Raw genomic sequence first — 121,896 nt, forward strand, 5'->3', positions numbered from 1 at the left:
TTATGTCGAAATTACGACATAGTGATGTCGTTATTACGACATGCTATGTCGTAATTACGACATAAACATTTTTTTTTTAATGGCCCTTATCGGCTTCCGTATAAAAACGATTTTGATTTGTACATTTTTTTATTAAACAAACAGTGTCCTCCGAAATATAAGTTGCTGCTAGCATCATTGGTATATAAAACGGATTTTCATCTTTTGAGAATCACGACTATCCGTGAAAATGTCGATTTCTGCTGTCACAGGATGTGCTATTATATTTATCTAAGATTTTTATAACGTTTGAGTCTTACACAGTTTTTTGGTTTTTAAACATATCGAAACTTAACGTAATTCCAGCAATTTAGTATGGTCGGATGATTAATGTCTTTTTAAAACATGTTGTGTTTGGATAATTTGAATTTAATTATTTACAAATTCAAGGGGTCAAACACTGGCCTATTTACAAATTCAAGGGGTCAAACACTGGCCTTATTACCGTGGAATAAGTATTGGAAGCTGATTAGGAAAGCTATTTACGAAAATATTGCAATATAGAATATCTAATTACCTTGAAGAAAACAATTTAATTGAAGATAACCAAGCCGGTTTTAGGCAAGATTATAGAACTACAGATCAAATATTTATCTTAAAAACAGTGTTAAATAAATACTTACATAAGCTAAAGAAACACCTATATTTGTATGTTTCGTTGACTTTTGTAAGGCATTTGATTCAGTTTGGAGAGAAGCTATGTATTTCAAATTAAGAGAAATTGGAATAACAGGGAATATCTTTATAATGTTATAAAAAACATGTATTCTAAAACATTTTTCTGCATTAAACAAATAATTTTAAAACCAATCCAATTAAAAATGATAAAGGTGTCAAACGAAGAGACAGTCTTAGCACTGCATTATTTAATATTTTTTTAATGATTTAGGTAACTGCTTTGATGACAAAATCCTATCCATTAGATCTATGAAATCATAAAATCAATCATCTACTATTTGCAGATGATCTGTTACTTTTATCAGAAAATAAAGAAGGTCTACAACATTGTAATAAAACCAAAATAATGAATTTAAGCAAAGGTAAAACAGATAATTCAAAATATAATTTTTATCAAAATAATTCACAAATTGAAATTGTGGAAAGATACAAATATTTAGGCATTGTATTGTATTTCAATGGTAATCTTAAACATGCCGCAGATGATCTCTATAATAAAGCTCTAAAAGCCCTTTTCTCTGTTAAAAGTAAATGTAATAACTTCCAAGAGGTACTATTGAAAACCTGTCTTAAACTTGTTGGTAGTCTAATTAAACCTATTTTCACATATGGTAGTGAAAAATGGTTATCAGATTATAACATAAATTTAAATAATTTTGACAATCTACCAATAATTATTGATAAATTACAACACAAGATGTTGAAATCTATCCTGGGGTCAAAAGAGAGTCATCAAATATGGCTAGTAGACTTGAATGTAACAGGAATCCAATGTTGATTTTCTCATTATGTTTAATGTATAATTATTATATGAGACTACTTAAATAAATTGAGATAGAATATTATATAGTGCATTTACTGCAGATCAAGAATTATCTCAAGAAATGCTGGTTTTCTTCCCTAAATAAAATATTTAAAGTACTTAAACTTGATACAAAAAATTTGACAGATAATAGTCTTTTTAAAAATAGTCTAATAAGATATTATAATCAGCAATCTGACTCACAACTATAAAAAAATCAAATCTGGAGCTGTGGACAGTGAACTGATGCTTTTCATTAATATTTTTGTTCAAAATTTTGTTTCCTTCTATCTTCAAACCAATCTTACCAAAAATATAAAAAGTAAAATTACACAACTACGTATCAGTGCGCATTGTTTAAATATAGAACGGGGTAGATATAATAAACCAAAAATTCCAAGAGAACAACGTTTTTGCAAATTTTAGAATTTTAAAAAGTAGAGACAGAAGAACATTTTTTGATATCTTGTGATAAAAATGAAGATATAAGGCAATTTTTTTTTCCAATCTTATGGTTTAGATTTGAAAGATTCACTTAATAATTATTTTTCAGTTTCAAAACTTTTAAATCCACAAAATATTACTGAATGTAATTATTTATACACACTTATTATTGATGCATTAGAAATAAGAAACAATTCTTAAAATTATGGGTACAATTGTATTATTATATATATATACTACATGTAAAACTTGTTGTTTTGTATATCATCATATGATTTGTAATGGAGAACACTAATGTACTATTAGTTATCTTAATAAAGAATCTGAATGTACCAATTTAATTCAGGCTATCTGGATCATGTGTATGTTTTTCGAGAAGTCGGCGAGTGTCGGTGGTTGATGTGGTCTGTTGTGCTGTGTGATATTTTTGGCAATTTCATATAAAAAGAAGATGTGGTATGACTGCCAATGAGACAACTCTTCACAAGAGACCAAATGACACAGAAATTAACAACTATAAGGGCCAGAAGGTAAAAAAAAACTAAAGGTCACAATACGACCTTCAACAATGAGCAACAAACATTTCCTGAACGTGTACAATCGATTTTTTTTTAATTTGTGACATAAAATGAAGCAGAAGATTATAAGGGAACAATCAAACGTAGATGCCCCTTTAAACAATAAGCTAACTATTTGTTGACAACACAGTCACACCATTAGTTTGGGTTAGCTATTCTCTTACTGCATGACAAATGTTATAAGCAAGCTGTTTTCTCTTGTGTCAGAGTTTTATCAGCAGAAGACACCAGTTTATCTTTTACAATAATTTCAGCTTGTTCAATTAGATTGGCGTTTGGAAGTTGAAACAACAAATATTAGAACTTTACCTGTATGTTGCTGAATGTCAATGCATCTGCAATCTGTAACTAGACTGTATAGTTCTCGGAAATTTTTTTTTTGGTGGGTGGGGGTAAAAATCAACTTTTTTCTCGTCTGGTGTTGTTATATGGGTCAGGTTTATTTTTGTGAGCCACGTTGTTTAAATTCAAATAGAAGAATACAAAATTCAAAGTGATTTAGTACATGTATAGCAGAATGTGCTAAATGTAAGTCTAAACAAGAAACTTGTGGCTGCAGTTATTTGTTGATTTCAAATATTCTTGCACTTATCCTCTCGGTTTTTGATCTGTCAAGGTATTTTTCGTTGCCTTGTTTAAGCGTTTATTGAATCGTGCCAACGTTAATCAGCAGAAGACAATAACCACATGTGCCTGAATATTCCAAACTGTTTTATAGCTGCTCTTTTTACAGATTATGACAAAGATCATATGTCAGATAGTCTTGTATTGTGTGATGCTTTCGGTATGCATGGTCTTTCACCATTGAAATGTTGAAATGTCACAGGACAATTTTTAAATTGTATCTGCCCTTATAATGAAATAATGTTTTTCATTATAGCATAAATAATCTTATGTCCTGCTCTTTTAAGGTGGAGTATAAAATTGGTTATATTTTAGTTAAGTACTACATGTATTCAAATAATTTCTTCTTGTGATTTTTTTTACCAGAATGTTTTTATTTTTCTCCCCTCGTTCGGCAGAACGTCCAATCCGGCTTGTCTTTTCCCCTGACGACCCACAGCCTTAAAATTTTCTCCCCGCGGACAAGCCTGTTGAAATCTCAAATAGTAGCAAATTAATAAAAATGATCCGATCAAATATTTATTAATTGCCGGCATATTGTTTAGTTATGAAGTAATGATTTTTATTTGGTTTTTCAATTAATGGAGAGATATTTGTAGACTTCAGCACTATTTATAAAAGGTTATGTACAGTCATATTTTGGGACAATTGGCTAACTTCCTACGAATTCTTTTAAAGTATAATGGAACGAACACTGTTATTTAGATAAAGTTGGGATGGACGAATGAAATTAAAATACTTATTCATAATTATTGAATAGCAAGAAAACGAAATGCTACAGCAAATAAAGGAAACACTTGGATTGAACATCTACTCGAAGATTTATTTTTAAGACCTTCCCCTAACTTGATTTTGACAAAAGAAATGCAAGTCATCTAATTCATCTCTTGGAACTCTGATGCATTAGTTTTGCTATACGTGTTTGCCAAAAGTTACTAAATAGTAAACTCACTTTTTTGTTTTTGGAAGTGAGGTGAATCTATTAAGTATATCTTTAATATATATGGAACAGTTATGAACAAAATGAGATGCAGGGTATGTATCACCGAGACAGCAAACAAACAACAAAATAACGAATAGACATAGAGAAGACAGCATTTATGTACGGTATATATATATACACCATATTTCAAGCCCGAAATAATGTTTTCATCGATCTGATTAAAATTCAGATCTATCGTAATTTGCTTACTCTTATAAACATAACGAAATCAAACATCTATATTTTAATTAGATATTATGTTTTCCATAGAGCAAATATTGGTGTCCTCTTTATGCTATAACAAGAAAGGGGAGAATATAATATAAAGACAATTATCACTTTTTATTTTGATTGATTCTTGCTTATTAAACGGCTATAGTTTATAACAACAATTGTTTTTGAAATAATGTTATGTAATTTCTTTCGTTGAAAAAGGTCAATTTTATATCATCTATTCATTAGCAAAGTGAGTGTGTTTTAATATTTTACTAGTCAATGTAGAAAGAACGGGGAATTAGTCTATGTAGACCCCCTCCCCTCTTTGTGATAGTTGCTTACAACTTGTCTATACTAGAGACTATTTAGATATAAACAAGAAGATGTGGTATGATTGCCAATGAGACAACTCTCCACAAGAGACCAAACGACACAGAAATTAACAACTATAGGTCACCGTACGGCCTTCAACAATGAGCAAAGCCCATACCGCACAGTCAGCTATAAAAGGCCCCGAAATGACAATGTAGAGTTTGTTATATCGTCATGAAGTTTGGTTATTGTTCAAAAAATTATATCAGATTAACTTAAAGTTGCAAATTTCTACGTCAATACATGTAAGCATCTGGTGGAAAGTTGTCTCATTGTTAATCATACCAATTCTTCTTTATTTTATTATAATTTAGTCTGCAAGACGACGGTTTCGTCTACATTAGACTCATCGATGTACTTAAAGCAAAAGTCGGAACCCAAATAGTGACGAAATTGAAGAGAATTGAAAAAAAAGCAAATCAAATTAAAAACATAAAATGCACTTTTATACATAGATAGACAGCCTGTACTAATCAGTTACTAGTATTAGTATCTTTTACAACAAAGCCTGCCAAGCTGACGCGGCAGCAACTCTCCAACTGCAGTACTGTTATGCCATCTTTAATGAATTACAAAAAGAAATAATACGTAAGAGCTTGAAAAAATGTATAAATGTGAAATAAAATCAAATTCCGTGAAACTTCATGATTGATTTTGGCGAAAAATAGACGTCATTGATAAGCGTGACGTCATACAGATGAGAACTTACAAACTGACTTCTAAGATTCAAATTTGGATAAAATTTCATCAAACGGCTTTTTAGAGGTAAGTGTTGTTTTATTTTCGATAATATTGTATTGATCGAACATTTGTTGATCCAAGCAATTCAAGATGGGTGGGCACTCCTTAGTTACGACATGTCAACCGTGGATTGGATGGTATAACTTTTAGCCAATAAAAAGAATTGTTATACTGGGTTAACCCCATTCCGGTGGTCAAAATGTTAATCTTCATATCCAACTGCCGGTCGAACTAGACGGAACAAATATGATTCAAATAATTAAAATTCATATATTTAGCTCTTCAATGATGCATAATATGTTAACCATTTGTCTAGTTTTATCAGTTTAATAAATGATTGAAAATCGGCGATCACCATCCGCCATTGTTTTTCTTATTAACCTCTTTCCGGTGCAAAGGTAAACTATAGTGTGGAGGACAACTAGGAACACTAATGCACCCTATTTTGTGCATCAAATAACGCTAATATTCTAGTAAATAAGTACAGATCAGTAAAATATTATTTTATTTAGGACAATTTATATTTGACAAGATGAAAAGTGTTGAAAAATTCAAATGTGCAAGAAATTTTTTTAAAGATGCAATAAAATAGTTTTATTTTGTTATTTTTTTTTTTTTACTTCTTATTGTGAAAATATTTAAAATATTTTTATTTTGATGTCAATAGGGGAAAAATGATTTCACAAATTTTCACTATTTGAAAAATTACTTTAACTGAATACATAAATAATTACATGAAAATCAAAAAGTTCTAAAACTATTGTTTGTGTGTTTGAATCAGAATAACAGTTCTTGGAATAGTGTTCTGTGTAACGGTTCACTGTGCTTTACAGTAGTGACAAAAGAATGTATCCCCTCTCCTCAAAACCCTAACATCACTATAGAATTGGAGATGTGTCCAGTGACGACAGTTATCATTGTCACATTGTGTCCATTTAACAAAAACAATTCCTGCTAATTGTCGAATCTCTGAGGGAGATTTCTTGTTACAAACGCAGCAAGTTTCACTGTCATCATCATCGGTCAGATCACTGTCACTTAGTGAATTATCAAGACATATGGGTCCTCCTTTATCTTTGTTCAAACCAGATGTACCAAGACCTGCATTAACATCATCCTCTGATAATTTCATCTGTTTTTCAGTTTTAACCCTCTCAGTTGAACTTTTTCTTTTTAAGGGTGCCCTCTTTTTAGTATCTTTTCTTGTTTTGTTTTATTGTTTACATGTAGTTACATTTTCAACTGCCATTGGCTCTGATTTCTTATAGGGTGGTTTAAATACTACTTTCTTTTTTGACTGATTCAGATGATCCATGGTTTTCTTTTTTCCTAAATTTCCTGTTATGGTAAAGTAGTTCCTTTTCTTTTCTGTCTTTTCAACTGAGACAACAGACCTTTTTAGCAGGAATCCGGATGGAGAACTGTTTACTGTGTTTATGTTTGAAGAGTTGTTTGATGTGTTCAGTTCAATTATAGGTTCTGCAGTATATATTTGAATGTCAGGGTGTATGCTTTCAAAGGCAACTAGCAAGGGTTGACTGTTTGATTCATCATGATCTGATAAAATATCATGTTCTTTTGGAGCTGATATTGAAACTTCAAATTGTTGTATTGTCAGAGTGGCAGAATTGCTTATTTCATGAGAGGGAACATTTCTTAATTGATCAGGCTGATTAAAAGTGTTTTCATCATCTTGGGAAATATGGCTATAGTTCATTGTAGATTCAGATGCTTCATCAGATGTTGCTTTGTGGTAAATAGTAGCTGGAGCAAGTTCAGTAGTGTCAACGGCTTTTGGGTTTAAAGGATATATTCCACTTTTCTTGAAAGATGATGTCAGATTCTGTGCTGAGAGACCTTTCTGGTATGGTGAACATGACATCTGTCCAATATTGACCTTTGTGATTTTACATCCAGGGTTTCTACGCATAAACAACTGTGCCTCCCTGTTGTAACAAGCCTTTAGTGGTCCAAAGCACCCTATATCTAGTGGCTGCAAAATGTGGCTACAGTGTGATGGAAGTATGAAAAGGATGATGTTCTTACATTCAGCCCAATCTTGTAAAGTTAAACTCACATGGGAGCGGTGGCCATCAAACAATATCAGTAGAGGAGTGCCAGAGATATCATGAGATACATACTTGAGGAAGTGCTTTTCAAGGTAAGTTTTGAATATGTCACTGTTTGACCATCCAGTCTTAGAGCATTGGCCATCAGAACCAGGCGGAGTCCCAGAAGAGCCCTGTCAAATTTTACACCTGGAAATACGTAATAGGGTGGAACAGTATTACCAATAGCATTGCCAGCACCAGTTATAGTTACATTTGAAGACCTTGGAGATGTGACAGACTGGGGCTTAACAACAATGTCGTGAACTATTTTATTTGGGTTATGTTCAGTTTGCAGAGCACTCTCATCAATATTGAAGATTTTTTTTGGCTGATCATGGAGATTGTTTTGGGTCATAATAGTGCCCAGCTCTTTGTAGTAATTGGAGAGTGTCTCCTTTGATGCACATCTAGCTCTCTGCATGGACAATTTCTGTGGTTTACTATTTGTTACTTAATATATCCTCCTGAAGTTTTCTTTTGCCCATAAACACAGCTAAATCAGTTGCAAGATATATTACATCAATTCTAGAATAACCATAACCAATGCTGGCCATATGTGCAATGTGGTCCACCATTTTTTTCTCTGTACCCTCATCAAACAGGTAATTTGAGCATCTTCCATCCACAGAAACCAAACCAAGTGTCCTATCTCTAAGTGTGCTTTCTGGAATACCATAGTTTTTTGCAGCCTGGTAAACAGACATTCCATTTTGGACAGCATCATAGGCATATTTCAAAGCATTTGGGTCATATTATTTTGTTTATAAATCACAATTGATATAATCATTGTGCAAGCATTTTGTCCTATAATCACAGTTATTTGGTCTTCACATTTATTTTTATAAATTCTAATTAAATTCAATCAACAGAAATGGTTTTCAAAAACATAAAAAAAATGATAAGTCACTTCTTTTAAAAAACCTGAAAAAGTGTTCATTTTTGTTAATCAAGCTTTCCATAGATTTTCCAGAGTCCATATGGACGTTTATTATCACGCGATTGTTGTTTGGGACGCCTTACATATGGCAGACGATAAATCAATAACAAGTAATAGCTTTTCTAAAAAGCTTGCCGTATTTTAGCTGCTTATACATGTATTGAGATCGGTGGTTTGTGGGTATAGGTTTTTTTATTGGAATCTTGCACTCCAAGCATTAGAATATAGTGTTTTTTTTCTCCTGGTTTTTGATTTTAGTTGTAGTGTTGGTGAATCAGGGTTATCATTGAAGGAGGCTTGATAGTCACATATGATAATATATATATATATGGTTTGTAATAGCTAGAGTAACGATACAAACACTTTTTTGTTTGTTTTATGGAATATGATTGTTTACTCTTTATAAAAATGCAAGTAGTTTTAACATGCATACTGTGTCTTGACAGTTATGTAACAGTTAGCAAGGTTATAATCAAGTTGATAAGAAAAACGTATTAATTACTTTTGAGGATTACTGCTAGACAAAATGGACTTCCAGTGGCAGATCTAGAAATTTTCATAAGAGGGGGCCCGCTCCAGTCATGCTTCAGTGATTCACTACATGTATATGATCAACCAAAGTTTTCCCAAGAAAGGGGGGTCCCCTGAAAAACTCTCTAAATCCGCCTCTGACTACTATAGTTGGCCGTTCGAATATGAGAATATTACATCTTATATGTATAGAAGACAGTGGTCTCTTTAGCCCAAATTAGAAGGGCGCCGCACCCTGGGTGCCCTTAGCCACGCCCTGGATGCCTTCAATTGCGCCCTTCCCCGACGCCTTTTCCAAGGGGGGGGGGGGGGAATAGTAAGTTTATTTCGCTTCTTTTGGTTAATAGTGATCTGATGTATGAATGTGTATTGCCATGTTTTATGAACATGTAGTATGAATGACTTTTCTAATTTCTAATGCAAATTTTATAGAATAAATAATCAAATCAACAACTTATGCATCTTTATAAACAACATGTACAGTAAAAAAAAGTGAACTCGTGATACACACATAAACGTAGACAAAAGATATGAGAAGTGCCTTTTCCTATCATGAAAAAGTGCCCTGCCCTTCACTGGCACCCTGCCCCTTTCTATTTCTAGCTGGAGCACTTCAAGTGATGAATATCTCATCTGGCTTTTGTCTTAGAAGAAGCAATTAGTTTTGAAGGTACAGGTTAAGTGTTGTTATTACTAATTTCCAGATGTATTATAGCTGTAAGAAGATGTTTTGTAGTAATGGATTTGGAATGAAATATTAATTGCAAATAATTTTCTAGAACATGTATTCAGCTGGCTTCTTATATTTTTTATTATTTTGTTGCGGCTTGCAATCTTGCCATTTTTTTGGTAAGTTCTAGTAGATGAGAGCTTCATATTGGTATTATCATTTAGTGCTTTATATTTGGTTGCATGTGTAAGCATATGCTTTTGTTAGTTGGAATATTTATATTTTCATTTCTGATGGCAACAAGTTCATGTAATACATATAGTCAGGATTATTAGTAAGCGATAGTTGTTTTGTTTGTTTATGTTTATTGTCATGATTGATATGGACTATATAACTTGCTGTTTGGTGTGAACCAAGGCTTCATGTTGAAGACCGTACTTCAACCTATAATGGTTTTCTTTTACAAATTGTGACTTGGATGGAGAGTTGTCTTTGGTACTGATATGACATTCTGTCTATATCTATCGACAAGATTGAGAACACATTTATTTGTAATAAAACATATTTAATTCTATGATATCATATTTAACAATTTATCTGTAATTTGTGCATTTTTCCTTTGATGTGTACTCTCTGATAATGTCAGTATCAGTTGACTAGTCGTGATATATAAATTATTGGGTCAGTTCGCAATTGACATGCTCAGGTGCGCTGTGTCAGGATCTTCTTTCCCCTTTCATTCACAAAATCATGCATGATTTTTTTTTTTGCAGAATCGCAAGAGTGTTTTGGTGAATGAAACACTTCTCATATTGTTTGAAAGTTTCAGTAAAGTTAAGTTTGCCTTTTTGACAGATTGTGTGAAAATTCGAACAGAATATGAATAAAAAAACCAATAAACTTTTAAAAAATGCACTATTATTAATAGCTTTCCTTGCTTATTCACAATGATGTACAAAATGTTTAAATATATCATCCATGCTATTCCGATCTGAGTTTTTATTCATACATAGTCTTGTGCTGTTCCAAGTAGTCTTTTTTTTTTCTGTTTCTTGAGAAGTATTTGTTTTACCTGTTCAGTCACTTTAAAGTGTTACAATTAATATTTAGACGCAACACACACAGAATAGTGACCAAAAAGGTACTGCTATCATATGAGAGGAGCTAGAAAAAAAATGAAATGTACACATTTTCAACATTTTTGTGGGACCATCAAGATGTGGTTTCATTGTCAATATATAGACAGATATTCATAGACCAAATAACAAATAAGCAACAAATTCAAAAGTAGATGTAGGATGAATTATAGAAAGAAGGGGTATGGGTGGGCCCCAAACTTGACAAGGTTTGGTATGGAACAAGTAATATGTCTGCATTAACATTAAATGTAGGTTTTAAAAGGGGACCCAGATCGCCTTTCCCTAAATCCTTTTCGGAAATTAAAGGTAACCGCATATTTTTGGGCGCGGTTAAAAAATAAATGAACATGACTTTGAAAAAGCAAGAATATTAAGCTAAAAGAAATAGACCAAATTTGGATGACATCTATTTAAATGTTTGAAATAATTATGAAGTTGACAAGAAATGAACTTGTTCAGATAATATACAGTCAGCCTACAGACTTGTTGCTTCCTGAAATGTCTGTTTACACAGTGCTTTCCTAAAATGGTTTGTAATGTGACCGTTTTCATGATGAATGCTGAGCAAACATAGATTATGCCGTTGGTTTTCTCGTTTGAATTGTTTTACATTGTTATTTCGGGGCCTTTTATAGCTGACTATGCAGTATGGGCTTTGCTCGTTGTTGAAGGCCATAAGGTGACCTATAGTTGTTTATTTCTGTGTCATTTTTTTTTTTTAGAGTTGTTTCATTGGCAATCATACCACATCTTCTTTTTTTATATTATAATGACAAGATAAATGTTATGTTATCCACCCAACTAAGTAAAATATATAACTTCTCGTTGAACTTCTAAAACAACGATAAATCTGCTGATTCATATCGTATCATTCAATGCTGTCAGATGCTATGTGAAAAATAAAGAAATTTACCTTAATGTATGCTTCCATTATATTCGGCATTGTTATTCAGTTATGTCCAAAGCAGAACTTATGAAAGGCATGCAATAATTTATTTTCCATAGATGCATTTGAAAAATTTATTTTCGGCACTAATAAAGCGACGTCTATGTTTATGATATCGTGTGATCATCTATATATATAAGAATATTTCATTAGAGTTGATTTATTAAAGATTGCTTTGAATCCTACTTATTGCTATTTGTCTGCAATTACTGGCCATCACAAAGGTTCACGTAAAATTTTGACGTCATAATACAAAATATCTGACGCCACCATGGAAAAGTGATTGTTGTATGATGTCAATGGTTGAAGCGGGACAGATTCTCAGATCAGCTGGGACAGAATTCCATAAAGCGATTAGGTGTATGGTTATTATATATGGGTACTATGTTCAGGAGGATGAATTCTAATATATATACGTAAAATACCTGTTCTGTTTTGGATTAACATCCTGGATCTGGATTTCCTTATCAACCACCATCATTGTTAACGCATCCAAGTCATAAACTAGAGCCTTTACATAGTCAGTTCGATCTGCCAATATCACATATTACAAATACTTATACAAATACAGCAGATAGATTAAACTCAGCACCATTGTATATTGATGATTATACATATAGTATCAGCTCATTCACATTTGAAAATGTTAGCAAAATAGCAGCACCATCTGAAAATGGTAACCTTTATTATCTCGAGCATATGAATCAAAGCAAATAGTAATTATCATCACGACGAAATATACTTATTGTAAGACCTGATACATTGTAATGTGAACAAATTAGAATTGGATTTATCTATATCAAATGCAGTTCTCAGTGCTGTTGATATGTCAATTAACAATGACTGCTGAGCGCCACTGTGTACAGTGGCAGATCCAGAACTTTTCATAAAGGGGGGCCTATATAATCAACAAAGGGGAGGGGCGGCCACCAGCCCCCCCCCTCCCCTTTTGGATCCGCCTGGGGTGAACAACGACTCCAAAGAATAAATCATCATGTACGAGTACATTAAACTGTCTACCCCACATGCGAACATCATTTGGGACCTCGTCGTGTTGCAAGTATCTTGGGTTTTCAGGCATATTAATTCAAATTGCTCATTGCTGCCTTTTTTAATTTCATCTATCTATATATAGTCGTAGACGTCCAGCTAGAGGGGTCATTAAACAAACTATAGTGCACTGAAACCCTTGCCCATACCTAAACCAGAGACATATATACACATGTGTATATATGTCTCTGCCTAAACCATGATGCTTGGTGTTTGCTTCCTTGCACACAGCAACCATATTACTCACCTTGTTTGTTTTCTATTCTTCTAATCAGCTGTTTATCGGCAATTGTCTGTTTTATTCACATCAGAAATCAATGGAGCGGTGAATGCGCGGGAAAACGAAAGGACATCTGCGTATCAATACTGTAAATTCCGTGATCTGAATATTTTCTAATCAATATGTTCAAACAATGAAAAATATTAGGATAACATTTTTAATCATAGAGCACACGTTTTGTGTATTTACTTTTTAAAATTATAGTTTATGAAGAAATATAGCAAAATATGTTTCAATACGCACTATAAAGTGAAAATTAGATGTATTATTGTTTTGTTTTTGAAAGAACATTATTATCCATAAATACACACCTTTGTACCAAAATTACAACACAATTTGAAGATAACGTAAATTTCATCATCACAGAATGATATTATTTGCTCAAATTGACAGGGCTTCGTGAACTAAATTTGGCTTAAATTATGAAAACAATTGAACACTTCATTATAGTTTCTACCGATGACCTACTATCATGATTTTAATCCGACTGCACTTACGGACGCGTTGACATATAATGCATACAACTCAATAATAGCCAATCAGACGTTAAGATATCCTTCACTTCCCCCAGAAGCAGCCCGGAACCAGCTGAGATGCAGCCATTTGATGTTATTTATAACCAATGAGATATCGTTAACAGATTTACCACATTCCAGACGTCCAGCCTCTGACTAATCAGACCGTATCACCATGAATATTCAATATTTTTAGATGGCTTGAAATTTCATGGCATATCAATGATTTTGGAATGGTGGAAAAAACACATTCTTGAGCTGATAAATTTATTTTTACCTGTAGTGAAGCAATATCATAAAATGGTTGTGGTGCGTGAGCAAAATATGGCAAAAGAATGGTGTGTTTAATATTTTTCGTATTTTTCTCGCAGTGTATGGGTTGATTGAAACGTATTTAGGTAGTGGGATTTCGTGTTTTGTATTGGTCCCACGAATACAAAAATCATGCCAGTCTGCATGTAACCTTGTAATGAAAAATCCAGAAATTCTCATGTTGGTAATAGTATCTGGTACCTTTATGTCCCAATCTGTAGGACAAAGTGATAACTTGACTATTGGTATGGTGATGCATGATAATCCATTTGTGATTTCGAGAACAACTTTTGTATGATTGTTATTTGTAGACCTTTTGTAAAAATAGACTGTAAAAATTGTTAATGTAATTGTAGTTATTATGGATAATATAACAAAAGGCCATGGATTGCACTGAGTGTTAAAAATGTTTTCAATGGTACTTGGAGTTGTAGTTTTTGAAATTTGTTTGTAAATAAATGATGGAATTGTTGAAGCGATGGATGTACTTTGTGCCTGTGGAATCTTTTGTAGAAGAAGTACTGTGGCTGTGAGGATGCGAACTTTGTTGACAAGTGTGAAGCATACGATTGCTAAAATGGATGACAGACCTAATGCTGCAATAGCAAGAATTGTACTGAGATCAAGCCATGAATTGTCTACTGTAATTTGACCATCAAGAAGGGGTTCGGACAGTGACGTAAATACTGTACGTTCTTTTTGTGTTGCCTTTGCAATTCTTTTTAAACTGAGGTGTAAAATCTTATCCTGTGCCAAAATGTTTGAAAATGTGTGGTTAAAAATATGTATTTTCGGAATGTCTATATTTATGGGTTTAGTAAAAACAGTATCTCCTAAAATAGAATTGTATGTTTCATGTGAAAAGAAATGTTGAATAAGTGCAAGATTCACTGGATGTAATACAGTAATAGTGTCTGTATTATTTTGACAATGTTCTATTTTTTTCGGAACAAAAATTGAGTCGGTAGATAATGAACATCTGCATGGAATGTGAATAAAGCAAAAATGACAGCCTTTGACAATGCTGTGTTTGTTTTGACACTCAAATGCGAGTGTGTTTGTTTTATAAACTAACAGTGTGTTGTCAAAAATTTGTTCGATTGAAGGTTGTATTGTGTTTAACAGAAATCTAAAATCACATTGTTTGTGAATATCTGATTTTGAGTTGAAATATAATGACGATATACAATTAGTTTTGACAGCTGATACTAGAGGTAAACTATGAGAACAATATAATGTGTTTGTTCCAGAACAAGATCTCAACTTATCAAAAGACAGTGATGCATAATATTGATTATTATGTGTAACGACAAAATATTCTGGTAAATCTAATATCTGGGTTGCATGGGTACTTGTAACATTTACAGGAACTGGATATGAAGTTATCTTGTATAAATACAGTGGAAAAGCAAAAGTAGATATAGGAAACTTTAAGGTTAAATACAAAGTTGAATGTTTTCTGGCAAACAACATGCTTCATTCTGAGTAATAATATGCAGGATCTGAGTTTAGAAGATAAAAACCTTTAAACTTGTCACTAAGAATAAGTTTAATGTGCTTAATAGCATTATTAAGTATATTGGGAGAAATAAGAAAGGGGGATAATTTGCCTTTCACCATTTCATGAATTCCAATGTTCAATTCCTCTAAATATTTTGTAATTACAGAACTATCATTCATTTGATCAATAAACAGGTTGGATAACTTAAGACTAACGTCTTCAAAGTGAGCAACAAATTTTGCAGTTTCAAAAGTTACATTTTGGATGCTGTCATAATTTTTCTGAATACCACGCATCATGTTACTGAAACGACTGTCAGTATTTGTCATGAATGATGATAACTCTTCATCATGGTGTGACATTGCTTTTGCGAACTTATTGTTTCTTTCAGCCAATATATTGATATGTCTTGCTAGCTTTTGGACGTCTTTTACTGTAGCTGTTCCAAATAAAGAACGAGAAATAGATCCTATAAAATGAAAAAAGCCCTCTTTTGCTTCTACTCTGGGAATGGGTATCTAAGTTGAAATCTGCTTTCTTAACTAATCTATGAATAACATCTATAGTGTTATTAATATTTGCTGTGACTCCTGTTCGGACAGCTGATAGCTGTGAAATTACTTGATTGAGAATATGACAATTCTGATGCACTATATCACATCTTGGGAACTGGACTGACGATATCTTGTGTGGAAGAGGTATCTCAAAAGTGTGAAGCCAATTTTCACTACCGAAAACAATGTTTGCTTCCTTAGCAAAAGTTACTCCATAGTTGATGCGGTGCATCTGTACTTCTCCATCTGCATTTACGGCATATATGCCAACCAAGAGAATCCATGAAAAAACTGTGGCATAACTCAAAGCACCTAAAGAAAACAAAGAAAGAATGTAAAGAGATGTGTAGTGTGAGTCGGTTAAGGGAGAGCTCTTCCCTCGTAGCACTATTTACATGAGAAACCTCATAATTTTGACAAACACCACACAGAAACAAAAGATTGAAGAATATCTAGAGTAGATGAGTCTAAATTATGCCAAGTCCATATGTAGATACTTAGGGTGCATAAGAGAAATTCAATTTTACTATGGAGTATTATCATTTTATATGAATTTATCATATGCAAGTATTTTGAAAATAAGACCGAATTGAAAGAACTGAACAATTTTGGCTATAATGAACTCAATGGATGAGTTGATTGACCTAGAAGTCTGACTTTAACATGACTATCTTAACTGTTGGGTCCTGTAGACCAGCGTCCCTAATGGACCTTTTTCTTCTTTTACCTCCTTGAGTTTTGGTCGCCAGGAATTGACGAACTAATTGAATGGGAAGATTCTGTTCTGGTTCCCATGTTTTTTCCTTGAAACCAACCCACTTGACTAAGAACTGAGGTTCACCCTTGTACTTTCTACGTTGTAGAAGTTTTTCAATGTCATAAAATTGTTTTGAATTGTCTTCAACTGGTTCATCACTATCTTGTATATTGGTTTGACTATTTTGACTTGGATCTGGATTGGGCTCTGGTTCTTGAAAATTTGGTTGTTCTGTTCTTCGGGGGTCTGGGCGGGGTTCATCTAGGGGAGGAGCGTTTTGATCTGGGCGATGATCTGGGGGAATGTATTTCTTCAATCTGTTTGAATTTATCATGCTTTTTAACAGCTTATTGTCTTCACAACGACGCAACTTGAATGTGTGGTGAGGTCCTTTTGCAACTATGTAGAAAGGACCATCGTTTTTCCTATGAAGCTTAGAAGATAGGCCAACTGGAACTTTAGGATTGTGAATAAGGACAAGGTCCTGTATTTCAAACTGTGGCAATGCAGTATTCTTGTCATAATGTGACTTTTGCCTCTCCTGTGAGTATTGAAGATTGTCAGTTGCACATCTTTTGGCTATCTTCAGACAATCAAGAATATTTTCAATGTGGAACTTCAGGTTTTTGTTTAAGTCAGTTTTTGGAAGAAGAGTAGTGTCTACTGGTAAGTTCATTTCTTTGCCAAAGAGTAGGTGATAAGGAGAAAATTCAGAGGATGCTGAAGGAGACATTCGAAAAGCCATGAGTATTCCAGGCAGAAGTTCAGCCCAATTTGACTGATTTTCATCTACAATAGTTTTCAAGCATTGAATAACTGTTTTGTTGGTGCGTTCAGCGACAGAATTTGTCTGTGGATGGTAAGAACTTGTGAAATAGTGTTTCACATTGTAAATTTGTGTAACAGCTGCCACAAGTTTACTCATGAACCCTTGGCCACGATCTGAGACCAAACTAGAACAACTTCCATAACGAGAGAATATTTCTTTGTGAAGAACTTCTGCAATGTCTGCAGCAGTTTCTGACCTAACTGGAAAGGCCTCTGTCCATTTACTAAAAGCACAAACCACAATAAGGATATATTTATGACCCAATTTTGTTTCTTTGAAGGGACCAATTAGATCAATGTGCCATCGTGAAAAAGTGTCCAGAATAGGCATGGGAGTTAAAGGAACTCTTTTAGCATGAGCATGTGGCTTTGCTCTCTGACAGGAATCACAACCACGAATGAAATCTGCGACTGCTTGATACATTCCAGGAAAGAAGTACTTTTGTTTGATAGCAAGATAAGTTCTGTCAAAGCCAAAGTGTCCCAACTCATGATAAGATTTAAGAAGGTCATTTCGAAACTGACGAGGACAAGCAAGTTGTCTAACAAAGATATCTTTTTTTCTACCTCTTGTTCTTGGTTGATAGAAATGGAACAAGATACCATCTAGCAAGGCATGTTGGCTAGCTTCTAAGAAAACTTTTGTTGCCAACTTTTTATCTTCTGGAAGGACACCTGTTTCAAGATAAGCATAAATGTGTTTGAAATCGTGACATTCCTTTTGGGATTCACCAACGTTCTCTGGTATAACTTCAGTAATTTGTTCTGGATGTTTTTCATTAGTGCTTGGAACTGGTTGTTCTGTGCCATTGCCAGTGGTGATTTCCATGATAGTTGGGGTTGGTGAATTACAAGAATTGTACAGAAAAGTTACTTGTAAATGTTCATTTGTTTCTTGTTCAACTGAAACTAGGTTTACATCTACAGAGGGGATAGCGTCTTCAGGCTCTAAAGAGGACTGAGAAACAGAGTATTCTCTTCTAGACAGACCGTCAGCATTTCCATTTTTATTGCCTTCCCGATAACAGATATCAAAACTATAACCTTGTAATAGAACTGACCATCTTGCTAAACGACCTGTTGACTGCTTGATAGAACTTAACCACTTGAGTGAATGGTGATCAGTATAGACTTTGAAATGACTGTTTGCCAAGTAAACATGATAGGTCTTGATTCCTTCAAGAACAGCAAGACATTCCAATTCACTAATTGGCCAGGCCTTTTCATCTTCAGACAAAGAACGACCTCCATATGCAATCACTCTTTCTCGACCTTCAGAGTCCAATTGACCTAATATGTAAGCAATAGCTGAGCCGCTAGCATCAGTAGTGAGAATAAATGGTCTTGACATATTAGGATAAGCCAATATAGGTGATGAGCAGAGAGATTGTTTGAGTTGGTCAAATGCCTTTTGGCACTTTTCTGACCATTCAAATGGAACATCTTTTCTGAGGAGTCTATTTAGTGGAGTTGCAATGTGACTATACCCTTTTATGAACTTCCTGTAATAGTTTGTTAGGCCAAGAAAGGATCGAACATTCTTTTCAGTTTTTGGGACAGGAAACGACTCCACAGCTTCTACTTTAGAAATATCTGCCTGAACTCCTTTTTTTGAAATCTTATGACCAAGATAGATCACCTCGGGACGAGCAAAAAGACATTTGCTGGGCTTGAGAGTAAGACCTGCAGAAATGAGCCTATCAAAAACCAACTGGAGATGTTTCAAATGTTCCTCAAAGGACTTGCTAAATATCAAAATGTCGTCTACATAAACAAGAGCAATTTTGTAGTTTAGGTTTCTTAGAACCTGAGTTAACAAGTGTTGAAAAGAGGATGGGGCTGAGGCCAAACCAAATGGTAAACGTTTCCACTGATATACTCCACTAGGGGTGACAAAGGCTGCTTTATGTGCTGTTTCAGGGTCAAGGCTACATTGCCAATATCCTGACAAGAGGTCCAGCGTACTAAAAATGTTGGCGTCTGCTTGGCCAATTGCATCAAATACATCTTCTAGCCGTGGTAACGGAAAAAATTTTGGGCGACTGATCTTATTTACGGCTCTATAGTCTACGCAGAACCTTAATTCCCCTGATTTCTTTTTACACATGACCACTGGGCTTTGCCATTCACTATCTGACTCTTCTATAATACCATACTCTAACATTTGATCAATCTGTCTATTCATATCTGCCAAAACCTGTGGTGACTGTCTATAAAAGCGCTTTTTGATTGGCAAGGCATTACCTGTATCTATGACATGGTTATACAGGTGGGTATGACCTAATTCACTTAAATCTTTGGCAAAAACTTGACGATTCCTATTGAGAAAGCATTTCAAAAGTTGCTTTTGTTCCGAACTAAGGTCAGCATTATTTAAGTCAAAGTCTAAATACTCTTCTTCACATTTCTCATTTTGTGTTGGTATTTTGGGTGGGGACTGGTTACAAGAAGTGGACATTGGTAGTACCATTTCAGGTTGCACTGCAGACACAGAAGCAACTACATAATTGGCAGGAAGATAAATTGCATCTTTAGTAGGGTTCATGACTCTAAGAATAGACTTGTTTGTTTCATATAGGGAAACACAACATTTTGCTCCTGCAAGTGACTTTTCTGGAAGAGAAGGCAAGGGTTCTAAAAGAGCAACCTGATTTCGCACATTTGAGATAGTAACAGGTATTTCAGCCTGGTGAAAAGGTGGAATTGTTGTTCCACTAACAGTTCTAGCCAGCCCTGAATTCAACTCTAGAGTATTGATTGTGTTATTTTCTTTGTCAGGAAAGAAAACAGATCCAACTGAATTCAAAATATCTACCTTGTTGGGATGAAGAAAGTCATTGCCTAGTAATATATTCTGCTGTACATTTTCAAAAACATAAAAATCATTCCAATAAGAATTATTGCCAATGACTAAAGGAAGAGATATCACACCTAAAATAGGAAGGACATTACCACCAACTCCCATAGCATCTTTTAAGTTTGAATTTTGTAACTTATCTTTGCCTATTCCCAAGAAGTTAAGTAAGTTTTTAGAACAACAGCTTATAGCTGCCCCAGTGTCAACTAAGCAACTTATACTTTTGCCGTAAACTTCAATTTGAATTTTATTTACGTTTAAAGTTACTAATTGAAAAACTCCTGGAGTTTTCTTCTTCTTCACTCTTAAACTTGTTGACTTTTTAGGAATAGGGGAGTTGTTTGTATGTCTCTTGGCATGTCCCTTCTTTTCCCCTGAGAAATGCCTACCCAATTTCTGGATAGGCGCGTATCCCTAACCTCTGTAATTTTGTGTGTAGTTGTTGTGAGATTGTTGGTTTTGATTGTTCATATGACCTTGATTAAAGTTTGATCCTCTTTGTTGAAAGTTTTGTTGTGGTCTCCTATACCTGTTATTTTGATTTTGTTGTTTTTTTCTTTCGTTTTGCTCACACACCTCTTTGTAGTGACCTATATTATCACAACTAAAACATCTAACATTGTATGCAGGACATTGCCTTCTTGTACGACATGACTTACCGCAACCTCTGCATGGCACTTGTGAGAACTGTCTTTCTTCTCTGTTATCCCTGTTTGGAGTTAAAGCCATAACTTCTTGCCTAACAACTGTCTTCATTGAATCTATAAAAGAAGAAAGTAAAGAATTAATGTCATTAGAGCTGGAAGCAGTTGCAGGATTCTCTGTTGTTGCTGGTACATGTGGTACATTGTTACTTTTTGTCGACGGTATGCTATGGTTATGGCATTCTGTCACATTTATAGCTATGTCTATGGCTTGCCTTAATTCATTATATGTTTTTGGGTCACTTTGAGTCACTGATGCCTTTAAATGTGGAAGAAGTCCATTTAAGGCAAGTTCAACAATTGTGCTCTCTCCTAATTCGGTATTCATAGCAAGTCTTTGAACTCTTGTTAAATAATCATTACCATTTTCTCCAGGTAACTGTTGTAGTTTGTATATTAATTTATTAGATTTGTTGTTTGAAAATCTAAGCAAGAATGCTGCTTTAAGTGCTGCCATATCATTTCTGACTTCTGGAGCAAGTGATTGAAGCCAAATCTTAGCTTGTCCATCAAAATTGAATGCTAGCGAAGCAAGTGCTCTATCGTCTTGTAAATTGTGGTATATTTTGAAAGATTCAAATAAATACCACCATTCTACAGGTATGTTGTTGAATTCATCATAGAATTTCGGAAGGGAAACACCTCCAGATGCCATTATATCTAAATCAGTATTTGTTTCTATATTGTTTATAAGATTTTCTGGTTCTATGTTATCGTTAACAGCTACTATTGGTTGATTATTTAGAATTTCACCCTGTTGAACATGTACTATTACATCAATATTATCTGGTGAATCCAGATTAATTAAATTTTGTTCATCTGATTCATTGCCTGAATTGCTTATCAAACCTATATGATTTGGCTCGTCTTCTGTTGGTGCTGTATCTTCACTAGTGGCTGCAGATGACCTTGTATTTGGGTAGAAGTTCAAAGGCGTTGATCCTTTCTTCTTTGAGTCTGCACTCCCTGGCATCAGTAGAGACGGGAAATTTCAGGGCTCCACCAAGCTGTGAACGAGGTTTTGGGTGCGTTCTGGGGGTTATGACAACTGAATGTAGTGATGATGTTCTTGTTTGTATGTTTGCTGATGTTCTGTTGCTTGCGAGACTGTAATGAAAACAAGCTTTTAAGAATACAACTTTATTTAGTGCTGGTCGGAATGAAACTGACCAACACTGACGCTTATTAACAAAGTTTCCTGCTTAGTTTTCAGGTGAGGTTCGACAAGGTTTACTTTGAAAGCTAACAAAAGGTTTAATTAAAAAATATCCTTTAGCTGGCCCCATGTCATATAGGGGGACGCTAACAAAAATATCACCTTAACTTTTCTTGACATAAAACGGATTATTGAGATTCGTAAATAAGTAAATGACCCAAGATTACATAATATCACTTTGTCCAGATAAAACTTATTTATATCTATTGTCCTGTGTCTTTAGATAAATTGCTAAAGATTATAAAAGTTAATTTCCGTGGCTAATAGTATTAAGTAATGAGATAATATAATTTACTTTAAATTATACTGATTCATAAATATTGTATAACAGATTTTCATACTAAAAAGTTCATATATAAAACATAATAATTTGAAACAAATAATACAAATTTCTTTAAATTATTAAAGTTAGAATGCAGCTGTTGAGGCATGAAGTTGCACTTAAATTTTCACTGTCACATATTAATATGTGACAGTGAAAATTTAAGTGCAACTTCATGCCTCAACAGCTGCATTCTGTGACAGTGAAAATTTAAGTGCAACTTCATGCCTCAACAGCTGCATTCTAACTTAAATAATTTATACAAATTTCTTTAAATTATTAAAGTTAGAATGCAGCTGTTGAGGCATGAAGTTGCACTTAAATTTTCACTGTCACATATTGTTTTATATATGAAACATAATAATTTGAAACAAATAATACAAATTTCTTTAAATTATTAAAGTTAGAATGCAGCTGTTGAGGCATGAAGTTGCACTTAAATTTTCACTGTCACACGTCCGTGTAACTTTACACTGGTAAATTTTAATGACTTACGCTTAGAATTTGAACTTATGTGATTTTCAAAATTGAGTTTCAGAAGGTTTAGCCGATAAACAATACTTTAGAGAAGTTTCGATATACTGACAACGTATGTATGTTGAGATTACCTTAATTCTGGATGATTCTTGTAAAATAATATCTGATCTTGCAATGAAGTTAATTTTATTTATACTGCTTAATTGACAAAATCTTATAGTAAAAATAAAAATAATAAAGGTTCATCGTCTTTTGTCATTTATTTCATTTTAAATTGTCTTAAGGAGAAATAATAAAGATTTCGCTTGATCTTACTGAAGCTGAAGGCAAAAACTATAAGAAATTAATACTCAGTAAATGTGATTTAAAATCAGAATTTACGGTGTTTAAAACTAATCTTGTATGACAAAAAAAATTGCTTCAAGAATAAGATCCAACCTTAAATTTCTCACTTTCAAAAAGCTATAATGACCGGAAAGATTGAAAACAAATTTCGATTTCCAAATCGGGCAATATATACATACAGCCTGGTCTTTGTTTTAATTGCCAAAATGAGCAATTTAGATACATAATATTTCATCCTGTTTTGAGAAATACTTTATAGTTTTCAACGGAAAATAATTTCTTAGATTCTAAATTAGTTTTGAATTAAAAACTTATTTGTATTTTATATTTACTATCTCGTTTATTCAAAACACGTGAGGTATAGTAATAACGGTGATCGTATTTTATGATAAATGGATGTATAACGTTTTAGAATCAAAAACTTTAATTCATATATTATACCTTTAATTTTAATGTCCTTATATTTTTAATATTCATAAATAATGAATCCACAAGCTAGATGGAATAATTTGTATACCCTCGTCTTAATCGGAACACATAATGGTATAAAGAAGTCCGTCCTTGCTTATGTCTGTCCGTCTGTCAAACAGTGGCAAAGGAGTGCGCTAGGGCAAACTTCTGAAACTGACGCGACGAAAAAGCCCATGCACACATCTAGTTTAATATAGTCATATAGTCTGTAAGTTAGCCAGTGTAATCTTTCATTTCTCTTTTTATTTTAAAAGATTTTGCTAATGAGTGGAAGAGGACAAAAACAGACTTTCCTTTCAAACGCGGCGTAAAAGGTTATTTCGAACAAATTTTCATTCCGACGGATGATTTGTCTGAAGGTTAATTTTGTGCGGCAACAACATCATGAGATCTGATACTGATACATACATGTGATCTCTTGTATTACCAGATAATAAAGTAGATGAATATAGTTGTTATTCTGGAAAATTTAAATGTGGGTTTCAAACGTCCAATTTGAGATTTTTTTCAAATAGTGCGCCACCAAGGAAAACATGTACTATGACGTCAGATTCAATGTTCTGAAGAACGACAACTCTTTTCTTCAAAACGAACTAGAAAAAAATATGAAAATTACTCATAACTTTTTTGAAAGGTCGGTGACATATACTTTTTTTTGCTTTATTTTATAGAGTGCACATGGCACTTTCTTTCTTGAAATTTTTATGAAGAAATCACTGATAGATATTTTTTAATACTGGAAACGTTTTTCATTCTTACGTTTTATTTTTGGCGGGAATGAAATAAACCATATTTTCAAAGATCAAAACAGTAAGAGTCTTAAACTCTTGAACCTGTATTTGATAGACACAAATCTACTGTTGAAGGTGAAACAAGAATTATGCTTGTAGGTTTGATATGAAGGGATTTTTGAGAGTTTAAATAACAAGCAAATATCATGTTAATATTCGGGAAGACACAAAACTGAGGTTGCTATAGTTACAAAACTAAGTCGGTGACCCCCAATTTTTTTCATCATATTTTGTTCCTCAAATCATGAAATACCTTCACACAAGATTTTAAGGAAAAATCACTGGTTGAACTGAATAGGCTGTTTGGTCTTTAAATAAGATCATTCTAAAAGTAAGTTTAAATGTATCTGTTCATTCTTTATTGTTAAACTTTTGATTTTCTATATTATTTTTGGTTCACCAAATCAAAATGGCTCAGTGCCTTTCGAGCGTGTTTTATAGGTCCGCTTCGAAATAAAAAATATCTAGATATTCCTATTAGAATCGTTATAATTCTATCATGCCATACCAGTAGGACAACCGGAAGCGCCTGAGTATTGATTTCGGTGCTCAGTGATACGGTTCACTAGACGACGTTGTCAACACGTAATGGCGGCCATTGTTTGACGTTGGATTTGGCATTCCACGCTGTAAAGATGCATTTATGACATTCCTGGATGCTAAAACGTAATGCCACACAACATAAAAGGTAAAGGATTATTTCAGATATACCGAGTTAATTATTTTCAAATAAGTGGGATCCCAAAAAATGATTTAAACGGCAAAAGTAAAGTGTAAAATTAAATGAAACATGAAAATTGAAATCCCATTTCCCATTTTTCATCATTTCCTTTTCATATATTGAATACACTATTTACACCAACCACTGGTGAAGTATATACGGATTTCGGTCTTTGGTATCCGTCCTTGTCTCCGGGAATCTTATACCCACGCAAGTTGTCAACATCCGTTTTCAAACTGTTCAAAGTGTTCTTCACAATCTCCCTGGAAAATATTCACGCTATCACTTCGTGCTCAGATAATAGAACATTGTAAATCTTATGCTTATCAGTGTTTTAATGCTTAGTTTTAGATTTAAACCAAACTCCTGCTTTTTACCCCTCTTGTTTTAACTACGGTACATGTAAAGTACTGCTTTATTTGCTGATTTATTATAATTTTTATTATAAAACCAAAACTGTTTAAATCGCGGCATGCGATTTGTAATGCTTATCGGTGTTTCAATGTTATTTGTTTTATACCAAACACCTGCTTTTAACATGCATAGTATAATTGTTTTATAAAATTAATATTTATCTGTGAAATTTAAGTTGTTTTTTGCATTTTTCATTTTGATATCATTTTTGAAAAACACGTCTTTTGATATCTAACATTTTATGAATCTTCAGCATTAACTGTAATCCATTATTATCTGTCTTTCGAAATAGTATTCATATATTTTGTTAAAATTGAAACATTCATACTTGTTTTTGTGTTTTATTACAAATGTCTATCATCTGAATTTGCAAAATACTTGTCTAAAATTAAAAAAAAATCAATATACATAACTTATTTCATCGACACAAAGTTGTCTCATACCAATACAATATCTATATATTTTCCCCGGGCGCCTTTTTTTTCCCCGGGCGCTTTATTTTCTTCTCTGGGCGCTTTTTCTTTTCCCCGGGCGCTTTTTCTTCACCCGGGCGCTTTTTAGTAGACCCCTCTTGAGCAATGTTTATTTTATGTTCGGTTATTACCATGATTACATGGACATGTACCAGATCTTTCCCATAAAAAATTAATTAAGATAGCCATCCTCTAAATCATATCTCTGAAATTATAAAAGAAATTTACACATTGAAATTAACCAATCACCCACCCATTTGAAAAGTTTGTACACATGCTGCTTTGTTTACCGTCTAAATAGTAATCACATTACACAACCAAAATCTACTCACAAATTATGTAAGACTCGATAAATGTAATGTACAAAGGAGTTACGCCAAAAGGTATGAAATTTAACCTTTGAACTTTATAAATATTCATGAACACTGTAAATAAAGAGGCATCCAAGGGGAGAACAAAATGTCTTTTGCCGAAACAACAAAAATTCTTGCTGAAAGCCGTAAGGTCATAGAGGATGGCCAAGAAAATAATACGGCAACTCTCTTAACATTAATCTTAAGTGTAGTAACATCTGTTGAAAAAAGTATAAAAAAGATTGAATCTGGCATGGAAAGTATAGAGAAAATAAAAACAACTGTCACACTGCTATCTGCTGATCTGCGTACACTTACGAAAAATTTGAAAGACTTAGAGGAAAAAAGTAATACTCTGGAAACTAGCGTACAAGCTATGAGTGATATGTATGATCAATGTAAAACAGAATATAAAACTTCGTCTGACCAAATAAGCGCTCTCAGCAAAACAGTTGACTATCTTGAAAAGAAGTTGGAACAAAGCCAAAAAAATATCTGCCAGTCGTCTACAAAACAAGTACAAGACGATGAAATAAATGAACTTAAAGATAAAATATTAGACCTTCAGTGTCGTAGTATGAAGAATAACCTCATTTTCACAGGCCTGTGTCATACAAAATTTGAAAATTGTGAAAACAAACTCAGAGGATTCTTACGTCAAGAATTAGAAATAAATCACTTCATTGAGTTTGGAAACGTTCATCGCTTTGGTAAGCCTGGTCTTAATGGTGCTCGCCCGATCGTCGCTCGATTTATTTACCACAGTGACCTCCAATTTGTGCTAAATAACGCCTTCAAGCTGAAAGGTGCCCCATTTGGCATAAGTGAACAGTTCCCTGCAGAAATTGTTAAACGAAGGAAAAAACTATTCCCAATAATGAAAGAAGCTAAACAACAACAAAGGGATGTAGTTCTAGTCCGAGACCGCTTGTATATTGACGGACAACTGCACCATCTACAGGAAGATGACAACTTTGACAGACATATGGAAAGTGACAGTGCTGTAAATGAAGCCCCTCCATCACCATTGAGGTCACCGCCGAACAATAGAATAACACCAGATAAAAGACCAACTAAAAGGCGTCGACAAAATGGTACAACACCGAGTTAGGGATGTCAGGGAGAACCCACAAGCACAAGTCTTATTGTAGATAATTCAAACTGTTTTCATTATTATGACATTAATAAACCTGTTTTGAATGTTAACAAAACAAAATTAAAAAGTAAAATTGATGAGGTTGCTCAAACCGAAAACATTGATAATCAAAATGTTATTGATAAAAATGTAAATATGACAACAGACAGTTTTCATGATACAAATGCTTCTTTTGATACAGAAAATTTAGATATGTCAAATAGTGGTTTTAAAAGTACATATTCTGATATGCTAAATATTTTATCTCTTAATTGTTGTGGAATTATAAAAAAACTACAATATCCTGAATTTGAAACTTTGTTAAGAAACCATGACATTATATGCTTAGTTGAAACAAAACTTGATGATAGAGATGAAATAAAACTACCAGGTTATATATTAAAATTTAAAAACAGAAAAAAAATTGCAAAAGTGAAATCTGGTGGAATTCTACTTGGTTACAAACAGAAATATGAACACTTCATTGAAGTTATTGATACAGGTAGCAAGTTTGTTTTTTGGTTCAAGATAAGTTCTAAATTGATGAACACTGATACAGCTACAGTGTTTGGAATTGTGTATATTCCACCTGAGTACACGTCTTATGCATCTTGGGATGCTTTTAGTCAGATTGAAAATGAGTTTCTGGACTTGTCATCACAGTATAAATTTGTCAGTTTGGTTGGCGATTTTAATGGTCGAACAGCATCAGAGAAAGATTTTCTTATTTTTGATTCTCATGATCCTTCAAATAATTTCTCTGATTTAATAGAAAATAGTGTGTCCATTTTGGACTTTTTAGATATTCCGAGGGAAAGAAAAAATAGAGATATTGGAAAAAATAGGTATGGTTCTTTATTATTGGACTTTTGCAAGGGGAATAACTGTTTTATACTTAATGGGAGGATAAATGGTGACAAGGAAGGAAACTTGACATGCAGGAATGCAAGTGTTGTAGATTATTGCATTAGTAATGTGATTTTATAAATAGATTTTGTTCTTTGGAAGTAGTAGATTTTTCAAAATTATTTTCTGATGTACATTGCCCATTATCTATTAGTGTGTATGCAACAAATGTAGACGGATGTGAGGTACCTGATTATATAGAAGAAAGTGTAGAAAGGATAAGAAAGTGGGACAGTGATAAATTGATAGAATTTCAACAAAATATAAACCAAGGTAAAATAAAAGATCTTTTGTATAATTTGAAAGAACCAAGGGTAGATGTAAATGTTAATATACATGTTGAGAAACTATGTGAAATTCTTATAGAAAGTGCAAAAGCTACATTTGGCATTTCTCATAGTAAAAACGGGAAAACACGTCAGAAATCGTTTATGAATAAACCCTGGTTTAACAGAGAATGTACATTTGCGAGACAAAATTATCGTAAATTTAGACGAAAATTTAAAAAAAATCGAACTACAGTCAATAGATCCAATTTGGCTGGATCAGAAAACATATACAAGAAAACTCTCGACAAAAATCATAGATTATACCGGCAAAATCTTTCAAAAAAATTAAAAGAATTGAGAACCAAAAATTCTAGAGACTATTGGAAAGTACTTAACCAGGGAAAGCGTAAAAAACAACCGGATATCCCAATAGAGAAATTATTTGATTTCTTTATGGATCTAAATGCTTCTCCGACGGATGATAATGGAGTTGATTTACCACCTCTCGATGAAGACCAGGTTAATCATCTTAATTATGATTTGAATTTGTATATAGAAAAAGGAGAAATTTTGAAATGTATAAAAAATTTGAAAAATGATAAGTCTGGTGGTGAAGATGCTGTTATAAATGAATACATAAAAGCAACTTCAAACCAGCTTATCGATATTTATGAAAAATTATTCAATTTGATATTTGATACCGGATTTGTACCAGAGAGTTGGCTAGTTGGTAATATTATACCAATATTCAAGAATAAAGGAGATCGAAATAATCCTAAATATTTTCGGCCAATTACCATTGTCAGTTGTTTGGGTAAACTGTTTACGGCTGTTTTAACCGCGCGTTTGAACAAATATTCTGACGATTTCCTGATTTTACATGAAACACAATGTGGCTTTAGGCAAGGTTATAGCACTATGGATAGTTTATTTATATTACATTCTCTGTTTGAACTTCTGAAGAAAAGAAAGAAAAAACTTTATTGTGCATTTATAGACTTTGAAAAGGCTTTTGACAAAATTTGGAGAGATGGGCTTTGGCATAAACTACTGTTAAACAATGTAAATGGGAAAATGTTAAATGTGATTCAAAATATGTACAAAAATATTAAATCAAATATTATTTTTAATAACAGCAAGTCTGATTATTTTCCGTGTAATAATGGGGTAAGGCAAGGGGAAAATATGTCCCCTTTTTTGTTTGCAGTTTTTTTAAATGACTTGGAAATTTTTTTTACAAACAAAAAACTGTAAGGGCCTTTTCACAGTTACAGAAGAAATAGAACATGAACTTGATGTATTTCTCAATATCATTTTATTATTATATGCAGATGATACTGTTTTGATGGCTGAAACACCACAAGATCTTCAAATACAGTTAGATTTTTTTAATGAATACTGTAACTACTGGAAATTAAAAGTAAATGTATCCAAAACCAAAATATTATGTTTTTCATATGGAAGATTACCAGACAATTTACACTTTGTTTTAGATGATCAAGAAATAGAAATCGTTCAAGAGTTTAGTTATTTGGGTATTTTATTGACAAAAACGGGAAATCATAAAAAGGCAATTAAATCACAAGTTGAAAAAGGGACAAAAGCGATGTATGAGATACTAAAAAGGGGGGAATTTCATAGCCTATCAGTTTCTTGTCAGTTAGATCTTTTTGATAGAGTAGTCAAACCTGTTCTGTTATATGGATCAGAAATATGGGGATTCAGTAACTGTGATATTATCGAAAAGGTTCATCTAAAATTTTGTAAGTTGCTCCTAAATCTGAAATCTTCCACTCCCAACTGTATGATATACGGTGAGCTAGGACGTTTTCCACTTGCTATTGATGTAAAATTAAGGATGATATCCTACTGGTCTAAATTAATTATGGGAAAGCAGTCAAAGTATTCTTGCATTATTTATAAGCTACTGTACCACTTGTATTGTACTAAAAACATAGATTTTAGATGGTTAATATGTGTTAAAAATATATTTGATGAATGTGGATTTTCTTATATCTGGAACACACAGCTCTTTTTAAATGATGTATGGTTGAAATATAATATCAAAGTAAGATTGTGTGATCAATTCAAACAAACATGGAACGAGACTATTCAAAACTGTTCCAAAGCCTTGAATTATCGTATTTTTAAGAATTTATTGTGTTTTGAAGAATATTTTAATATTTTAGACGAAAAAGATTTTTTAACATTATGTAAATTTAGAATATGTAACCATAAACTTCCAGTCGAACTTGGAAGATGGTACAATATAGAAAGGGAAAAAAGAAAGTGTAATTTATGTAAGCTAGATATTGGAGATGAATTCCATTACATTATTAATTGCTCACATTTTAGAGAAGAGAGAAATAAATTTATAAATCGAAATTTTAGTATAAGGCCAAATATTATATTATTTACTGAAATTATGTCGTATACAAATAGGACAGATCTCATAAATTTATGTAAGTTTATACGAATTTTAAACAAGCGAGTGTGTCCTCCTGAATAATTTCTTTTTGTCTTTGTTGTTGTTGTATATATTGTATATTTATGTTTATGTATCTAATGTATTGTATTACATGCATGTCTTCTCTGTACCTATGTATTTGGTGATGAGAATAAAGATATATATATACATTACATGAATCCCCAGAAACTAATTAATTTACAATTTCTTTATACATGTTATACCTGACATGTTATATTCTTTCAATGATTATATACACAATCTAATTAGAAATGATAATCCATTAACAATATGACTTTCTCAAACTTCATTAATGTTGTCAATTTAGTGACAATACAGTCATGACAGTGGTACCGGTGGTTCCAGGAATTAAATTAAAATAAAACTGGGTTGTGAGTGCCCCAAAATGTATAAAATTTCAGCTTGCATTGTACAATAGACATGTTATGATCTTTTGATGTTAATGCAAACTATTAAATATAAAAATGTTATCAAAAGGTTTGGTATAACATAAATTTGCTCCTTGTTAAACCTAAAAATTATTTTCAAGACTTTTGAAATGTTTTCTTTGTCTGAAACTTTTACACATGTTTTATGTACAAAAAAAAACAATGTACATATATTGAGGAAAAATGGGCACATGAAAGAGAAATGACTTTGTGCGGTCTATCATGAATTCAAACAAGTATTCATGTGCTATCTCAAAACTTCAAAGAAATTATTAGAATGACTCCAATCAGAAATCTGAGTATCCTATTGTGAGTTAGTCTGACTCTATTACCACTGTTTTTGTTTTAGACACGCAAGATCAGGTACACAATACGACTCGTGTTTATTTCAACAGAAGGTAAAAACGCCTAAACAACAAAATTATAACCAAATAAAAAATAAACCAGTGACAATTCTGCTTCTATTCGTATCAAATTCATTAAAATCAAACCAGAATTGACCCACAATATTTTTTGAAAAACCATAGTTTTGAATGAAATGCACAGTGTACTGTAGGATCCTGTAGCGTAAAATTGTAGGTAACGAATAATTATATTGCATGTGAATTTGTGTCTTGAACAAGAAAGACGTTGGCATGTCCGTTTTTATGCAATTGAAAATTTTATGATGTTTTATATTTTATTATTTATGTAAAAAGTATAAAAGATACTAAGGGGTAATAGACCACTAGTACAACATTTATAAGCCGAAGAAAAAGCCAACAGCAAAGAAAACAAAAAAAAAACATCATATTCCGTCCACAAAACATTACACACTCAGAAACTAAGAATTGTTCACTATTACATTTATCTCAGAATAAGTAAAACCTATGTCATCCAAATCTCAGTTTTCAAGGTGCAGAAAATAAACAGGTGTCTTCTATTCCGTCCGCAATTTTTGGGGAAAGTAAAATCTAAATTTAGAACCATGGTTGAAACTGAAACTACACATATATGATAAAAATAGAACGTGTTATTTTTTCTTAATCAAATTCCGATTTCGAAGGGATAGCGAAATTTGTTCTCTTTTGTTGTGCTTTTGTGTATCATTCAGCAGTAGTATAAGGTAGGGGAAGAAGGGTAGGGGTGAAGAAAAATAGTTCTACAATGTCGGGGCTTTTTACAACCCGGCGACTATATACGGTATGGATTTTCTCATTGTTGAAGGCCGTATGATTGCCTATAACAATTGCTTACATCCACATCCTTTAAGGTAGCTGGGGTGTCTAAATGTTGGACGATAGATTTTTCTTAAACTTCTGTAAGACTTCTGTGTCAATGTAATTTTAAATTTCAATATAAAAACTGGGGATCATGGACCTTGTTTTTTTGTAATAACACATTGAAATTAACGAAATTTGGGTTATTTTGTATTGTTGATATAGGGGAAACTTAAGTTTTCCTTATTGCGGAAACATTAAACGATAGAATTGGCTAAAATTCGATGAGAGAATTGCTTTTCATTAATAACTCCGAAATATCAAATAAAAATAAGGGGTCACGGGCCTTATTTTCTTGAAAAAATCCCCAAAAATTTTAAATATACTTTACGACACTTAATTTCTTGATAGTTCAATCTTTAAACTTCAAGTTTTAGGTATTTTGTTGTATATTAAATGATACTTGGTAAAATATTTTTAAAACAAAAAAGTTTTTGCAATTAACATGATCAGAACGGACGCTCAGAAAAAGACACCCGATCTACCTTAAACGTGGCAGATAGTTGTCTCATTTGCAATCATACCACAGCTCCTTATGTTCATATTATATTAACAAAACTGCAATTCATTTGCATTATATACAGGAACAATTTGTATGGCACTATACTAGGTAAACTCGTATAGCATCCGGCTCTTGGTACATTCTTATAGCATTACACAAGTACATTTATAGCATATCACTATGCACAAAGCTTTAGCATTACACAATGCACAATGCTATAGCATTATACACAATATACACAATGCTAAGGCTAACACTGGGAATGATCTGTGCTACGTGAAGTTAAAACTCCGATCTGTTTTACTTTGCTAAAATTCATATGCGGGTTCTTCTTTTGACCCTATTACAGCCATAAAAATTCTCAAGATAATATGCAGATGCAGTTTTCTTATTTTTGGGAGTCGTGCATGTGGATATTTAACAAATTATGGTACAAAAAATTATTTCCTTTTTTACTTAAAATCTCCAGCAAACATTTATATCATGGTTAAAGAAAAGGGAAAGCGATCGAGACAGGAAATTTTTTAAATAAAATTGCAGAGTTATGTCACGTGCACGCGTGTGAACCTGACAAAAAAATGGGCCGTTTGTGCGCAATCCCTCGAATAGCGGCGGAAATGGTGAGGATGAAAAGATGCAGCAAATTATATTCACTTTTTTAAAATACAAACATGCAGAAATAAGATTTAAAAAAAGACGTGTATACGCGATCCCAATATTATAACCGATTATTTAAATACGTATAGAATCATTCTGTCAACGCTGTGTTAACTGGGACAATTTTAAAATTGATATTTGATTCATAATTATTAGAACAATACAATATAAAAAAAGAACATGTGGCATGAACGCCAAAAAGACAACTCTCCACAAGAGTCCAAATGACACAGAAATTAACAACTATAGGTAACCGTACGGCCTTCAACAATGATCAACGCCCATAGTCAGCTATAAATACAAGCATTTTAAAAAAGAAGTGGAACCCTGTCTAATTAAAAAAAGATGGAGTTTAAGTCTATAGAGTAACTTTCATTCACTTGCAGTATATTTATTTGCCAATTTGCTTTTTTTTTGGCAGCAGAAATATCCTTAAAAAATAGTCAGTTTATTTCCTTATTAATTGATTACGCTTGACCATTTGCAATAATTAGGAAAATGGGTTATACACATTCACGATTTTGTTACGACACTGTACGGTAAAATAGCGTTATATGGTAGAAATTGTGATGACGTTATGTACAGTAGACATCAATAACGTCGCCGAATGTTTTTATTCTTTCCGCTAAAAATCAAACTTCCACAGGATATAGCTTGAAAACTAGCACGGTTGCTAAGGACTTTCTTTGCACCAATGGGTTCGTCGTTCATTTTTGAATCGCATATCGATTTTTAAAAAAATTCTGTGGAGCAACGAATTAGAAAATCTTGATAAAGTAAAAATATCTGCCGATTTTTATGATTTTCCCTATATATCCTTTGTATTTATGGCGTATCATGCTGTTAATTTCAACAGCTTGTATCTGAAAAACGAAAACGGTTACCCCCTTTTTTTATTTTATTGTCTGATGTATTTTTACAAGCAGAATCCCCATGTAAAATTTAAAAAAATTCTGTGAAGTAGTTAATTACGTACACTTCGCCTTAATAGTAATTGTATGTAAATTTGCTTTATATTTACAGGATGGAGAAAGATGTTCACTATAGATCAAAAATTCAAAACAGAGAACTTTTTTATTCAAACAAAAATACTTGTACATGTATGATATTCTGTACATACAACAAGAAAACAGTAATCAAATGGAATGTCCAGTGATGTTGAAAGCAACATTATTTTTGATAACAGAAAACAATAGGACTACAATATATTAAGGGTAAGTAATCCAAAATTGTCTGTTTAGGGTTACAAAAGTGGGTTATTGACAATTGTGCTATGATCTCAATCCCCCAAATATGAAACAAAAACATAATATACATGGTATTTAAACTGTTTTCATAAGGAAACAGACTGAAAATATTCTGCATTTAACAGTCAGACATGAAAGTTGCCAATGTAATAAATTGGGACTGGAATTTAAAATGCATAGGATATAGGCCAAGGAATCATTCGGACTTTAAGGCCAAATGGTATACTTTTAATAGTTTAAAGATTTTATTCTATTATATATGCTGTATAAATGTCAATATTGTTTCATTTGGATTTAAAACCTAATTTCAAGAATGAAGGGTACAGTAATTTATAATTATTGTTAAATGATTAAAAACAATACAAGGGAAGTAACTCTTACAAGATGTGCATTAATGAAGTGTTTTAATGAATTTGTCCATTTTTTTCAGATAAGAGAATGACTTAAGCAGATTGTATTGGGGGGTCATAGATGGCCATAACAATGAAATACAATATATTATAATTATCATTCTTCCATTACGTTTTGATTGAATTAACAAACTTAATTTAATAACAATTTTTTTTCTTTTTTTCAGTACACAACACATCGTGTCAGAAGAATAATTTTACTGGAGGATAAAAAATTTAATACCTGGAATCAGCTATTTACAAAATGTATATGAAACTTATTAAGAGAGATATATATAGATTCTACCACTGCATCGAGTGTGATACGATATTTATCCACTCGAGACAGTTAAATTTTCAAATTTTAAACGCGAGGCTCGCCGAGCCTTCTAAATATTTAAAATTTAACTGTCGAGATTGGATAAATATCGTATTACACGAGATTTGGTGGTGGAATCTGTTTCTCTAATGATTTTCAAACAATACGCCGGCAAATTTATTCCTTCTTTTCGAATGATCTGCAAAAAGATGTGTTCTTTCTATGTGACGTCATCAGGCATGGTCGCCTTTTTTTCATGCCGTCACAATAGGAGATTCAGAGGAAAGCAAGAAAATTCGACGTCATAATCGGATTTTAACCAATGAAGAACTGAGATCAAACAAACCACACGTTGATTAAATTTTTTTTATACAATGGGTGCAGAAAGAGATAAATTGACGAAGAATTAGAGAAATTCATGTACAGAATGGTAACCCCACCAAATAACCCAGGTGGTTCAAGTGATTATTAGCAGACATTTTTGTTGAACTAATGAAGGATTAAATAAATGAAGCTTTAGCAGACTATGGGCTCCAAAATGTAGTAAAAAGAGGATTTTTAAATATGTGAGACTCATCAACATTTAAATGTGCATAAGTGGAATGTTACAATATTTAGTAAAAAATTCAGATTATTGACTCAGTTGTTTTCATGAAATTTTTTATCTAAGCAATATCACTGTTATTTAATTAATAATATTCCATATGTTTTATTTTATACTTTTGACAACCGAATATATCTTCCCTCTGGCCTCAAGTGTTTCCCTTTTATTTTGTATGAGTGTAATTTACAGAAAGCTCACTTTGCTTTTGGCTAATTCAAGTTTTGACTTTCCAGAATTATTGGACTTTATTCATGGAAAATTAGACATTTACCCATATGTTGTAGAAGAACTCAATTTTGCTTAAATACTTTTTCAAGAAATTGTATCACAAGGCTAGATTTGATCAAATAATCTCACTTTTGAATATTTATCACATATCACATACTTAAATAATCTAGTATGCTTAGATTGATTTCCTTCATTTTTGCCCTGTTGTTGAGATTGAGTGAAATAATTTAATTATTTTAACCCTATCAATTTGGGGTGAGGATCTGTGTCCCATTGGGACCGGCATTCAACACTGCATAACTATATCCTATCACAAGTTATATGATACAGCCAACCATATAACATAGCCCCTGTCACTGAAAGGAGAAAAGAGGTGCACAACATACAAAAAAATATTTCATATGGCTAGCTTCATTGTATCCTTTGAATATTTCATTGATTTTTTGTCAGTAGTTATTTATTAAAGGTACTACAGTTCCCTTTCAGTTTGCCTGCTTAAGACTTGATTACAGTTCCAATATAAAAATAAGAAGTTGGGGTATGATTGCCAATGAGACAACTCTCCACCAGATACCTTATGACGAAAAGGTTAATAAATATATGTATAGGTCTCTGACAGCCTTCATCAATGAGCAGAACCAATAACGCATAGTAAGCTACATATATAAAAGGTCCCTAAATAACATGACACAATAGAGGCTGAAAATGAATATTCTGCATCAGTGAGTATGCAAAAGTGAAAATACCGATATAGCGGAAGATGTGGTATGAGTGCCAATGAGACAACTCTCCATCCAAGTTACAATTTATAAAAGTAAACCAATATAGGTCAAGGTACGGCCTTCAACACGGAGCATTGGCTCACACTGAACAGCAGGCTATAAAGGGCCCCAAAAAATTACTAGTGTAAAACCATTCAAACGGAAAAACCAACGGTCTAATCTATATAAAAACGAGAAACGAGAAACACGTATGAACTACATAAACAGACAACTACTGTAATCAGATTCCTGACTTAGGACAGGTGCAAATATATTTAGAAAAAAAAGCATGTGTAGCAATGTATGCAAATAAAAAGACAATCCAGAAAAAAAAATCCTACTACCTCATGCTCGAGGCCAAAATATTTGAAAATCCAAAGCTTATTAAAAAGATGAAGAGCTGTTAACCAAAAAAGACAAAAAAAATATAGCCAAAGCTAAATATAACTTATGACAAACATATGGTGAATGTATACTTTACTTGGTAAAATCAGATTCTCAAATGTATCGAATCAGAATTGGGTCTTGTTATTTTATGCATAGCCAGTTATTTTTTTATTTTTTTTTAGAAATCTCCAATTGTTGATAAGAAGATGTGGCATAGTTGCCAGAGACTAAATGACGTAGAAGTTAGCTATCGGTTTTAGACAATTCTGGACATAGCTATGTTAGGACTCAGCAATTGCAACTAGATGTAAATCAATTGAAAAAGTTATGAAACAAAACCTTATAGATGAATACATTAAAAACTGGAAATGTCACAGTTTCCGAAATGCACCGAGTACGCAAATTTCACCCATTTATTTAAAAAAAACCAGCGGAAATCCTACAAGTTTTCTTATACACTAAATAATTTGTATTTTTATAATTTGACATAAGGCACGTCTTTCAACAAAGCTAAATATATTCAATATACTCAGAATGTTCACAGTATGTATATATCAACATATGAAGTATTAACTGGGAAACGGAAAATCTACGGAAACGTCACTATGCGACGTCCACAAAAAGTCAATAGTTAAAGGTGAACAATTAAAATATGTTACAAGCATCCATTTCTTTAAAAAAAAATGAATAGTAAGCATGGACTATTGTCAAATGGTTTCTAAATATTTGGATAATTAAAACTTAACATATCTTTTTGAGTTATTTGATTTTTACGGATGTGAATTTAAGCATGGCTGCAATAGGGTACTCCTCATTTCAGAATCATGCATTGTTTGGAGGTTGGTTCAAACCTATTTTTCTAGGATTCAATATGGATTCCAAAATTAAATTGGTGGAAATATATAATAAAAAAGGATACATCTACAAAATAAATACAGAATGGAAACTTTTGTCTTAATCATAAATAGTGGAAAAAAAACTGTCAAAATAGGTGCAATTTGGGTATACCCTTGCGTTATACAAACAAATTGACGACCTTCCAGTGGGGAATTGAACGGTCAGTTCAAAACAATGTTTGGTTAAAAACAATTTTTAAACAATTATCGCCCATCAAACGTGAAAATATTTCGCCGTGTCAGAATCTACTGCATTCTGGGTAATATTTCCAAAAAGCATACACCGAAACGTTACAATTCGATAAAGTTCAAGATAAACAATGGACATTCAATCAATGACGAGACGTTGTTTAAGAAATAATTCTTTCATGCCATGCTCTATGCTCATTGTAACATGGGAAGGCATTATATTTGTCAATATCTTAATACCGAGCGTTAGCGAGGTGTTTTAAATGTTGACAAATATTGCCTACCCATGTTAAAATGAGCATATAGTATCAGTAGGACAACCGGATGTGCCTTTTTGGCCAAAATGTGATTCGGTGTCGCTCAGTAGTCCTACGCCGAAAATTGGGCTATTTTGCGTCGGCCGACGTCAACTGAAAAATGGCGCTTTTTGTATTTTTTTTTTCGTTCGTTTGCGGCAAAGTACCGACTTTAAATACTGTTGATTGTAAGCAAATCTATATGAGAAAAATATATGAATTTACATATTATTTTCATTTTTGAACATTAAAATAAAAGGAAATCTCATTTTTTTATATCTGAACATAGATTTTTGGATATTGATTTTCTGCACTGTAGGATAAAATGGCTATATTAAAAATGGGAACAAAAAAATACCTATCCTTCGATTTTCTAAAAATTTCTACATCATATTCTCGCTAGTTTTTGGCATCGAAATTCGTAAAGAACATGAGTGTTCAAGCCTGGGCAAAAATTTGTTCCCATTTTAATGTAGGGGTCTCAATTTTTTTATAGGCTTTTCCTTGCATGGTCGGTAGATTTAGAAATTGGAGTTTCTGTTTTTAAAGTAAATATTCATTCAATTCTCATGGAAAAGTGAATCAAAAGATATTAAACCCCTTTCAAAAAATAACAATATGTGTCAATAAATTGTAAAATAATAGATTTTTTCGAAATTGAAGAAGGCGCCATTTTCGTCTTTTTTTTTCTATTACGTCAATTGGTTTGCTATAATTATTAGCTGTTTCTTAAAAATCTCCGACTCGATTTTTTTTATACTTTCATTTAATTATCTTTGGTACATAATGTATATGTTATGAAAAAATTAGGCACTTCTATCGAGTAGAAATGGAGAACGGTCATCTTTATTTTCTATGTTCCCACTATGGGGGCGTGGTCCTCCCTGAATCTTGTTTCTGAAGTACACGATAGCTATTCTTCTCTCAAAAATAATTATGCACTAAAATTTATTGAAAGATAACAAATATATTTTAAGACATCAATAAATTCTAACTGCTAGAGATTTTTTGAAGCAGAATTGCCGGAATCGACCTCAACCGATGTTGTGTCAGTATATAGACCAACGTTGTCAATTTCCGGCGCCGAAAATGTCAACGTAAATGTCATCAAAAGTTGGATTCTTTACTTCTTTGTAGCAATTTTGTTTATCTGAATGCCAAGGAAGTCATGCGATATGTTGAATTCGTATCAACGTTATACCAAAACAGGCCGAGCTTGGTAAACTAACAGTATTAGGCCTACATCATCATGGGCAGGGTTTAAGCTAGGATTTTGAGGGCTTTAGACTTTAGTCACTTTTGCGCGGGTTGAAAATCAAACTTATTTTGGGTAGCAGCAAGGGACCTAGGACAGTATTTAAAGTCGGTACTTTGCCGCAAACGAACGAAAAAAAAATACAAAAAGCGCCATTTTTCAGTTGACGTCGGCCGACGCAAAATAGCTCAATTTTCGGCGTAGGACTACTGAGCGCCACCGAATCACATTTTGGCCAAAAAGGCATATCCGGTTGTCCTACTGATACTATATGCTCATTTTAACATGGGTAGGCAATATTTGTCAACATTTAAAACACCTCGCTAACGCTCGGTATTAAGATATTGACAAATATATATAATGCCTTCCCATGTTACAATGAGCATAGAGCATGGCATGAAAGAATTATTTCTTAAACAACGTCTCGTCATTGATTGAATGTCCATTGTTTATCTTGAACTTTATCGAATTGTAACGTTTCGGTGTATGTTTTTTGGAAATATTACCCAGAATGCAGTAGATTCTGACACGGCGAAATATTTTCACGTTTGATGGGCGATAATTGTTTAAAAATTGTTTTTAACCAAACATTGTTTTGAACTGACCGTTCAATTCCCCACTGGAAGGTCGTCAATTTGTTTGTATAACGCAAGGGTATACCCAAATTGCACCTATTTTGACAGTTTTTTTTCACTATTTATGATTAAGACAAAAGTTTCCATTCTGTATTTATTTTGTAGATGTATCCTTTTTTATTATATATTTCCACCAATTTAATTTTGGAATCCATATTGAATCGTAGAAAAATAGGTTTGAACCAACCTCCAAACAATGCATGATTCTGAAATGAGGAGTACCCTATTGCAGCCATGCTTAAATTCACATCCGTAAAAATCAAATAACTCAAAAAGATATGTTAAGTTTTAATTATCCAAATATTTAGAAACCATTTGACAATAGTCCATGCTTACTATTCATTTTTTTTAAAGAAATGGATGCCTGTAACATATTTTAATTGCTCACCTTTAACTATTGACTTTTTGTGGACGTCGCATAGTGACGTTTCCGTAGATTTTCCGTTTCCCAGTTAATAATTCATATGTTGATATATACATACTGTGAACATTCTGAGTATATTGAATATATTTAGCTTTGTTGAAAGACATGCCTCAGTCAAATTATAAAAATACAAATTATTTAGTGTATAAGAAAACTTGTAGGATTTCCGCTGTTTTTTTTTAAATAAATGGGGGAAATTTGCGTACTCGGTGCATTACGGAAACTGTGACATTTCCAGTTTTTAATGTATTCATCTATAAGGTTTTGTTTCATAACTTTTTCAATTGATTTACGTCTAGTTGCAATTGCTGAGTCCTAACATAGATAATTCCAGAATTGTCTAAAACCGATAGCTAACTTCTACGTCATTTAGTCTCTGGCAACTATGCCACATCTTTTTATCAACAATTGGAGATTTCTAAAAAAAAAAAAAAAAATAACTGGCTATGCATAAAATAACAAGACCCAATTTTGATTCGATACATTTGAGAATCTGATTTTACCAAGTAAAGTATACATTCACCATATATTTGTCATAAGTTATATTTAGCTTTGGCTATATTTTTTTTGTCTTTTTTGGTTATCAGCTCTTCATCTTTTTAATAAGCTTTGGATTTTCAAATATTTTGGCCTCGAGCATCACTGAAGAGACATTGATTGTCGAAATGCGCATCTGGTGTAGGAACATTGGTACCGTTTATGTTATCAAACAACTGTATCACAAATATATATGTTGTTCTGTTTCTTATCTTCAGAATTAATTTAGGTTTCTAATTTTTAATTGCAGAAAAAAAAGATGCTCGTTAAAATTGTTTTATTATTACTTCCATTGGCTTACGAAACTACTCTTGTGCCTTCAAGACCATTGGGATTTATTTATGGAGCACAAAGCAGCAATGTTATGCCAGTCGAATTTGATGTCTATATGGGACCTTTGTGTCCGGACAGTAAAGCTGCTTTTCCAAACTTGGTAAAACTTGCACACCATTACGGACCAGACAAGTTGACATTCCGCATGCATTTGTTTCCTTTACCGTCTCATAAACATTCTTTCCTGGTTGCTATGGTAAGTTCTGATTATTTTTCAGTTGAGAGCCTCCATGTTGTAATTTTCACAAGGAATGGTAATGGTTTTACTTAACGTGATATTTTAAAGTTTTGAAAATATATCGGTCAAAGAAGAAATGATACCCATTAATAATCACGAAAAAATCGCTTTATAAGTTTTAGGCGGCCAAAGCGTTTTTCTGGATCTACCCATCGTACGGCTTTTAGCAAACAGTTTAATGATATGCTCATATCGTTAGACTAGCTTCCAACTTTAGCCCCACCTAAATGTTGAAGTCTTAAAAGAAACAATAAATATGCACAAAAGGACATAGTATGGCATAATCAAATCAACATATGCTCATATAGTTCTGTAAGTTAGGCATGTGAAGTGTGTTTATAGGACTGTAGTGAATAACGGTTGAAGGTAAAGTTCTTTCAAATGAATGGGAAAGTCGGAGAAAATGTCTCAGAAAATAAGGTCGCATTGATCACGTAGTAACTAATGGCAACTGAATTCATGATGTTAACCTCCAAGTTTTTAACATATCTTGGCTGAATTCGCCTCTTTAGAATCTGAAGACTATGGATAATCTCATTAATCGTGCACCAAAACAAAAAGAACGATACGTCATTGGTTGAATTTTCATTCTTTAGTACGTTTTAAGCCAATCACGATGGTTTGGTGTACACTTTTAAAAATTACCCAGAATGCATTAGATTCCGAATCGGTGAATTCAGTGTTTGATTATTGTCTACGATTTCCAGGAAATGTTACATACACATCCAAATTTAGAATAGCAAAATTTTATGTTTACCAAAATTGTGGCAATGATTAAAAAATTTTTTGCAGTTTTTCTATGGTGGTGAGGGTTATATATATAATAACTGTGAAAGTTTTTATGTCTGAAATGCTCAAAATTTCAAGGAACCTGTTACAGTAAATATATCACGGACATCAGATGGATATAGTTTTGGTAGAGTTTTATACCAAAGACAATCGATTTAATAAAAACAAAAACAAATTAAAAATGATTTAAAAAACAAAACAAAAAACAAAAAAATCGAACTACACCCGTCCACTACAATAACAACCTGGTGTCGAGGAAATAGTCATTAGCTCCGGTATTTCTCATTTCGATATTCAAGCATGCAACCTAATTTTTACCATGCATTACATTATTTATTTAACAGGGAACCCATACAGTCAACAAGATGACAAACGGAAACATGACATTTATCTGGACACAAAATGTATACAGCCATCTTGATATATTTAAGACACTCACCAAGGACCAAGCTATATCGTATGTACTTTATCTGTTGAAGTTATATTTAATAAATCAATGAATAACAGTGTATATAATAAACATTTGTCCTTCCTTGCAATCTAAAGTGATTGATTGATTGGTGTTTAACGCTTTTTTTAGCACTATTGTGCTATTTGTGACTGTCAGTTTTTATTGGTAGAGGAATCCGGTGTGCCCGCAGAGTCGAGCGTACATGCCATGTGCAGGATTCGAACTCTCCAGCCCAAAAGCTTAATATCTATCTACAAAATCCAAAAGATAGCCTGAGAACAATAAACCTTTTATTATCTTAAATTTCATATTTGATAAGACTACTTTAGAATTCTAAAGCAATTTTTTTACTGACACGTACCACTACACGATAAATACCAGTGGGTATCAATGGATGATATTATTTAGAATTAAAAAATAAATCTTGTTTATTTTTAAATATTGTGTATATTTATAACTGTTTAGCTGCTCGTTAACTATTTTAACCATTATAAACCATCTCTGCCAAACACGGAGAAGGAAAGTATATTCCGGTCTATTGTTTTAATTTTTAATTTCCTAAGCTTCTATAATCATCTTGTGACATTGTTTCTGTTCTTTTTTCCAAAGGAAAATGGTAGAGCTAGCAAAAAGCATGGGACTGTCAGCAGCCGAATTTAAACAGCTGGTAACAAATAGTCGAATCAAGCACGAGTGTCGAGTCGAAAGGAAACATGGATTTTCGAGTAAGTTTGATAATTTCCTTCTAATAAATGTTGTTTAAATCTGAGAGAGAATACAATAATTCAACTTGTGATTAAAAACACAAGTCAACTGTATACTAATTACCCATTGACACAAATGATTGAACCCGTCATAATCTAAAAATAATATAAGAAGTTTATTTTTATTTATTCCTTTTATCTCTCATCTTATTTCAACAAGCGTCTTGTCTTGAATTTAAACTATGAATATAAGATATATACATGTATGGTTGTCGTAGATAAAATAACAACCCTCAAAATATTTACTTAGCCGCTAAAGGTTGACGCCTAAAACCCCTCGTTGAACTGAAAATACGATTGAGATCGACGTACAATTTTAAAGCAGACGTTAGAGCTTTTCTTTATGTTTATTTTAAATAACATTTTGAGTGTTGAAATTTCACAAAGTAAGTTATCACCAATAATCTTAATGTTAACATTTCCGAGGCTCCTCATGGGGGTGTCCAAATAATCACATAATCATATTTTTTTTGCCAATATAATCACATAATCATTAATTTTTTTTTTTTTAAACTGAATCAAGATAATCAAATAATCAAAAATACAGTCCTAGATTATCAAATAATCAAATCATGAAATATTTGGTCTGGTAATCAAATAATCACTACAAAAACGGCTAAGTAATCATATAATCAAAAACCCATGAGGAGGCTCATTTCACGAGTTTCCAAATTAAGAACCTCGCTAATGAATTTCCTAGTTTCTAAGTGACTTTTGATCTATAAAGAACTTAGTTAGTGGTAGATTTTAGAAGTATAGTTGAAGTGGATGGTAGCAATTATAGGCAACCGTACGGCCTTCAACAATGAGAAAAACCCATACCGTATAGTCGGCTATAAAAGGTCCCGTCATGAGTCATTTAAATAGGATGTTGACCTCTAAGTGTGTGTTCGTATTGAGTTGTTGATTGTTTTTACCATGCGTAAACTTTTCATTTAAAAAAAAAACGTCATTATAAAAACATCAACCACTTATAATTGTGTTTTGCATTCTAATAATAAGCATTATTGCAAATAACACATCGATTGAAACTGCTAAATTCGAATAAAACTATCCCAGTCCACTACACAAACATAGTTCCAACAAGACTATTGAAGAAAAATACAGTTTTCAAGGTATTGACGTTTATAAATTAAGGAAGATTTTATGAATTGACATTCTTGCGCAATCTCCGTACAGCGCTTCGTTGTTTCCGTTCCGTATACTCATCAGTACACTACGCAACAATGACATATTCAGTGTAGTGATAAGAAGTAAGTACGGAACGGATGTGAGCTCTGCGCCAGAGATTGATTCTTCCGCTGTCCATCTTGTTTGACCTTTTGATGATCGTTGAAATGTCGCGTGTGCCGTTCTTCAGTTATTTGCATGCTGTTGCTCTCTTGGGATAAATTCCTAGTATGTTAATCCACATTATATCTTACAATGCTTATTCACCAGTGTTAAATATCTTTTTAAGGGGGAATAAAAGCAACTCCGACGTTTATGATAAATGACGTAGTAGTGGCAGACGATGACCAAGCCAACAGGTCAGAAGCTGACTGGATTAAAATAATCGACCCAATACTGAACCAAGTATAAAAGGTAATAATAAGCATGTATATACCTTTTTTTACCGTATGGTATCATTTGCTGTAAATGCATTTGAAATTCAAAAAAATATTTGTTCCTGAATTATAATTGAAATCGGTTTCTGAAAAAAAAACATATTTTATATTTCTCTAATCCGTAGCCGATTTAAACTTTCCTCAACATAAAATGATTTTCTGTTACAAAAGTATGCATGCTTGCTTGTTTTCAGTTTTCGTTATTCATAATTAAATAATGACTCAAATTATTGTCTCCTTCTGATATTATAATTGTGACATCATCACATTTGACGTCATAAAAAGTTCGACATTGATTTATCTTTGCATTTACCATTTGGATATAATTCGAGGTTCTCTATTATTATCATCTCTAGTTTGATAACCGTTTTATTCTCCCAACAACTAGAGAAAAAAAATTTTTAATCTAATTTCAAATTCTGTTTAAATAAGTATTTATTTGCTGATTTATCAATTCTACGGTTTTGAATTTCTTTTTTTTCATTTCAGGTGCAGACAGTTAAGGCAATTTTAAATACGACACAGTGACATACATTTATATAAGCATGGAAACCATCTTGGTTCATCGTTTTACTAATAGCTATTAAACAATTTAAAATTTGACAGTGTGTATGTCTTATGAATAATTCTCGACAATTTAGGAAGGCACGCTACAAAAATGTAAATAATATCAAATGTCGAGTATACGTCATTTTAACAACAAATAAACCACACAAATAACCAAAGAATTACCTAGATGGCAACGAATAGGGTTCATTGATAGACATGTGTTGTGTCAAGTTTCTTCTAGCACCGATTATAATAATATACAAGTTGTGAATAAATTAAACAGAAACCATTATAAATATACCATCAATACAATTGTAATAAAGAAAACGTTTAGATATATGACACCAAAGAAGCACTGACGCGGTTTCCGGCATGCACATTGACATGTGGTAGGATTGAGCTAGTTGCTTAATAACACACCCTCCCCCCTCTCTCATCTCGATCAGTAGACTAACACAAATAGCAGAAAAGAACTTACAATAAAAATCACCACTAGGAAAGGATTTAACTATCAAATAGTGGTATAGTTCACAAATTCATAGTTACGTTTAAACACAATATTTCAAACCGTATTAAAGATAGTTAAGCTGACAGCTAATTTAAACAGACTCAAATTGAAACCTATTGATATGGAACCATGCTGTCCTACATTATAATGTATGTTACTGTTCTTTGAAAAAGATTTCATACAGAAAAGTTCAATGATTGATTGTTACTCACGCCTTACTATGGCAACCAGTTTTTACTCTTGGACGAAACTCGGCAGGGCACAAACACAATGTTAGGTCATACGAAATAATGGAGAAAATGGTCGTCAGAAGGGAATTAAGGGGACATGGGAACCAGCCAAAACTGTTGAAGCTTTATTAAGGTTAATTCATATACGTTTTCATTGTCCCACTCCTAACGTTGCCTGAATTGCTCCTTCAAAATCCGAGATTTGTATCTGATTGTGTATGATGCATAGAATAATCTGCATAGAATTGAATTGCAGAAAATCAAAAAAAAAAAGAACAAACTATAACAAGAGTGCACACGCTGAAATGTCTCGCCTTCCATACTGACTATTGATTTTATGTTGATAGTCCTAAATATAAAGCTTTACTACAACTATCACATAAACTTAACATGATCCAAGAAAATGAGGTCAAGGTCAGATAAACCAAACTGGAAAAACATGTACAAAATTATTTTCATTTACCTGTGTTTAAAGTAATTGCAAATGGCTGATATTTTTGTTCGAGCATATTTTTTTTCTTAAATTGTTTAACATTTCATAGCGGTATAACATGTTACTTTTATTATTCTTCCCTTAGTTTATTTATTTTGTATTTACATTGTACATTGTATCATAGGTCAAATTTATTTGTTCAGTGTATGTTCACTGGTGTTAATATGTCCTTTGATTGAGTTAAGCTATTTCAGTTGATATTTTATAGTGTGTCTTTCTATGTTGTGATGTTACACTATTGTTTCAGAAAAAGGGTGAAGGTTTGGTACCATTAAAACGTTTAAACCCACTGCATTTGTTTGCACCTGTCCTAAGTCAGGAATCTGATGTTCAGTAGTTGTCGTTTGTTGATGTGGTTCATAAGAGTTTCTCGTTTCTCGTTTCTTATATAGATTAGACCGTTGGTTTTCCCGTTTGAATGGTTTCACACTAGTAATTTTTGGGGCCCTTTATAGCTTGCTGTTCGGTGTGAGCTAAGGCTCCGTGTTGAAGACCGTACTTTGACTTTTATAAATTTTAACTTGGATGGAGATTTGTCTCATTGGCACTCATACCACATCTTCAAATATCTACACCTTACAATCATTCCATACACCAAATATGCATTAAATATAGTTCACCTATTGCACATAGTATCTAAAAACAAGCTTAACCAGGAAAATTTAACATTGATCAATGAACCATGAAATTGAGGTCAAGGTCAGATGAACCCTGCCAGACAGACATGTAGACCTTGCAATTATTACATGCTTTAAATATAGTTGACCTATTGCGTATAGTACCTGAGAAACAAACTTATCAAGGAAAACTTAAGATTGACCAATGAACCATGAAAATTAGATCATGGTCAGATGATAATTGTCAGACAGACATATGCACCTAACTATCATTACATACACCAAATATAGTTGACCTATTGCTTATAGTATTAAAAACAAACCAAAAAACTAAAATTTAACATTGAGCAATGAACCGTAAAAATGAGGTCATGGTCAAATTCAACATGCCAGACTGAAATGTACATCGTAAAATATTTTCATTCACCAAATATAGTTGACCTTTTGCATACAGTATTAGAAAACAGACCAAAACACAAAAACTTAACTTGAACCACTGAACCATGAAAATGAGGTCAAGGTCACATGACACCTGCCATTTGGACATGCACACCTTACAATCATTCCATACAGCAAGTATAGTAGACCTATTGCTTATAGTATCTGAGATATGGACCACGAAAACTTATCCATGAAATGAGGTCGAGGTCAAGTGAAAACTGTCTGACGGGCACGAGGACCCTGCAAGGTACGCACATACCAATATAGTTATCCTATTATTAATAATAAGAAAGAAATACTAAAATTCTTAATTTTTTTTTCAAAAACACAGCAAAAGCACAAAAGTCATAAAGTTCAGATCTGAGAGAACTCGCAGTGTCTGAAAGCCAGTTCAAAGTCAAGAACAACTTATAAACGTACTAGATCGCATGGTAGCAGTCTACCGGATAATTAGTCCGACTCGGAGTCAATAAGTCTTTGCTCAGGCTTACTCTTTAATGCCGTGTGCTTAAAGAAAACGTAGAAAAAAATCAGTTTTAAAGTTTTTGGTTTGACCCGACAGGAGGGGAGCACGCTATTACAATACTACCGAGGCTGTCCCGACATTTGACAAATTTTAATTGGGAATAGTCTTGTCAATGACGGCAGTAAAAATCCTGAAAGTTTGACTGAGGCTTTTAATTGTATTTTTTATAATAAATGCTCGTTTTAGATAACTTTTTTAATTGTTGTTTTGCTAGAATTTCTTACCAAAGTAACTGTACAGATCAGCGTTTGTAGATGTCCCTTTGCCACTGGTTCAAACTAAGATTTAACGAGATTCTGTTATCCAAGTTTCCTTTCCTGTAGTGTATGAACATGTGACAAAGATTTAAACACAATATGTCAAGTAAAAAATTATCTATTCCAAAACATTAGCAAACCTTCCATTTTTCCAAAAAAAAAAATCAAAGCATATTTCTTTTCTCTTTCTACATCTTCCATTCTAACGCTAACTTATCAGTTGTTTAGAAAAGGGATAAATTTAAATACTTTTTAAATCAAAAATTAAACCTAAACAAAATAGCGCAGTGAAAACTACAACATTAGCATAAACTACAAAACAAATATTTGTTTAATTTAACCACCAAAAAAAAAACATGTATACAGTACACAGAAAACTTATCAATTCTTTATATAATAATTAACATAATTTAAGTTGTCTGGAAGGGTCAGTTAATTCGTCCAAGTATTGATGAAGTGAAATCTGAGTTGTGGTTAAACACCAACAAACAACATATTAACTTAGTTATAATTGCTGTGTATAATATTTACAATAATAATATGGTAGATTTAAAATTTTGTACAATCATGATTACACATTGAATTTAATATCATATTTACACAGATTATATTTAATTTATCTGTTGTCAGCTGATATCGTGGCTAATTCATGTGATTATTCTGTTTAAATAAAAGATACACAATTGAGCTTCTGTCATTTCGTTGTAAATCATCACCCTGAAAATGCTGTGTAAAATTATTTTGTGTTTACTGCCTGTTGCATTTGCGCAAGTTCCTATACCTCACAGACCTTTAGGGTTTGTGTACGGATGGGGAAACGCCAGCGCTCCGGTAGATCTAGATGTATACATTGACAATCTGTGTCCAGACAGTGCGGAAACATTCCCAACAATACAGAAAGTAGCGGATTACTATGGCCCAAAACAACTCAGACTTCAGATCCATCTCTTTCCGTTACCATATCATCATAATTCATTCTTAATTGCAATGGTAAGTACAATATATTTTCTATTTCAAGTACATAAACCAAAGATCTTCATTCTTGAGAGATAATGATTTAATTCCCTGCTTTAACACAATGTTTGAGTTATAATTAAAATACTTACCATCTGCGTTTTAGAGTAATATTGCCAAGTTTTGACATTTTGTTCTATGTTATATTTTTATTTCATTTCTCATAGGGTCTGGATGGGGAGCATTCATTTCCGTATTATTCATTGTTTTTGATCGTTATTCTCCAATCTATATTTTTAGCGCCCCATTACACTCTATTCTTTATTTTTTGGCCTAGTTTTCTCTATTGTTATTTTTTGGACCCTTCATTATCTATGATTTGCCTAATAGTCTCTATTCTGGTAACCCCATCCAGACCCTCATATATTTATTCAGCACAATGTTCAGTAATCTGCAATTCTCTATACATTTTTTTTCTCCAAATTGTACATTATTGGCTTAAGTATGTCAAATTAATTTCGGTTAAAAGAAGGAAGAGACGGATTATACCACAGGGAAGAAAAGACAAACAAACAGAAATTATGTGCCGGTCCCAAGTCAGAAGCCTGTAATTAAGTGGTTGTCGTTTGTTGCTGTATATCATATTTGTTCTTCGTTCATTATTTTGTTTATAAATCAGGCCGTTAGTTTTCTCGTTTAATTGTGTTTCATTTAGCCTTTTATAGCTGATTGTGCGGTATAAGTTTTACTCATTGTTGAAGGCCGTACGGTGACCTATAGTTGCTAATGTCTGTGTCATTTGGTCTCTTGTGGAGAGTTGTCTCATTGGCAACCATACCACATCTTTTTATATTTATAAGCAACATAAACACCACCAAAAACCGGGAACAATCTCATGTACTCCGGGAGGATCAGCAGATCCTGCTCCACATATGACACCCGCCGTGTTACTCCTAAAGTGTTTTAGTATATCTAATACTAAGTCGATGCCACTGCTGGTGGACAGTGCGTCCCCGACTAAATCTTTTTGAATTTAACAATCTTATGTTATAATATCCTCCAGATACATAGTTAGACGGTCCTTATTTGGTTTTAGGATCCCCTTCGGTATAATTCTTTGGCTTTATTGCTCTCCAAATCAGATTATTTTGGATTCCACCATTTGTTTTAAAGGGGCACTAGCTGTCAAATTCATGTTCATCGATTTGACTCAAATTCTCATATTCGACTTATAACATACTAAAACGTATATCCAAATAAAAAAGGTCTAAAATAACAGTTTACGATGCATAAACTCGATATTTTGTATCAGCATTTCGTGTGTATTTTAGTCTAGACGCCATCTAATTAACCATCGAGGTGACCTTCCGAATACGGCCGACGGTTATATAACCAAATATAAACATAAACAAAGATATAAATAGATAGCAAACTCGTGCAATTGGATTTTTCTAGGTCTGTTTGATTTCATATTATAGGTTAAAACAATATGTTAATCATCGTTTTTACCTGTATAAGAATGAGTTTTTGTAGATCGAATCAGTCAATCAAATGGTTTACCCTTGTTTTACTTTCAATGTTGACATTCTTTTCCTTTTACTAGCTGAACACGCCTTGTTCATGCGTAACCAATCTCTAGCTAAGAGGTTCAATTGAAGTTCACATGAATACGGATTTAATAAGGTCGGACTATTCACTTGCAAGTGAATAATTTAGTAGCGATGTTTCTTTTGCTTATTTTAACAAAACTGAACCAAACTGGCTGCTAAAAGAGAATTTTTATTTTACTATTTCACTTTCATTAATGATTGAACAAAAAAAAATCATATTTTATTTTTTTCTATATCTCGTAGCTAGTTCCCCTTTAAATACTAATGGTGAGAAAAACTTTAAATGCCTAATAAATCAATTTCGGTATCTTGTAACTTTGGTATTCATATATAGTAACTTGTTGAATATATTTAATAGAAATAAGAAGATGTGGTATGAGTGCCAATGAGACAACTCTCCATCCAAGTCAAAATTTATAAAAGTAAACCATTATAGGTCAAAGTACGGTCTTCAACACGGAGCCTTGGCTCACACCGAACAGCAAGCTATAAAGGGCCCCAAAAATTACTAGTGTGAAACCATTCAAACTGGAAAACCAACGGTCTAATCTATATAAAAAACGAGAAACGAGAAACACTTATGAACCACACCAACAAACGACAACCACTGAACTGAACTTAAGCACTTTTAGGTATAATTAATAATATTGTTTGTGTTTCTTATGTTTTACATGAATACATTGTAAGTAGCTTAATCACTGTATACCCACCTATAGTCGTATTTATGTTTTACATGAATACATTGTAAGTAGCTTAATCACTGTATATCCACCTATAGTCTTATTTATGTTTTTAAGGGAACACATGCTGTTGACAAGCTGACGAAAACGAATATGACATATACCTGGATACAACAAATTTACAACAATATTGTCAAATTCTCAGATGTGACATTAACACAGGCACAAGTAGTAACGTAAGTAAAATTCTTTACAACGTAAGCGTATTTATGACTTTCAACTTATAAAGGGTCAAGTGAGATACATAGAAATTTCATAACAGCTATGTTAAACACGGACATGCCTTCAATTTGTTGTTTTAATATGCTTGGCAACAAATACTATGATCCATAGCAAATTTTCGAGGTGAATAAAAAAATGCGAAAACCGAGGCATTGTCATTTCAAAGTACACACATTGCCATTTCAGTTCACTAAAAAAAACTTAGCTAACCATGTTTTTTATCAGAATTTTTATTTTTCGCTCAGGAAAATGACTGAACTTGCAAAAAGCATGGGCATGTTAGAAACAGAATTCTTGAAATTGGCAACTGATGAAATGGTAAATGAAGATTGCAGAATTGCATGGAAGTACGCATGCTCAAGTAAGTCCTATATTATAACAGAATCGTCACGAATCATATAGTTCTTTCCGGGGAAAAACAAAAATCGCTTAGACATTCTTTTAACTGGTTAAATATGAGTACTGATACCATTTACACAAAGAGAAAATTGTTATACAGATGTCAGATAATGCTAAAAACTTTACAAGTTGTAATTTTGTGTTAAGGAATATTTAAACCATTGGAATCGGATTTTATTTAAGTTAGCCATGAAATATTGTGTAGCTTATATACACTATCTTTGATGTGCAAATCCGTTAGTATTTGTATCATTATCATTGGATTCATTCTGGTTGCATGTTATTAGTATTCCAATGGGTATTTTTTTCCTTGTGTTTTTGAATTGCTGTGTCTCTTACTTTTATTCCCTTACTCCTTTAATTTCGTTTATCATTTAAAAACACAAATATTGATAATATACTATACTGCTGTCAAGATAGAAAAACTACTGAAAGAGATAGTAATCAGAACATTGTACGTAAACAGCAGATGTGGTTTGATTACAAATGAGACAACTATCCGTCCAAATTATATGGCTGGTCACCGTACTGCCTTCAATAATGAGCAAAACTACACCATATAATAAACTATAAAAGGCCTTGACATGACAAAAATGTAAAACAATTCAACCGAGAAAACCAACTGGCTGCTTTATAATTAAAAAAAAAAAAACAAGAAAACGAAAATCAATTATGACAAACAGCGACCAACTACTACGACAAACAACAAACAGCTACCAAGTACTACGACAAACAGCGACCAACTACTACGACAAACAGCGACCAACTACTACGACAAACAGCGACCAACTGACCAACTACTACGACAAACAGCGACCAACTACTACGACAAACAGCGACCAACTACTACGACAAACAGCGACCAACTGACCAACTACTACGACAAACAGCGACCAACTGACCAACTACTACGACAAACAGCGACCAACTACTACGACAAACAGCAACCAACTACTACGACAAACAGCGACCAACTACTACGACAAACAGCGACCAACTACTGCGACAATCAGCGACCAACTACTACGACTGAATTACCGGCCTCTGATTTTCTCATATTTGTTGTTCTTTCTCATTTCTATGTTTCTTTTGATTCTTTTGTAGGAGGAGTAACTGGAACACCTACGTTCATGGTTAACGATGTAGTTGTAGCCGCAGACCCTGCCTGGACAGTAGCCGAATGGAACAAAGTCGTCGATCCTTTACTAAAAAAATCATTGCGGGTAGGTATCTATAAATTTATGAAAAATTTATCGCCAGCATAAAATTGCCAATGATTAAAAACTATTTGTGCTTGTCAACTCGATTAATTCAGTCATTATACTCCGCTTTCTACGATCATTACATTGGATGAAACTGACCGTAAGAGGGCACTGTATAATTCGATTTAGTGTCTGTCGAAAGTCTTAAACCTCGCCAGAGGATGTATAATGTCTTTTGTTAAGTACTAAAAGAATTTGGTGCTGATGAAAGATCTTTGATAGTTTCTGTAAAATTTACTATGGAAAATTAAGACTTAATATATTGTTTGTATTGTATTATTATAGATTATCGTTGATCATCTCAACGAGATTGATTTTCTCGCTTGAGCCTGTACGGCGAAAGTGAGAAAAGCAGTCGAGTTGAGATGACCAATGATAATCTGTTTATCGCTATTTTACATATGACGACGTTGTCAATTTCATGCATGTCAATTTCATGCATGTCAATTTCATTAGCAACGTCACGTGCCCCCTTAGTTTCTAGCGATAATTTTCATATCACTCGACTCCACTGAGAAAGGAAATTATTTGTCAGCAAGATCAAAGGAAAATTTCGTAAAATAGCGATAATGAAAATTATTGACGTTGGGGCCCATAATTGGAAATAAAAATCTTCTTCTTCTTCTTCTATTGTATACTGGCACTCTCCTATTGTTGAAGACCGTGTGTGTTGCCGTCTAGATGTCTGTTGATTATCTCTGTCGTTCGATTGCTGTCTTGTTGACGTATGTCCAACATCTTCTTTTATTCATACAACTATATGACAATTAAAAACTAATACAAATTTAATGTTTAAATTTCAAACATTACAATTTCAAACTAATTAAGAGATTTCAAAACGCTAAAGCAAAATTATAAAGAATGTCTTACTGTACAGAAATTAAAAACTTCTCGAGGTTTTTGTTTATAGAATATGTTATTTTGTCTTCGAACCTTCCAAAACTCTTTAATAACTACTTTTCTAGGCTTGGAACGATTGTGTTGGGTTGTTGTCTCATTGAGAGGTATTCTACGTAACCTTTTATTAATGCCCATTAATTGACGTTTTTTGTTTTATGATATGACATAATATCATCTCCTTGGTAAAAATCATTCTTTCTACGAATATGTACACAAATAAATGCTTGACACTGTCGGACCGAAGACGATTTACTCCCGACCGTTTAAAAACAGATAAGAGACACTTTTTGGATAGTTTATAGTTTAAACATGTTTTGTTGTCCAAAAACATTGACAATAGGATCAATTGGATAACGAATATAATAAAGTTGAGAATGGAAATGGGGAATGTGTCAAAGAGACAATAACCCGACCAAAGGACAGAAAACAGCCGACGGCCGCCAATGGGCCTTCAACACAGCGATAAAATTTCGCACATGGAGGCGGTCGTCAGCTAGCTCCTAAACAAAATGTGTACTAGTTAGGATGTTTAAACCTGCAATAATCTCATGTGGTATGATTAGAATTGATAAACAATATACTTTGCTTTGCCAAAAAATGTCATGTTGTATTTAAACGAAATAAATTAATGTGGCCTTCAACGGGACTGTTTTCTTCTCTTTGATCGGGCCGTTGTCTCTTTGGCACGTTTCCCGTGTCCATTTTCAATCAGTGTAACCTTTTCTTAAACATACCTTTTTTCAATGCATTTTGTTCTGTGAATGTATGGACTGACATCTCATCTACGTGAATTGTTGTTATTCCCGTGTAGACTACAATGCTGGTAAATTGAGATTCATGAACATTTTTTTTGTGTTACCACATTGAATACAGCGACATTTATACAAATGTCAATGTAAAAATTTGCAAACCCCCAGAATTGTATATCCTTTTGATATTTAGCCGGTTTTGGAAGTTACGACAAGCGTAAGGAGATTTGAAGATTTAAACATGGCTTTAAACAAATGAAAATGTTGTGTTTAATATCAATACACTGACAATTATATTATAATGGTGTTAATATGTCTTTTGATTGAGTTAAGCCATTTCAATTAATATTTTATAGTATGTCTTTCTATGTTGTTATGTTACACTATTGTTTCAGATAAGGGTGAATGTTTGGTACCATTAAAACGTTTAAACCCGCTGCAATTATTTGCACCTGTCCTATATTACTTGTACCTTTGAAATTCTGATAGCTAGTACTTGATAAAAATGTATTCTTGATGTTGGTTGTGATTGTTTTCAGTAATAATGTAATTATTGGTCCTATTTGATTTTATCAGCTCTTAAATATTGTATTATGATTTTGGACTTTAAGATATTTCGCCTGGAGCATTACTGAAGAGACATTAATTGTCGAAATGCGTACATATAAAGTATATGGTGAGGTAAAATTGTTACCGTTGATGTCATTGAACATTTTGAAACGTTTTCTTAAGTTTGTTTCCTTACAATAAAAAGTGTTGGACGCCGGAGCAAAATCGATTGTTGAATTACTTCAATATATAATAGGTAAAGTGTCGCAAACACTTTGTGTCCGTTGTCGCAGAAATCAAACATAAAAAAATGTCTATACATGACGGTTTCCTCAATGTGAATTACATGTTCTTAGTAGGTATTTTTTTTCTATTATTGTTATTATGATTATCATACTTATTGTAATTATCGTTTAGGTATCACGAACAAGTGACTGTACCGGTAAAAAGAGATGTGAATATCTTCCTGGGAAAATAGAGTGTTGTAAACCGGGAGAAGCTTGTATACCAAACGTTGGATGTCGCTGCTGATCGACAACTATCAATCGGCAAAACTCGGCAAACTTCGGTACCCTACAATAGACTTGTGTAATATGCCGAAGTGTGCCGAATATGACAACTTAGTCTCATATTTTATAAAAATGATTTTAAGCTATTGCATCGCTTATCCGTTCATCATTTGGAGATTATATACTTTAAACAATTATGACCATTGTAGTATTATTTCGCTCAAATATCATTTTTTTATTCATTTACGTTTTGTACATTCTTTTTTCACACCAGTCATACATGTAGTTCTGTCGTATGATGGTCTGCTGTTGTCTGTCAGTAAGCGACTGTCTGTTGGTTCGTCTGTCCACACCTTGTACAAGAACTGGCCATTGCTTTGATCAAATTTCTTTTTGATGAGATATTTTTATTGATGACAGAAAGCTCAGTTTCGATTTCGTTCTCTAACTCGAGTATTCTAAGCTTTATATACCTGAAACTTTACACTGTTGATTGGATTAGTGAAAGTAGACAACCTTACGATATCATAAATAAGATGCTTATCCATTTTATTTGACTTTTCCATGGTAAATTTAAGGCAATAGTTCAATACCTAGAATTATTTTATTCTCCTGCAGGACCATGTAATAACTTTTAGTTAAATATTTTTTATTTTTTCCCCTTTTTTATTGCTTCATTGAAAATATGAATACACATACGAAAGTCGCAACTTGTGATCCTGTTGCATCTGGTTGTTGTTTATTTTTTTACAATGTTTCACAGGAAGAATGACATGTAGCTTACATTATCCTTAAACTTCATGTTCCACTTTAATACATCTCGTTAAATAATTCAAATTGTGGTGACTACGTTGAACTTATATAGCCTATCGAATTCGAAATAAAGGATACCACAAATATGATTAAGTCTGCCTCCTGTCTTGACTTACAAAAAGAAATTGACAATGAAGGTATGTTTAAAACAAAACTTTACAACAATAAAGATGATTTCAGCTTTCAAATCGACAAATTTACGTTTCTATGTAGCAACATACATGTGTACAAGAAAAGCCCCTTCATATGGCGTATTTAATATCCAAATTGATACGATATTCCAAAGATGACCACGGATACGTTCCAATAATCGTAGCAATTCGTCCGCACCTTTTCATCGACTATTACACCACCGTATGAAATGTAACAACAGAGTTGGACTTACAAGCAACACCACGGACAATGGACAATGATCTCCCTTACAGGGCACCTGAGATAACCCGCGGATTTCGGTCTTTGGTTTTCTATGCAGTGTTTTATAGACTTGGATGTCGCTTCTTTGCATCGGAAATAAACACATTTATTCTAAAACCAGTTGTTGGCATGATACGGGTTATATTGTTCTCATATAGTTTATGATGGTATGATACTAAACCCCTAACGGGAGGGATTGTATTTGATTTTCATATGATGAAGACATAATCTTTCAATCATTTTAATTGAGGTCTGGAGCTGGCATGTCAGTAACTGCTAGTAGTCCTTTGTTAATTTATGTATCATTGTCATTTTGCTTAGTTTCTTTTGTTACAGATCTATTTTGACACCGACTCGGACTTCCTTTAAACTGAGTTTTACTGTGCGTAATGTAAAAATCAGTAGGAAATGGCTTAATTCAACAGATTGGTACAAAGAAAACGAAACAAACGACACAAAGTACCGATTTCATTTTTTTTCACAGAGAAATTCGCGAAAACAAAATAATAAAAAGAGCTGACTAATCAGCAGAGGTATCTACCTAGTGGTAGTAATAACATCAATGGTAAAAAATTTCATCAGCAGATATATTGACCTAGTGGTAACCAAAATAATAACAATTAAGTTTAAAATCTTATGGTGCCAGATCGTCAGTAATGATCACGGTCGAAATTTGTGAAAATTCAACACTTAATAAAACGTTGAAAACCTGATAAAACCAACTAAAGGACCAAATGTGAACCGAGACAAGGAATAAGTTCAATTTTTTAGGATAGTTTGTTTACAATATTGCATTATCAACTTTAGTGTAATGTAATGGTTTGTATCTGTTTGTAAACTTAATAAATCCTACAAGTAAGCTGTTATGGTTAGGGAATGTCAATTACAAGTAAGCTGTTATGGTTAGGGAATGTCAATTACAAGTCAGCTGTTATGGTTAGGGAATGTCAATTACAAGTCAGCTGTTATGGTTAGGGAATGTCAATTACAAGTAAGCTGTTATGGTTAGGGAATGTCAATTACAAGTCAGCTGTTATGGTTAGGGAATGTCAATTACAAGTCAGCTGTTATGGTTAGGGAATGTCAATTACAAGTCAGCTGTTATGGTTAGGGAATGTCAATTACAAGTCAGCTGTTATGGTTAGGGAATGTCAATTACAAGTCAGCTGTTATGGTTAGGGAATGTCAATTACAAGTCAGCTGTTATGGTTAGGGAATGTCAATTACAAGTAAGCTGTTATGGTTAGGGAATGTCAATTACAAGTCAGCTGTTATGGTTAGGGAATGTCAATTACAAGTCAGCTGTTATGGTTAGGGAATGTCAATTACAAGTCAGCTGTTATGGTTAGGGAATGTCAATTACAAGTCAGCTGTTATGGTTAGGGAATGTCAATTACAAGTCAGCTGTTATGGTTAGGGAATGTCAATTACAAGTAAGCTGTTATGGTTAGGGAATGTCAATTACAAGTCAGCTGTTATGGTTAGGGAATGTCAATTACAAGTAAGCTGTTATGGTTAGGGAATGTCAATTACAAGTAAGCTGTTATGGTTAGGGAATGTCAATTACAAGTCAGCTGTTATGGTTAGGGAATGTCAATTACAAGTCAGCTGTTATGGTTAGGGAATGTCAATTACAAGTCAGCTGTTATGGTTAGGGAATGTCAATTACAAGTAAGCTGTTATGGTTAGGGAATGTCAATTACAAGTCAGCTGTTATGGTTAGGGAATGTCAATTACAAGTCAGCTGTTATGGTTAGGGAATGTCAATTACAAGTCAGCTGTTATGGTTAGGGAATGTCAATTACAAGTCAGCTGTTATGGTTAGGGAATGTCAATTACAAGTCAGCTGTTATGGTTAGGGAATGTCAATTACAAGTCAGCTGTTATGGTTAGGGAATGTCAATTACAAGTCAGCTGTTATGGTTAGGGAATGTCAATTACAAGTAAGCTGTTATGGTTAGGGAATGTCAATTACTAGTAAGCTGTTATGGTTAGAGAATGTCAATTACAAGTAAGCTGTTATGGTTAGGGAATGTCAATTACAAGTAAGCTGTTATGGTTAGGGAATGTCAATTACTAGTAAGGTATGGTGTTCTTTTACAATTACTCATTGTCATTTTGAATATGTTTGACTCGCAGCTTTTATGCCAAATGTAATGCATGAGTGGGAGTATGCTACTTTTGAACACTCAGTAGTCCTTGAAATTACTAATGCTTAGAAACGTCTAGTTTGCTGTGAATTATATATACTCATAACGTCCGATGTGACCACAATCTGGACTTACCAGTCTTCTCTGTACCGTCATCGTTTACTTATTTATATAATAATTAAACTATTTTCAGGTAAACCTTTCTTAATGTTTGAAAAAGGGTTGTTATTAATAAGCCAAAACAAATTACCATAGGAAAACAATCTACATTGATTTTGTTTCTTATTTCGGTTAATTTAATATATAAATATACAAAAAACTCAAGAGACACCATTTCCAATATGGAAATAGCAAAATTGATTGTTACCTTGGTTAGACAATGTATAAATTATTTTGCCTTATTGACTTTTTTATTCGAGCGTCACTAATGAGTCTTTTATAAATAAACTGGCGTACAAAATTTTAATACTGGTAACTATGATGGGTTTTTGAACCACTGGTCTGAAGTCACTGCTGCTGTAAATTTCCTCACCGAGAGTATCAGCAGCCCATTTGTCAGCACTTCTGTGTTGACATGAATTATCATTGATATGGTCATAATTCTATATGAACTGTTTACAGAATCTTTGAATTTATCAAAGTACTAAGACTTTTCTACCCTATGAATAGATTAATACCTAAGCTTAATTTGGCAAAACCCTCGAAATTTAGTGTCCTCTATGCTCTTCAACTTCGTACTTTATTTGGCCTTTATAACTTTTTTTTATTTGAATGTCACTGGTCTTTTAAAGGCGAAACGCTCATCTGGCGTACAAAAGTTTAACCCGGGTATCTATGATGAGTTTATTATGTGTCATGTTAGATACGATTCAATAGCTGCTGTGCAGGGAAAATATTCCACCATTTATAGGGACAAAGTTGATGTTTTAATGATTTTATTAACAAATGTAGTAAATACACCATTTTCCAACAGGTAAAGAAGAATTTCAAATAAAACCCTTTTAATCGTATTTCTGCAAATTTGAATAAGCTTACAGTCCTATTGACATTTTTATTAACCACATTTTGAGTCACTTCCTGATTATTGGAAATACTGTTCTCCTAAACTTGTAGGTCCTATTTTGGCGAAAATAAAACGATGCAAAATAAAATAGAGTAAATTGCAGGAGAGATTTTCTTCCACAGACTTAATAAAAACATCAGTTACCCTTTAGTTTTGAGTTTAAGTGGTATGGTAAAAAAATTTAAAAAGCATTATTCAAAGGCACGGGACCTTTAGCGACATCTCCTGGAAGTATTGGTTTGATAGTATCAACATTCACATCTGATTTCGTCATTGTTGGTCCAAGTGGCTCTACTGGTGCTTGCACTCCCGTGCCTAAAAACCTTGATTGAAAATTTTCGGGACTATTTAGAGTTGCAATATTTGGTAGTGGTCCTCCTGGTCCTAAATTCTGATTACCAAACGGTTGATTGAAGTCTTGTTGCTGTGCTACAGCAGCTTGATTTTGATTGAAACCTGGAACTCCTCCCTGCTGACCAAATCCTGGAAACAATCCTGCTGGCCCCCCTCCAGGGAACACTCCCTGTTGGTTCCATCCTTGCTGATTCCAACCTTGTTCCCATCCTGTAGGCCCTTGTTCTTGGGACCATCCTTGATTTCCCCATGCATTTCCTATTGAAAAAAAAGAATGCATTCCTTACAAGTTTCACTTATAATGAGTAATACGATATGTGTATTCATTGGTTAATTCATCGTCTGGTTGATGTCTCATTGAAGTATACCCAACATCTTAATTTATTCATATTTATGTTTGAATTGATCATCAGTATAATCTATGCTCAAAATAGAATATTCAAAGCTGAGAACTGCTATTTAAGGCATTTCATGTAATGCAGTTGGAAAATACTAACACATTGTTATAGCAGTTATAGTTTTTGTGTTTGTTTTTTTTTTCACTTTGATATGTCACATAATTAGTAAAACGTAATCTATGTATTACATATTTCTTACCTGTTTGACTCAAGTCAATGCTAAAATCTTGATCTAGAATGATTAGAAATTGATAAATATTACATCTAAAAGTAAGAAGATGTGGTATGATTGCCAAAGAGACAACTTTCCACAAGAAACCAAATGACATAGAAATTAATAACTATAGGTCATGTCAATATTTGTTTTATATTAATAAGCTTAGCATAATTTCTTTTGAAAAAATCACAGATTTACATGCATTTAACGAACATTCAATATATGTAGTAATTAATGTCTTAGGAGGAGTTGAGTGACGTGTAAACTCGACCGACTCATTCCGAAACTAAAGGAGGAGTATAGCGACGTGTAAACTCGACCTACTCATTTCGAAACTACAGGAGGAGTTTACCGACGTGTAAACGCGACCGACTCATTCCAAAACTAAAGGAGACGTTTCGCGACGTGTAAACTCGACCGACTAATTCAGAAACTAAAAGAGGAGTTTAGTGACGTGTAAACTCGACCGACTCATTCCGAAACTAAAGGAGGAGTTTAGCAACATTTAAACTCGGCCGACTCATTCCGAAACAAAAGGTGGAGTTTAGCGACGTGAAAGCTCGACCGACTCCTTCCGAAACTAAAGGAGGAGTTTAGTGACGTGTAAAATCGACCGACTCATTCCGAAACTAAGGAGGAGTTTAGTGACGTGTAAACTCGACCGACTCATTCAGAAACGAAAGGAGGAGTTTAAAAACGTATAAACTCGACCGACTCATTCCGAAACTAAAGGAGGAGTTTAGCAACGTGTAAACTCGACCGACTCATTCCGAAACAAAAGGAGGAGTTTAGCGACGTGAAAACTCGACCGACTCATTCTGAAACTAAAGGAGGAGTTAAGCGACGTGTAAACTCGACCGACTCATTCCGAAACTAAAGGAGGAGTTAAGTGATTTGTAAACTCGACCGACTCATTCCGAAACTAAAGGAGGAGTTTAGTGACGTGGAAACTCGACAGACTTATTCAGAAACTAAATGAATTTATTAAGTTTGTGAAGATGTAGGTCAGTTTTGCATATCACTAAGCCCTGTGAAATATTTATTAATTAATTGTGAATAAAATGCACTAACTATTCTGTTGACACTATTTTAGAACTGCAGAACTATTTCGCTGTGTAGGAATACATACTCGACCGGGACATCATGAATCAGGTTATTGCATGCATTACGTTTTTTGGGTATAGTGTTCTTTTTCTTTACAATTTGTTATCTAGCGGTGGTTTTTTTTCACTGCATTATGCAATGTTTGATAACATTGATCACATTCATCAAATGGGACTAGACGATAAGGCTACCACAGATACAGCTGAAGTATCTTCTGTCACAAATTTCCATCTAGAAATCGACAATAAGGTCCGGTTAAATACTATTCTTTACGACAAGATAGACAACGTCTTTTTTTAAATTTTTTATCTGTAATGATTTCAACTAGCGATATCTGTGTATGGAATACATATAAGAATATTGGAATACATATAAGAGTATAAGATATTCTATTTTTTCTACCAAGATGAACGTAAAAGAGTGTTATTGCTTACAGAAATCTAGAATTCTAGATAGTAAGTTTGATCATCCATCTCTCCTTTTTAACTAAGTTGCTTTACCTAACGTCTCCCGACCTTTTTGTGGCTTGCTGGGGCCATGAGACGACGAAAGGCAGTACATATTAACAACATGTAAATTACAGAATCATACTTCGAGCGCCAAGTTTCTGTCTCGAGATTGTCAAAGATCTGTTTTCAAATAGATTAATCATACATCATTCGTTCTACACGAATATGTAAATTTATTCACCGAATATCTCTCTGTAGTACTAACGGATGCATTATAATTTTGTATGCCCTTACTATATTTTATAATCACAACATTTCGATTCCATATATTAAATTTTTCATCGCAAAATCATAAAATGGAAACTACATACTGGCAACATTCTGAGGTCCAAGTTGGTTTCCGTTGGCGAAATTAGGTCCTTGAAAGTTTGGTGTATTAATTCCCCAGTTTTGATTTGATTGGCCATCAAATGCATTTAGACCAGGGCCAAAACCTGGACCAGGACCAAAATCTGGACCAGGGCCAAAATCTGGACCAGGGTTCACTGGTCCTTGAAGAGGTGCTGGTGGTGGAATATCAACTGATGGTCCTGTAAAACTGCCTGAATAGAAAGAAAGTTTTCACTGGATTAATATTAAAACAAAATAATACTAAAGATTGTGTTTTTTTCAAAGCAGTTGATATTTAGAACATTTGTTTCTTTTATTCAGGCTCAAAATAATATAAAATGTTCAATAAGGAGTGTATTCTGCAATATACCATAAACTTCCTTCCGATCGGAAAGTAAACATTTATAATATAATGACATTAATGTATAAACTTTTTTCAAACACGTATTTATCTTTGTTTGACTTATTAGATAGATTATGTTGAGAATCTATTCGTCATTTTTTATTTAATTCATTAGTTCATATATAAAGTGTTACACCTTTTAATTAATGATTTAAGATATGATTCATTTGGTTTTTTTTTGGTTTTTTTTGTTTTTTGCTATCGTGAACTGTAAAACATATCTTATTTATTTAAAGGCTTATGAAATTACTGACTAGAATACTATCGAAGCAACTGATATAAAAAACTAAATAAAATAAAAGTTCAATAACGGATAATGTAAAATATAAACATCCGTCGTACACATTCTACATGTGTGCAATGATACATGCGAGGACTTAACTTAGCCACCTACCTGGTACTGGTGCTGGACCTAAATCAACTGGACCTGATAATAGAATGGATAAAATCATGAAACAAGACTTATATAAGTGTTTCTCGTTTTTTTATATTGATTGTACCGTTGGTTTTCCAGTTTGAATGGTTTCACTCTAGTCATTTTGGGGCCCTTTATAGCTTGCTGTTCGGTGTGAGGCAAGGTTTCGTGTTGAAGACCGTACTTTGACCTATAATGGTTTACATTTTAAAATTGTGACTTGGATGGAGAGTTGTCTCATTGGCACTCATACCACATCTTCTTATATCTAAAACTTCTCTCTTAGTGAATCGTAATTTAAGGTAAATTTCAGATGATTCATTGGAGGGATGATCGAACTGTATCGCTTTACCTCCAATTATTTTTTTTTACAGTTTTGAAAAGAATTACAAAACACAAATCTTTGACATTTTGTATGTTAAAAATAAATAATATAACTAAAAAGAAATATAAGATTTAAGATAAATAACATAATGTTGTATAATAACGATATCTAACTAAGTATTCAGCGAAATTTCAAAATAATTATATAACGCTCTGCAGCAAAGAAGCACTAAGGAACATGCGCGAGTACATGATTGAACCTCTTAACCTGTTTTTGCTGGACACACTCTCACAGTTTTACTGCAGGGTCTTCAAGCTGAACTACCTTCTATTCAAATATAGGACATAATATGATGTTTTATTATCTGTCTATAATAAAATTCAATAATAAATTGTTTATTCTTTGAAACGAATAATTGTCCAGTTACTCAAGACTATATTGGGTTTCCATAGTGTGAGGACAATCATTAACAGTTGTGTCCAATTTATTATAATGCTTTTTAAAGTTGCATAAGATGAATTGAACTACTCCTTTAAGATGGTACCAAACACCTTGACTAAATTTAATTTGGCTCGTTTAATTTTCATTAAATTTTGACAAAATATTTACTTTGACCCTATGACAAAAATATAAAAATTTCAAAAAAACTTGAACCACACAATTTATCGGAAAAATTTCATTGGATATAAAGCAGTTTGACAATCACTAATTTTGATCATTGAGAAGCTTGATATTCCTTAACAATAGAATATTATTAAAACGTTCAGCTGATATTTAAAGAGTTATCTCCCTGTAGTGTTACGTACCACCTTAATGTCCATTTAAATCAAATAGATCCTCACGTACTAGTATTATGTACATAAATATTCCTGGCTTTCAAAGATTTGGAATTGAGCGTTCGTGTTGTAGCTAAATCCATAAAGGCGCTTCGGACGGACGAAACTAATAAAGGGTTATTTTCATTTATGCGAAATTAGATCAAATGAATTAAATACACAATAATAATTTATTCATGTTAAACTTATTTATATCTTAAATTTTTTTTTAAATTATCTTTGGATCTAAGTGACCTATGTGTCTAGCTGTGCAGTCATATTATATTTAGTTGTATAATGTCTTTGTTTTCATGTTTCCGCCTCTCCTTTCTTTACTTTTGTTTCTTTTCTTATTCAAAAGGATACTGCAAATTATTAAAATGTAACCCATTAATTGTATGTAAAATTTGTCGTAAATGACCGTGATGAAATCGTAAATCTTTTAAAAATATTCGGACTTCCTCTGCGGTCTTATCTAAAATGGTTATCCCTTCTGAATTTTCTCAATTGTCGTCTTTTCAGTCTGTTAAAAAATGTAAAGTATTTTTGGTTCTATTTTCTTACCTTCGAGATTTCTTACCATGTTACTATTAAATTGCCTCCTCGTTCAATGTTTTTATCTCGCCACATATGATATACATTCATTTCTGTCTTTTTTTACTCATACTGATCTAAATTCATCGTTATGCAAAACAATATAATTGAACTAAACAGAACTTCCAAGCCTCTTATACTGCAAAAGGCCACCTCTGTTCCGTGGAGTAACTCGTCTTTTATATCACAATATCTTAACTTTGGTCTATCAAGGAATTTGCGCATGCGCCGCATTGTATCCACGCTTCTTTTTAGTCGCTGCACACGTTATCACGCACATATCCCTAGAGAAAAAGCAATGCAAGTACTATTTCAAAATATTAAACCTTTTACACGCTTTTCCTTACTGGTTCAACCGTCTAAACTAATATACATGTATGTTTATCAACGCCTTCCTTCTTTTCACAGATATGCTAAGGTGATCAGGCAATTTTTATGAGATTGTTGCAAACATAGATATTATATGTTGATAGTGGTAACAACTATTATGTTGATCTTCCTTATGTCAATTAAGGAAACGTGATTTTTACCTTTCATTTGGGAACAAATAGTATAGTATTAATATACATACGCAACAATTTAGGTAACCGCAGTTCACTTCTTCAAATCTCATTTATCGATTTAGAAGATACAAATTAAGGTAGCAAACAAAAATTGAAAAGGCGAAGACCGCATGTGTCGACATGTTTAGCTTCTCCTTCTGTAAATGCATCACCTACCATGCAAATCCATACTCAATAAAAACAAATGAAACAATAAGTAAAGTTACAGATCTGACGACTATTCTGGTACCTAAAGAAATAAGACCGCAAAATCATGTCAATTTGAGACACTTACAAATCGTATCGGTCAACCAATTCACAAAGGTGATCGTTTAACTTATGTCGTATCGGGTGCAAATGTTCTTCCTCCTAACTTTGTTTGAGCAGTTATTATTTAGGGATCATATCCATGTTTATTAAATCCGTATATAATGAACATGCACGGTCATAACGTATTAATTGAGGTATTTTAACGCCATACAATAGGTTATAGGTTATCTGATTGCTGAGATAAGGGCAGGTGACAATTGGAAAGTTGAAATCGTCACATTTGTCATAGAATTTTGTTTTAAGTCGTCAATCTGTATCAATATCAAGGCAACGATCGTGATATGAAGCAGCCCTTCTAGTTTGGGTAGTATCCTTAAAAGTCATTGGGATAAATGAGATGCAAGCACTCACTAAAATGTTGTTTTTCGGGCGACAGGATATCATCAATATATTCGCAGTGAAATTATAAAACTTTGTTAGGTGCTTTTTCTTTTTGCATTTAGGAATGTTCTTGATAAATTCAGCTTACTGACTGTCTGTTAAAATTTCAACAACAATCTGAACAAGTATGGTGTCGGTCAAAATGTCCAGCATTTTTATGATAACATCTTTTGTGTATTTATTGTCAGTACCAGTAACGTTCTTCACAAAGTTAATACACGGAAGTTGTAAAAGCTTCGTTTAATGAGACGATGTAGACGAGCTTTCAATTGAGAAAGGGTAAAAGAAGTGAATAGCGTGGAAACATCAAACGTTTTGATATTACCCCAACATATATGTGTTTCCAATATGTTAACCGTTGTACTTTACCTCCTCCATCTTTTTTCTGTGGCATTCTGAACGAAAATTCCGGTCCATACTTTTCCCCATGTTTAAAAGTGTTTCCTTTGAAGAAGTAAAAAAATACGTAAAATTAATAAATCATTCCAAATTCTGATCTTTTTTTATAATTTCTGTAAAAATATAACAATTAACTTCGAAATGGAATTAAAATATTTGATTTCATCACTGTCTTTTTATTTGGCGTTACACATACATGCATGAATTTTTTTTTTTTAACAAAAGTGTATTGCATAATAATAAAAAGTGCAATCCTGGTTTCCTTAACCTTTCTCTTTTATTGTTATTGAATGTGGATAAACTAATCATAGAAACCATGATTAAAATTGTGCACGCCAGACGAGCGTTTCGTCTACAGAAGACTTACCACTGACAATCGAATGAATCGATTGTTGTAATGTTTTATTTCTAGAATTCATGTAATATATTTCTCTTTTCGTCGTTTTTCGTTTTTGCCACGTCTTTGATGGTAATGATTTTAAATATGGATAAACTATATTTTGTTAAAAAAAGATTTTGACTTATGAGATTCCAAATTTCTATGTATCTTTCGTTTCTCTTTTAATGTTTTATTCTTAAGCTAACATTTCAACAGATTTCCAATTATGAACTTGTGAGTTAAAAGAATCGTAATTCAAAGTACCCGAAAATAAGTGTGTCAAAAATTTAATTTGATGCAAAAAGTGTGACAGAAATGTTTGTTAGACGAACAAACGGACCGGGTGAATGCAATATAGTGTATTATAATAAAACTATTTGCAGAATCTAACAGTTAGTGGTGCCCTAAATAATAGAAAGAAAACATTCTGTACTTCTTCAGCATGCAGTTAATTTTTTAAGCTTGAATGAATACAAACAAAATTAATAATAAGCTTTATGGTACATGTTAATAAGGAACTCCGTCTACTACATAAATCTACTGCAACGTGTTAGGAAGTCTTACTTTCCAATTTATCAACATAATTTTGAAAAAGAAATAAATATAATAAACATAGGAAAGTCTCAATTCCTCAACATTTCAATAAAAAAGTAACGATAGGAAAAATGAAAATGAGAGTGTAGTTTGACTAATGTGTCCTAAAATATCCAGTGGAAAATATATTAAATACAAATTCAGCAAAAACTTAATCTGACAGGCTCTATACAGTGGATTGATTAAACGAGATTTGGCAGGCTCTGAAAAAATGCTTTAAACGAGATTTTGCAAAATGAATTAATATTATAAATAAAAAAAAGTAAAGACAGAGAGTATGCCGTATGTGATTAAAATTAATATTACTAGTATTCTGTTTCTGTTGGTTTTCAGATTTAAAGTTGAAAATCAAGAGAAATGAAGATAAAAAAAATGGATTATATTTCATTTTAAATCTCTTAATGCTGAGTTTTGAAGGTACTTATACAACTATATACAAGTTTTATGAGAACTAAACATCACAGATATAAGTAAAAATGTACTAAATTGAACAAAGACAGTTTAAAGCTAACAATTCTATATACACAAACTATTACGTAGCAAAAATATAAAGCTTACAATAGACACAGAGGATACCTACAATGGTTTGACTGCAAAACCAAACAACACCATGTGAGCTAAGCAAGGTTAATCAGCAACAAGTAATACAGCGTGAGGCTTGCATATGTGCTAATAATATATAACAACTGACAATATTACTGTTAATATCAATCATACAAGCAAAGCTTATGCTTGGATCTTTATGGCAATACCTCTGTGTGACTCCGATGAAATATATCGGGAGATTTCATTTGTTACCGTCTCAAAATATCTATGTATTTGTTGTGGTCTGTTTCCTGTTAAATGTATGGTTTTTATGGTTTTTAATATATATATATATTGACAAAAATTGTATGAATAGTTAACACTAGTACTGCATCTCATCCAAAATTGAAAGATAAATAACATTTGCAATTTTTATTATTCAAAATGGCACTTGGTTAAGTGGAATTTAGCATGGGGCAAAACAGGATTTCCATTGACGAGGAAAATATCCCAAAGAGATACAAATGTATTTGGAGATTATTTAGATAATCATACTAGTTTCTTGTCTTTTATCAGTTTGGCTCTGATACTAGTAGATATAAGGATCAATTAATGACCAACCATCTATTTTTTACCTGTTTCCTAGTTGACGTAAAATTACAGGGAATCAAATGTGTCTCAGATACCTGTATGTTGCAATGGAGAGGACCGGCCAAATGAAATAAAAACTCAGATAGTATCCATAAAAGAACTACTTTAAATGGTATCATTGCTCAATAAAGAATATGTAATTTATCATACAACCTTGAAGTTGAGTATATCTTATTTCATATGGCTTTTAAATGGCTAAATAAATATCAAAAGTACTTTTTTCTTTTCAAAATAAACATTGCACCTTAAATGTATCAGTACACAAATTATCAAGTAATAAGATTTATTTCCCCACTAAGTTGAAACTGGTTGAGTGCTTCACGTATGAATCGAAAGAACGGCTTATGTAATCTATTTTGAAAATGCAGAAGTATTTATTACTTATTTTGGCGAGTCTGCCATTATTCCTATTGGTCAACTGACTTCGTCAACATGTCCGATTGCATTAGTATATATGTATACAATAAAATTAGTAATATATTAAATAGATTATACTGAATAAGCATCGATAATTGATCACACAAAATGTCATTGACGTATTGTAATAATCCAATTTTAAATAGTTTACTAAGGCTTTTCTTCCTCAGGAATAGATTACCTTAGCTGTGTTTGGCAACACTTTTAGGAATTTTTGGTCCCCAATGCTCTTCAACTTCGTACTTTATATTGCCTTTTTAACTTTTTTTTATTCGAGCGTCACTGATGAGTCTTTTGTAGACGAAACGTGCGTCTGGCGTAAATACAAAATTTCAATCCTGGTATCTATGATGAGTTTATTTACACAATTTTCTTCTCTTTTATTGCATGCAAATATGACTGACTTAGGTACTTCCCTTCAAATAAATTCCTTGGAAGCATGCATTTTTCGCCTTTTTTTGTTTCCTCAATTAGTATTTTTTTACCTTCATAACGGTGATGTAAACATGGTAAACAATAATAACCTCCGTCATTGATTAAGAAAGGGTTTTCTTTAGGTTTGAGTACTAGTACAAGTATGTTAATTTGAGACAATGAGTTAAAAGAAATTATAAAGTATAATAAGAGCTACATTTACATATTAACAGGGATAATATCATTTAACCAGAAAAAACCATTCGGTGCTGACATATTTGAATAATGATAGATTATATTGTTACTTGATCAAATTACCTACTATTCATTAAAAAGGGTATTCGACTGAAATCTCACCTTCCATGAAATGTTCTCTTGGTCTGGAATAATCAGTGTTAAATCCCTCTTTATAACCAGAATGTGGTATATGAATAACCTGTGTTGATTTATCATTATTTCCAAAGTTATTGTTTTGTAAATTGATAACCCTGACTTGGCCCCTGTTGCTATAACCATTGTTGTTAGACACATGCCCATTAAATCGATGGTTTGATTTATGAGGTATATCCATCCCTTCACCGTGCATTAAGGTAGGCATGTCATGTAGACTTTTGACTCCTGGTAGTCCAACTTTTGCATCTGCAGCAAGATATAATTCATTCGATCCCAAAGACCGCATTTTTCCATTATTATCTTGAATGAGGATCTCTGTTCCAAGATGATATGGTTGTTGCACTGTTGAAACTGAAATGCAGGAAACATTGCCAGGTATTGTATGCTGAATACTACCATATTAAAGGGGGATAAATTATAAGACAAAGGAGGACACAAAACAAAATGACAAATATTTTAAATAAAAAATTGCGTCAAACAAAATACCGGTAGATCCAAATTAGAGACAACAGTAGTTCACAAATATTCAAACCTAATAAATGCATTTGTAACCCATCAATAAAAAGATACCAAAACAGAAACAGAAGGAATCGCATGAACTCCAAATGGAGAGAGAACGGATGCGTAGACGCGGCATGGTTGCTATGTATGTATCCCCTACCATGCGACTATTTTCAGTCATATTTCACAATAAATAAATAGGACATAATCGGTAAATTTACAGATCAGACACCATTCTGGTATTAAAATAACGAACACCGTGAGTTAGTTGTGATGCAGAAAACTCGTATCAGTCTATCAACTTGTGATGTTGATCGTAAAACTTATGTGGCGTCAATTTCAGTCGTCAAACCTGCTGGAGCAGTGAATATAAATATGCAAAAGCGAAACGCATCAAATTAGATATGTAAGCCCAATACGATTAAGCAGCGAGTATGTTTCTTCTGAGATTTGGAAAGTTAACAATGGAAAAGCTGAAATCATCACGTTTGTCATAGTTCATAGTTTGAATTCGTGCGTCGGTGTTATTATCAAGGAAACGATCAAGATATTTAGCAGACCTTCTGGTTTAGGTAGTATCCTTAATCGTAAATTTCAAGTTCTCTGGGAAATATGATATGTAAGCACTCACAAAAATTTGACATATTGAGTGACAGGATATCATTAAAGTAAAAAAAACACTGCTTCAATTCGCAGATGTAGACGATATTTCAATTGAGCATGAGGATTATTGGTGTAGAGCGTAGAGAAATATAAACATTTAATTTCACCGAAAAAATGGAATGCTTGTGATTTAGGGTTTTACAGATGATCTTTAGAATTTTTAAGTAATTAACATATACAACTGGTTGAATGTGCCTCCTCACACTAGTTTTAATGTCATAGTTCACTGTAACGAGAATGGCAGTAAGAACATAAAAAAGATGTTAAGTCGAATATCTAGACGACCTGGCTATATATCGTTCTTTATAAAATTGGTGTAAAAGTTGAATATTGTATATTCATTATTTTGCGTTGGGTACCAATTTTTGTGGCTTTCGTGGGTACCACGAATTTAAATGTTCAACATTGTTTTCAGACTTTGGCAAAACTACAAAATTAAATATCCACGAAAGTGTAAGTTTTCCAAATTGGTACCCACAATGATAAATGAATACAGTTAAAACGGTAGATGTTTTCGTCCTTTTTATGTTCACACCACAGAGAGAAGGGTGGATTAGCGATTATCTAAAATTATCCTTCGTGAAAGATGTAGGGATATATATGAGATTACCAGATTAGCTATGACTTCAAAGGTCCTTTAAACTATTAGTAAGGCATTCCAATTTACGATTTTGTTTTATTATGAAATGGAATTGTTTCAGACTTTGTATACCGGAAGAACAACACATTTGTGGTGAAAACGCATCTACACCACGAGCTTTTGTAGTGGGTAAAAACTCGTGTTCTCATGGTATATCGTATAAATAAAGGCAACAGTAGTTTATCGGTGTTCAAAAGTCATAAATCGATTAAGAGAAAACAAATCCGGGTTGCAAACTAAAACTGAGGGCAACACATCAACTATAAGAGTAAAACAAAGGAACAACAGGAACACTGATGTGCAACAAAAACAAACGCCAACATTCATAGAAACGAACTATTTGATAACAACTGCCATATTCTTGACTTGGTACAGGACATTTTAAGAAAAAAATGGTGGGTTGAACCAAGTTTTATGGCTTGCCAAACCTCCCGCTTATATGACAATGTTAAGAAATATCGCTAAAATGACAACAGTACGTGACAGAAATACAGCACAAACACACGCAAGAACACTCATCACAGAGAAACGCACAAACAAATAATATAGTTTTTGAAAGAGTATAGGCTAAAGATTTAGGTTAAGTTAATTTAGATTTTTTTTTAATTTTAACACTTATGTTTCTTTTTTTGACATAGCTTTGATATTGTTTTTGTTTATTTTCCAGTAATTTAGAGTTATTTATATGCTCATAATAACGTTAAAGGTACCAATATTACTGCACCAGTAAACTTCACCTTATTTTGGTTTTTTATACGTTTCTAATTCAACTTTTAGACAGTTTTAATCACAATTTCTTTCAAGCTGATAACTGTGCTTCGGGACATTTGTAACTCATTTATATGAACTCGTTGTTTTGAACTATAATTAGGTCTAAACAATAGGATAATCCCTTACTAAGAACATGATTTCATTCATTCTTCACAATTAAAAAAAAAATCTTACATTAATTTCATTAGTCGAGAGCACTTAGCTATTCTAAAGGTGAAACAGTCCTTGGACCATCATTAGCATGCATTGTTTATATTATTCCCGACAGATCCGTGGTAAGTCAAGTCCGTTTTGCTCAAGTTAAGTTGAAGTATTCTCTTGAAGATTTACGATAAGAACCTTTGCTTTAGGTCTCATTGTGACCAGCAACGCCCTATAAAGATTTATTTTTAATAATACCAGTCAATTTACTTAAGATGTTAATTTAAAAGAACGTAGGGGTCCGAAGAAAAATGGGACGCATTTTAAATAGAAGGTGAATAACAGACTGTTTTAAAGACAAGGTCCACCAGCATTTAATACTACTTTCTGTAATGTGCCACGCATTTCTAGCTGTAAAATCACTACATTTTAGGCAGAGTAAAGATAAATTCTGGTCGGTTTTCCTTTCTTCTTTCATTCATTGAAGTCATAAATAGAAATTATTTCTTATAACATTGAACGACACCACTTTTTCTGCAGAAGATTAATTTTAACCAACCATGTACCTTCGCTTGTTATGTAGGCTTAAATATTCGGAAATTGAAAACCTTATTCACGTGCTAATGTAATCGAAAATGACCAAATATGTAGCAAAACCAGGACAAACGTATAGTCAAAACCAGGACAAACGTATAGTCAAAACCAGGACAAACGTATAGTCAAATCCGGAGAAAGAAACAGAAATATGCATGAGCGCAATGCAATTCGTAATTTCAATAAAAATCTGAAAGAGGAACAAATCTTTTAAACAGTTTTTATGATACTTAATTAAACTGTTTTTGTTCTGATATCTCCCTTATTTGGATTAGAGTGATTAAATACCGAACAGTTGTTTCGCCTGACTACAATTGCTAGGCAGCTAAACAACTATGATATCACTTGACCGGCATGTATTTGTGGCGTCTGTTTGATATTGTTGTCCTTAACAATGATAATAGTGCATTTATATTAATTTTTTTTCGAATGTGGGACATACCTAAGAAAAATTCAATCTCATAAATCGATTTCAAATTAGCAAAACGAAATGACAAAAACCGAAAATCGACCAAAAAGAAAAACAACAGTGTGCAAAGCACAAACCTCAGTCTTTATAGTGTTCTTGAGTTTTATAGAAAACTATAAAGACTGAGCAACACGAAAACTTGGGGTAATCATATGTGCCTGAATGGGTAATCATCTCCAGCTTCCCATGTGAAACCCGTCATGTTACTCTCATAAAATACGTTGTTAAGGTATACTAAGTGATTAAGAACCACACAATAACGGATTGGTAATTGACCCTTATCTAACTCTAAGACAGCACCCGTGTTAAAACCGTCGTTCATGTAAATTTTCTAATAGCGTATTTATTTATCTAAGTTTAGATTAATTTGACAATACGACTGCATTTATATTGAATTATCTATTTAATCAAACTGATATTTTTGAATCAAAGGCAATTCAGGTTACATACTTATACATGTTATAACTTAAAGGTGAAATTGAAAAAAATATATCTATTTTGGTGGTTTGAACAATTTTTTCAGGCATGTCACTTTTCAGTTATATAGATGTTAACCAAATTGCCGATAACATCACTCCATGTCATATTGTAAATTAACATGTATACGCTATACTCATAGCAATAAAGTGGTAAATTAGTTACAATTTTATTGCTATGAGTATAGTGCATACATGTATCTGGTATTTGTTTTATACGTTTTAATTTTTGCAAGGACATATATACGAGTATCCCTTGCACCTGACAATTTGTTATGTAGTTTTGATGAAAGAGCATTTATCATACAGTTTTACGTGGCAATAAAAAAGCTATCGTGCGAAAGTCGTTTAGAGATATTATCCATCAATCAAATTAATTTGTCTCTGGTATCATCAATAGGAAATAATTGTCGACAGCAAATTATTCTTTTTCTTTGTATTTTGGTTCTTTGTCATACTCTTTGTACATGTAAAGAAATTTATACCTGGTTTTATATTTAAGTTTATTTTTTCTAAATGACATTAGAAGGAGTGCTCATTTGCATATATTCTCGAAAGAATATGTTCTATGTAGTTTTAGATATCTTAACATCCAAGACTTGTAGCTCAGCTCAACCTTCTGATCATATACCTTATATAAAGATACCCAACATTATAATTGAAACTTAAAAATCCCTTTTGTAAACTTGTATAAGTTGATTGTAATGGCGAGTTATACTGAGAAGAAAACAATCCATAACACATGTCTATACAATTTTGAGTTAAATCTCATGATTTCAATAGACTTCTTAACACACAAGAGTCCTCCATTTAAATAAACAGGGTATATCACTACATGCATGGTTATGTCAAGTCATTTCATTTCAAGTCAGGTTTCTTCAAAAGTGATGATTTTCTAAAAATTTGTTTGACATTTCACAGTGATATCATACTTTAACTTTGTTTAAACCTGTTTATTTACTTTTGACTTTAATTATTTATCCCTTGTAATTTTTTATTAACTGTGTATTTGCATTCAGGTGTCACAGGTCAAATTTATTCGTTCATTGTGTGTTAATTTACGTTTTTTATTGAGTTAAGCCTTCCAATTGATATTTTATAGTGTGTTTTTCTATGTTGTGATGTTATACTATTGTTTCAGAAAAGGGAGAAGGTTTGGTACCATTAAAACGTTTAATCCCGCTGCAAATGTTTGCACCTGTCCTAAGTCAGGAATCTGATTACAGTAGTTGTCGTCTGTTTATGTAGTTCATACGTGTTTCTCGTTTCTCGTTTTTATATAGATTAGACCGTTGGTTTTTCCGTTTGAATGGTTTTACACTAGTATTTTTTTTGGGGGCCCTTTATAGCTTGCTGTTCGGTGTGAGCCAATGCTCCGTGTTGAAGGCCGTACCTTGACCTATAATGGTTTACTTTTATAAATTGTAACTTGGATGGAGAGTTGTCTCATTGGCACTCATACCACATCTTCCTATATCTATGAAGAAATCTGATGCTTCGTGTATGGAGATTGCCTTGCACTCTTCACGTAAAAATCCAGTGTTACAACTCTTAGGTCTGGGGACGGGCTGTCTATCCAAGATGACCTCATTTTCCAGGGTGGGTCAAATTTTATCCAACGACCCATTCATCGACCCAACGTGCAGAGCGCCTATCTTTAAGATTCGTTGTCAATTTATTTTTTGTCCTTAATGTGCATGAAATTATTGCCAATGGACATTAAGCGAAGAACAATTAACCAATTAATCTAAACAAGTTAAGGCTATTAAGTTTAAACTTTAAAGCTGAACTATTTGTAATTGGACCATTTCTTCTAACACTTACTAATTCAGAATCAAACTCAGGCTTTCTGAAAATACCTTCGGGAAAGGGCTAAAATTATTCAACATATGAAACAGACGAGGAGATACCAAGCGGTTAATAAAAAAAACCATGAGTCGTAGAACATCAGACAACACCATGGCCAAGAAAACCTTAGTATGTTATCTACGACTGTTTTTATATCCCCTGTATTTATAATGTCTTGGGCGTATCCGTTAAAGCCAGTGGGGAAATAATAGCCATCGACACAAAAAAAGAAACAACGCCTAGAGTCAAGATTTCAGATGTTTTGTTTTTATAATGTGATTGTCTAGATAGTCATTGAAGTATTCGTGACTATGTATTTTGTAGGTAAAAAAGCATTAACAAAAATACCGAATACCAAGGTAGATTCAAAAAGTGTGTCGGGGGGGGGGGGGGGGGGGGGGGGGGGGGGGGTGGTCCATAAAACCTGACAAAATCAAACGTGAGACTATATCAACCAACGGTACGTATGAAAACAGCTGTCATATTCCTCACTTGGTAAAAGCATTTTCCGATATATTTTTCGTGTCACTATATTCATATGGCGTCTTGAGGGCAACAGCCGAGTCAGGACGTACACTTGATAATGTTGTATATAATACGTAACACTTGTCATTTATAGTCATTTCATTATCATGTATATCATCTGGTTTCTCTGTTAAGTCTTTCCTAATACCTACTCACCTGTGTCAAAGTCTTTCCTAATACCTACTCACCTGTGTCAATTGTTCGGCTATCTGTATTTATTAACAGTATAAATAGTTTATTAATTATAAGTTATTTTTATCCTTTTTAAAAAAAGTTCAACAAAAAAAGTAAATAAAATTTGGAAAGATTCGACAAAATTTCATTATTTATCCATTCAGTGTATAAGAAGAGCAATTGTTTCCAAAACCAAAGTTTTTATCTGAAGTAATGCTGTCTTTAAGGTGTCCTTCGATGCAACCTTTGACAAAAACACATAAAAATTATGGACATTGCCCCAAAACCAGTCTGGCTTCTTCAACAACAACGTACAGTGGTTATAAGCATTTTGATTTTACAGGAAATATGTACAATTGTTGCAAAATGTTTGAAGCATATAATATAGACATTTTGATTTTCAAATTCAATTAGGTTCTAACAACTTCAGGCCTTGCGGTTATAAAACTTTCGAGCACGATTTTCGTACTCGGACTCAGAAATCAACCAATCAAAATCATGGATTTGGTGTTTCGAGCACAAATTTTGTACTCCGAGTACTGAGTAAACTTTTATGACCGAGAGCCCTGATGTTGACCCTGTGAGTAAAACAAAAACAGTGGATATGAGTCTTACTGCTGTATTCTGCATTATAATGTAATGTGATGTTTTTATTTGTCAGTAGAATCTTTCAGATTTAAATTTGGAAACAAGATAGTTTGATTAGGTAAAAACTGAAAATATCCGAATGAGGATCTTGTCACAAAGTAACATTCAAAAGCGTTAAAAACAAATTCATTCAATTTCATGGTCAGAAAAAAACAGTTAAAATTTAAAAAAAAGTAACTTACCTCTGGCGTCAGTTTCCAAAATTGTGTCTGAAATGTTAAACAAAATGTATTTTATAATGTATTATATCTATCATTAATATCCATGCCCATGATCAACCAAGGGTGTGGAGTCCCTCCGATCTACAGTTGAACTTATCCACATAATTTTTTTTTTAATTGCACATTTGTCGACGATATAAGGAACTAAATATGCTTAATGGTAAAACCAATAATTACAGTAAAGAAAATTTTGACTTTCACGTTTTTTGTCTCCTCAAAGATGCTTTATATACTTAATTTGACTGTTCAAATATTGGATGGATCCATATGTTTTTAAACGTCCAGTGTCAAATATGCGAATATTTATAATTAATATGTACTTAACCCTCACGTAGAGCCGAATTTTAAACATGTAAAGACAAGTCAACAGGAAGACATGACAGGATGAGGACACCCTACCCGGACACATTGTTTTGGCTTTGAGCTGACAATAGAAGTAGCAAGCAACAATATTCAAGTCTTTTGTTTGACCCTCAGGTGTTCGAACCAACGACCACCTGCGATCGAGGTGAAAAAGCTGCCAAGAGATCACCAAGGCTTTAAGGTTACCAGTTATCGTTCGGCCTGAATGTTCCTGATGAAATTATTCTAGGAACAATGATGTTAGGACTAAATGGGTGTCATCGGTTTTATCACAATCATTGAAGCTATGATTGACTTTTGAAGCAAACTGTGTTGTATGATTGATTGATTGATTGATTGATTGGTGTTTAACGCAACTTTCAGCACTATTGGCTTTTATGTGGTGGTAAGTTTTTATTGGCGGAGGATGCAAGAGTGCACCACCGACCTTCGGTAGGAAAACTGACAATCCTATAGTTATTTAAGATTAGAGTCGAACGCACCTGCCAGGTGAGGGATTCGAACTCACAACCTCAGTGTTGACAGGCTAATATGGTATATGAATAATAATAAGGTGATGGGACCGAGATCATTTTTCCTATGATTTTTGGAAATTAACATTTTTTTCTATTTTATTTCAATATGATTGATTACAACTATCGCTGTATAAAATGATATAAAAGATAATCAATTATCAAAGAAAATTGTAGAAGAAACTAATTTTAATTGTATATTATATTTTGAAATAAATTATTGCAATGTGGTATATTTCAACAATCAAAATGCAACATTTGTCATATAAGTTCGTATGATATATCATCTTCCTGACTTCAAATCAAAGGTACCGTTCTTCATAATTCATTACTTATCATCAGTCTTGTGTCAATTAAGTTTTATTACATTAAAAATTATAGAAAAAACATTATTCAAACACCTTTCACGATTTACATAAAATATCTGTACTCGCCTTCTCCTCGCCTGCAATAAACTGAACACTAGTAACAAACCAATTGTGGAAAGCATGCAAGCCGTAAATGTATTGAACAGATTAAGTCATCTGCGACACTTTCCAATTTGATTGATCTTGTTTATTTGCTGTGTGAAGACCGTACAAAGTTTTCCGTGCATGAGGTGCATGAGGTGCATGCCATTTAATTTTTCCAGATTTTTTTTTTGGCGTATTTGTATTGTTGAAATATCTTCTCTTATGTGTAATGCTCAACTTTTTCTTTTTCGGTCTGTACATTTATAAAAATGGCATTGTGATTTATAGTCCAACTGAAAGATTTGCCCTATAAATAATTGTTTTTCGAGAGTTATCTCATAAATGTCTTTTTGCATGTGTCCTGAGATAGGCTAAATGTTTGTTAAGTTCTGAATTTAATAGTTGGATAGTCAGGCAAATTATCACATACAAAGAATGGTGTGGTTTGATTTTTCGTGGAACCTACACCTTATCTGTTAAATAACGTTTAAGTAAAACGCACAAAATCGTCTTTTATTCTCATAGTGTAATAAATGTATCATTTGTGTCTAGTATTCGTTGGTCAATCTTTTAAATATATTCAGTTATGACTCAAAAATAAAGTAAAAGAAATATATTTATTCTCAATGAGAATAAATATATTTCTTTTAATTTATTTTCACCTGTTGTCAGGTTCGTATGCTTTTAATGCAGCATGAACAGCATGCACAAGATAATTATTTAATCCCAAAATAGCTGCTGACCATATCAAACATAACGGACAGGATACGTAAACATTAGCTAAACTTCTACATGTTCTAGTATATAAAATAATGGACGACTGGAAAAGGAGGCAAATATCTATGACTCCTGTTTGGAAAGAAGTGCCTGATTTTACCTGAAGAACAGATCCTATCCAGAAATATTAACTATCTGAAATATCTTGACTTATTTATTTATTTTATTTATTATATTGTTTTATTAATATATTTCGTTAGTAATTTTTTGACAATTTTTAATTTATAATTAACTACTAGTGCTTCATACAATTAATCAATCAGCTGTCAAAAGAACAGGTTGAATGTACGACTATGATTTCCAGTATATTCATGACAATAATTGCTTACACAATGTTTGCTTGCATTTTATGATAAACTGATTTACAAATAAATTCAGAATTTATGTATGTTCATTGTAATAAACATCAGTTTATGGTTATGTGTCTCAATTGTATGAAAGGAGATCTTTTCATATATTACGTACTAGTCCTTAGAATATCGGTACATTTATTTACATGTAATCGAGATATTACCTAACAGACCAAATGCTCTTTTTTAACAATACATAAACACGAAAACAATACTAATTCTCTTCTTGCTCTGTTTTAGTTATGCTCTGAGTTTTAAAAGGATTCTTGTATATGCATGCATTCATCAAATAATGTTACAATATCTATGTGTTCACCAAGGATGGTCGGTTCTTAAATCTAGCTAAAAACGTTCTCTTGATGTTTTCATCACATCGTGTTTTTCTTATTTTCTCATTTTATTATGTTTTATTTTCATTTTATCTGTTTTAGTAAGACGATGTGGGGATGCTTTTGGATGGTAAAATATTGTTTTTCGTAATTTTTAAGAACCGCCTCGGTGGTCTCGTGAATGCGTGCTTGCCTTGGGTGCAGGAAATGTGGGTTCGATCTGCCAAATACTTAGATACTGGTATTTGATTATTTTAAGCTATATATATGTTAGCACGTGGTATATCATTGATCGGAGTAAGAACAAAGACTGGTCTCATCGAAGTTAGAATAATGTTTTTGAGTATGATGGTGAGAGGTTTCTTGAGTACTGCTACCTTGTGATAAAACAAGTTTAAAATCTTACTGTCGGCCTATACAAAAGTTGGTTCATATTCATAACACATTTACACATATTCGTCCTACAATGCATGTTCTATTTGCCACTAGACGTCTAGCCGTCCATCAATATTTCAGCTCTTTCTTCCCTTAAATTATTTCAGTTTATTATATTAAGTTTTCATTTACATATTTTTAGAATAAAAAAAAGTCGCCCTACAAGTAAAATGTACTTGATTGTTAGACAGCAACATACTAGTAACAAAACAAACTAAAGATTGAAATAAAAGTTAATTGATATTGTTTGCTAAACGGCCAGTGACTAGTATTTCATGAATATTCAGGACGATAAAAATATAACAATAAGTACAATACGTAAGTTCAACTTCTGGGTCCATGGGATTAATCCTAGGATGACCTATTTACCTCCTTTTGGTTTACTATCTAAAGGATACCATAAAGGTCTTCAAAAATATATACAACTTTTACAATATTTGCTGGGTTTCAATCGTATCAAGTAAATTAATAAATACAAATGTAAATGTAATCCCTTAACAAAGATAAGTAAAGTCCTGCCATTAGTTCAGAATTCCTCATTTTTATTTTTACATCTAATTAAAACCATAGACGTTATGCCTTGTTTCAATACAAACGCAACCATGAAAGTGTCTGCAATCTCCATGCGCAGCAATCGACATTTTGAACGGCCCGCGCGGAGAGCAATCATGAAAATGAGAGTATTCTGTCAATAATTTTAAACAGTAACGATCAGTAACGTAACAAGCAAGTACGTACTGTTCCCACATTTTGAATGTTAACAATCAATTGTTTAGAAAATTCTATTTGGGTTTTCTATATATACTATAGTATCATGTATTGTGTATTAAAGATAAGGAATAAAGAAATCCGAATGATATTTTAATTTAAACATGTTAAACAAATACATATACGTTATTAAACAACTAGTATAGCAGTGTACGACCGGAAGTGAATTAAAAAATAAAATAACAAAAATACCGAACTCCAAGGAAAATTCAAAACGGAAATTCCCTTATCAAATGGCAAAATCAAAAGCTAAAACACATCAAACGAATGGAAAACAACAGTTATACTTTGTTCTACTTCTTGAAATAATTTCGTTTTCTTCTCATTATTTCTTTATATCTCTCTTCATTATATCAAGAAAAAGACGTGAATAAGTCATGTACACTCACACGATTACCGTTAAAAGGTTTACAAACATTTTAGAACCGGTAAGAACGATGACTCATCGCAATTTTGTTGGATATTATTAATCTTTTTATCATTATTATTTTTTTGGTAGACTGAAATAAATTTTAAAAAAGTAAACACATACCAATAACGGTGAAGAGAAAGATAGCCTGGACCAGCGCCATTTTGTTAAATCCTGGCGTTAATCACGCTTTCTACTTGACGGTCCGTAACAACATAGGGTTTTCATACATATTTTGCGATATTAAAATGATTTTATTGGTTGTATGATATACATCCGTCAAGCTTGGCACAGAAATGGACATCAAATCTCGTAAAACAGTCAATCAATCTCGTTCCGCCAATTAATCAACGAATTGGTAGATTTTGCTTTTTATGGTCACTGTACGTCACATATGTGTAGATAAGCGTTCTGTTTTTTTTTTGTGTGTACACGTTAAACATGTTAAATCCTTCATTGTGATTATCTTGTTATGCAATGAATTTTTCATAAAGTGTATTCATATCTAATAAAATAATTAAGATTGTTGCTTGTTTGACGTCCAGTGGCAATTATTTCATATATATCCAGGGCGTCTTAACTAAGGCTGTACAACTAAAAGTTTACTCAGCTAAGATGGATTTTTTTATGAAGATTGACATATGTATTGAATATGTATGGTTTTACATAATTATTTACTAGTATTCACTTATCTATAGTTTTTTCACTATTATTCGCATTACTTTCACTTTTTATCAAATATTGTATATATTTTTTCGGGAACTGCATTTAAATGAAAACTACATTATTTAGATCATTCTAAAATTTGAAATGTATAGATACAAATTTCAACCTTGATGTTCCTGCATCTGACTATGCGCCAACGGACACCCTACAATCCCCTCTCGTCCGGATTTTGTTGCTAGAGTTGAGACGACTACTGAGTCATGTGTTAAATTGTCCAGAAATAGTTGCCACTGAACGTTAAGAAAATACTAATCAACCAATCAAGGAGTTAGCATTAGGCTTTAATTGTGATTTCATGCAAATGTTAAGCACATTTGTTTTTTTTTATACAAACCACGTGAAAAAATACGCCAATCTGGTATCTGGACCATGAGTTGTGCGTTGTTGTTTTCCTATTTTGATCGTTTCATTTTCTGGTGGAGTAGGCTGTTTGGTATTTTTTGGGTCTTTGTACTGTCCAATATTTTTGGTAATTCCTGTGATCCATTTTATATATTGTCGTATGCCGTTTACAGTATACAGTGTATCTAATGCCTATACATTTCAAGCATATAGCTTCTTTCCTGATATTCAACGAGGCAATTTCATCTCGTATTCCATGCAACTCATGTCTAAATTATTTTGGGCGATCATTCCGCATAATTCTTATCATTAAGTATATTCCTCAACACGCAATAATATGTTTTATTTGTGTTTCCACGTCGTTTAGTTGATCTATACGCGTCATTTTGTTATATTTAGGGCTAAACGGAGTAGGCGATTTATGGTAAGTCCGGCATGAAAATCAAAATGATAAAAAAAATAGAAAATATTCGACACTTTCTATTGTACGAAAATTTCAAATAAATATTTCTGAAATTGCATTTTTGTCGTCGATCCCGTGCCGGTGAAACCATAACTATTACCAGAGGAACTAGAACCTTTAAAATCCTACTCAGTTTTCAGTCTTGTACAAAGCAGTGATCATAATCATATATCACATTAATATGTGTTAGTCCTGATAAGCTTGTAATATTTTCCACTGGATGTTAAACACTTATTAATGTAATCATCATTTTTTCGATGTTCTACTTAGTAAATACTATAAAGTAGAAACGAATTTAGAATATATTTTTACATAGTAATTCCATTTTGTAATTCGTCCTTTGACAAGTGAAACGTGTGTATAAAAGTTATAAAAGCAGCGCTAAATTTCTATGAGGGTTCTGTAGCTGATCTAATGCAAAGGTTAATTTCTGCACCTATCCAGCATATTCTCTTCTCTTCTACAAAAAAAAATTAAAACAACACGTAATAATTTAATTTTGGATGTAACGTGTCTTCTGATTGGCTGACGTTGTTTTGTTTATCAGCTCATAGACATAATTTAGTCATGTGACCGTTTTTTCATGGTTTACTACGGTTTAAAATGGAATTTAGAATTAAATTATAAGAAATGACTGTAATATTTTTTCTGTCTATTCGAAATAACATAAAAAATGTGGTGCACACTTTAAAATAACCCGCTACGCGGGTTATTCAGTGTGCACCACATTTTTGATGTTATTTCTTCATAGACAGAAAAAATATTACAGTCATTCCTTAAATAAAAATCATGCGTCCGAAGCTCTTTTCTTGATTTACCCTCATCATGAACGCTCAAAGCCGAATATTTGAAAGCCAATGGTGTGTAAAAACCGAAACAGTTGAAGAGCTATATAACCAAAAAGGGCCTTAAAAAAAGGTTCTTCCAGTTCCAATTTCCAACCTTTCAAACTGGTCGACCCACTTTCTATTAACTACATGTACTTTAAAATTGATGAACTATATATTTTTCTTTCTTCCTAAATGTACATGAAATTCAGCATAAAAAAGAAAGTGCGATTATTCAAAAGAGGGAAAATATACTTTACCAAGGGGCAAGTAAACCACTAGTAGAAAAAAAACAGAGAAACGCCATGACCAAAACGAAAAACAAGTAACCTGACATCGACAATTTGCAGAGTTCAGCTTTAAATGAAAAACGTGACCATCATTTGAAAGACTTTCGCGGTGTATACAATCATCATGCAGACAAGCAAATTTCAATAGAAAATATCTACAGAGAAGTACATGAATGCTTCTAACCACCTTATAGCCTTTCCCCCTTTATTTGTCAAAGTTATTTCGTACATTAAAAAGGTTTTTTTTTATTTGAATGGATCTCTTTGACTTTTCCCATTCCGCAGTAAAACGGAAGTGACGTCAGTTTGACTGTGCGGACATGATAATACGCAGCTACGTCAAGTGAGAAAAAGACTTTTAATCCGATGCCTCGGGTAAGAAGAAATAATTTTCTGCACGTTGAAGAACTCCTTTAAAACGTCTTTGACGGGTCCTTTATGGCCTATATGAAGCCACATTTCTGCTTCCTTCTAACATATCCTTTTTCAGCGGCAAAAAAAATGTATATCAAGGTAAATTATGTCTGATTTTTTCAGAGGCATGTTATGATTTACCGATATAATTATCATATACTAGTACACATTTAGCTAATACTAGAATTATATAAAAACATAAAAATATACTTTTTAATCTTATGACTTTTTATCTATCTAATAAACATCATATCTTTGAACAAACAATTGAAGATGATATATCTCTAATTTTTAACTGCTTTGAACTAGAAATTCGTGATTGATTTAAGTCATTAATCAAGATCTGTAATTAATACATAATTGGAAAGGATGCATCGTACCCATTTAAAGTCCTTTTTTATTAATTGACTGTTGATTAATGATAATGAAAGTTTCTGATAAGATAAAGAGACAAAATATCAAAAACAAAATGTAAGAAATGAAATGAAATAAAGATGTTAATAAAGATGATGAAAAAGTCTACACAGCTGACAAATGACCTCTGAATGAGTTTCAACAAGGAGGTTGTAACCTGCTCGGTTCCACATACTATAGTCAAAATGTATGATACTTGTCGAAAGATTTTTTCCTAGTGGACAACCAGTCCTTCAAACAAAAAAATTACAAGTGTTTAACTTAAAGCAGTCATTTCTGTGAGACAAAAAAAAAATCGGTTAAATAAAATGTAAGTGAAGATTAATCCACGAAGAAAAGGGAATCTCGAATTATCAAGGGGCATAACTGATGAACAGTAAATCGCCAAAAGCTTTTATATTGATATTTACGTCTCAACTGATCAAAGCTTTATCAACTCTGTACCATGTGTAGGTATTGTCAGTTGTAATCCGAATACTAGCCACTGGATTATTAACTATGAAATTTGGACTTTTACCACTGCTACCTCTGTAATATATCAAGATAACACATTGTAGCATATGAAAGCTGGAACTATATACACAATCAAATAACCTGGAAACCATAAAATTTCCCCAAAAGGTTCAAGGGAAATACATTTTGTAACGTCAGAACCTAAAAAGTTGCTATTGTGATTATCAAACTTATTAAACTTAATTTGATAGTTTTCATTTTTGTCCCATAATGTCAAGGCTAAAGATGAAAAACGTAATCCTCCATAATCATCGAATTTGCTTATTTTTAAATTAACAAGGGACATGACTTTATAAGCGCAAATTGTGACAAACGACAAACCACATCGGATCCGTAATAAATCATCATTAGTTTCCATCTTAATCTTGCAAAACCTACAAAACGATTGTTTTACAGATAAAAATATAAAAATATTATAATTTATACATTATATCAATTTATCAACATAATTATAGATATCGTTAAAACATCGAATGCTTGACACATTCTGCTTTTTAGGGAGGCCTTTTTGCTGCTTTTACTCGCCACAAGAACTTTATTATGAAAGAAGTGATGAATCTGTTTATGAAAAATCAGAAAACAAATATATTCATTCGATTTCAACTGGTCTAATAGAAAAATTGGCAAATATTACATGCATATCGGGAAGAGATCAAGTTGATGTGATATAAAATAGACATATAATCTGAACACAGAGGAAATGACGTCACCCTATACCAGTAGACACTAGATCATCATCGTTGCTTTTACTTCATTAGCGGATAAGTAGCATATATCAATTTTCAAGTCTTTAGTTTGACCCGACCAGGGATCGAATCCAAAAGGGTCTAGATCGATGGGTGGTCCTTCAGTTCTGTAATTCTTTAATTTGTAAGCCATTTTTCTCTAATCTTTATATTTTAGCACCTTATTATTCTGTAATCTTTATTTGTGTGCCCTTTATTCTGCACTTTTTTTCGTTGTTCTTTATTCTGAACCCCATCCAGACCCTCAGCCACGGACTCCCACGTTCGAGTTGAGCACACCACTACGAGACCACCGTGGTGGATAAGTGATTAAATAAGTTACTATCCAAAAGACAAAATAAGAGATGTTTTGCACAAAAAGAAGCTAACAAAAAACAAGTATATAAGACTTGATTTTCTTTTTTTTCCATTTATATAAGCAGAAGTCTTCTTCTGTGATTTACGTCTATTTGTCATCATGACATATTTCTAATGACCTTTGATGGACATATTTCTAATGACCTTTGATGGACATATTTGAATTAAATGATGACACCTTCTGTTTTTACGATGTCGTTTAGCACCTTATCTGTTTTGTGGCCAATAATTATGATAAACGATAAAAACAAGTGTCCAATACCAACTCGTCAAAAGACTACAATAAATGGCTATCATAGTAAAAATAACCGATGACCCCTGTTCGCTAACATTCAACACTGCATTGTTCCAAAAGAACGACATCCTTAAGCTTTAAAGTATCGTTATCATTTTTATTTGTCGGGCTTCATATCTCGATACCGCTGCCGATTGAGTGCTTGTCCCCGAGGGTAACATTAGCTCAAAAGTATGTGCTTCGGTATACTGACATAATTCATAATATACCAGTCATTTCTTAAATTCCCCTTTGATAAACATCTTTAGTCTTTAGTCTTGGAAAACACAATTTATTCATTATTTGCAATTCGATTTGAATTAGCTTCAACAGTAACTGTGCGTACAATTTGTCAAAATTTCCGTAATTATTTAAATCAAGATTTGAAGGACATTGTTAACCAAAACCAAAGTTTGTTATACAATAATTATCTTTTTGATACAAATTTCGTACGGCCTTCAACAATGAGCAAAACCCATACCGCATAGTCACTTACAAAAAGCCCCGAAATGACAAATGGGACAGGCACATACAGAATGTGGCGGAGTTAAACATGTCAGCGGGCGCCCATCCCTCTCCCTAACCTGAGACAGTGGTGTAACAGTACAACATATGAACCATCTATAAAAATCAGTTGCGAAGGGCTTAAACTCATCAGATCGAAACAAAGCAGAAAAACAGTCCAGACGTGGCAGGGTATTTATACATCCCTACAACAAAAAAGACACTAAGTACAGATCTGAGAGTACTCTAAGTTACTGACAGATAGTTCGAAGTTAATAACAACTAATAAAAAAAAATCATCTATCTAAGACTAAAACATCAATCAGCACACATCCAACATCCAATGGATTTAGTGTAAAGACGTCATTAACAGTCAGAGAAAAACATGACCTTGTGCAATGCCAAAATACAGGTATCGACAGATTGTATATAACAATAATATTAGTTTGGTTTTAATTTACTGATAACAAAATCAATATTTATACCAATAAAAAAAATATTAAAAGATCTAATTACAGTGTCGAATTGGTAACCTCTTTGAATAAGATTATTTAAAGGATCGATTAGTTTACCCGAATGATTAATTTTGGTTAGCGATGTGACTTTACAAAAACTTGAAAAAATATCAATATTGTCTTTAACATCAATATGTATCAATGAAAACCGTTTTGATAATATATGGATATATTTTATAAGGTTTCGTATTTTTAAGTACATACAATAGACTCCTTAATTATAAATTCTTGGTGGTTTTAGCAACTTTCTGACTTCGATCCTGTGGGGGAAACATATACATGTTCAGGGTAAATTGGCCCTACTCGATTGTTGATGGTAGTTTTTTGATATTTTCTGTTTAATATACTCACAGCTTTCTTTCGCATTTAGAGATTTGGTACAATTTAGAGCTTGAGATTTGATACAATTTAGAGCTTGAGATTTGATACAATCTAGAGCTCGAGATTTGGTACAATTTAGAGCTTGAGATTTGGTACGATTTAGAGCTTCAGATTTGATACGATTTAGAGCTTGAGATTTGGTAAAATTTAGAGCTTGAGATTTTGCACAGACACCCATCAAATGTTAACTATATTAGTGTCTGCAACAACAACAAATAAGAGTGCACACGTTAAATGTTTCGCCTGCTTTACTGACCATTGATTTTATGTTGATAGTCATAAATAAAAAGTTTTACTACAAGTATCACATAAACTTAACTTGATCCAGACAAATAAGGTCAAGGTCAGATAAACCAAGCCAGAAATACATGTACACCTTACAATCATTCCATACACCGAATATAGTTGGCCTATTGCTTATAGTATACAAGAAACAGACCAAACCATGGAAACTTTATATTGACCAATGAACCTTAAAAATGAGGTCAAAATCAGATGAACCCTGCCAGACATGTACATCTTATAATCATTTAATGCATCAAATATAGTTGACCTATTGCATATAGTTTATGAAAAACAGACCAAAACACAAAAACTTAACATTGAGCAATAAACTGTGAAAATGAGGTCAAGGTCAAATAAAACCTGCCAGACTGACATGTACATCGTAAAATATTTCCAGACACCAACTATAGTTGACCTATTGCATGCATACAGTATTAGAAAAACAGACCAAAACACAAAAACTTAGCTTTAACCACTGAACCATGAAAATGAGGTCAAGGTCAGATGACACCTGCCAATTGGACATGAACACTTTACAATCATTCCATACATCAAATAAAGTAACCTGTTGCTTATAGTTTCTGAGATATGGACTTGACCACAAAAACTTAACCTTGTTCACTGATCCATAAAATGAGATCGAGGTCAGGTGAAAACTGTCTGACAGGCATGAGGACCTTGCAAGATACTCACATACCAAATATAGTTATCTTATTACTCATAATAAGAGAGAAACTCACATTACAAAAATTCTTAACTTGTTTTTCAAGTAGGCACTGAACCATGAAAATGAGGTCAAGGACAATGGACATATGACAGACGGAAACTTCAAAACATAAGGCATCTATATGCAAAGTATGAAGCATGAAGATCTATCAACCCTCTGAAATTTGAAGCTCTTAAGTAGTTTGTTAATGCCGCCGCCACCACCAGATCACTATCCCTATGTCTCGCTTTCTTCAACAGAAGTCGCAGGCTCGACAAAAACCACAAAACAATGGGTAAAATCGTCTATCAAAGGCAATAACTCCTATGAAAGGTCAATTGACAATTGCGGCCGTGTTTGACTTATTTGTAGATGGTATCTTGTTGAATATTTATGCAATTCACAGTTTCTCTTTATTATAGCTTCGGAAAAACTGGGCAATCAAAGAGCATGAACGCTCCGAGGGATTTGATCGCCATTGTTTCCACTGAAATTAGTATTGATTTCTTTCTCAAAAATAATTCAACTGCACATGTATTCCTTATTTGATTCAATCTGAATATAGTTTTTCAACTTTAAAAAATAGCAAATCTCAGATGCAATTGTATATTTATAAGGGTATAATGTTTTTGACCCGTCCGTCCGTCTGTCAGTCTGTCCGTCAGTCCTGTTCTTGATATCCCAACTCCTCTGAAACCACATAACAGAATTTCATGAAACTTTGTATATAATAAGGACACTCACTGTTTTGATTTATGCGCCACTGATGAGTCTTATGTAGCCGCTGATGAGTCTTATGTAGCCACTGATGAGTCTTATGTAGCCACTGATGAATCTTATGTAGCCCTCATGAGTCTTATGTAGCCAAAACGCACTTCTAACTTACCAAATTATCTACAAAGTATCGTAGATGAGTTTGTGTTATCCTTGTGTTTGATGCTGTCAGTATAAAACAATCATCCTTTTTCTTCAGATGCAATTCTTGATCATGTTCAATGCTCATTACATTCAATGAAAGTTTGATGAAAATATTAATACTTACATTTCATTGATGTCTAAATAACTTTAACCTTAAACTATCTAAATGTTAACTGCAAACTAACAACTGATATGAAAATAAGGAGATTTGGTATGATTGCAAATGAGACAACTATCCACCCAAGTTCAAATGAAATGGATGTTTGCAATTGTAGGCAACCGTAAACCTTCAACAATGAGAAAAACCCATACTGTATATATAGTCAGCTATAAAATGCCCCGACATGACAAATATGAAACTATTCAATTGAGAAATAAAACTAATGGCCTAATTCATAACAAAACAATTTACGAAAAACAAATATGACAGACATGAACCAATGACAACCACTGAACAACTGAGTCATTTACATTTATCAGTAAAATACTAAAACAAGTTGCTTTCTTTAAAAAAAGAAAAGCAATACGTGAACCCGAGATGGGCTGACTTGCACCAAAAAAATGTTTCTGATTTTTTTGGGCTTTAGATTTGAAATAATTGACTGAATAGAATAAGGTACTGGTGATGTTAAAACACCTTTATTGAAAATATGTAATTGTGTGTAGATTCTTACACAATTCATTTAAAAGCACTGTTGGATTTTAGTTGTAAACAGAAAAGACTTAGTGTATACTATATGAATTTACATTTTAAGGCTTGACTATTTTATTCATTACTTGGGAGTGTACATCAGTTTTTCTTCGTGTTTAATATACAAACAGAGTCCTAATCCTATTCACTTCTTAGTTTCTGCAACTGAATGTCTAAAGCAAATTGCACAGACCAATCGCAATATAAATTTAAGCACTCAGTTTGCTAAAATAATCTGGATGTATTTCATCTGTCATATCTTCATATTTTGTTTCCTTGGTGGCATCAATTATTCTTATAATCATTATTGAAGCTGTCGTCTTTACTCATGGTAGATTCTGTATATAGAGAAATAGAAAGTCCAATTTCCATATGAAGTGTAACTGTGGCATTCAAGTTATAAGACGATTTTGTATTTTGTTTTTGAAAGCAACACACCAGCTCCACTAGGACCTCTTATATACTGAAAATTATTTTGGTCTTTTAAAACATCTTAAATTTTAAGGATTTCCTGAAGTTACTTTAATCAATCCGAATATTCTATAGGAAAAACTTAGTTCTGAAGAAGTTTTATGAATACCCGAATATGCTCTCAAAAAAAACAATTAGTATAAAAAAGATATGTACCCTATGTAGATATATAAAATTGTATAGATACCAGGATTAAATTGTTGTACGCCCGACGCGCATTTCGTCTTCAAAAGACTCACCAGTGACGCTCGAATAAAAATGTTAAATAAAGTACGAAGTTGAAGAGCATTGAAGACCCAAAATTTCAAAACAAAGGTTTTGCAAAATACATCTGCGTTAATATATTTATTCCTTGGGAAGAAAATCTTTAGTATTTCGAACATTTCAAAGTTTATAATAGGACAGTCACTCAAAAAAAGAAAAAAGTAAAGAGAAACAGCTATAGGTCAGAATACCTTAACTTATGATGACCATGATTCAACGTCAAATGTCCAGCTCTTACTGCCGTGTCCTGAATTTAGATAAGAAAGGCAAAACTTTACAGTACGCGAGTGGAATTAATATTTATGCATGCACGTTGTTTTCTTGCGCAGCTGAAGCAATAGTAATTGGAAATCATACGCACTTATACTCTGGATTATGATACGCATTTGCGTCATCACGTATATTCATTCTAGGCTCAAATCTAATGCTAGTTGAATTCGGATATCTAACTACCTACCTCAAGTGTTTTGACTCCGGATTCATGGGCATTTAATCCGAGATTTTTGTAAACGCAAAAGGATGTAATATAATGTAAATAAACCAAGACGGGTGTATGATAGCTGGTCAACACAATGAATACACAATTTTCAAAATCGCACCATATTGAAAAGATTGAGATGCTATAAGATCAAACTATTAAAAACAAAACAAAAGCATTGAAATTTAATCAACATACATTCATGTTAATGAATCATTTCCGAATTTTTTTAAATATAATATCAATATAAATAAACATTCAGTATTTACTGATGAAAATTTTATTTATTAAATCAATCTCTTCTTCAAGTCTATATATTTCCATTATATGAATATATTGCTATACAAAATATAAGCAGATACTTATAAAACCATATTAAAACAAAATTGAACAATTAACGTATTAATCAAACGATTATTGTAAAATATTTAAGACGTTTTTTGTGAGATGCAAGGATTTAAAATCGTTGTGAAGTATTTTTTCATTCACTAAAATTTATATTTAACTAACTTATGTGTACCGGAATCCCTGATAATTTGTGCTCATATGTTGCTTAAAATATTACATTATACATTATATTCTATTAATAATGACAAATTAAGTCTTAGTTTAAACTTAATAATGATATTGAATATTTTCTTGGTCTGTTAGTGTATTTTAATGAAATTAAATATTTTGACAGAAATATCGTTTTGTTTAATTATAATTATGCTTTCCGACCTCAGATAAATATTCATTACAGAAATATCGTTTTGTTAATTTCCTTCAAGCTTGCTTTTACATAATGTCACGTGGTAATAATCAGTTTATTCTGAGACATTAGAATACTATTCCCAGGTTTATTGTCACAATGCTCAATACACAATAGCACGTAACGTCGTTGTATTAAATACCACACACACAACGCGCCCAGGGGCCGTCTCAAAGCTTAAATTATATAATTGCGTTATCATTATACTTGATATTTAATAAACATTCTGATTATTTCGTATTATTAAAAAAGCATATGTTCTGCCAAAATAGGTGTCAATATCTAATAATTTTTTACTGCAATCTAGTTTTCATTTTTTTTTTTTTAATATTACAATCTACAGATGTACTTCGATTGTTGAACTATATACAATGTCACGTGGTAGCCTATCCATAGAGGGACCGTATCAAAGACATAAACAACTACCTGTATAAATGACCGAAACTTTTCGAGACGTTCCGAGAATCTTGTTTCCGAGGATATCGAATGGCCCATAGAAGCTTCCAAAACTCGCCAATATATAAGCGTGAACCCCTCAGGGGGTTCACGCAAAAATTAAGATTAAAAAACAAAGAAATAATTTCAAAATCTTGCTCTGGATACTGTCTTTTGATCATGAAGAACAGATACATTTTTCCCAATCCAGGTAGTTTTCCAAAATTCCATGAATTTTGGAAAAGTCATACTAATATTTGAAAAACTTAAAATTTTAGACTAAAAGTTAACAGCAAAAAAACTCCAACCAAGTCCGATTTTTAATTATACACATACAAATGCAATTATTTTCTTCAGAATTTTGCTCTGGACACTGTCTTTTGATTATTACAAGTCTTCTATTCGACTTGAATGGAATGGTCTATCCATAAATATACCACCGGTAATCTATTAACGACTGAGTTCATTATAGATCTACTCAGATTTTTAACAAAACAGGGATAAAAGCAAATAAACACATCTGATGATTACTTACATATTAAAACATGTTAAATGAATTTGACTTTTTTTTAAAACATTTGATCAACCGTAAGCAACAAGTGGCATGTTGTTTCTTAATAGCGTTGATAATATGGAAGGCTCCATTTGGGCTGAGGGGGTGTTCTACTTCTACTTCTACCATTACGCTGTCAAGTTCAAGAAATCTACGCATGCACTTATAATCACATCAACAAACAATTAGAATTATGTTTTAATTGAGAACAACATGTCAACTGTGGTTCTCCATTTCTTTATGGAAGTTCAATATCAAAGTTTTATAAAGGTAACATAATAGGAATAACACCACTTCAGTACTTGTCTGGCGGAAACAGTTTTATTTCGGAACGACTCTCGCATTTTTAAAAAACAGCGGAATTCCCACTGTGACGTGATACTAAATATATAAAACCCTAAATATAGATACTGTTAATGCTGATTAATTTTCCGTATTGTTAAATAACCCCAAATAAAAAAGGGAGATATCAAAACATATGAGATTATGAGAAGAAAATTAATGGAAAGTTGTTTTAAATTCAATCGGTTTGTTTGTTTTACTCATTAAAACAGAACAGTATTAAGAATCTGAGTTGTACCTTAATATAAAGCACAAAACGGTTGACGTGAGAGCCTTGGACGGAGTCACTGGTAAAAGTCTACAGAATGCTTAACAGCAATCGTATCCCAAAAAATCGATTATTTCAGCCATGTGGATGTTTTTATTGATTTTATTTTGCTGATCAATTCTATTCTCTTAAGATTCTCTCCATCTTCTACAGTTCTGTAAAGAAATGCCAAAAGTGGTTAAAAATCAGCCCCTCAAAGACAGAAATTAATTCCTACAAACGGTCAATTGACACTGAGACTACTATGTGTTATAGTAGTCTCAGATTGACAATTTCGGTGAAGTTAACTTATTTGTAGATCTTTTGGTCTGGTCATTTTTACTGTTTCAAGTTTCTCTTTATCAACAATAGTTTTCAAGAAAATAACCAAACATGCGGATTTTGCTATAATTGGACAATTCAGTTAAAATGGGTTGTCCAATTTTCCTGAAATTTTCCGAGTAGATACACCTTGACCTACTGATCAATTTAAAACCTGTCAGTTTTGCTCTACCTGCTTTAATTTTTGATACAGCCAAAACTGTAGATAAAATTTTTTAAACAAGATTCCGCGGGGAGCATTCAGGTTTAGTTTGGTAATATTTGGTCCAGTATTTTCTTCAGAAAATTTTAGGAAAAGTCCATGTCTACAGTGTGCACGGTATTGAATGACAATGCACATAGCCATACAGTAAAACATGCATTAACCAAATTTAATTCCAAAGTCCCTTTATACAAACATATATTTTAATTTATTTTGAACAGGGTTGTATAAGCCTTACATTGACTAAAGAAAACTCTGTCGACTTAATAGGAAAACTCACCTAAACTGGATTTGTTCCAAAGTCGCTTTTTATCAATGTCCAAATATTTTTAACCTATAAAAAATATTTTTTCTAAAGTCCCTTTATACCAACATCAATGTATTTTCCACCTGTATTTATTAAACAACGGTCTTAACAGAACCAATTATTCAATCTTTCAGGGGTTCTGGTTAGACAAGCTTCATTGTATACTAGTATACTAAAAGGGCTTTTAGTCTTAGTTAGATACATGATATTTTATTAGTTGTTTTTGACTTTGATATAGATTTCAGTAATGCGAGTACTCTCACTGTACTTTGTGTCTTTTTTTGTTTTTGTTGGTTTTTTTTTTGGTGTGCATTGTATTAGCGATCTGATTTTCATAGTTTGTTCTTATGTTGTACTGTTACACCACTGTCCCAGGTTAGCGGATCCCGGAAGGATTGGTACAAGCAAACATGTTTAACCTCGCCACATTCTTTTTGTGTCTGTTCAAAATCTGAAGCCTGAATATTTTTTTTTTCGTTTATTGTTTTGTACATAAACCAGGCCAATAGATTTCTCTTTTGAATTGTTTTACATTTGTCATTTCAAGGTCTTTTATAGCTTACTATGTGGTTTGGGTTTTGCCTATTGTTAAAGGCCGTACAGTGACCTATTATAGATGTTAACTTCTACATCATTTGGTTTCGGAGGTCTCTGATGGAGAGTTGTCTCATTGGCAACAAGAAATGATTGTAACAGGATGCTGTTACGAAGTCTCCCAAACGAAGCACCAATAATTCGTAATTCCCAGGGTCGCCTGACATTGGACAAAGTCCAGTGAAAATTGGTTTGGTCCAGTAAAGTTATATGCATTAGTGATGCCTGGGGACTAACCCTGTATATCATTCAAATCATCTTGGCATGACAAACCAGAATATATATGGTTTAGGGATGGGGATCTCGACCATTTACAAGATACTAGAACATTGAGGGTGGGGGGAACCCCTGGCGACTGACCCTAAACGTCATTCAAATGTTCGAGACATGACGAACAGGAATATATATGGTTTAGGGGTGGGGATCACGACCATTTACAAGATATTAGAACTTTCTAAAATGACAGGGGGTCGGGATGACCCCTGGGGACTAACCCTGTATATCATTCAAACCATCTTGGTATGACAAACCAGAATATATATGGTTTAGGGGTGGGGATCTTGACCATTTACAAGATATTAGAACTTTCTTAAATAGCAGGGGGTGGGGTGACCCCTAGGGACTAACCCTGTATCATTCAAACCATCTTTGCATGACAAACCAGAATATATATGGTTGAGGGGTGGGGATCTTGACCACTTACAAGATATTACAACTTTCTTTTAAGGCAGGGGATTGGGTAGACCCCTGGGGACTAGCCCTGTATTTCATTTAATGTGCTTTATCATGACAAACCAGAATGTATATGGTTTAGGGGTGGGGATCTCGACCATTTACAAGATATTTGAACTTTCTCAAATGGCAGGGGGTCGGGATGATCCCTGGGGACTAACCCTGTATATCATTCAAACCATCTTAGAATGACAAACCAGAATATATATGGTTAAGGGGTGGGGATCTTGACCACTTACAAGATATTAGAACTTTCTGAAATGGCAGGGGGTGGGGGTGACCCCTGGGGACTAACCCTGTATATCATTCAAACCATCTTTGCATGACAAACCAGAATATATATGGTTTATGGGTGGGGATCTTGACCACTTACAAGATATTAGAACTTTCTTAAATGGCAGGGGTGGGGGTGACCCCTGGAGACTAACCCTGTATTTCATTTGATGTGCTTTATCAATACCAACCAGAATGTATATGGTTTAGGGGTGGGGATCTCGGCCATTTACAAGATATTTGAACTTTCTCAAATGGCAGGGGGTCGGGATGACCCCTGGGGACTAACCCTGTATATCATTCAAACCATCTAAGCATGACAAACCAGAATATATATGGTTTAGGGGTGGGGATCTTGACCATTTACAAGTTATTAGAACTTTCTGAAATGGCTGGGGGTGTGGGTGACCCCTGGGGACTAACCCTGTATTTCATTTAATGTGCTTTATCATTTAGAATATTTTCAATTAAAAAGATTGTGTCTATCACAAACGGTTTTCAATTTATAATCATTTGAAAATTTAAAAAAATAAAATCCCATAGGGTTCTATAGTAAAACCCTCCTTTCTTATTGCCCCTCAGAGTACCCCTTTATAAACCCCATTGCACAAACAAAACCCTGATTGCACCACTAGACATGTTAGTCTAACATATTGTGAAACCCTAAGTTAATCTGACAAGTGGTTTTGGAGAACGGGTGCGGACAAGTTCAAATTTAAAAGTGGCGGAAGAAGAAGAAGAATAATAATAAGAACTGAGCAAAACCAATAAGTCTTCCCAAACTTCGTTTGGGAGACTTAATTATACCAGAGGGTCTGGATGGGGGTTCCTTAATTTCTGTATTCCTTAATTTTTTATGCCATTTTTGTCTATTCTTTATACTTTTTGCCCATTATTCTCTTTTCTTTATATTTTAGCACCCCATCATTCTCTATTATTTACTTTTTGTGTTCCATTTTTCTCTATTCTTTATATGTTTAGCCCTTTATTCTCTATTCTGTAAACCCTCATCCACACCCTCATACCACCACATCTTCTAATTTTTATACTTATAATCAACAACACATAAGTGTTTACATCTTTATTTTGTTCATACTGTAAACAGAAAAAAGAAACAAATATATCTATAATTAAATAAATAATTTCTTAGAACAATGCTGCAACCACTATTAAGTAACCTGCACTCGTTTTATTACTTTTATCACAGATGTCATGTCTTAAGATATGTCTCAAAGTACAGTGCTTGATTTGTGTTAACTTCCAACTTACACCATTCACCACTACACAACACACCACTCCCGAATTCACCATACACCATTCACCTTCCCCAATCGAATCATGCATGATATTGCACTCTTCAAATTACCAATGCATCAATTTATATACAGGGAAAGTGAAAATTTCAATATTTTTTTTAATTAAAAAACCTATAGTACTTATAACAAAGGTGTAAACCCAATACACCATACAACATTCTGTGTTACACAATTCACCATTCTTCACTTCATCATACACCATTCACCATAACACTACACACACTTTTTTGAAGTTTACACAATTTAAGGGCTGCAGTACATAAATTGTTAATACTCTTTAATTCATATAATTTTACATTACCAGATATCTCATTTGGCAGAGAGAACCACCAAAGCTTGGTGGTTCCTCCACTAATAAAAACTGACCGCCACTAAATAGCCAAAAGTGCTGATAGTGGCATAAAACACCAATCAATCAATTAATCAATTTCATTTTATTCCATTTAAGATATTCATCCTTTTGCTCAATGCACGTGAATTTCAAGTCTACCAAGTGCACTAATGACTTAAAATAAGGTCTTCTTTTACTAGATACAAGTAATTTGATAGAATGAAAATGGTTGGAATCAAGAGTATTAAGAATTTAATGTCTTACAGTGTGCAATTCATTATTGCTAATTTTTTTAAATAGAAATTGTTGCAAAATAATTTAAGATATTCCTGTATAAATTGTCATTTAATATTACAATCAAAATCAAAAGGCGAGGGATGCTCATTCTGTAGCATGTTTCTCAAGGAAGAGGTATAATAGCAGCCATTATTTGGCCACTAAAATTGCAAAAATTATAAAAATATACAAAACTTTCAAAATTATGTTTATTCTATTGATAAACACATTATAAATGAACAGGTTAATATGATCTTGACCCTTTAGAGCAGAAAGGTCATAAACATGTCAAATTGACATAGTTAACATTAAATGACATTTTTACACATAGTTTTCCACAAAATGGATATGAGCCCAAACTTTAACCAAAAAGAAACTTTACACATTGTTATTAACATCTTTGTAAAATACATCATGTAGCAAAATATGTTTTTGGGTAAAGTCTTTCTTTATATCAAAATTTTTTCATGACAAGATATCTAAATGAGGCTATTTTGACAGTAGCAGCAGTTTTGTATTTAATTAAAGATGTTTGAAGCCCTGATGCCAGAGCCTCTACCCTGATGCAAACATGTAAGACAAAATTCAAAAATACACTTACTGATGTCTGACAGACTAATGTCTTATCAGAGGGTCTGGATAGGGGGGTCCCTCAATTCTGTTTTCTTTAATTTTTTAAGCCATTTTTCTCTTTTTTTATATTTCTTACCCATTATTCTCTATTCTTTATTATTTTGGCCTATTTTTCTCTACTCTTTATTTATTTGGACCATCATTTTGGACAATCTTTACATCTTAAATAAACATTTTTTTAAATAAACTCATCATAGACACAAGGATTGAAATTTTGTATGCCAGACATGCATTTCATCCACAAAAAGCATTAACATTGAAATGAGGTTTTCTAATCCATAACATAGAAGCTACATTTTTGTACTTCAATCAGTGGCATTATTATCTAGTAGGCAAAACTAGTTACAATTTTCAAATCACTTCATAATTAAAACTGAATATAAAAGGATCACTTTACTTGATTAAAAGATGATAGAATTCTATAGTTTAACATGAACAAATATTAAGACGGTATTCCTTATAATTCTAAGTACATGTTGCACAATCATGACAATAAATAAATCAAGGCATATCACTTTCCACTGATGTCATAAAATTAAGACTTAATGTTTTGTGGATTGTTGTCCTATTAATTCTTTTTGCCATGTGGTTTTCTTTGACTTCCCAAATCTGATAACCCATGTAGTATCTTAAAGTCTTTACTACTAACAAGCAACCTCAAAAACATTTTTTCTCCTCAATTTTACAGCAATCTTGTTTATGTTACATACGGATTGTCTAGTTAGTAGTTATCATGGTTATCATGGTTATCATGGTTATCAATTTGAACATTAGTGTGTCAGAGATTTCTTAATTTCTGATGCAGCAGCAGAATTATTTTTAAACTTATCTTATTTACAAAGTTTCAATTTACATTTTTACATTCTGAGAAAGATAACTTGTGTTTTTTTTTGTTTTTTTGTTTTACTGTCCCTCACATCTTATTTATGAAACATGTGAAATACCAATTTACAAAATGATATACCTTTTTCTTTTCTGAGACATATAACCAAGGATTTGTATAGTGACACAAATCCTTGATATAACTGATTTTTTTATTAACTGCCCCTCGTTTGTTATAATACCCCCCTTTTAAAACATAAACCTTATCAATAAGTACAATACTGTTTCTACTCTAAAGTCCACATCTATTTATAGAACTATATCATGACAGGTACATAGAGAGATCACTTTAAGACAATGTCATGGGCGACTGTAAACTAGGTTCTTGTTCTAACACATCCACGTCTATTTATAGAACTATATCATGACGGGTACATAGAGAGATCACTGTAAGACAATGTCATGGGCGACTGTAAACTAAGTTCTTGTTCTAATGCATCCATGTCGATATTTAGATCTCCTGTGACATCCATCCAATCTGTTAACAAAGATGATGACAATGGTGAAGGCTCGGCTCTGCCTCTAAAAGTACAAATTTTCAATAGATTAGTGATTTCTATAAAGTATTACTAATTCCTGCATGGCTGAACTGCCAATCAAATTTTTGGCACTGAAAAAGAAATTTTCATAAATAATATACTAGATTAGATCAATTTTGACCAAGTTCATAATCTACACAATGCTACAGTTTCAGAGTTATGGCCCTTGAATCACTTAACTATACATTGTATAGCTACATTAATGTTTCTGTGCAATAAACAAACTTTAACTGAGTGAGTGACCAAAGTAAACAAACTTTAACTGAGTGAGTGACCAATGTAAACAAACTTTAACTGAGTGAGTGACCAAAGTAAACAAACTTTAACTGAGTGAGTGACCAATGTAAACAAACTTTAACTGAGTGAGTGACCAAAGTAAACAAACTTTAACTGAGTGAGTGACCAAAGTAAACAAACTTTAACTGAGTGAGTGACCAATGTAAACAAACTTTAACTGAGTGAGTGACCAAAGTAAACAAACTTTAACTGAGTGAGTGACCAATGTAAACTAACTTTAACTGACTGAGTGACCAATGTAAACAGACTTTAACTGACTAAGTGACCAAGGTCATGATGCTGTTAGATCAAATCATGATTATTGTTGTTTATATATTAATAATTTCAGTTATACAAATTCAGATTTTTAGGACATGATTAATTCAAATTTGACAATCTTTAATTCATGTAATAGTGACTGCATGATATTCACATTCACACATCAAAATAAAAATGCTTGATCTAAAAACTTACAATTCAGTGTCTTGTGAATCCATAATTAGTGAATCTAAATCCATTCCCATTCCTAATCCATAACCTGCCCCAGTACCTCTAGGGGTCAAGGCTAAAACTGGCGGACATGGATCCTCTACTTGGGATTTGGAGAACTGTTTTGATAAGACGGAAATGAGATCAGGTGGCATATTTGTATTGATTTGTAGAGCTGGCTGTTTGGATGGAATCGTTCTATCTCCAACAGGAAGCTGACTTGAAGGTAATGGCTGGGTAACTGTGGACGGCTGGTTTGATGCATAACCTTGAAAGGGTATGCTGGTGGATGAACTTGGTATAAATCCTGGTTGTGTTGTAAAAGATGATGGTAGACCGAAATCCTGTTGGAAACTTTGATTATGATTCATAAAACCTGAACTGATCCCTGAAAAAGATCCATCATTTAATTTTGTATTATTGACTTGGTCATAATTTTGAAAGTTTTGTTGTTGTGGAATATTAGTTGTTTCTTCAAAAGACTGGGCAAACTGATTTAACATTGATCCATCATACTGACACGATGTAAAATCAGAAAATTCTTGGTTAGATGATGAACGTCTTGATAGTTTATTCTGATGACTATGTTGGCTTTCATAAGGCTGAAAACTTCCAGTATCTTGGAAGGACTGGCCTCCTAAGAATGAGTCGGTATACGATGAGCTGAAAAAACTTGGTTGAATCTCTCTTGACGGTTGATTTGTGAAAGCTTCACTTGTTTGTTGACTAGAATAATTTTGTGAAGTGTTACCATGGTTACGCAGTTGTTCATGTGCTGGTGTTTGATTAGACATTTGTCCCTGAGATGTCATTTGATTAGAAAAATTGGTACTCAAATTTCCTTGACTGAGAGCAGTTGAGCTTATATCATTACTCTGACTAGTGAATTGAGCATTCTGATTATAATTCTGAAAATTTTGCATTCCTGTTGGTTGCGTATTATTAGAAACATTCGTAGCATGTAAATTTGTCTGACTGTGTTCACTACTGTCCGAGGTATTTAGGAAATTCTCTGGCGAGCCCTGAGACGTGTAACTTTCTGGAGACCCATTATTACTATAGTCCTTAGAAGGGGATCCTTGTGAATAAGGGGATCTCCTGTTAGTAAAATTATGACCAGGATTCTCTAATGTTTCACTAGAACTACTCGTATGAAGTTTATCTGAAGACCCATCAATATTTGCAAATGAAGTTGGTTCCTGCAATGGCATGTTTGTAATCCCTAGTGATTTCAAATCTTGCATGTTTATTGTGGAAAATCCTGGAACATTCTCATTTTTCTTTGTAGATTCAGACACATTTTTCTGCTGTAAATTAGACAACAAATTCTGCTTATTTTCCTGTCTATGTATTTGATAAACACACGAGTCACTTTCACGCCTTTCCGGTGGAATTTGAACTTTATCACTTTCATTTAAGTCAGATTGAACTGGTAAAGAACCTCTCTGACCAGATAGGTTTTGAATACCAAATGCATGCTGGGAGAAAGATTTCAGTCCAACAGATGTTGCATCAGTAGTCTGTTGCCCTTGGTTACTAGGCTCAGTTTGTTTTGGTATTGTGATAACCTGCTGTTGGATGTTAATAATTGTTATAGTTTGTTCGTTTCTGTTTTGGCTCTGAGTTGGGTCTGGTTTTGGTGCAATCTGTTGGACATTTTTTTGCATCTTTGCCCATCTCTCTAACATTTCCTTGTCTTCATTTGTCAACAATGAATGTACTTTTTCAATTCCTGAATTATATAGAAAAGATACATGTTATATTTGTTTTTCAAACAATGTTAGGCCATTCATTATAAAAACAATTTTCATAAAACATCTTTGAAAAAAAATAATAGAAAATAATCATGTCAAAATGGTTTATTTTTGGCTCTGAAAACACTGGGGGAGGGGGATGAGAACCTGATTCATTATGGCCTCAATGACTAAGCTAGGTCTTTTAGACATGGTAGTTGTGATTGTTTTTGTTCAATATTTTATAGGTTTTGTTTTTAAGAGGTCATTTACAGTTAACCTTAGGGTCTTTACTACTTGTGAAGACTCTTTACTGACCTGTCCATGCTCACTCTTCTCATAAAACACAACTTTTTTTATGAAATTAATGACTCCATGTTTCTTGTAAGATCTGTTAGAGTACATATAGAATCAAAGTCACTCCCCTTGTGTAATAGAATTCTCCATCCCTAGGCCTTACACACATATTCTTATGTTTAACCTTAGACAGATTAAAAGAACTTGTCAAAATTATTTTCTTATAAAAGATACAAATATCTTGTTTTAAGAAGGAACAAATCATATTTTATTAAAAATTCTTTCGGATTATAACAAAAAGTTATCTGAAACTGACATCATCAAAATACTTAAAAATTTTTGGACAACAAATTTTTACATTTAATATGTGCATAATTTCAAACAGAAAATCAGTATTCATTAGGGTGCTCTTCTTCTCACGGAGGCTGACTCCATGCAGGGGCTTCTTAAGAAGAAAAAAACAGAAGCTGGTCTTTCCTTTGACTTCATGTCCCTCTATGCAGATGATGTCTATCAGTGAATAATTCAAATGTTTGTGACTATATTGACTACACCTATCCTATAGATAGGTTTCAATATGACGTAATTTGAGTTTGAGTTATTTCCCTTGGCTGCCATTTTGGAGGTTTAAAATGGTTGATTTTCCTATAAATTGACTAACAAAATTTAAACATGCAGTCAGGCAAGTATGATAAATATCCTTACTAGATCGTAGTGAAGAATTGAGCTAGGCTAAAAGAAATTAAAATTGTTTTAGACCAGTTTAACTTGTGGTTAATTATAATAAATTTTAATCCAAAAACATTAGTTCTAAAGAAAAATATATTTCCCAAGCATAATTGTCAAATTTTTATCAAATAAGAACCTATATTTTGAATACTCCCTTTTTTCAATGCTTAAAATATTAGACAATTATGTGTGAAGGGAGGTAACTCACGATATTTTGGCTCCATCATACATCTGCAAGTCAAATTCATGAATAGTACAAAATACTTTAAATTCAGAAATTATTAGTGATGTTTTTATTATTGCGAAAAATGCGACAGAGTTATAATCGTAATAATTTAAAATTGCATTTTGAAATTTTTTATATGAATTAAACAGGATTTTTCTAAATATTGCAAAAATTAAAGTCGCATTTTAGTCTAACATGATAAAAATTGCAATAATAAACGCACACATTACTTTCTGAATTTACAGTAGGGAAAAACTTGTGTTATCACTTAACAGATATATTCATACTATGGTTGCCAAATTGAAAGGTCAACAGCTCTTTTAATTTTTTTTTCTTTTCCAAGCACATTTTGGAATCCTGATGCTGTCACCGTCTGCCAATTATGACAGAAATGAAAAATCAAGTCTATAGTATTATCATTTTTTAATTCCTTGAAACACTAGAATGATATCATTCTTGTGAAAAATTCCTTCTTTTTGTTTTGTATTTCTACATAAATTATGAAGTAAAACACAATATCATCTGCCTAAAACTTTGAATTCCAAAAAAAATTTAAAAAACATAGGAAAAGTTGTAATCTTTACTTGATAGTCAATTATTACAGCATCTAAATACCTTTGGGGCCTTTTTTCTTCTTCATTTTTTCCAATGATTTCTCTTTCTTCTTTCTCCTTTTTTCTTCTCTTTCTCTTTGTCTTTGAGCAGCTGTAATTGGCTTGTTTTTGTTGTTCTCTTCATTTAAAGATTCTAAAGTGTAAAAGTCAAATAGTTTTAGAAAATCTGACATACATAAAGTGTAAAATTCAAATAGTTTAAGAAAATCTAGCATACATTTTTAGTCCAATGGTATAAACACTTGTCTTTCTGTTGAAAGTTTGATCTTGAGACATTTTTTTCAATAGACACTTGTCTTTCTGTGGAAGGTTTGATCTTAAGACATTTTTTTCTAGAACACTCGTCTGTCTAGATCTGTTGAAGGTTTGATCTAAAGACATTTTTTTCTACAGACACTTGTCCTGCTGTTGAAGGTTTGATCTTAAGACACTTTTTTTCTATAGCACTCATCTGTCTAGATCTGTTAAAGGTTTGATCTTAAGACATTTTTTTCTATAGACATTTTTTTAATTTTTTTTATATCTATTTTGGTAGTGGTCTCATTGATGTTATACTTCAAATCTAAATTTTTTTCACATTAATATTATTTCATTTTGCAGATGAATTATACTGACATACCTTGTCTTTGTTTTCGCAGATTAGCATTCATCAAGGCTGCTTTTATTAATTCTTTTGTGTTGGAGGAAACAGTATGACCTTCTTGACCCTTGACCTCAGGTTTTGTAGCTTCTTTCACTTTCTGTAAATCAACTGTATGAATAGTTTCCTTCTTGGAGTTTTCAACTTTTGCACTATGCATTTCTACATCAGCTAATGACCTTGGTACTAGATTGCCTACTTCAACTTTGACCTTGCTTGATTCAGGTACAACCTGTTCTGTGGTAACCGTCGCCTTGGATACAGAAGGTTCCTTTGGGGCTGGACGAAGAAATGCATTGAATGTTTTAGGCTGGTGGTATTCCATACTCTCTGTATAAATCATATCTCTTAACTGTTCTAAATTTAATTGCTGTAAAAAAAATATTCTGTGGATTCAGATATTGACTTTGTATAAACCATAGGTATCATATCATTGGGTCGTAAATTAGTGTTTTTTATCACTCAAAATAAGCCAAAATCACTCTATTGTTTTACTCAACTATGTCAACACTGGTCAGCAAGAAAAATTATTGAACAAAAATTTGTGTATGTTCTTAAAATTATTCAAGTTTGTCAGGTCCTCACAAAAGTATGTGGTTTACTCAATGCAATCCTTTTTACTGTTTAATCTGATAGCCATCAGGTTTAACCGAGATATGAAAAATTGTGCTAAACATCATCAAACAAACAAATACCTTGCAAATTAAAGTAAAAGCTGTAATCGTGGTAATTTTTTGTTTTTTTTTTATTGGTCCATGTGTGCACAATTGTACCCATTTATCATTTTTAGATTTTTTTTGAAAACATCCAAATTTCAAATAAGATGGGCAATATATAAGGGTAATGTAATGCAACATGTATGAGATGTACAAACCTGATTTTCAAAATCAAAGTTAAATGCTGGAACACATACAGGTTCATCATCAGGGTCATGGTATTTTGACAAATAATGATGTTTTAAAGCCTCCTCCACAGTAATTCTCTCACCAGGGTGCAGCACTAATATACGACTCAGTAAGTTTATTGCTTTACGACTTGCTTTTGGAAACAGAGTTGTCCATGCAATTCCTTCTCTTTTACCAAGTTCTAAAATGAAGAACCAATATTTTACATACTGTGTAATTCATTATTATTCATGAAGTACTAATCATTCATGGTTTTTGTGGGTATAGGTAAAGCAAGAATTCAAATGTTCAACAAAGTAAGCATTTTCTATCGGCTTGAATGGATACTTTGGCAATACAGAAAAGTAATCCTCTTTCAGCAAAAATATGTACCCACGAAAAATTAAATAAAACTACAGATCAGTGTGTAAATCACACAATTGTCATAATGGTATTTTGGTGTATTGTAATCATTTCTCGCCAAACTAGCTTTTTGGGTCATGTGGGTGTGGGGGATCAAATAGTAGTATGCTAAAAGTGAAGAATTTTACATTTGAATAAAAATGTGGAATTATCCATGTAAAAAGTCCAACAACTCAGGAATGACAAAAATCGTCAAATTTGAAAAGGGAGCTTTCTTCCATTAATTCTATTAAACATGTTAAATTATGTATTAAAATTTCATGAGAAGTGGTAAAAGCAAATTTGTATTGAAATGTTTAGGGACAAACAGACTAAGGTATACCATGAAGTGTTCTGTGGCTAACAAAAAATGGGGAAGCACCAGAAATTAATTCAAATGTATACTTGAGATACATGATATAAGTGTTCTTTTGTGTACATTGTGAAGAGTGCAATCATTGGTGTAACTTACGCTTTACAAAGTTTTTGATTAGATCTGAGTTACATAAATCCATGACGGCTTGCGATGGGGATCCTAATACACCAATAATATATCTTATCTGCTGTATATAATCTTTTCCTGAAATAGACGATAACACACTAATACTGAATACATTTTTTTGTATTTCAAAAAAATATTTCACAAAAACATATACTTTCTTTTCTCAAACATTATAGATTTCTCACTACAAATTAAAATGCATTACACTTAAGGTTATTTGAATGTTATTGAGTCAGTCAGGGGTACTACTTGTACAAGTAATTTTTATTTACTTGAAGAAGTAATATTAATATACTTATATAAGTAAATTTGTAGGATACTTATTCAAGTGTATTTTGTTTACTTGTATAGGTAAATAATTTTTTGGCTTAGTTATGTCCCTTTATAGCTATATATAGATATTCAGATTTTTTTACTTATATAAGTAAAAAAGTCATCCTTTCTTCTTTTCTTGAATTCTTAGGACTTCTTTGCTCTAATAGAATTTTGAATTGTCTGTCCTTTGCAGATGTCTTTACTAATCATGTAAGTGTAATTTCATGGACAATGAAAATCTCATTTGTCTGTTATCTTCAGAACACTGCTCATTTACAAGCCCCCAAGGGGCAATTTTTGAAGGCCTTGCGCAAATTAATACTTAAGATCTATGCGCAATCAGTTTCTTTGTTGAATTAAAGAGATGAAACATTGAACTCTAATAAAAAACTATGAGCTAACCAGGGAAAAATCATAAAGGCATGTTTTTACATCTCAAAAGTTGAGAATTTTTGTGGGATCATAAAATAATTTACTTATACAAGTAAATTTTTAAGAATATTAAGGGGAGATTATTCAAACATTATAATTAACTTATAAAAGTATATTTTTTTTACTTCTTCAAGTAAATAAAGATTACTTGTACAAGTAGTACCCCTGATTGTGAGTGGATAATTCAGTGTGTTTAGTGAATCACACTGAAACTTGCCACAAAATTCCACAAAGAAAGAAATCACATTTGCTTGTTTCTCTAATCAGGTACAGTTTTTGGGGTAATGTATAATCAACTACACATGACAAAAAAAAACTCCAAAGTATGAAAACTTACAAGCAAAAAATCTCCAAGACAATGCAAGAGAAGTAGTGTTAACAGTGTTAAGGACAGACAATCTGACAGATGAAGACTTTTACTTAGTCTATCATGTCTATCTGTCACATATTGCAGTGGAGATGAATTAGATAAAATATTTATTCACAATATGTCTGTCATCATGGTCATGTATAAATAATCATGGTTATTTAAAACTGAACAAATATTACACATTAGTCTATTGTGAATTTATTTTTTTGCAAAATTTTTATTCATATTTTGTATTACCATGATTACCAGTATACCATGCTGTTATCTTTTTTGCATGTACCCTATCCTTCTTTCATCCATATTTTTATCAGATAAAACAAAAGAATATTTTTCTAAATCTTACGAGTCTTGGTGACTGAGTGGGGTAAGTTGTTAAAATACTGTAACACTACCCTGCAAACACTGAGGTTGTGAGTTGAAACCTTCACCTGACAGGTGCAGTAAACTCCAATCTTAATTGACAAGGATTGTCAGTCTTCCTGTCAAAATTCATGGTTTTCTACAAGCAATTGAGGCACTCCAGCTTCCACCATCAGTAAAAAACTGACCGCCCACGAAAAAACCAACAGTGCTAAAAGCAGAGTTAAACACCAAAAATCAATCAAATTCTTTCAATTTCTTATCCTAACTATACCTGGGAAAAGATGTTTCCTTCCCAGCATTTCTGCAAATATACACCCAACAGACCACATATCTACTCCCGATGAATACTCCACCATGGACAACATGATCTCTGGTGCTCGGTACCATCGAGTAGCCACATACTGTGTCATGTAATGGTTAGGTTCTTCTGGGTTCGACAATAAACCTCTGGCCATTCCTGGAATAGCAATAAACATGTACATGTCCTAAGAATTCATTATTATTCATTGGATACCAATATTTGTGATTTATGTGGGTACAGGTGAACCACAATTTCAAATGTTCAATGAATTACAAATTTTCTATAGGGTTTGTATGCACAAATTGGCAAACCTACGAATCAAATATCCACAAAAATGCAAACTTTCCTCAATCCACGAAAATTGATAGCAACAAAAAGAAATGAATCCATAGTACATGTAGTATGTGATCAGTTCAAGAGTTTAAGAGGATTAAATGTTTTGAAAATAAACCTCTGAAACATTTTATGATGACTATATTCTTCTGCAAGATACATTTTTACATGTATGAAAAACATGCTGTCAAATAATCAATTTTGAGGATTGACCTTTCAAAAACCATGTGACCTGCGTGACCTGATTTATACAAACATGACAAAAAGAAAAGCACAAGCATACATGTACATCATGAACATGTGATTGTTGAATAATATAAGCTATATCATGTATACTGTGTCTTGTCATGATTGTGTTAGAAATCAAAGCTCTTGTCATACCTTGAATAATATATACAAAAATATTATATAGTTTTGCATGTCTCTCTGTTTACTTTCCAAAAATTCAATTTTCCTATTCTTCTTTAAATGTAGCATGTTTATAATCATGATAATGTATAAGCATTACAGAATTTGTCACTGTTGTTAAGATTTTGGCTTATTCATCTTGTGTCTTTTTACATGTTTAACTGTTAACACAAACAAGAGTTAAGAATGTATTTCTTAAAGACAATATCTTTTGAAATCTGTTTAATTAAAAAACAACTTGATTTAAATGAGAAATTTAAAGTCATATGCATACATCATGAATATGGTTTAAATGTAAAACCTCAATATCTTGATTTATACAAATTTCAGTTTTCTTGTCAGGCTTGTACATGTGGTCTATTTAACAGACATTCATTGCTATTGGTTGCTGTCTGTGTTATACTAGTTCTTAGTTTATTGTAATGAGCATATATCAGAATGTTGGTTTTCTCTTTCAATTAGTTTCACATTTTTTCATGTGGTCTTATGGTGACCTACAGTGGTATATATTTTTGTCCTTTGGGTCGGAGGTGGATAGTTATTGTAATTTGCAATCATACCTAGCTCCATATTTTTATACAGAGTTCAAATAAACCATCATAGTGTTTTAGTGTTATGTACAATGTAGCACTCACATGACTCATGTAATATTTGATTTATATTGAATAAACTTACCAAAATCTCCAATCTTCAATTGACAGTCTTCATTTACCAATAAATTACTGGGTTTTAAGTCCCTATGTATAACTTTTGCAGAATGAATATATTTTAATCCTCGTAACAACTGATATAAAAAGTAACGGACATGTTCTTCTGTTAATTCTTGTTTAGAATAAATTATTCTATGCAGATCACTTTCCATTAAGTCTAACACAATATAAATATCCATAAATTCTGTCACAGAACCTTTAGGTTTAAGAATATCTCGAATTGAAATAATATTATCATGTTTAAAATGTTTTAATATCTTTATTTCTCTGTATGTTCTTGTAGCAATTTTTTCAAATTCAAATGCTTTATGGATTTTTTTAATAGCAACACGATCCTGGGATTTTTTATGAATGGCAGAGCAAACGACTCCATATGCCCCAATACCAATATTTTCAACAGCAGTATAATCACTTCCATCAAGGTCAAATTTTACTTCATATGATCTCTTTTTTAACTCCGCTAGTCTATTCAGGAAGTCTTTAGATTTCTCTGACCCATTGCCTGCCATCTTTATAACGGGATCCTTGTATTTCTTTACCTGAAGCGATAAATACTGTAGTACATATGCAGTGTTGTCAATACTGCCATTACTGCACCATGTACATTTTTGTACATGTTGTACATTGTATTATATTTGAACATTTCTCACTAATTTAAAATTTGCCATAACAGTCAATCATGCAGGTTAATACTTTTACAAGTCATACAAAAATTAGGAGATGTGGTATGATTGCCAACATGGTGGATGTAAGCAATTATAGGCAACCTTACGGCCTTCAACAATGAGAAAAACCCATACAGTATAGTCGGCTATAAGAGGCCCGACATGAAAAATATGAAACAATTCAATTGAGAAAACTAACATCCTAATTTATAACAAACAATTTACGAAAAACAAATATTACAGACATGAACCAACAACTACCACTGAACTACAGGCTCCTGAATAGGGACAAGCACATATAGAATGTGGCAAGGTTAAACATGTTTGAAGGCGCCAACCCTCCCTTTACCTGGGACAGTGGTGTAACAGCATAACACAAGAACAAACGAAAAAACATATACATGTATGAGAAACAATTATGAGATACAAGCCATGTTTATTTACTTGATGTACAAAATGTAGATGTAAGTAAAATTTACTTGTATAAAGTAAATTTGTAAAATTCTTATCTTATTTTCAAGGTTTGAATAATCTCCCCTTTATTTTCTCCAAAAAAATACTCATACATGTAGTTTTTTTTACAACCCCTTTAAATTTCTCAAGTCTTGGGAGGTAAAAACATGCTTTAACAATATTTTTCTGGTTTGCTATTAAATTACATTTTTACATCTTATATTATCTCAAAAACTAAACAAAGAAAGCCCATTCAGCCATTTAGGACCTCCAAAAAATATATATATGAATTTCGAAATCCCGAATTTAAATCGTTATCACGAATTGAAGAATTTGTTATAACAGAATAAATTCTTCTAAAACGAATTTCCGGAATTAGTTATAGCAGTTTTTATAATTGGTTCTTACGAATTAAATTTGTTAAACTCAATTTTTTGCAATTCCTGATAACGGATTAAAATCGTAATAACGAATTTTATAAATTGTGATAACGAATTATATAAATTGTTATAAAGGAAATAGTAATCACATTTTTTTTATAATTCGTGATAACCGATTAAAATTATAGTTATAACGGATTAAATTCATTATCACAAATTTGTAGAAATAGTTATCACGAATTTAATCCGTTAACACGAATTATACAATTTGTTATTACGATTTTTAAACTGTAATCACGAATTACAAAAATCTGTGATAACGAATTTAACCAGTAATCATGAATAACAAAAAAACCTGTCATAATAAATTACACACATTCGTGAGAACGAATTTAATCCATGATAACTAATTATACAATTTCATGAATTTGTTATAACAATTTTAATCTGTTATCACGAATTACAAATAAATGTGATAACGATTTTAATCCATTATTACAAATTACAAAAACTGTTATAACTAATTCCATAAATTCATTATACTGCATTTAATCTGTGATACAAAATACAAATATTTTATTGGCACAAACGAATTATGAATGATAACGAATTCTACGAGATTCACTTGTTGTCAAGTATTATGTTGCGAGTTACGAAAGTCGAGTTGCGAGTTATGAAGGTCGAGATGCAAGTTAAGAAGGTCAAGTTGCGAGTTACGAAGGTCGAGTTGCGAGTTACGAAGGTCGAGTTGTGAGTTACGAAAGTCGAGTTGCGAGTTACAAATTTAGAATTGCGTGAAAATGGGGAAAACTATTTAAATTTTTTGGTGTACCTGTTTAACATTTTTGAATGATGTTTGCTCATAGAATTGTATACAGTATTGTTGATTCTTTTTGTTGTTTGGACTTCATCTGAGTCTCGTGTAAAAAAAAATGAATGGATTGCTTACATAATCACTACGTAAAGTAAGTATGGTTATTTTCTGAAGAAACAGATTGCCTTTTGAAATACAGAGGACGGCTTGTAGTTTAATTATTATTAAATTTCATAGCTAGAACCGTCATATTAAACATAAAGGGAGATAGCAACTAAACTATAGAACATATATGTAAAAGACCCCTTCTGCAGATTTCGTTAAGAGTGGGCTCTTTGGGGCAGTATTTGTTAGGGACCCCAAAATTTATCCTTTGGCAGTGACACTCAAAATTGTAGACGTTTAAGTTATATTTGGCTACAGGTGAAGGGTGAAGGTTGAGCGCTCATAAAACCTGTTTAATCCCGCCGCATTTTTGCGTCTGTCCTAAGTCAGGAACCTCTAGCCTTTGTTGGTCTTGTATATTTTTTTAATTTTGGTTCATCTATATGTTTTGGAGCATAGAATGGCGTCCATTTTCTTGATCTAGTGTACATTGTGTTTCGGGGCCTGCTAGGGGCTGCCTCAGGGTGTGGGATTTCTCGCTGTGTTGAAGACCCATTGGTGGCCTTGGGTTGACTTGTATATTTTGGTTGGGTTGTTGTCTCTTTGACACATTCCCCGTTTCCATTCTTTATTCTATACATGTAGCTGTCAAAGATACTTTTGTAAAAGAGACAAAAGACACAGTTTTGGAATATGTAACTTCTTTCTAAATAAATGGTGAATGTGTCCATGGGACACAGATGATGCCCCCGCTTGCATATCATATAAAGTTATAAAGGGACATAACTGAAGAACCGTTTGTAAAGGGGCATAACTCTAGAACAGTAAAAGTGACACCACCAAAATTCAAACTTGATCTGTGTTTTGTGGTAATAAGCATTGTGTATAAGTTTCATAACATTTGGTTGAGACTAACTTAAGTTAGAGAACAGAAAAGAATCAAAGCACTGTAAGCCCTGTAGGCAGTTAACCAAAAACCAAGGCAAACATAATTATGAAAACTGTGGGAGTGTTGCTTCAATTTTTTTTTAAGATTTGAAAGAACAAACATTAAACATTCGTATATTGTACATTTATGTTCATTAAATGAATTGATTATTAAGGCAAATTAATCAATATTTCATCAAGGTTTTCAAAAACAACTCATATATCAATGTAAATGACCCCCATCTTCACCACCAAGTGCATGATGTTACTCCATACCAAGTTTGGAATAAAATGACAGGTGATTATAAAACAGTTGGTCAAACATTCTCAGGCTTTACACTGCTTGAAAGATTTATATGTTTTCTTTAAAATGAGCCATAAATGAAAATTATTATAGGCCCAGAAATAATTTAATAAATAATTAAAGAAAATTCAATTAACCTTGACTCATTTTTTTATAAAATTTTATAATAAACAAGAAATAATTGTAACAGGATGCCGTTACGAAGTCTCCCAAACAAAGCCCCCATAATTCATCATTCCCATGGTCTCCTGACATTGGGCAAAGTCCAGTTCATATTGGTTTGGTCTAGTAAAGTGATATGCATATGTGACACCTAGGAGATTGACCCTGTATGTCATTCAAATCTTTTTGAAATGATGAACAGGAATAAATATGGTTTAGGTGTGGGTATCTTGACCGTTTACAACATATCCAGAAATCAACGCCACTTTGCTTTTTTGAATATTACACTAAAGAAATCGGATACGGGTCACGGAAATTATATTGAAATGATAGGGAATTTAGAAAAAATGTCTGTTTTAACTTTGATTTAAGTGATAGACAGGTTGCCGGGGCAGAAAATAAATATACACAACTATATACACCATTTAAACGAAATATAATGACTGGCGTTGCAAAAATCAAGGTTCCTGAGCTATTTTAAAAATCGAAGCGAGAGGCTTTTAACATTGCAGTATAAAATACAGGCTAAAATGGCTGAAACGTCAAATTTGCAAACTTCGTGTTGAAAATTGGCTAACAAGGTCATTAGAAATACAGGTTGCCGGGGTGAAACTTGAAACTTGAATGTCCAAAGAATAAGCAAGTCCAAACCTTGTATGTGTAGTCGTTGAACTCTAGGTTCCCACGTAAAGTTTAAATGCCTCTATTTCAAGAAGAATAAACTCACAAAACACGAAAAATTCACTAAATTCGCGTTCATTGTTTTGATTTTGACCGCCTGACAACTTTACGGAAATATCAGAGTGATTAGGTAGCAATAAACAGTTAGGAAAAAATATTAAAATTTACCATCATAAATTTTACCATCCCCTTTTCATTGCTTTCTTGCAAATAAAGCTTACTGTTTGTGTCATATATGTGCATATGTATGTAATCAGAATCTTCCATAGATTTTATATCCAGTAGTTAAAATGGTAAAATATAATTTCTTTTTGGTGTATCCATGGCAACAATCTGCATTTATTTGTTATAAAATATTGCAAAAAGGGGGGAAAAGATGTCACATATTTCCCCAAAATTTGGCCAGAAGTAGAATTTCAATCGCTTGGAGTAGTACCTTTCCTGAAACTATTTACATATATCTATCAAGAAATCCAATAAAAACCATATGTCTTTCATCTCATTTTTTTATTTTATGATACCAGAGACTATACCAAATTTTACATTTCTACTTTTTAAAGATAACAGTAAAATAGCGATGTCAAACACCTGTTTTAAAGGTAAAATTTATACTGGAAAAGGTTATACTTTTATTTAGCACAGAAAGATTAATCTGACTATTTATTTATCAGCTAACTGGCCACTTCTATTATGTAACTGAAGTCTCGATGTATACCTGACTAATCAAGAAGGTTGTTAAATCCCGGCACGTGCAACGTGATGCATCCAATTATCAGTCGGATGAGTTTAAAACACCTGTGGAGTGTTGTCACTTGTCACTTCACTTTCAAAATATCGATAATAAATATTTTACACAGTTATAATTTTCACACATAGCGGAATGCATTGCGGCAATGATGAAAGCATGGCGGTCGAAATTTATGCGTAGCGGTACCACAATGCTTGAATAGCCTAGGGAAAACACTGGATACAGACTCAAGGTAACTATTTTTAGTAATATATATGGAGTCAATATCATCATGATCATTTTAAAAATAGTAACGTCGAGTCAATATGGCAAAATAGTGAAAAATTACAAAATATATATTGGGAAACACATGACCAAATAAACCTATGAGAAACAAGAAAAATCAAACAATATGTAATATATATATATATATAATTCTTAAGAAATTTAAAGAGAACATAGAAGATTTCTTTTTGTGAGGAACATCCCAAGAAATAAAGACTATGAGAGATAAGTGTGAGTACGGTTGCGGGTACTGTGACTAGAGATGCATGCAACAACCTGATCATATGATACCTTACTAAGTTACTGACTGTCCTTACCTGACAAACACTAACAGAAGCGGCATACTCGAAACAATTGTTTGCTACATATCATTCAAATCAAATCATTTGCTTAAAACGTTATTACATGAGGGATTGATTGTTGTATTGTGCAAGTTCTTTTAAAATCATCCCAAATGAGCCCTACCAATGAAAATTAGACTTTTAAAGGATTTGTTATGTTGCTATTTATAGAGTGGTAGATCTAAAGACCATAAATACTCGATGTATACCTGACTAATCAAGAAGGTTGTTAAATCCCGGCACGCGCAACGTGATGCATCCAATTATCAGTCGGATGAGTTTAAAACACCTGTGGAGTGTTGTCACTTGTCACTTCACTTTCAAAATATCGATAATAAATATTTTACACAGTTATAATTTTCACACATAGCGGAATGCATTGCGGCAATTATGAAAGCATGGCGGTCGAAATTTATGCGTAGCGGTACCACAATGCTTGAATAGCCTAGGGAAAACACTGGATACAGACTCAACGTAACTATTTTTAGTAATATATATGGAGTCAATATCATCATGATCATTTTAAAAATAGTAACGTCGAGTCAATATGGCAAAATAGTGAAAAATTACAACATATATATTGGGAAACACATGACCAAATAAACCTATGAGAAACAAGAAAAATCAAACAATATGTAATATATATATATATATAATTCTTAAGAAATTTAAAGAGAACATAATATTTTTGTAACTCGCAACTGGACTTTCGAAACTTGCAACTTGACTTTCCTAACTTGCAACTCGATTTTTGTAACTCGCAACTTGCAACTCGACTATAGGAAACCCTCGAATTCCACAATTCATGATAAAGATTTTAAATCGCGATATCGAATTAAAATTATATTTTTGGAAGGTCCTAAATGGGCTTCCGCAGATTTCTTTTTGTGAGGAACATTCCAAGAAATAAAGACTATGAGAGATAAGTGTGAGTACGGTTGCGGGTACTGTGACTAGAGATGCATGCAACAACCTGATCATATGATACCTTACTAAGTTACTGACTGTCCTTACCTGACAAACACTAACAGAAGCGGCATACTCGAAACAATTGTTTGCTACATATCATTCAAATCAAATCATTCGCTTAAAACGTTATTACATGAGGGATTGATTGTTGTATTGTGCAAGTTCTTTTAAAATCATCCCAAATGAGCCCTACCAATGAAAATTAGACTTTTAAAGGATTTGTTATGTTGCTATTTATAGAGTGGTAGATCTAAAGACCATAAATACATCTTGATTGGATTTTTTGTTTTTTTATTTTTTTTTTAATCTGTCGTAAACATAGATCTAACGAGCTAATTAAGTGATGCAAATTATTATCAATTAAGATTCCACCTAGTATACATATGAATATCATCTTTTACCGTTATCTATAAAATATATTCTTTGTGGTAGTTCACTAAACTTATACTTTTCTTGTTTTCACAAAGAAGA

General features: G+C 32.7%; 3 protein-coding genes across 5 annotated transcripts; 1 reads left to right on the plus strand and 2 right to left on the minus strand.

Annotated features, from left to right (window-relative positions):
- The first annotated feature begins 51,088 nt into the window (after nucleotides 1-51,088).
- LOC127712963 (uncharacterized) lies at nucleotides 51,089-59,260 on the plus strand. Its single transcript, XM_052219547.1, has 5 exons — nucleotides 51,089-51,355; nucleotides 53,727-53,845; nucleotides 54,137-54,252; nucleotides 55,395-55,513; nucleotides 58,168-59,260. The coding sequence occupies exons 1-5, from the start codon at nucleotides 51,089-51,091 to the stop codon at nucleotides 58,279-58,281; spliced, it is 735 nt and encodes a 244-aa protein (XP_052075507.1). The 3' UTR covers nucleotides 58,282-59,260.
- Nucleotides 59,261-62,554: 3,294 nt separating this feature from the next.
- On the minus strand, nucleotides 62,555-85,462 carry LOC127711505 (uncharacterized). 2 transcript variants are annotated; one of them, XM_052217578.1, is made up of 9 exons: nucleotides 85,378-85,462; nucleotides 80,821-80,847; nucleotides 73,153-73,539; nucleotides 71,541-71,624; nucleotides 69,786-69,860; nucleotides 66,409-66,441; nucleotides 65,593-65,823; nucleotides 63,651-63,683; nucleotides 62,555-63,311 (listed from the first exon to the last, which is right to left on the minus strand). In XM_052217578.1, the coding sequence occupies exons 1-9, from the start codon at nucleotides 85,415-85,417 to the stop codon at nucleotides 62,881-62,883; spliced, it is 1,341 nt and encodes a 446-aa protein (XP_052073538.1). In that variant the 5' UTR covers nucleotides 85,418-85,462; the 3' UTR covers nucleotides 62,555-62,880. The 2 variants fall into 2 exon arrangements, with proteins under 2 accessions (XP_052073538.1, XP_052073539.1); XM_052217579.1 differs by lacking the exon at nucleotides 71,541-71,624.
- A 16,215-nt stretch (nucleotides 85,463-101,677) lies between these two features.
- On the minus strand, nucleotides 101,678-121,659 carry LOC127711745 (mitogen-activated protein kinase 7-like). Of its 2 annotated transcripts, none has more exons than XM_052217855.1 (9): nucleotides 121,471-121,659; nucleotides 114,578-115,151; nucleotides 113,132-113,317; nucleotides 111,351-111,458; nucleotides 110,467-110,678; nucleotides 109,572-109,962; nucleotides 108,954-109,085; nucleotides 105,339-107,085; nucleotides 101,678-104,571 (listed from the first exon to the last, which is right to left on the minus strand). In XM_052217855.1, the coding sequence occupies exons 2-9, from the start codon at nucleotides 115,119-115,121 to the stop codon at nucleotides 104,412-104,414; spliced, it is 3,480 nt and encodes a 1,159-aa protein (XP_052073815.1). In that variant the 5' UTR covers nucleotides 115,122-115,151; nucleotides 121,471-121,659; the 3' UTR covers nucleotides 101,678-104,411. The 2 variants fall into 2 exon arrangements, with proteins under 2 accessions (XP_052073815.1, XP_052073816.1); XM_052217856.1 differs by lacking the exon at nucleotides 121,471-121,659 and adding an exon at nucleotides 120,433-120,500.
- Between the last annotated feature and the right edge of the window lie 237 nt (nucleotides 121,660-121,896).

This window comes from Mytilus californianus, unplaced genomic scaffold (assembly GCF_021869535.1).
Source record: "Mytilus californianus isolate M0D057914Y unplaced genomic scaffold, xbMytCali1.0.p SCAF_8, whole genome shotgun sequence".
Lineage (NCBI taxonomy): Eukaryota > Metazoa > Mollusca > Bivalvia > Mytilida > Mytilidae > Mytilus > Mytilus californianus.

Excerpts from the sequence above, each read along its gene's own strand:
- LOC127712963 (XM_052219547.1), top strand. The coding sequence starts at position 51,089 with ATGCTGTGTAAAATTATTTTGTGTTTACTGCCTGTTGCATTTGCGCAA. Across the intron at positions 51,356-53,726 it reads ATTCATTCTTAATTGCAATG|GGAACACATGCTGTTGACAA; the intron begins GTAAGTACAATA and ends TATGTTTTTAAG. Across the intron at positions 54,253-55,394 it reads ATGGAAGTACGCATGCTCAA|GAGGAGTAACTGGAACACCT; the intron begins GTAAGTCCTATA and ends ATTCTTTTGTAG.
- LOC127711505 (XM_052217578.1), bottom strand. The coding sequence starts at position 85,417 with ATGGCGCTGGTCCAGGCTATCTTTCTCTTCACCGTTATTG. Across the intron at positions 80,848-85,377 it reads CTTTCTCTTCACCGTTATTG|ACACAATTTTGGAAACTGAC; the intron begins GTATGTGTTTAC and ends TTAACATTTCAG. Across the intron at positions 66,442-69,785 it reads ACAGAAAAAAGATGGAGGAG|GTCCAGTTGATTTAGGTCCA; the intron begins GTAAAGTACAAC and ends TTCTATTATCAG.
- LOC127711745 (XM_052217855.1), bottom strand. The coding sequence starts at position 115,121 with ATGGCAGGCAATGGGTCAGAGAAATCTAAAGACTTCCTGAATAGACTA. Across the intron at positions 107,086-108,953 it reads GAAGAAAAAAGGCCCCAAAG|GAATTGAAAAAGTACATTCA; the intron begins GTATTTAGATGC and ends TATATAATTCAG. Across the intron at positions 104,572-105,338 it reads GATTCACAAGACACTGAATT|AGGCAGAGCCGAGCCTTCAC; the intron begins GTAAGTTTTTAG and ends TTGTACTTTTAG.